General features: G+C 33.4%; 4 protein-coding genes and 1 long non-coding RNA gene across 7 annotated transcripts; 3 read left to right on the top strand and 2 right to left on the bottom strand.

The window, feature by feature from the left end:
• Nucleotides 1-18,902: 18,902 nt before the first annotated feature.
• On the bottom strand, nucleotides 18,903-21,945 carry LOC115985865. The gene is made up of 3 exons (XM_031108763.1): nucleotides 20,929-21,945; nucleotides 20,073-20,793; nucleotides 18,903-19,240 (listed from the first exon to the last, which is right to left on the bottom strand). The coding sequence occupies exons 1-3, from the start codon at nucleotides 21,943-21,945 to the stop codon at nucleotides 18,903-18,905; spliced, it is 2,076 nt and encodes a 691-aa protein (XP_030964623.1).
• Nucleotides 21,946-26,676: 4,731 nt separating this feature from the next.
• On the top strand, nucleotides 26,677-34,744 carry LOC115985864. The gene is made up of 6 exons (XM_031108762.1): nucleotides 26,677-27,001; nucleotides 28,610-28,942; nucleotides 31,975-32,271; nucleotides 33,501-33,764; nucleotides 34,382-34,615; nucleotides 34,701-34,744. Exons 1-6 carry the CDS (start codon nucleotides 26,677-26,679, stop codon nucleotides 34,742-34,744), a joined length of 1,497 nt encoding a protein of 498 aa, XP_030964622.1.
• Nucleotides 34,745-52,779: 18,035 nt separating this feature from the next.
• LOC115985863 lies at nucleotides 52,780-126,041 on the top strand. The gene is made up of 2 exons (XM_031108761.1): nucleotides 52,780-53,148; nucleotides 125,279-126,041. The coding sequence occupies exons 1-2, from the start codon at nucleotides 52,780-52,782 to the stop codon at nucleotides 125,882-125,884; spliced, it is 975 nt and encodes a 324-aa protein (XP_030964621.1). The 3' UTR covers nucleotides 125,885-126,041.
• Nucleotides 80,699-83,613, bottom strand: LOC115984258. 2 transcript variants are annotated; one of them, XR_004090456.1, is made up of 3 exons: nucleotides 83,526-83,613; nucleotides 82,924-83,024; nucleotides 80,699-80,863 (listed from the first exon to the last, which is right to left on the bottom strand). It is a non-coding gene; the product is annotated as an uncharacterized LOC115984258 (long non-coding RNA). The 2 variants fall into 2 exon arrangements; XR_004090455.1 differs by lacking the exon at nucleotides 80,699-80,863 and adding an exon at nucleotides 82,075-82,204.
• LOC115984257 lies at nucleotides 114,368-123,964 on the top strand. 2 transcript variants are annotated; one of them, XM_031107222.1, is made up of 3 exons: nucleotides 114,368-114,600; nucleotides 114,739-114,888; nucleotides 123,610-123,964. In XM_031107222.1, coding segments are annotated over exons 1-3 (378 nt in total). In that variant the 5' UTR covers nucleotides 114,368-114,374; the 3' UTR covers nucleotides 123,612-123,964. The 2 variants fall into 2 exon arrangements, 1 of the variants encoding a protein (XP_030963082.1); XR_004090454.1 differs by lacking the exons at nucleotides 114,368-114,600; nucleotides 114,739-114,888 and adding an exon at nucleotides 117,337-117,429.
• Nucleotides 126,042-144,179: the final 18,138 nt, after the last annotated feature.

The raw sequence follows: 144,179 nt of genomic DNA, 5'->3' as shown, positions 1-144,179 counted from the left end.
CCTAACATGACTTAATTTCTGTTCAATACTTCAATAGATGTTAAAGGATATTGATTTCCACTAAATTTATGGTCCGAGGAACCTGACATGACTAAGTTTCTATTCAATACTTCAATAGATGTCAAAGGGTATTGATTTCCACTAAGTCTGTGGTCCGAAGAACTTGACATGACTTAGTTTCTGTTTAATATTTCAATAGATATTAAATGGTATTGATTTCCACTAAGTCTGTGGTCCGAGAAAATTTATGTTCAATATTTCAATAGATGTCAAAGGGTATTGATTCCACTAAGTCTGTGGTCCGAGGAACTTGACATGACTTAATTTCTGTTCAATATTTCAATAGATGTTATTGATTTTCACAAGGTATTGATTTCCACTAAGTCTGTGGTCCGAGGAACCTGACATGACTTAGTTTCTGTTCAATATTTCAATAGATGTCAAAGGGTATTGATTTCCACTAAGTCTATAGTTTGAGGAACCTGATATGACTTAGTTTCTGTTCAATACTTCAATAGATGTCAAAGGGTATTGATTTCCACTAAGTCTGTGGTCCGAGGAACCTGACATGACTTAGTTTCTATTCAATACTTCAATAGATGTCAAAGGATATTGATTTCCACTAAGTCTCTGGTCCGAGGAACCAGACATGACTTAGTTTCTATTCAATACTTCAATAGATATCAAAGGTTATAGATTTCCACTATGTCTGTAGTCCGAAGAACATGACATGACTTAATTTCTGTTCAATATTTCAATAAATATTAAAGGGTATTGATTTCCACTAAGTCTGTGGTCCGAGGAAATTTTTGTTCAATATTTCAATAGATGTCAAAAGGTATTGATTTCCACTAAGTCTGTGGTCCGAGGAACCTGACATGACTTAGTTTCTGTTCAATATTTCAATAGATGTCAAAGGGTATTGATTTCCACTAAGTCAGTGGTCTGAGGAACTTGATATGACTTAGTTTTTTTTCAATACTTCAATAGATGTCAAAGGGTATTAATTTCCACTAAGTCTATGGTCCGAGGAACCTGACATGACTTAGTTTCTATTCAATACTTCAATATATGTCAAAGGGTATTGACTTCTACTAAGTTTGTGGTCTAAGGAACCTGATGTGACTTAGTTTTTGTTCAATATTTCAATAGATGTCAAAGGGTATTGATTTCCACTAAGTCTGTGATTTGAGGAACCTGACTTGACTTAGTTTCTGTTTAATATTTTAATAGATGTCAAAGGGTATTGATTTCCACTAAGTCTGTGGTCCGAGGAACCTGACATGACTTAGTTTCTGTTCAATACTTCAATAGATGTCAAAGGGTATTGATTTCCACTAAGTCTGTGGTCCGAGGAACTTGACATGACTTAATTTCTGTTCAATATTTCAATAGATGTCAAAGGGTATTGATTTTCACAAGGTATTGATTTCCACTAAGTCTGTGGTCCGAGGAACCTGACATGACTTAGTTTCTGTTCAATATTTCAATAGATGTCAAAGGGTATTGATTTCCACTAAGTCTGTAGTTTGATGACTTAGTTTCTGTTCAATACTTCAATAGATGTCAAAGGGTATTGATTTCCACTAAGTCTGTGGTCCGAGGAACCTGACATGACTTAGTTTCTATTCAATACTTCAATAGATGTCAAAGGGTATTGATTTCCACTAAGTCTATGGTCCGAGGAACCTGACATGACTTAGTTTCTATTCAATACTTCAATAGATGTCAAAGGGTATAGATTTCCACTAAGTCTGTAGTCCGAAGAACATGACATGACTTAATTTCTGTTCAATATTTCAATAGATATTAAAGGGTATTGATTTCCACTAAGTCTGTGGTCCGAGAAAATTTTTGTTCAATATTTCAATAGATGTCAAAAGGTATTGATTTCCACTAAGTCTGTGGTCCGAGGAACATGACATGACTTAGTTTCTGTTCAATATTTCAATAGATGTCAAAGGGTATTGATTTCCACTAAGTCAGTGGTAGAACCTAACATGACTTAATTTCTGTTCAATACTTCAATAGATGCCAAAGGATATTGATTTCCACTAAGTTTATGGTCCGAGGAACCTGACATGACTTAGTTTCTATTCAATACTTCAATAGATGTCAAAGGGTATTGATTTCCACTAAGTCTGTGGTCCGAGGAACTTGACATGACTTAGTTTCTGTTCAATATTTCAAAATAGTAATTAAAGGGTATCGATTTCCACTAAGTCTGTGGTCCGAGAAAATTTCTGTCAATATTTCAAATAAGATGTCAAAGGGGTATTGATTTCCACTAAGTCTGTGGTCTCGAGGAACTTGAATGACTTATTTCTGTTCAATTTTACAATGATGTCAAAAGGGTAATTGATTTCACAAGGATTGATTTCCACTATGTTGTGGTCCGAGGAACCTGACATGACTTAGTTTCTGTTCAAACTATTTTCAATAGATGTCAAAAGGTATTGATTTCCACTAAGTTGTAGTTTGAGGAACCTGATATGAACTTAGTTTCTGTTCAATACTTCAATAGATGTCAAAGGGTATTGATTTCCACTAAGTCTGTGGTCCGAGGAACCAAACATGACTTAATTTCTGTTCAATACTTCAATAGATGTCAAAGGATATTGATTTCCACTAAGTTTATGGTCCGAGGAACCTGACATGACTTAGTTTCTATTCAATACTTCAATAGATGTCAAAGGGTATTGATTTCCACTAAGTCTGTGGTCTGAAGAACTTGACATGACTTAGTTTCTGTTTAATATTTCAATAGATATTAAAGGGTATTGATTTCCACTAAGTCTGTGGTCCGAGAAAATTTCTGTTCAATATTTCAACAGATGTCAAAGGGTATTGATTTCCACTAAGTCTGTGGTCCGAGGAACTTGACATGACTTAATTTCTGTTCAATATTTCAATAGATGTCAAAGGGTATTGATTTTCACAAGGTATTGATTTCCACTAAGTCTGTGGTCCGAGGAACCTGACATGACTTAGTTTCTGTTCAATATTTCAATAGATGTCAAAGGGTATTGATTTCCACTAAGTCTGTAGTTTGAGGAACCTGATATGACTTAGTTTTTGTTTAATACTTCAATAAATGTCAAAGGGTATTGATTTCCACTAAGTCTGTGGTCCGAGGAACCTGACATGACTTAGTTTCTATTCAATACTTCAATAGATGTCAAAGGATATTGATTTCCACTAAGTCTATGGTCCGAGAAACCTGACATGACTTAGTTTCTATTCAATACTTCAATAGATGTCAAAGGGTATAGATTTCCACTAAGTCTGTAGTCCGAAGAACATGACATGACTTAATTTCTGTTCAATATTTCAATAGATATTAAAGGGTATTGATTTCCACTAAGTCTGTGGTCCGAGGAACATGACATGACTTAGTTTCTGTTCAATATTTCAATAGATGTCAAAGGGTATTGATTTCCACTAAGTCAGTGGTTTGAGGAACTTGATATGACTTAGTTTTTTTTCAATACTTCAATAGATGTCAAAGGGTATTAATTTTCACTAAGTCTATGGTCCGAGGAACCTGACATGACTTAGTTTCTATTCAATACTTCAATATATGTTAAAGGGTATTGGGTATTGATTTCTACTAAGTTTGTGGTCTAAGGAACCTGATCTGACTTAGTTTTTGTTCAATATTTCAATAGATGTCAAAGGGTATTGATTTCCACTAAGTCTGTGATTTGAGGAACCTGACGTGACTTAGTTTCTGTTTAATATTTTAATAGATGTCAAAGGGTATTGATTTCCACTAAGTCTGTGGTCCGAGGAACCTGACATGACTTAGTTTCTGTTCAATATTTCAATAGATGTCAAAGGGTATTGATTTCCACTAAGTCTGTGGTCTGAGGAACCTGATATGACTTAGTTTCTGTTCAATACTTTAATAGATGTCAAAGGGTATTGATTTCTACTAAGTCTGTGGACCGAGGAACCTAACATGACTTAATTTCTGTTCAATACTTCAATCGATGTTAAAGGATATTGATTTCTACTAAATTTATGGTCCGAGGAACCTGACATGACTAAGTTTCTATTCAATACTTCAATAGATGTCAAAGGGTATTGATTTCCACTAAGTCTGTGGTCCGAAGAAGTTGACATGACTTAGTTTCTGTTTAATATTTCAATAGATATTAAATGGTATTGATTTCCACTAAGTCTGTGGTCCGAGAAAATTTATGTTCAATATTTCAATAGATGTCAAAGGGTATTGATTTTCACAAGGTATTGATTTCCACTAAGTCTGTGGTCCGAGGAACCTGACATGACTTAGTTTCTGTTCAATATTTCAATAGATGTCAAAGGGTATTGATTTCCACTAAGTCTATAGTTTGAGGAACCTGATATGACTTAGTTTCTGTTCAATACTTCAATAGATGTCAAAGGGTATTGATTTCCACTAAGTCTGTGGTCCGAGGAACCTGACATGACTTAGTTTCTATTCAATACTTCAATAGATGTCAAAGGATATTGATTTCCACTAAGTCTCTGGTCCGAGGAACCAGACATGACTTAGTTTCTATTCAATACTTCAATAGATATCAAAGGTTATAGATTTCCACTATGTCTGTAGTCCGAAGAACATGACATGACTTAATTTCTGTTCAATATTTCAATAAATATTAAAGGGTATTGATTTCCACTAAGTCTGTGGTCCGAGGAAATTTTTGTTCAATATTTCAATAGATGTCAAAAGGTATTGATTTCCACTAAGTCTGTGGTCCGAGGAACCTGACATGACTTAGTTTCTGTTCAATATTTCAATAGATGTCAAAGGGTATTGATTTCCACTAGGTATTGATTTCCACTAAGTCTGTGGTCCGAGGAACCTGACATGACTTAGTTTCTGTTCAATATTTCAATAGATGTCAAAGGGTATTGATTTCCACTAAGTCTGTAGTTTGAGGAACCTGATATGACTTAGTTTTTGATTAATACTTCAATAAATGTCAAAGGGTATTGATTTCCACTAAGTCTGTGGTCCGAGGAACCTGACATGACTTAGTTTCTATTCAATACTTCAATAGATGTCAAAGGATATTGATTTCCACTAAGTCTATGGTCCGAGAAACCTGACATGACTTAGTTTCTATTCAATACTTCAATAGATGTCAAAGGGTATAGATTTCCACTAAGTCTGTAGTCCGAAGAACATGACATGACTTAATTTCTGTTCAATATTTCAATAGATATTAAAGGGTATTGATTTCCACTAAGTCTGTGGTCCGAGCAAATTTTTGTTCAATATTTCAATAGATGTCAAAAGGTATTGATTTCCACTAAGTCTGTCGTCCGAGGAACATGACATGACTTAGTTTCTGTTCAATATTTCAATAGATGTCAAAGGGTATTGATTTCCACTAAGTCAGTGGTTTGAGGAACTTGATCTGACTTAGTTTTTTTTCAATACTTCAATAGATGTCAAAGGGTATTAATTTTCACTAAGTCTATGGTCCGAGGAACCTGACATGACTTAGTTTCTATTCAATACTTCAATATATGTCAAAGGGTATTGATTTCTACTAAGTTTGTGGTCTAAGGAACCTGATGTGACTTAGTTTTTGTTCAATATTTCAATAGATGTCAAAGGGTATTGATTTCCACTAAGTCTGTGATTTGAGGAACCTGACTTGACTTAGTTTCTGTTTAATATTTTAATAGATGTCAAAGGGTATTGATTTCCACTAAGTCTGTGGTCCGAGGAACCTGACATGACTTAGTTTCTGTTCAATATTTCAATAGATGTCAAAGGGTATTGATTTCCACTAAGTCTGTGGTCTGAGGAACCTGATATGACTTAGTTTCTGTTCAATACTTTAATAGATGTCAAAGGGTATTGATTTCTACTAAGTCTGTGGACCGAGGAACCTAACATGACTTAATTTCTGTTCAATACTTCAATAGATGTTAAAGGATATTGATTTCCACTAAATTTATGGTCCGAGGAACCTGACATGACTAAGTTTCTATTCAATACTTCAATAGATGTCAAAGGGTATTGATTTCCACTAAGTCTGTGGTCCGAAGAACTTGACATGACTTAGTTTCTGTTTAATATTTCAATAGATATTAAATGGTATTGATTTCCACTAAGTCTGTGGTCCGAGAAAATTTATGTTCAATATTTCAATAGATGTCAAAGGGTATTGATTTTCACAAGGTATTGATTTCCACTAAGTCTGTGGTCCGAGGAACCTGACATGACTTAGTTTCTGTTCAATATTTCAATAGATGTCAAAGGGTATTGATTTCCACTAAGTCTATAGTTTGAGGAACCTGATATGACTTAGTTTCTGTTCAATACTTCAATAGATGTCAAAGGGTATTGATTTCCACTAAGTCTGTGGTCCGAGGAACCTGACATGACTTAGTTTCTATTCAATACTTCAATAGATGTCAAAGGATATTGATTTCCACTAAGTCTCTGGTCCGAGGAACCAGACATGACTTAGTTTCTATTCAATACTTCAATAGATATCAAAGGTTATAGATTTCCACTATGTCTGTAGTCCGAAGAACATGACATGACTTAATTTCTGTTCAATATTTCAATAAATATTAAAGGGTATTGATTTCCACTAAGTCTGTGGTCCGAGGAAATTTTTGTTCAATATTTCAATAGATGTCAAAAGGTATTGATTTCCACTAAGTCTGTGGTCCGAGGAACCTGACATGACTTAGTTTCTGTTCAATATTTCAATAGATGTCAAAGGGTATTGATTTCCACTAAGTCAGTGGTCTGAGGAACTTGATATGACTTAGTTTTTTTTCAATACTTCAATAGATGTCAAAGGGTATTAATTTCCACTAAGTCTATGATCCGAGGAACCTGACATGACTTAGTTTCTATTCAATACTTCAATATATGTCAAAGGGTAATGATTTCTACTAAGTCTGTCGTCTAAGGAACCTGATGTGACTTAGTTTCTGTTCAATATTTCAATAGATGTCAAAGGGTATTGATTTCCACTAAGTCTGTGATTTGAGGAACCTGACTTGACTTAGTTTCTGTTTAATATTTTAATAGATGTCAAAGGGTATTGATTTCCACTAAGTTTGTGGTCCGAGGAACCTGACATGACTTAGTTTCTGTTCAATATTTCAACAGATGTCAAAGGGTATTGATTTCCACTAAGTCTGTGGTCTGAGGAACCTGATATGACTTAGTTTCTGTTCAATACTTTATTAGATGTGAAAGGGTATTGATTTTTACTAAGTCTGTGGACCGAGGAACCTAACATGACTTAATTTCTGTTCAATACTTCAATAGATGCCAAAGGATATTGATTTCCACTAAGTTTATGTTCCGAGGAACCTGACATGACTTAGTTTCTATTCAATACTTCAATAGATGTCAAAGGGTATTGATTTCCACTAAGTCTGTGGTCCGAAGAACTTGACATGACTTAGTTTCTGTTCAATATTTCAATAGATATTAAAGGGTATCGATTTCCACTAAGTCTGTGGTCCGAGAAAATTTCTGTTCAATATTTCAATAGATGTCAAAGGGTATTGATTTCCACTAAGTCTGTGGTCCGAGGAACTTGACATGACTTAATTTCTGTTCAATATTTCAATAGATGTCAAAGGGTATTGATTTTCACAAGGTATTGATTTCCACTAAGTCTGTGGTCCGAGGAACCTGACATGACTTAGTTTCTGTTCAATATTTCAATAGATGTCAAAGGGTATTGATTTCCACTAAGTCTGTAGTTTGAGGAACCTGATATGACTTAGTTTCTGTTCAATACTTCAATAGATGTCAAAGGGTATTGATTTCCACTAAGTCTGTGGTCCGAGGAACCTGACTTGACTTAGTTTCTATTCAATACTTCAATAGATGTCAAAGGATATTGATTTCCACTAAGTCTATGGTCCGAGGAACCTGACATGACTTAGTTTCTATTCAATACTTCAATAGATGTCAAAGGGTATAGATTTCCACTAAGTCTGTAGTCCGAAAAACATGACATGACTTAGTTTCTGTTCAATATTTCAATAGATATTAAAGGGTATTGATTTCCACTAAGTCTGTGGTCCGAGGAAATTTTTGTTCAATATTTCAATAGATGTCAAAGGGTATTGATTTCCACTAAGTCTGTGGTCCGAGGAACTTGACATGACTTAGTTTCTGTTCAATATTTCAATAGATGTCAAAGGGTATTGATTTCCACTAAGTCAGTGGTCTGAGGAACTTGATATGACTTAGTTTTTTTTCAATACTTCAATAGATGTCAAAGGGTATTAATTTCCACTAAGTCTATGGTCCGAGGAACCTGACATGACTTAGTTTCTATTCAATACTTAAATATATGTCAAAGGGTATTGATTTCCACTAAGTCTGTGATTTGAGGAACCTGACTTGACTTAGTTTCTGTTTAATATTTTAATAGATGTCAAAGGGTATTGATTTCCACTAAGTCTGTGGTCTGAGGAACCTGACATGACTTAGTTTCTGTTCAATATTTTAATAGATGTCAAAAGGTATTGATTTCCACAAAGTCTGTGGTTTGAGGAACCTGATATGAGTTAGTTTCTGTTCAATACTTCAATAGATATCAAAGGGTATTGATTTCCACTATGTCTGTGGTCCAAGGAACCTAACATGACTTAGTTTCTGTTCAATACTTCAATAGATGTCAAAGGATATTGATTTCCATTAAGTCTATGGTCCGAGGAAGCTGACATGACTTAGTTTCTATTGAATACTTCAATAGATGTCAAAGGGTATTGATTTCCACTAAGTCTGTGGTTTGAGGAACCTGATATGACTTAGTTTCTGTTCAATACTTCAATAGATGTCAACGGGTATTGATTTCCACTAAGTCTGTGGTCCGAAGAACTTGACATGACTTAGTTTCTGTTCAATATTTCAATAGATATTAAAGGGTATTGATTTCCACTAAGTCTGTGGTTCGAGAAAATTTCTGTTCAATATTTCAACAGATGTCAAAGGGTATTGATTTCCACTAAGTCTGTGGTCCGAGGAACTTGACATGACTTAATTTCTGTTCAATATTTCAATAGATGTCAAAGGGTATTGATTTCCACTAAGTCTATAGTTTGAGGAACCTGATATGACTTAGTTTCTGTTCAATACTTCAATAGATGTCAAAGGGTATTGATTTCCACTAAGTCTGTGGTCCGAGGAACCTGACATGACTTAGTTTCTATTCAATACTTCAATAGATGTCAAAGGATATTGATTTCCACTAAGTCTCTGGTCCGAGGAACCTGACATGACTTAGTTTCTATTCAATACTTCAATAGATGTCAAAGGTTATAGATTTCCACTAAGTCTGTAGTCCGAAGAACATGACATGACTTAATTTCTGTTCAATATTTCAATAGATATTAAAGGGTATTGATTTCCACTAAGTCTGTTGTCCGAGGAACCTGACATGACTTAGTTTCTGTTGAATATTTCAATAGATGTCAAAGGGTATTGATTTCCACTAAGTCAGTGGTCTGAGGAACTTGATATGACTTAGTTTTTTTTCAATACTTCAATAGATGTCAAAGGGTATTAATTTTCACTAAGTCTATGGTCCGAGGAACCTGACATGACTTAGTTTCTATTCAATACTTCAATATATGTCAAAGGGTATTGATTTCTACCAAGTTTGTGGTGTAAGGAACCTGATGTGACTTAGTTTTTGTTCAATATTTCAATAGATGTCAAAGGGTATTGATTTCCACTAAGTCTGTGATTTGAGGAACCTGACTTGACTTAGTTTCTGTTTCATATTTTAATAGATGTCAAAGGGTATTGATTTCCACTAAGTCTGTGGTCCGAGGAACCTGACATGACTTAGTTTCTGTTCAATATTTCAATAGATGTCATAGGGTATTGATTTCCACTAAGTCTGTGGTCTGAGGAACCTGATATGACTTAGTTTCTGTTCAATACTTTAATAGATGTCAAAGGGTATTGATTTCTACTAAGTCTGTGGACCGAGGAACCTAACATGACTTAATTTCTGTTCAATACTTCAATAGATGTTAAAGGATATTGATTTCCACTAAATTTATGGTCCGAGGAACCTGACATGACTAAGTTTCTATTCAATACTTCAATAGATGTCAAAGGGTATTGATTTCCACTAAGTCTGTGGTCCGAAGAACTTGACATGACTTAGTTTCTGTTTAATATTTCAATAGATATTAAATGGTATTGATTTCCACTAAGTCTGTGGTCCGAGGAACCTGACATGACTTAGTTTCTGTTCAATATTTCAGTAGATGTCAAAGGGTATTGATTTCCACTAAGTCTATAGTTTGAGGAACCTGATATGACTTAGTTTCTGTTCAATACTTCAATAGATGTCAAAGGGTATTGATTTCCACTAACTCTGTGGTCCGAGGAACCTGACATGACTTAGTTTCTATTCAATACTTCAATAGATGTCAAAGGTTATAGATTTCCACTAAGTCTGTAGTCCGAAGAACATGACATGACTTAATTTCTGTTCAATATTTCAATAGATATTAAAGGGTATTGATTTCCACTAAGTCTGTGGTCCGAGGAAATTTTTGTTCAATATTTCAATAGATGTCAGAAGGTATTGATTTCCACTAAGTCTGTGGTCCGAGGAACCTGACATGACTTAGTTTCTGTTGAATATTTCAATAGATGTCAAAGGGTATTGATTTCCACTAAGTCAGTGGTCTGAGGAACTTGATATGACTTAGTTTTTTTTCAATACTTCAATAGATGTCAAAGGGTATTAATTTCCACTAAGTCTATGATCCGAGGAACCTGACATGACTTAGTTTCTATTCAATACTTCAATATATGTCAAAGGGTAATGATTTCTACTAAGTCTGTCGTCTAAGGAACCTGATGTGACTTAGTTTCTGTTCAATATTTCAATAGATGTCAAAGGGTATTGATTTCCACTAAGTCTGTGATTTGAGGAACCTGACTTGACTTAGTTTCTGTTTAATATTTTAATAGATGTCAAAGGGTATTGATTTCCACTAAGTCTGTGGTCCGAGGAACCTGACATGACTTAGTTTCTGTTCAATGTTTCAATAGATGTCAAAGGGTATTGATTTCCACTAAGTCTGTGGTCTGAGGAACCTGATATGACCTAGTTTCTGTTCTATACTTTAATAGATGTCAAAGGGTATTGATTTATTACTAAGTCTGTGGACCGAGGAACCTAACATGACTTAATTTCTGTTTAGTACTTCAATAGATGCCAAAGGATATTGATTTCCACTAAGTTTATGGTCCGAGGATCCTGACATGACTTAGTTTCTATTCAATACTTCAATAGATGTCAAAGGGTATTGATTTCCACTAAGTCTATGGTCCGAAGAACTTGACATGACTTAGTTTCTGTTCAATATTTCAATAGATATTAAAGGGTATTGATTTCCACTAAGTCTGTGGTCCGAGAAAATTTCGGTTCAATATTTCAATAGAAGTCAAAGGGTATTGATTTCCACTAAGTCTGTGGTCCGAGGAACTTGACATGACTTAATTTCTGTTCAATATTTCAATAGATGTCAAAGGGTATTGATTTTCACAAGGTATTGATTTCCACTAAGTCTGTGGTCCGAGGAACCTGACATGACTTAGTTTCTGTTCAATATTTCAATAGATGTCAAAGGGTATTGATTTCCACTAAGTCTGTAGTTTGAGGAACCTGATATGACTTAGTTTCTGTTCAATACTTCAATAGATGTCAAAGGGTATTGATTTCCACTAAGTCTGTGGTCCGAGGAACCTGACTTGACTTAGTTTCTATTCAATACTTCAATAGATGTCAAAGGATATTGATTTCCACTAAGTCTATGGTCCGAGGAACCTGACATGACTTAGTTTCTATTCAATACTTCAATAGATGTCAAAGGGTATAGATTTCCACTAAGTCTGTAGTCCGAAAAACATGACATGACTTAGTTTCTGTTCAATATTTCAATAGATCATAAGGGGTATTGATTTCCACTAAGTCTGTGGTCCGAGGAAATTTTTGTTCAATATTTCAATAGATGTCAAAGGGTATTGATTTCCACTAAGTCTGTGGTCCGAGGAACTTGACATGACTTAGTTTCTGTTCAATATTTCAATAGATGTCAAAGGGTATTGCTTTCCACTAAGTCAGTGGTCTGAGGAACTTGATATGACTTAGTTTTTTTTCAATACTTCAATAGATGTCAAAGGGTATTAATTTCCACTAAGTCTATGGTCCGATGAACCTGACATGACTTAGTTTCTATTCAATACTTAAATATATGTCAAAGGGTATTGATTTCCACTAAGTCTGTGATTTGAGGAACCTGACTTGACTTAGTTTCTGTTTAATATTTTAATAGATGTCAAAGGGTATTGATTTCCACTAAGTCAGTGGTCTGAGGAACCTGACATGACTTAGTTTCTGTTCAATATTTCAATAGATGTCAAAAGGTATTGATTTCCACTAAGTCTGTGGTTTGAGGAACCTGATATGACTTAGTTTCTGTTCAATACTTCAATAGATATCAAAGGGTATTGATTTCCACTAAGTCTGTGGTCCAAGGAACCTAACATGACTTAGTTTCTGTTCAATACTTCAATAGATGTCAAAGGATATTGATTTCCATTAAGTCTATGGTCCGAGGAAGCTGACATGACTTAGTTTCTATTGAATACTTCAATAGATGTCAAAGGGTATTGATTTCCACTAAGTCTGTGTTTGAGGAACCTAATATGACTTAGTTTCTGTTCAATACTTCAATAGATGTCAAAGTTGGTATTGATTTCCACTAAGTCTGTGGTCGAAGAGAACTTGACATGACTTAGTTTTCTGTTCAATATTTTCATAATAGATATTAAAGGGTATTGATTTCCACTAAGTCTGTGGTTCGAGAAAATTTCTGTTCAATATTTCAACAGATGTCAAAGGGTATTGATTTTCCACTAAGTCGTGGTCCAGGAACTTGAGCATGACTTAATTTCTGTTCAATATTTCAATAGATGTCAAATGGTATTGATTTTCACAAGGTATTGATTTCCACTAAGTCTGTGGTCCGAGGAACCTGACATGACTTAGTTTCTGTTCAATATTTCAATAGATGTCAAAGGGTATTGATTTCCACTAAGTCTATAGTTTGAGGAACCTGATATGACTTAGTTTCTGTTCAATACTTCAATAGATGTCAAAGGGTATTGATTTCCACTAAGTCTGTGGTCCGAGGAACCTGACATGACTTAGTTTCTATTCAATACTTCAATAGATGTCAAAGGATATTGATTTCCACTAAGTCTCTGGTCCGAGGAACCTGACATGACTTAGTTTCTATTCAATACTTCAATAGATGTCAAAGGTTATAGATTTCCACTAAGTCTGTAGTCCGAAGAACATGACATGACTTAATTTCTGTTCAATATTTCAATAGATATTAAAGGGTATTGATTTCCACTAAGTCTGTGGTCCGAGGAAATTTTTGTTCAATATTTCAATAGATGTCAAAAGGTATTGATTTCCACTAAGTCTGTGGTCCGAGGAACCTGACATGACTTAGTTTCTGTTCAATATTTCAATAGATGTCAAAGGGTATTGATTTCCACTAAGTCAGTGGTCTGAGGAACTTGATATGACTTAGTTTTTTTTCAATACTTCAATAGATGTCAAAGGGTATTAATTTCCACTAAGTCTATGATCCGAGGAACCTGACATGACTTAGTTTCTATTCAATACTTCAATATATGTCAAAGGGTAATGATTTCTACTAAGTCTGTCGTCTAAGGAACCTGATGTGACTTAGTTTCTGTTCAATATTTCAATAGATGTCAAAGGGTATTGATTTCCACTAAGTCTGTGATTTGAGGAACCTGACTTGACTTAGTTTCTGTTTAATATTTTAATAGATGTCAAAGGGTATTGATTTCCACTAAGTCTGTGGTCCGAGGAACCTGACATGACTTAGTTTCTGTTCAATGTTTCAATAGATGTCAAAGGGTATTGATTTCCACTAAGTCTGTGGTCTGAGGAACCTGATATGACCTAGTTTCTGTTCTATACTTTAATAGATGTCAAAGGGTATTGATTTTTACTAAGTCTGTGGACCGAGGAACCTAACATGACTTAATTTCTGTTTAGTACTTCAATAGATGCCAAAGGATATTGATTTCCACTAAGTTTATGGTCCGAGGATCCTGACATGACTTAGTTTCTATTCAATACTTCAATAGATGTCAAAGGGTATTGATTTCCACTAAGTCTATGGTCCGAAGAACTTGACATGACTTAGTTTCTGTTCAATATTTCAATAGATATTAAAGGGTATTGATTTCCACTAAGTCTGTGGTCCGAGAAAATTTCGGTTCAATATTTCAATAGAAGTCAAAGGGTATTGATTTCCACTAAGTCTGTGGTCCGAGGAACTTGACATGACTTAATTTCTGTTCAATATTTCAATAGATGTCAAAGGGTATTGATTTTCACAAGGTATTGATTTCCACTAAGTCTGTGGTCCGAGGAACCTGACATGACTTAGTTTCTGTTCAATATTTCAATAGATGTCAAAGGGTATTGATTTCCACTAAGTCTGTAATTTGAGGAACCTGATATGACTTAGTTTCTGTTCAATACTTCAATAGATGTCAAAGGGTATTGATTTCCACTAAGTCTGTGGTCCGAGGAACCTGACATGACTTAGTTTCTATTCAATACTTTAATAGATGTCAAAGGATATTGATTTCCACTAAGTCTATGGTCCGAGGAACCTGACATGACTTAGTTTCTATTCAATACTTCAATAGATGTCAAAGGGTATAGATTTCCACTAAGTCTGTAGTCCGAAGAACATGACATGACTTAGTTTCTGTTCAATATTTCAATAGATATTAAAGGGTATTGATTTCCACTAAGTCTGTGGTCCGAGGAACCTGACATGACTTAGTTTCTGTTCAATATTTCAATAGATGTCAAAGGGTATTGATTTCCACTAAGTCAGTGGTCTGAGGAACTTGATATGACTTAGTTTTTTTTCAATACTTCAATAGATGTCAAAGGGTATTAATTTCCACTAAGTCTATGGTCCGAGGAACCTGACATGACTTAGTTTCTATTCAATACTTCAATATATGTCAAAGGGTAATGATTTCTACTAAGTCTGTGGTCTAAGGAACCTGATGTGACTTAGTTTCTGTTCAATATTTCAATAGATGTCAAGGGGTATTGATTTCCACTAAGTCTGTGATTTGAGGAACCTGACTTGACTTAATTTCTGTTTAATATTTTAATAGATGTCAAAGGGTATTGATTTCCACTAAGTCTGTGGTCCGAGGAACCTGACATGACTTAGTTTCTGTTCAATATTTCAATAGATGTCAAAAGGTATTGATTTCCACTAAGTCTGTGGTTTGAGGAACCTGATATGAGTTAGTTTCTGTTCAATACTTCAATAGATATCAAAGGGTATTGATTTCCACTAAGTCTGTGGTCCAAGGAACCTAACATGACTTAGTTTCTGTTCAATACTTCAATAGATGTCAAAGGATATTGATTTCCATTAAGTCTATGGTCCGAGGAAGCTGACATGACTTAGGTTCTATTGAATACTTCAATAGATGTCAAAGGGTATTGATTTCCACTAAGTCTGTGGTTTGAGGAACCTGATATGACTTAGTTTCTGTTCAATACTTCAATAGATGTCAAAGGGTATTGATTTCCACTAAGTCTGTGGTCCGAAGAACTTGACATGACTTAGTTTCTGTTCAATATTTCAATAGATATTAAAGGGTATTGATTTCCACTAAGTCTGTGGTTCGAGAAAATTTATGTTCAATATTTCAATAGATTTCAAAGGGTATTGATTTCCACTAAGTCTGTGGTTTGAGGAACCTGATATGACTTAGTTTCTGTTCAATGCTTCAATAGATGTCAAAGGGTATTGATTTCCACTAAGTCTGTGGTCCGAAGAACTTGACATGACTTAGTTTCTGTTCAATATTTCAATAGATATTAAAGGGTATTGATTTCCACTAAGTCTTTGGTCCGAGAAAATTTCTGTTCAATATTTCAATAGATGTCAAAGGGTATTGATTTCCACTAAGTCTATGGTTTGAGGAACCTGATATGACTTAGTTTCTGTTCAATACTTCAATAGATGTCAAAGGGTATTGATTTCCACTAAGTCTGTGGTCCGCAGAACTTGACATGACTTAGTTTCTGTTCAATATTTCAATAGATATTAAAGGGTATTGATTTCCACTAAGTCTGTGGTCCGAGAAAATTTCTGTTCAATATTTCAATAGATGTCAAAGGGTATTGATTTCCACTAAGTCTGTGGTCTAAGGAACTTGACATGACTTAATTTCTGTTCAATATTTCAGTAGATGTCAGAGGGTATTGATTTCCACTAAGTCTGTGGTCTGAGGAACTTGATATGACTTAGTTTCGTTTCAATACTTCAATAGATGTCAAAGGGTATTAATTTCCACTAAGTCTGTGGTCCGAGGAACCTGACATAACTAAATTTCTGTTCAATATTTCAATAGATGGGAAAACACACGATACATGATTAGAATGAATTAAATAAGAACTAAACATAACTATTTTTTATTAATAATAATATCTCTTTATGTTGTTTACATTCTAAGGATAGAGTACAGTTTTTTCATCTAGATCCTCCAAATAGTATGCACCTATTCCTGCCACTAAAATTTGATATGGCCCTTCCCAATTAGGCCCCAATTTACCCCAGATTGGATTCTTGGTGGTTCCCAAAATTTTCCTCAATACTAGATCTCCTACGACTAATGGTCTTAGCTTTACATTGGTATCGTAACCTTACTTGAGTTTATGCTTATAATAGGCCAGTTGGACCATCGCGTTTTCTCTTCACTCTTCAATCAAGTCTAGACTCTTTTCCAACATCCCATCATTGCTGTTCGAGGTAAATGCATTTGTTCTCAACATTGGGAAACCTGTTTCCAGAGGGATTACAGCCTTGGCCCCATATGTCATTGAGAAAAGGGTCTCTCCTGTTGACTGTTGAGGCGTTGTCCGATACGTCCAAAGGACATGTGGTAATTCCTCCACCCATTTTCCCTTCACATCATCCAATCTCTTTTTAAGTCAATTCACTATAACCTTATTGACAGCTTCAGCTTGCCCATTTCCTTGCAGATAGGCTAAAGTGGAATATCTATTCTTTATCCCCAGATCAAAACAGTACTGCCTGAATGCTTTGCTATCAAACTGAAGGCCATTATCCGAGATGAGGGTATAGGGAACCCTGAATCGAGTAACGATATTCTTCGAGATAAATCTTTTGACATCCACATCTCTGATATTTGCCAAAGGTTTAGCTTCAACCCACTTGGTAAAATAATCTATGTCAACCATTAGGTACTTTTTATTTCCTAGTGCTTCAGGGAAAGGACCTACAATATCCAAACCTCATTGAGCAAAAGGCCAAGGGCTGGAAAAAGGATTAAGAACTCCTCCAGGTTGGTGAATGTTTGGCGTGAATTTTTTACACTGATCACATTTTCTAACATATTCTTGTGCTTCTTTTTGCATGCCCGGCCACCAGTATCCTTAAGTAATGGCTCGGTAAGATAAGGATCTTCCCCTTGTGTGACTTCCGTAGATTCCTTTACGCAGTTCTTCTAGGAGTGACTCTGATGCCTCGAGATGTACACAAAGCAGATATGGTCCAGAAAAAGAACGTTTATACAACTTTTTATCCTTGGACAACCAAAACCGAGGAGCTTTCCTTCGTATTTTCTCAGCTTCTGACTTTTCTTTAGGCAATATATCCCTTTCAAGGAATAGCAGTATAGGATCCATCTAGCTCAGCCCTAACTTGATTGATGGACTTGGAGCAAATCTTTCTTTGTTGGGATAGGGGTGCATAAGTCTTCGACAAGCATCACTCGGGGCAAATCCTATGCCGAGGAAGTGGCTAGGGTAGCCAAAGAGTCTGCATGGGTATTTCCACTTCTGGGGATATGTGATATGTCAAAGAATTCAAATTTCATTTGTATACGCCTAACTTGACCCAAATATTCCTGCATTCTTGTATCCCGAGCTTTTAGTTCCCCTTTTACCTGGCCTACAACCAGTCTTGAATCTGAGAACATTTCCACTGTCTTTCCATCCATTTTCTGGACCATCACCATTCCCATCAATAAAGCTTCGTATTCTGCTTTGTTGTTTGTAGCCGAGAACCCCAACCTCAAGGAATTTTCAATGGTGATCTTTTCAGGGGATACCAGAACCAGCCCCACTCTTGATCCCCACTAGTTTGCTGCTCCATCCACATATACTTTCCAGGGTGAGGGATATTGTGTGGAGATTAAGCCAACTGATTTTTCATCCATGTCATGCTGCTTCACATATATTTCTTCAGGAAATTTAGTAAATTTAGCTACTAGGTCGACGAGGACCTAACCTTTTACAGAGGTACGAGACATAACTTGATGTCAAAAACCCCTAGAATCGTTCCCCTTTAGCAATCCTCCCGGTATAATCTGCACTCTGAAGTATTGACTTGAGCGGTAATTAAGTTAGAACAACTACGGTGTGCGCCTGGAAATAGTAGGGGAGTTTTCGTGTAGCATGCACTATTGCCAAGATGACCTTTTCTAGTGATAAATACTAAACCTTGACTTCGTGAAGCAACTTACTTACGTAATAGACTGGTCTTTGGATGCTACTGTCTACTCGTATCAAAACAAAGCTTACCGCATGAGAGGCTACTGCTAGGTAAGCGAATAGAACCTCGTCCACCTCAGGACTAGACATGATGGGTGGCCAAGATAGGTACTCTTTAAGTTGTTGAAATACTACAGCACACTCCTCGGTCCATCCAAATCCTTTCCATTTATGCAGCAAAAGGAAAAAGGGTCTACACCTATCTACTAACCTAGAGATAAATCAATTCAAAGCAGTAGTCATCCCGGTCAATTTCTGGATCTCCTTGGGAATCCAAGGTGCTTGCAAGCCGTTAATGACCTTAATTTGATCTGGATTTACCTCAATTCCCCTGTGAGTCACCATGTAGCCCAAGAACTTTCCCGAGCCTACCCCAAACGAACATTTAGAAGCATTCAGGCGTAATTTGTGCTTTCTTAGAATTCCAAAAATGTTTGCAAGATCTCCCACATGCTCAGATACCACCTTACTCTTTACAACCATATAATCAATATAGACTTTAATGCTCCTACCCAACTGTGGTTCAAACATTTTAGTCATCATCCGCTGATAAGTAGACCCTGCATTTTTCAAATCAAAGGGCATCACTTTGTAGTGATAGTTTCCAATAGTTAAAAAAAGCTGTCTTTTCCTGATCGTCCAACACTAATGGTATTTAGTGATATCCTTGAAGGGTGTCCAAAAAAATCATCCGAGGATGACCTACCGTCGCATCCACCAACTGATCTATCTGAGGCATAGGGAAAGGATCTTTGGGATAGGCCTTATTGAGGTCTGTGAAATCCACACACATACGCCATTTCCCAGTTTTCTTTTCCACCACCACCGTATTAGCTAACCATTGAGGATAGAAAACTTCGTTGATGGCCCCTGCCTGTTTGAGCTTGGTTTCTTCATTTCTGACAGCCTCGGCGTGCTTTTTTGACGGACGCCGAGGTGGCTATCTCTTCAGGGTGATGGAAGGGTTAACATTCAGGTGATGAAAAATGAAACTTGGATCTACACCTGAGGCTTCATACGCGCTTCATGCGAACATATCAACATTTTTTCTAAGGAATTCGACCAATTGTTCCCTTTCTTGTAGAGGCAGTTGAGCTCCAACCTAAAAGAACTTCTCTGAATCATTGCCAACAATTACCCTCTTTAGATCTTCACATTTTGCCTCGTCGGCTGGTCCATTAATGGGCAACGTCGGAGCTTCTGATTGCTATAAGCCATTAGCAGTGGTGGCCGAGATTTCAACCTCAAGCCGATGTTGGATGGCCGCTACCAGATATTGTCTGGCTGTATACTGATTTCCTACTATCTCCAAAACCTGGCCTCCAGATGGGTATTTCATCTTCTGATAAAGATTAGAGGAGACGGCCCCTAGGGTATGAAGTCAAAGTTTACCCATAATGGCCGTGTAGGGAGAGAAAACATCCACAACAATGAAGTCCACTTCCACCGCATTCGGGCTGGTCTGCATAGGTAATTTGATCTGACCTTTCGGAATGACCATTTTACCTTTAAAACTCACCAGAAGAGAATTGTAGGCTGTCAAGTTTTCAGATTTCAAATTTAACCCCATATATAAGTCAAGGTACAATATCTTAGCTCCGCTGCCTTGGTTAATCATCACCCTTTTCACATCGTACATAGCAATTCTAAGCGTAACTACTAAAACATCATCATGGGGCTGTATGGCTCCAAGTTTGTCCTCATCCGAAAAACCTAGCACCAGTGGGATGCCTATCTTGACTCTCTTAGGCATTGAGCTAGATTCCTCAGCTGGGTAACAAGATACTGACATTACTCTGAAAGGACAAGATCCGATCCTCCCCGGGGTAGCAAAAATGACGTTTATTGTGCCAAGAAGGAGTCTTAAAGAAGCATCTCCTCGAAGCTCCGAACCCGTTTGGCTTCCCTGACCACTGGAATGATGCAAAAGTTGCTCCAACTTCCCTTCTCGGACTAGTTGGTCCAGATGGTCCCACAAGTTTCTGCAATCTTCGGTAGTGTGTCCATGATCCTGATGATATTGGCAGTAAAGGTTTTGGTTGCGCCTCATGGGATCTCCTACCATTTTGTTTGAACATTTAAAGAACGGCTCGTTTTTAATCTTCTCCAAAACCTGTTATACTGGTTCTCGGAACACGGCATTAACCACCTGGGTGTTGGCAGATCCTGTCTACCCAACGAAATCTTTTCGAGGTCGGTTATTATTGTAACGGTCCGGCCTGAAATCCCTCATCTCCTGAGGGATCACCTTAGCCTTTCCTTTCCCCTGTATTTGGTCTTCCTCTACCCATCTGTACTTATCAATCATATCTATAAGTTGGCACACACTGGTAACAGGCTTACCAATTAGAGACTTCCTCAGGTCATGCTTGGCTGGGAGGCCAGCCTTGAAAGTACTAATGGTCATATCGTCATAGTCTCCGTCTATTTCATTAAACATCTCCCAATATCTATTTGAGTAGGCCTTTAGAATTTCCCTCTCTCGAATGGACATAGATAACAAGGATCCCAAAGGCCGAGGAACCTTGCTACAAGTGATAAAGCGGGCACCAAAGGCCCAAGTGAGTTTCTTAAAGGAATCAATAGAATTCGCCCTTAAACCATTGAGCCACCCCATCGCCACTGGGTCCAAGCTAGATGGAAAGACTTTACATATCAAAGCCTTATCTTTAGGATGAACAACCATCCTTTGATTGAAATGAATGACATGTTCCACTGGATTTGTTCGACCATTATAAATGGTGAACATAGGCGAATGGAATCGCTGAGGAAGACTCGCACCTTCTATATTTTGCATGAAGGGTGATTTAGAAACCTGACTTAACGCCTTATTCATGACATCGTTCCCTAGGCTTCTGTAAGGTGGACTCTTGTATCTACGTTTATGGTGATACTCCTCGTCGTAGGAGAAAGTCTCGTTGGGTGGAGTTCTGGATCTCCGTCTATAACTAGCACCATCTGTCTCCTCAGAGGACAGCTCAGAGTTAGGCGACAAATGTCTTCGCTGTGCGTGGCGCAATTTCCTCTTCAATTCATCGATTTCACGTTGCATGTCCCTATCATTCTTTGCATGGGAAACACGGCTCTTCCCTCGAGATTGGCTTTTACTAGTATGAGCTATGTGCACACTCCCCTCACGATCTCCTCTCTGTTCGAGGCTTTTACGTGGATTGCTATGTTGAGAGCCCCTTGATTCTGCTTGGTGTAGATTAGCATCCACCTGGTGTGGTATTGTCGCTGCCTGGTGTGGACCTGCTTCTTCCATCTTAAATGTTGTACTCGAATCTCTTTCAGGGCAGATCAAGTCCTCCCCACAGACGGCGCCAATTGTAAAGACTCAATTTGGATTAGACCCAGTATAGGATTGAGTTTTAACCCAACAAGCCCAAACAATAAATTTATAGAGCGTATGTGAAAGAACTAATTTTACTTCAGAAGAAAAACAATAAAAGTTGTCGAATTAAGATTGTTAAACACAAATAAGATAAGAAAATCTGTCCTCGGCCTGGCTTGAGGAGCTTATATTATAATATCTTGTTGATGTATGAAATTATAAGAGTTCACAATATTATTATAAAGATTTCTTGATTTTTTCCGATCCCCTTTTTTAAGCCACCTTCCCATGCTATGTACTACAATCTTGTTATCATCCCTATCATACACATGTAGGTTGGATTCTAAGAACTCTTTTTTGTCCCATCCAACACCCCCTAGAACCATCAACTAGTAGCTGTAAGGCTACTTGATCACTGTTCAGATATCACCTCCAAATTAATGTGGGCGAGAGTTAGTTGTGAGACATTTAATGTGGAGGTAGCAGCTTTTGAAGATATTTGTTGCCACCCTTTGCTTATTCCTTATCCAATGCCCAACTCTTAGTTGTGATGCAACCTTGAAGGATGCTTGGGATGATAAGACATTCTTACGACCTCGGATCCCCATTTTCGAGATGAATTTTCTCCTCGGACGTATTTTGGACTATCACATACAATCTTTATTTCTTCTTCTTATACCATTTCCATTATAACCTTATTTAACCATCTTCGGATTGGTTGATATCCTCAGATTGGGCCATAGGCCCAATTCATACAGTTTTAATATTACCTTCTAGATAGTTGGCCCCTACAGATGCATTGAATAATTGTGTTTAAATATTACAAATCTAATCAAATGTCAAATTATTTAAAATTTTAATGAAGTGGCACGTAGTACACTTATTCCTAAATCTTTTGACGCTAACTATGGAGACTCAATAAATTAATTAGGGTTGATCATATGTTAGACCCAAAAAATAAAATCTTAACCTTGAAATAGATTCCCTCCATTTCAATGTGTTTACACACACAAACTTGCAATTTAAATATTTAAACAACGGCATAGCTATTGATTTTTAAATCATTTTAAAATTTTGTAAGTACATAAAGTATAAGAAGAAAATCTAACTTAATGGTAGATTTGTTAAAGTCGCATTCAATAATAATAAAAAAAAAAAAAAATATTGAGTTGTATAAGATAGTTTAGAGTTGAACCAAGTTTCTCTCTCTATATATTTATATTCTTTTATTTACAAAATTTATTTCTATCCTTTTTATTTTATGAAGAAAAGGGGTATGGAGTTCATAAAAAAAGAAGAAGAAAGAGTAGGGACAAATTATAAAAAAAGAAAGAAAAAATTTATACCGAAAAAGTAACTTTTTTTTTTTTTTTTTGCTGAATTACCGAAAAAGTAACATTGCTCATGGAAGAACCTGTCCGAATGTGACCGTAACCGTAGCAACACATCCTTCAAAACATTATCCTATATTTAATATTCCATGAGAAAAGGCTTTCATTTTCATGATTTGTTTACTTTTTCCCAGATATCTAACACGCTTTCTCACATGCCAACCATTCAGTCAAGGAACAACTTTTGACAGACACCTAGTACGTTGCGAATGTCTTTCTTTACTGTCGTCAAACTTGAAGTTTGTCGTTTGGAATATTTAGATCCTCAAGTAACATACTTTAACGAATTATTAAATCTATATTGCTCAAGGATAAACAAGGAAACGAATTTAGTTTATTGCATGTCTAGCTGGCCAACAAAATGTATAAGCTGGCATTTCGATTCTTAATTTCATTGTCTATTCTTTTATGGGTCCAGTAATCAGGTGCTCTTAAAACTTTTGTTAATGAATTATTTTAAAAAATATTTTTATTATTTTATGAAAAAATAAAAAATTATCAAAATATTAGTTAATTTTTTTATAAAAATATTTCATAAATAATTTTTAAACAACTACTTAGACTATCCATTAACTTTACATTTCCTTATAAGTTTCAGTTAGTTCAATTGGTAAAATTTTTAATAGTTAAATAAGAAATTTAAGGTTTAATCCTCATTTACACAAAAAATTGATTGGTGTCTTAGTTTGATGATAAAGAGCTATTATTATGAGCGGACGCTATAGGTCGAAACCCTCTTAACAAAAAAACTTTACCTTTCCTTTATTCACTCAAGTCTTAGTGAACTGAAAACATTGGTAATTGATTATTATCATCAATACATTAAGTTTTTCAATGCTCTATTAAATAAGCAAGTTGCTGAAAAATAAAATAAAAGGCAAGATGCTGAGTAGGAGTTAAAATAAAAAATAAAAAGTAGAAAGAGCAAGTTGCTGTAATTTCAAAAGCGAGTGGCTCTTATACATAAGCATTGTGGGTATCTAATCATTTCATCAAGTGATAGCTACCGCTGAGTGGCACTTACGGGCAGCAGTTTTGGAAGACAGAACCCTCAACTTCTGTAAGTAATTACTTCAATTTTTGGATCAGATTCTTCGTTTGCATGCATGGCTGTGTTATGAAAATTATTTATTTTATATATTTTTTTTTAATAAAATGTTAATTTTCACCACTGTTTTGTACATCCGGATCAGACGCTAGTCGTGGTGAGGTTTTCTGAATCTATGAACGTAAAATATGTAAGCTCATTAGGAGAGAAAGGAAGAAACGAACTCAAATCCACTAGCTATATGCTTCCTACTAAACTTGTACTAGAAGTCTATTATCTATATTTAGTGTATGATTAGTTTAAGGTGTTAGGTTCTAAGACTTTAGGAATTAATGTATTAGAACTTTAATTTGTATTTGTTAGCAAATCATGATCAAAACATTTAGTCTAGATTTAGATGTTCTCAAAGTTTGGATTGATGTAAAGTTGGAATCGATTAATTGCAGGAATTACTATTCAAAATCTATAAGGCTCAATCGATCAAAAGTTAGGCTCAATTGATCGAAAGTCGTGCATTAGTAATTTTTCTGTAGAATTCTCAAACTAGCCTAAGCCCATATGACGTGTAGGGTTAAGTGTTTCCCTCCAAATATAAAAGGAAAAACCCTTGTTACATTTTAGAAGTCTTTGTTAAGTTGTGTGTTAAATCTTTTGTGAGATTTGAGAGGTGTTTACTTTCATATACACACATGAAGTTATCAAGATCAAGATTCACGTCAAAAACTTGAAAATTGCTTTAGTTGCTACATAAAGAACTTAAAAGAAGATTTGAAACCTTTGAGTGGAGTCTCAAAATCACAAGTAGGAGAACTTGTGGTTGTTGCAAATTAAGGAAAGAAGTTGTCCTTGGACTCGGAGCTATCACGTGATCATGGTAGTAAGTTTTCTACACGAGACAGCAATAGGATATTAGTGGTCTAAATCTTATTGTACAAACTTCAATTCTTTCATAGTGGATCTGTTTTTACCTTGAGTATAGCTAGGTTAAATCCTCAGCAGGTTTTTTACCCATTAGGTTTTCCTGGGTCATCAAATCTATGTGTTCTTTATTTTCAGCATTATATCTGTTTTACACATATTGGTTTAACCTAGATCTAATTAACAAACTTATTAATCAACTTGGCTTAATATTAGGTTAAACATATTATGTCAAGGGTTCTAAAAACTAACATAAGGTTTAATCTATTTTATGGATACCCATGTTGAGTTCATTATAATTAAGATGTAACTACGCAACTCCCATGTTCTTATTGTATTCTTTATTTTATGTTTCTGCTTCCGTATTTGTTTTTGTATATTCAGCATAGTATCTGAGTTAATATTCAACTTGGTATCAGAGCCAAAATTTGTTTTTGGTCTCTAGCAAATTATTTTTGTAGCTTTGATTCTTCCACTGTTTTGAACCTAACTTGTGTTGATTAAATATAATCTGATGATAATCTACCCAGACAAACTAAGTTCTAAACATTACAATTGTTCATGATTAAAAACCTAAAAATTTTCACAAAAAAAAAGAAGATAAAAATATGGACCTAAGAGCAATTACATCAGTTCGTGCAAAAATTCATATTTATTTTAGCATAAGAACTTACTTTTTCTATTTTACATACTCACTATCAAATTATCTATTTTACACTATATTTAATTACAATATAAATTTTTCTTGATTTTTTATTTGTTTATCTTTTTTCACACACAATAACAATTATCCACTCTTTTCTTTCATCCTCGAGATACATAAAATAAAAAACTACATGCAACTTGAATAGTGTCAATGCAAATTTATATTGTTACAGTAGCAACAATGCATATTTAGACAATTTTGGCTTGTCTGATGTGGGTAGTTCATAGAAACAATGCAAATTTATGCAATTTTGGCTTGTTTGATACGGGTAGTTCTTGCAAAAACATGTGTAAATTTGACACATTTTTCTATTATACACCCTCACTAAAATGCCTTTCCATTTTCCTTCTTTTAGCCATTGGGGCATATTTGTGTACTTAGCACATTAGGATCCTAATCCTATATTAACTAGGAAAAATTAAAAAGTAGCAAATGATTAAGCATTACATTAGTTAGTAGTGTGTACTCCCTAAGTAGCTTGGGGAAGTCAATCAAGCAACTATTATTGATACAAAACAAATCTTCCTTTTATCAATGCTGTATATATCATCCTGTATGTATCTTCCTAATAGCAAGCGGATGTATTCACAGATTTAAACATGGCACCAAAGCCTGCCCCACCTGCACCTGTCAATAAAATTCTTTGGGACCCAAACAATTATTTGGATTGGAGTCTTCAAGTGAAAACCAGATTGACGGATCAACAACTGTGGGACGTAGTAGAAGGAACCAATGAACCACCCAAAACAGAAAATGATGAAGCTGCTTTTAAGGCTTGGTCCGAAAAGAATGCCATGGCTTTACAAGTGATCCGGTATTCATGCAGATGGCCTTTCAATTCGGCGATTGGGAAGATTACTTCGGCCAAAATTGCTTGGGATACTTTGGCAGCAATATGCGCACTCTACAAAACTAGTTTCATAGGTATATCTAGATCTCTCTCTAAAATGCACAAGCTCAAACATTGTTAACGTAAGACAGTTATATAATATACCGTATAAAAAGTATTATAGTATAAGGCCACCAATGAAAAAAGATTCTTAAATTTTTATTAATAGATCTATCAATATACCAATGAGAGAATTAATTAAGTTTAAAATATTCACTAATAAATAAAAAGTAATTTTTTTATCAAAGAAAAAAAAAAATTTATTTTCATTAGATGTTACAATGACTGTTTTTTTTTCTTAGTTTTTCAGTGTAGAACTTATCATTCTCCTACTAGTAAATAAATTTATTCTCAATTTTTTTTTTAAGAAATTAAATATATAATTTTGTTAAAATTTTCAATCATAATTTTTTACTATTGATTCTTTTTAATTCATAATTTTATGTCTAAAAAATAGATTTTAAATGAAAAAAGTCCAAAAGTTAAATAAGTCTTTTATTAATATTCAAAATATAAAAATAGACTCCACTTAAAATAGTAGCCTTAAGCCCCACAACGACTTAAGTCGACCCTACTTTGTAATAAAAATTACTTTCTATGTTACCTACTTAACTTTGAATCAAAAGAACTGATTTTAATGACTTAATTAATTCTATTGGCATTTTTTTTTTAATTCACTTAACTTATAGTTATAAGTTTGATGTGTGGACATATAGAATTGTAGATATATTTTCTTTATTTAAGTTTTCAATTGTTTGTTCGTACTTGATTGCGGATCAAAATACTAAATTAATTATAATTAATAATCAAAGGAATAACTAAATAAGTCAAAAAAAATTTTATAAAGTTTTAACTTATGACGTCTGCTTCTTATTATTGTGTTCTTTATCATCTGTGTAAGGCATTAATTAATTTTTGGTGTAGGTGGAGATTGAATCTTCAATTTTTTATTCAACCATTAGAAATCTTACTAATTGAGTTAACTAGAACCCACTAAATAAGTCAAATTTAATTTTACAGCAAAATAGTATTGATATTTTAGTACATGTATATGCTCATTAGGATTTAATAAGATAATACGCCTTCTTCAAGAACTTTGTATTGAATATTACTTTTGCAATATATTTATAAGTTATGCAATGTCAAGAGTCTCATAGCTCAACTAGCAGTTCCTAGTAATTCCAATAAAAACATCCACTTCTCTTCCTACCAACTATCGATATAAGTTATGTAATTATGTCTACAAGTTATAACCTATTCTAATTTTGATATTAAAAAATTAAGATAATATTTCTTCTAATACATGAGCGTGCATGTATGCATGTTTGTATATATACGTGTGTGTTTTAAGTTTCTCTTAAGTGGTGTATCAACACCATATTTAGCCTTCATTCAAAAATTTTGGCACCCCTAATGCTCTCATCTCACCCCCCCCCCTCTTCCCTCTTTATTTATTTATTTTATGAGAAAATATTTTATTGATCTAGGAAAATTTTAAAAGTAGCACATAACATTAGTTAGTAGTCTGCAAGTAGCTTAGCAAACTCAATCAAGCAACTGTCGTCGATGATTTGGTACATAACGAATCTTCCTTTTATCAATGCTGTATATATGCTCCTAATAGCAAGCGGATGTATTCACAGATTTAAACATGGTATCAATGTCTACCCCAACTGCAGCTGGTTTTAAACGTCTTGAGGACATAGACAATTATATGGATTGGAGTATTCAAGTGAAAACCAAATTGACAGATCGACAGCTCTGGGACATTGTGGAAGGAACTGATGAAATTCTCAAAGCAGAAACTGATGAAGCTGCTTCTCAGGCTTGGTCCGAGAAGAATGCCATGGCTTTAGGAGTGATCCGGTATTCATGCGGAGGGCGTTTATGTTGGGCGATTGAGATGATTACTTCGGCCAAAATTGCTTGGCATACTTTGGCTGCAATTTGCAAACTCCCCATAAGTAGTTACAAAGGTATCTCTAGATCTCTTTATAAAATGGACATGGTCGAACATTCTTAATTTAAGATATATATATATATATATATATATATATATATATATCAAGCATGAATGACCTAGGCCAACCAGCGGTCCAAACCAAGCAAAACAACTGTAGTTATTACCAACCAAACAATAAAACCTCAATTATATATATACATACCAACTGATTACACTAACTATGACGGTGTTTGGTACTGTTGTTTAAACAACAGTTTTCAGTATTTAAACAACATTATATATATTTTTAAACATTTTTTCATCCATACGTATTTTCATAAAACAACAACAACGTTACTAAAAATCTCTTATTAAACGAACTCTATATTTTCTAGGATACCTACTTAATTCTGAATTAGTAGTATTGGTTTTAATGAATTAATTGATTTGATCTAGTGGCATTTTTTTAATGCATTTAACTAGCATGTAGCTCCATGCATATGCATGAGTACATTTTTAAATATGTAATTAGATGCATTTTATAAGTCATACACTTAAGCTTTATTATGTTCATTATAATATATATTTTCTTATTCTTAAAAAGTCTTTTAAAAATATTATTTAGTAGAAAATGTAAATTGTTCAAGCTTGTGAATTTTATTCTAGGAAAAAGTTATTATCTTACTTCTTAACATAATTTTTTCTATTACAATGCAGTAAATTACAGTTTAAGTTTTTTAATTGTATTTTTAGAAAGATTTTATTCTTGAGTATCTTACTTTTTTTTTTTTTTTTTAGAGAAACAAACTAACTATTAAACACACACACACACACATACATAATTACACTCTCTCACTAAGTTCAAACACATTTCTTAACCCAAAGTATCGCTACAAAAGGACCTAACTCTTGTAGTTGTAGAGTGGGACTTTAAGCAATGGAAAAGAGTTACACTCAAGTAATGTGGGACAACACCCACTTTATCTTACTTAATTCATATACAAAACAATATTCTCTCTTTCAAATAATAAGGTTCTTTTAAAAATAATTTGTTTTCTAGTTGTTAAAAAATAAATTAAACTTTTAAAACTAAAAGTTCAATATGCTATAGACTTATTATATTTGAAAAGGAAATGGTACTTATTGAAAGTGATGTTACGTTTAATATAAAACTAACAAAACTCTCAATTGTTGCAGTTCGTGATAAATACTTGTATCAAAATTAAAAAATTTATTTGACACTTGGCACAAAATTAGACTTTAATTTTAGAATCTAATTGAATTTTTTCTCAATTTTGCCTATATATTTAGTTAATGATTGAAGGAGTAACTAAATAGGTCACATGGGGAATGGATTAAGTACAAGAGGCCCGTGGGCTCAAAGGCCATAAGAATAAGATAAAAAAGAGGAAGCAATAGGTCAAGCACCGAGGGGGGAGAAAGTGAAGGGACCTTAGTGGGTAATAAGGTCCGGTTTACTAGAGAACCCCTCTCTCTTTAGGCACATGGCTGAGGTGAATCTTATCCTCGGCCCGTGACCAAGAATATGATCTAATCAAGGGATAACTAAGAAGTACTTGAAAACCATTAGAGAAATACAATTGATGAATTAGGGAAGGTAGCGCCTAACCTAACAACCTTCATCTCTACATTAAATGACAACACCTACCAATTAGGAGGTATTTGATACTGAATGACTTGTTAAAACAGTGCCCTCCACCCATCCACCCAATTACTTTTTCAAAAGAAGGGAGGATACCTCTAATGGGACATGTATTATCCCCCCCATTTCTCCACCATACAAATGATAGGAGAGAGAAGGTCCCAACATGTATAAATGGAGCCATTCTTCCATCATAAGAGGGGATAAAAATATTAGAGAGAAAAAGTGTGCATTGCAAATCCTAACTTGTAATAATTTTTATTCGCTAGGTCCAAAGGGAATAGAAGAGCATTCACATTAGTTTGTCTAAATTTTTCTATCTATTTATAAGAACCTACTTTGTCTATTTTACACAACTACTTTTACAAAATACTCACACCAAATTATCTATTATACACTTCATTTTATTTAAATAATTATTTTTTATTCATTTTTTATCATTATTTTACCAAAACTCACATGACCACCACAAAGGTGAACCTTCATGGCTAGACCTTGGTTTCCTTCTTTTGCTGTTGCCACTGCCTTTTCTTCTTCTTGGCTGCTTCTTTTTCTTTTTCTTTTTCTTTTTCTTCTTTGATGATTCACATGGGTTTGTATACGGGTTTGACGACTCATATGATTTTGTATATGAGTTTGATGTGTTTGAGATCGAGATTTAGGATGTATTTGATGAACTTGATGATTTGTAGAGCATTTTGTTGAGATTTAAGAGGAGATGGAGAAGGAAGAGAGTAGAGGAAGAGATTCGAGGGAGACGAAAGAGAATTTGATGTGAGAATTGAGAGGAAAAATTATTTAAAAAGTAAAATACATAACTAGAGTAACCGTGTAATTAGTGTATCAAAAATGGAAATCTATAGTGTTTTATATAGACTGATATGGAGAGTTCTTGAAGAAAAATTTGTCAATTTGACACATTTTTCTATTATACATCTACCGATGTAAATGCTCTAAGGATCTTTGCTATCAATACAATCTTATTAGTCTTGATTTAATCTCTTGCTTGGTTCTTCCATTGTGAATTGCCTTCCCATACTTATAAATTAATTGTAGAGTTAATCTTACTTTTCTTTAGTATTTTGACCAATATATATCAGATTTAATGTTAAAAATTTTAAACAAAATAGTATTGATATTAATTTTGCACGAGTATATGCTCATTAGGATTTAATAAATAATATAATAAGTTATCTTAAAAAATTATGTATCAAATAATTTTGTTTGCAATATATTTATAGGTTATGGAATACCAAGAATTTTGCCGCTCAAATAGAACATTTTATTGTTTTTAAATGAGACATTCAAGATACAATTCCCCTCACTTCCAACTATCAATATAAGTTATGGAATATGTTTACAGGTTATAATCTACTCTAATTCTAATATTATAACCAATGCAGATGGTTTTAAAAATCTTGAGGATGCGGACAATTATTTGGATTGGAGTCTTCAAGTGAAAACCAAATTGGCAGATCAACAGCTCTGGGACATTGTGGAAGGAAACGATGAAGCTCCCAAAGCAGAAAATGATGAAGCAGCTTTTAAGGCTTGGTCCGGAAAGAATGCCATGGCTTTAGGAGTGATCCGATATTCCGACGAAGGCCCCTTAAAGCGGGCGATTTGGAAGATTACTTCTGCCAAAATTGCTTGGGATACTTTGTCAGAAATATGCACACTCACCAAAAGTAGTTTCATAGGTATCTCTACATCTCTCTCATATATTTGCACATGCTCATATATATATACACACCAACCAATTACAAGAACAACTTTTTTTTTCTTACCTACTTAAACTTTGAAATCAGTAGTACGTACTGGTTTTAATGACTTAATTAATTCTACTGGCATTTTTTTTTTTACTTATGAGTTATACGTTTAATTTTTGGACATATATAATTGTACGACAATTTTTTCTTCATTTAAGATTTCAATTGTTTGTCCATATTTGATTGAGAATCAAAATATTAAATTAACCATAGCTAATGATCAAAGGAATATTAACTAAATAAGTAAGATTTAATGTTGCAATAAAATAGTATTGAAATTGTTGTACATGCATATCAATGCTATTTATAAGTTATGTAATCATGTATCGAATAAAGTTGTTTGCAATATATATGGTGTTTCTCTTGGTCACTGGACCCACTACTTGGGTGATCGAGTTCTAAGAGTTTGAAAATTTCTTCCTTATTGGTTTGGTCACTAATGAGGGTATTGATAAGGGTTTTGGCCTTAGCTTTACACTCTTTCCGAAAATGTTCTTTCTTTCCACACTTAAAACATGTTCCTGATGCTTTAGGTATGAATTTTCCTGAGGGGTTGGATCTACCTTTCTTATAGAAATCATTAGTCTTGAACTTCTGTTTTCTATAATGTTTGGAGGCAGTTTTCTTTCTATGGGACTTTTCAGAGGGTTCTTCTCCTCTGTGTTTGGATTTCCTTTTGGGGATGATTGAAGGTAAGCCATATATATATATATAAAAGTTATGTAATTCTAAGAGTTTTGTAGTTCAATTCCCTCCATCCCCAACTATCAATGTAAGTACATATTAACAAGTTATGATCTATTCTAATATCAAAAAATTAAGATATATATATTTTTCTAATATATACACATGCACATATGAATGTTTGTATATTTTTTCTTTGGCGGTTGTCTTCTCAAGAGACCTGATACGCTCCTCAACTCCATCTCCTTAAACTCATGAAATTAATGTTACTAATTTATTTATAATATTAGGAGATATATATTAAAGCACCAACAAGGTAATCTATCAATTTATTCTAAAATCTATGGAAAAGACAACTTTAGCGAAACATCATATTATCTAAATTCTATGAATTATGAAATGCAATTTATAACATCTTCACAGAACCAGTTTCGTATGTAACATAATATATTTAATTGCTGTTCTTCTACTTTTAGTTCCTGAGGAATATGATTATGTGGCTTGGAGCATCCGGATGAAAGCCTATTTGAAGGCTTGCGATCTTTGGGACATCGTTGAAGCAGCCACCCAACCTCCGAAACCCGAAGATGATGAAATTGGCTTTAATGCTTGGAGCAAGAAGGATGCCATAGCTTTCTATTTGATCAGGGAATCGTCCTCTGCATTTTATAGCTCTCTGTTTCCTGCTGGAACTGCCCAAAATGCTTGGGATATCTTGGCAAAATTTTACAATTCAGAAGGTAGCTCCGTCTCTTTTAATTTGTTCTTGTACAGAATAGTAGCTCTCTCTCTTCTATCTCCATTTTTTTTTTTTTTGAGAAGAATCTCTCTTAAATGAACATACTCAAACATTCTAAAATAGGCTTAATCCGCAAGACAATGACAAAGTTATATACACAATGCAAATCCATGAAAGACAAAGATACAATTCACAATATTAAAAAATTTAATTTATTAATAAAATCATTTTTATTTGATTTTGTCAACAATAAAAACTATATCTTCACATCAAATGTCTTGTAACTCGATTAAAATCTCTGATATTTCTAACAGTGATATTCAAAGTTCACATTCCCCCTCTTTCCAACCTCCAACTATGGAATTTTTTAAAAAAAAAAAAAAACAAAAAAACAAAAAAAAAAAAAAAGCTATATCTTCACTTAATTTGCACTATATGTATTTTGGGTGGAGTTTAGGGTATAACCCTCGTGCATTATTCTTTTAGTGCTATTTTTTGTTTTTGTTTTTTATAATTCGATAGTTGGGAGAATTGATCAAGAGGTATAAGTTGAAATCTAGATCAAAAATCTTGTAATTGTTATTAGATACTCTAAATCTTTTGTTAAAAACTTTGTAGGGAGAGAGAACAGTGAACTCCGTAAGTATGTATTATTTAAGCAGTATCTTCGTGACGGTAATTGGGCCGCAGCTAATCAGCTCATTACTTCCAATCCGGGGGCAGAGAGTGCAATAATTTCAAATACAAGAAGTACGGCTTTACACAATGCTATCATTGCTGGACATCTGCATATTGTGAAGGAGTTGGTAAACATGTTACCCACAGACAAATTAAGAATGACGGATAAAGATGGTAATACGGTTCTTGGTTGTTGTGCTCTTGTTGGAAACACCGAGATGGCAAAATGCATAGTTGAAAAGTGTCCAATGTTACTTAGCATTGGAAATGGAAACGAGTTTGACGAACTCATTCCAGTCGTGATGGCTCTTACGCGTAACTCCAATTCAATAGCTACGGCTCAATATCTCTATTCTGTAACTCCTCCAGGAAGTCTAAGTCCTGGAAAGGGCAGTGTAAATGGTGCTACGTTTGTTACTCGATGCATTTATTCAAAAAGTTTTGGTAAGAAGTTTAATTAGATTTGACTATACACTCCTTATTATTATTACTATTATTTGGCAATAACTCATTATTTCTATGATTTCAAATATTAGCTATGATTCCCTTTCAATTAGTTCCTTCTGTTTGCGACTCAATAGATATGGCTTTGGATGTGCTGGAAAAATTCCCTACTTTGGTGACTGCTTTAGATATCGAGGAGGAGTCCCCTGTGCTGGCATTAGCTAGCATGTCTTTTCCATATACGAGTGAAAATCAGCTCATATCTTGGAAACAATGGATCTATAACTGTGAGTCTCAGTCTCTATTATCTGCTGCCTATTAAATTATTTTACTATTTTGCACACACCTTGAATGGTTTTTTTTTTTTTTTTTTTCTCTTCTGAAAAGGACGGATTTAATTTATATTATTAACTGCAGCACTAAACAATATTGCGAAGAGAACAAATTAGGATTTTATGTCATACATAAAATAAAATAAAAAGAATAAATATATCATTTAAAACTAAATTAACAAATTCAAATTCAAACTAGCATATATTCACTGTATATTAAAAAAATATAAATAAAATAAAAATACAAAAAATAAATGTTCCTAATACATTTCTATTTATTCTTTTTAAAATATGGAATTTGATATTTTTTAAATTCTGAAAATGATCTATAATTTATTTCACATTAAATTTTGCAGCAATTTTACTTTATATATATAATATAATATTAATGAGTCTTATTAGAAAATTATCTTTCATTTTCCTTGAAAATTTTGTTTTAATAATATTTATGACCGAAAGGTCATATGCTACATAGTTTACTTTTCCATAATCTACTAATTAAATAAATGATATACATTATCTCATTATATTTCCAATATTTACCTAACTAACCAAAAAATAATTAGTGTAGACGAATAAAAATTTAAAATATAATAGCCAAGCCTAAACAAAAATTTGAAACCACTTGTCCTCAATCCTCAATTGCTGAACATTATGTTTTACAACTAGTTTCTAACATGTACAATGCATAGGAAAGTTTAGCAATACATATTTCATTCATAAGTATTAAAATCATATTCTATACATATTCGATTATATGTATATAAATATATGAAGTTAATTCTACTTACTCTATTGCATATCAAAGTTCCAAGAAGTTTAAATTTCTATTAAGATTATAATTTTGTTAAGTGTAACTTATTTTAATTATTTATCTTTTTTTATTTTCATGTTTGACGAAATTTTCAATTTTATACAATATGCTTCCATCATATAATTTAAAGTATGTTTTCATTTACCAAAAAAAAAAAGTATGTTTTCAATTGTTTACATTGACTATTTTATTGTTCATTTTTTATGAATATTTGTGAAATATTTTCTTTAATTTGCATATGAATTTTTAATAAACCCATACCTCACACGTAGGTGAATAATGATAGGTTTTTTTCGTAGATTTGACAAAAATTTAACATATGAGGTTCACCACATAATGATACTAATCAGTGTTTAATATACTTAGGATTCGAACCTCAAATCTTTTGTTGTTATCAATACTGAAACCGCAACGTGAAATGATAGTTTATACAATAAAAAATATGTCTTGTAATTTGCAATCACACCAAATGAATGGCCTTGCCCTTTGCTCGTCGATCCTTTTACCCTTTATTTTATACATGTAAAAGTCTTTAACCTCACAAATAGAAGAGCTCTTGCCACATAGTAGATATATTAAAATTATTACATGAATTGCTATGAACAAAGTTTAGCTACAAAACTTGTTGTAGCCTAAGACTACAACTTTACCCAATAAAATAAATATTACTACATATTTTGAAGATCTAATCGTTAAATTGCATGTTCTACATGCTTTTAATACAAATGTCAAATTTTGTATCCATCAGATATTTTTTACCATATGTGGGGCCAGAGAACTTACGACTCGGCCCACTCTCCACTAAGGCCCAGGGCCCGTGCCGAGAAGGGTAGTTGCCGAGGACGAGTAGGGAAAGGCCAAATAGCCTAGAGACACAGCTGAGGATGACCCTGTCCTTGGCATCCCAAGACTTCAAAGGGAAGAGTGACATCTCGTCGAAAGCTACCTCCTAAACGCCCCCAGAAGAAGAGGCGAGTAGAATGAGACCCACATGGGGGTACAGAGTGGGAGTGGTTCAAGGTAAATACGTTACCTTCGCATTAAATGCGCCCACAAACGTCCTAGCCATATTAATGAGAAAAGACGCTTGAACAGTGTGGCTTCGGTTAGTGCAATTAACAAAAAGCAAGGGGAGGCGGCTGATGGGACAGGTATTCGAATAGGAACCTGCCTAATAAACAGGTGGAGGGTCAGGATCAACCGAGAAGGGATATATAATGTAAAGACTTGTGCGCCAAAGAGGGGGGCTTCCAGACCAAGGAGTCCTAAAGAATTGAGAATAATAAGGACATGAAGCTCCTTGGATGGGGTCGAAGGACCGGAGACGTTCATGGTGTGCCGGAATAGATTATTATTAAACACGCCAGGTTCGTCCTTGTGCAAATCACTATGGAAACCCTGACTAACCATCGCCCGGTGACCAAGGCCTAACCTTTCAAACCCACGCTCTACAAATTATATTGTTTGGGCCTTAACGTGCAAACCTAATATCATTTTGGGGCCATCACGAATTAAGTCCTTACAATTGGTGCCATCTGTGGGAAAAACTTGTGTTTTGGCAAAGGCGGTGGGTCGAGAAAGTCCCCCCGTCACTTCCAACGGCCCGTTGTAGTGTCCTAACATAAAGTTCAATTAGGGGCTATGTTTCGAGGTGTCAGTAGTGCGGATGGTTCTAGGGGCTTGGCCTAGGGGCTAATCCCCCCAAACCAATGTCCCACCCCTTGGTCGAGGGGCTAATCTCCCCAAACTTAAAAAAGCTAAGTTTTGGACAGAACCAAGGTATTGCATGATTCTCAGACTCAAACCTATGGGGAAACCAACTACTTAAAAAAACTAGCTTTGGATAGAACCAAGGTATTGCATGGTCCTTGGACTCAAACTTAAGAGGAAACCAACTACTTAAAAAAGCTAAGTTTTGGACAGAACCAAGGTATTGCATGGTCCTCAGACTCAAACCTATGGGGAAACCAACTACTTAAAAAGCTAAGTTTTGGACAAAACCAATGTATTGCATGGTTCTCGGACTCAAACCTATGGAGAAACCAACTACTTAAAAAACTAAGTTTTGGATAGAACCAAGGTATTGCATGGTCCTCGGACTCAAACTTATAGGGAAACCAACTACTTAATGAAAATATCTAAAGTTTTGGACAGAACCAAGGTATTGCATGGTCCTCAGACTCAAGCCTATGGAGAAACTAATTACTTAAAAAACTAAGTTTTGGACAAAACCAAGGTATTTCATGGTCCTTGGACTCAAACTTATGGGGAAACCAACTACTAAGGGAAATCTAGATACCAATTTGGTCCTAACAACACACAGGACATCTCGGATGATGCCTATATCTCCACTGAAGTAGGTTCAAACACGAATTCAACATTCTATGGGTGTGGGTAAGTTAGAGTTCCGGGATATGATCCCAAATATCTCATATGCACAACCATTCATATATGTTAAGATAACTAGTTCAAAAATCAGGAGATCTGCAACAATAGTAAGCATTAGCAAGGGCAACTAACATGTAGTTTAAAGAAAGAAAAGAATTTCATATATATGGTTAATAAGTTCAACTACCATCAAACTACAAAGTTTTCAAAACAAAAGGGAAACGAGTTAAGTAATTAAACGGGAAACAAATACGAAGGTTGGCTAGGGCTGTTATTTCTTCAATATCGTCTTGTCCACATCCTCGGAAGGCAGAGCAGGACTAGTCTCAGGGCCTTGGGAGACATCCCCTTCTTAGGAAGGCTGAGTGGGGTCGGTTTCGATGCTCTTGGGGACCTCAGTAAGGGGAATTGCCTATAGGGGCTGAGCAAGAATGACTGGCTTCTCGGTAACAGAAATCTGAGCTCTAACCGTAGGCTCGGCAACCTCCTTGGGCATCTTAGGATTCATATCTCCAAGTGCTTCTATCGCATCATGAGGCTCTTCCCCTTCAAGCGACTCGTCAGGAGGGACGCTGATCTGTGCAGCTTCTGACTGAGTAACCCCTGCCTCGTGTTGATCGGTCACAGCCTCGGAGCTGGCGGAGGCAGCCTCATGGATGGCTGGAGGATAAAATATGCTCTCTGCCTTCCACAAATCAGACAAAGCATCCACCCCAGCTCGTTTTAAGGCCTCTTCCCAAACCTGGGAGCAGTATAGCCTGCATACCCCAAGAATTTGGGCTTTAAGGGAGGCTTGGGTTTTAGCTATCCCCGTCTCGTAACCCTCCTCCTCGGCCTTATCCCTAGCAGCCTCGACCTCGTTTCTGGCAAACTCAACCTCTTGCTTGGTCCACACGGCTTCGTTCCAGGCAAACTCCGCCACGCCCTTAGTATTCTCTGCCATGATCATTTTTTTCTTCAAATCACTGATCTGCTCCTTGGCTATCTGCAATTGGTCCTCGGCTTCGAGTAGACGTTTTGTCAGTTCCTTGGCCTGTTTTTGGGTGCCATTTAAACTTGCCAAGGTACTATCCCTCTCTCGAATAGCCTCCTTTAAGTCCTCCTTAGCCTTTGCGAGGTCGTCCTCGGAAGCTTTGAGGGTCCGCGTGGCGTCTATGTGTTTGTCGCGTTCATTTTCGGCTGCCTTACTATGCTTATTAACTTCCTTCTCCATCCTATAGGTGGTCTGGAAAGCCTGTCAAGTGAGATAAATACATCATGAGTGAAAGTCCGGGAGCAAGAGTTAATAGAATTTTAGATTTCCAAAGTCTTACCATGCCCAAGTACCTCTTTGCACTGAGGAAAACCTCTTACATCCTCATGTTCTTCAATTCTTCCATATCGGTGGGAAGCAACATGGTTCTCCCTAATGCGTCGGCCACATAACCGCCCTCGCCGTCTCCGAGGTCAATCATGGACACGGTTTCCCGTAATGGTTCCCCGTGGAGCATGGGGGCGGGAAGCCAAGCACTCGGCATGGATTGGGCTTTAATCCCTTTCCCTTTGCCTTGAATGGGTTGGGTTTCGGTCCCTTTCCCCTTGCCTTGGGTGGCTTGGGCCTCAGTTCCTTTCCCTTTGCTTTGGTGCCCGATCTTCAGCTGTTTTTGGGCTCGCGAGGTCTCATCCCTCTCCTGAGAGGATTGGGACTTTCCCCCTTCCATGGGCTCCTTCCCCTTGAGACTCCTCTTTCTCTTTGAGTCAGTAGGTTCCGGCCGAGGAGGCAGAGCAGACTGAGGAGGAGCAGGAAGTTGGAGACAAGGAGATTGTGGTTTTAGATTATTAGACGAAGACCTCGTCTGGATGGGTTGACGCTAAGACGGGGAGGAGGGAACACTGGACTACGGTTTTCCCTATGAACCCTTCCCCGGTTGACCCTCGAAGAGGTCGAGTAAGCTGGTCGGGGGCTTTCTCTTAAGTCCCATCTCGGCTCGGGAGGATGTCCCCACTGACAACAGTTCTGCTTCGGACAAGGCTGGGTCACCTAGATCACCAGAAGGTTCCTCGGATTGGTCGGCTAGGTCAAATACCCCAAATCCCTCCTCGAACTGACCCAACTCGCCTTCGTCCTCCGCTGCTTGGTAAGATGGGGAGAGGTCCATCAATGGGATGCCCTCTAGGACAGAAGATCCTTCGGAGATTAAAAATCCTGATTCGACTACGGTAATTTTTGGAAGCCGAGGATGGCTAGCGTTGATCACGTGCCTTGGGTCGGCAAATGACTTTTGAAGGGGAGCGTACCCTAAGATTTTGTGAGCAGCTCTGACTTGACCATCCTCATCATTTACAAAAACTGCCGCTTGAAGAACAGTCTCTAAGTCTACCCGGTTAACTAGGTGAAAGTGTCGGTGAAAAGTATTTGGATCTGCAAGAAAAAGACATGCACATGGTTAGTAACCGAACCACATCAAATTAAAATGGCGCAAAGGATCGATACCCCACCTGGTTCTCCCTCCATCATTGGGCATGGAACGCTATCATGCCATTCACCGGATACGATAAGGAAGTCCTTATTTAACCCCTAGTTGGAATCAGGGAGACATTGGATTAGTCGAACTCTCTCGTCTCTCGTCTTCATATAATAGGATTTTCCCTTCAAATTTTGGAGATTATAGCACCAATTCAAGTCATGGTGGGTCAATCTTAACCCCATCTTTTCATTTAAGGCATCCACACAACCCAGAATCTTAAACATGTTACCGGTGCACTGGGTGGGGGCTAATCAGAAGTGCCTAAGGTAACCCTTCGTTACTGGCCCCATGGGGATTTTCATACCCCCCCTCTACGAAGGCGAGAACAGGAATTACCACCTCGTCTATCCTTCTTAGAAGGTGCTACTCTCCCATCTTACAGTGCCTCAGACTCACGTTGGGGGGAATCCTATAATCGGCGATGAACTTTTCCATCGCCTCTTTAGTATCAACCAATTTTCTCAGTCTCAATTTAACCATCTCTAAGAGTTACTAAACAAACTCAACTAATGATAGGAGAAGGAAGGGAACAAGAGAAAAATAAACCCAGAAAAGAAAAAGCATGAGTTAATGAAGGCAGAGAACTTACAGAAGAGAGGAAAGGTGCCTCGGACAGGTTTTTTGTGCTGGAGATAGACTTGAGTTTGGACGAAAGTTCAGATGAACCCAGGGTATATGCGCTAGAACTCTTAAGTGCAAAACTGAAGAGACAAATCATCTCCAAAAATCATTTATGCCTCCCATCGAAAGTAACTGCACGAATTTTCCCACCCATAAAGGCAAGGAAATCTCCACCGTTAGATCTCCATCACGCCGTTGAACATGGAAAGCACAGAGCCACCCGCATTTAATGAGGACACGTTTCACCTTCCAAAGGCTCTAAGAATGTGTCTTGGGTAGACGAAAAGTCTCGAGAACCGATAGGTGACAAGGATTGACAAGCATTAACAGACGTCTGATGTCATCAAAACCTTCCTATCCATCCGAAGAGCCGGATAGCAGGATTTTAAGGGGCTATTATGGGGCCAGAGAACTCACGACCCGGCCCACTCTCCACTAAGGCCCAGGGCCCGTGCCGAGGAGGGTAGTTGCCGAGGACGAGTAGGGAAAGGCCAAATAGCCTAGAGACACAGCTGAGGAAGACCCTGTCCTCGGCATCCCAAGACTTCAAAGGGAAGAGCGACATCTCGTCGAAAGCTGCCTCCTAAATGCCCCTAGAAGAAAGAGGCGAGTAGAATGGGACCCATTTAATGAGGACACGTTTCACCTTCCAAAAGCTCTAAGAACGTGTCTTGGTCAGACGAAAAGTCTTGAGAACCGATAGGTGACAAGGATTGACAAGCATTGACAGACGTCTGATGTCATCAAAACCCTCCTATCTGTTCGAGGAGCTGGATAGCAGGATTTTGAGGGGCTATTGTGGGGCTAGAGAACTTACGACCCGGCCCACTCTCCATTAAGGCCCAGGGCCCGTGCCGAGGAGGGTAGTTGCTGAGGACGAGTAGGGAAAGGCCAAATAGCCTAGAGACACAGTCAAGGAAGACCCTGTCCTCGGCATCCCAAGACTTCAAAGGGAAGAGCGACATCTCGTCGAAGGCTGCCTCCTAAACGCCCCCAGAAGAAAAGGCGAGTAGAATGGGACCCATTTGGGGGTACAGAGTGGGGGTGGTTCAAGGTAAATACGTCACCTCTGCATTGAATGTGCCCACAAACGTCCTAGCCATATTAATGAGAAAAGACGCCTGAACAGTGTGGCTTCGGTTAGTGCAACTAACAAAAAGCAGGGGGAGGCGGTTGATGGGACAGGTATTCGAATAGGAACTTGCCTGATAAACAGATGCAGGGTCAGGATCAACCGAGAAGGGCTATATAATGTAAAGACTTGTGTGCCAAAGAAGGGGGGCTTCCAGACCAGGGAGTCCTAAGGAATGGAGAATAATAAGGACATGAAGCTCCTTGGATGGGGTTGAAGGACCGAAGACGTTCATGGTGTGCCGAAATAGATTATTATTAAACATGTCAGGTTCGTCCTTGTGCAAATCACTATGGAAATCCTGACTAACTATCGTCTGGTGACCAGGACCTAACCTTTCAAACCCATGCTCTACAAATTATATTGTTTGGGCCCTTAACGTGCGAACCCAATATCATTTTAGGACCGTCACGAATTGAGTCTTTACACCATATTATCTATAAGCTTATATATTATGCATGATTTTAAACTAAAAAAACTTATCATTTAAACAATTTGTTGATGACATAGATATTGATCTTAAATTTTTTAAAATTTTTGTAAATATGGAAGATATAAGAAGAAGATGTAATTTAATGATTGATTTCTCAAAATTCAGCTCCAATGAGTAAGTTCGTAACCTTAGGCTATAAACCCATTTTAATTTGTACCCAAACTTTGTCCAATTGTTTTTTCAAAATGTGTTTCTGCTCAACACCGGTACTGGGTGAAAGATTTCATTTAATGGGTAACAAAGGTGGCTAGTTTGTTGGGAAATTTTAGTAAGGACAGTATTGTAATTTCTTGACAATTTATTGAATTAGGATCATGTGACTTGGACATGCAATTTTTAAAATATGGAGTGGTGATTGCTTTGCAAGTTTTAGTAGATTGGAGTGCAAAGTAGTGCAATGACCCCCATAATTTTAGGATGAATCAGTACAATTAATCCTAATTTAGAATATAGGGTAAATATTATTTTGGTCCTTAAATTTTACAAAAATATATTTTTGGTCCCTAAACCTTAAAAAGTTCTTTTTTCATCCCTAAATTTTGTAAAAAGTTTTTTAATAGTTTACAGACAAAAATATGGATGAAAAAAAGAACTTTTTTAATAGTTTAGGGATAAAAACAAACTTTTGGTGAAGTTTAAGGACATGAATAAAATATTTTCAATAGTTTGAAAACGAAAGATGAACTTGTCAATAGTTTATGGACAAAAAAGATTTTCTTAAATTTTAAGGATGAAAAACAAATTTTTGATAAAGTTTAGGGACCGACATAGTATTTTACCATAGAATATATTTAGCAAATACAAAACCCAAATTATTCAAAAAATTTTTAATGTTAAGTTGCTTTAGTCTAGTGGATTTTAATTGTTTTCAACTAAAATATACCAGTTGATCGCTTCTTAATATATCTCTTTAAGTATAAGTACTTGTGGGGTGTGGGGGGTAAGGGTTGGGGTTCAAGTTTTTAAGAGGGAGCTTCACACACACATATACACTTAGATTAGGTTAGAGTAGAAATTTTATCTTGTATCATATATATATATGTATATATATATATATATATATATCTTTAAGTTTTTTTAAAAATAAAAAGTAAATATTATAATGTCGACAAGGTTACGTAATAACATTGAAATGGTCATAAAATTAAAAATTAATTTTTTTTTTTAATTTTACTATTATTATTTATATATACTTTTTACTCAAAGATTCATTGGTCAATTCTGTTGAAAGGTATACGCATTCCCGGGGTTGATGACATCAATCAAATTCCTGTAGGCATCCAAAAACTAGAGAAGGGAAAAAGTACTCAAGTAAGAAATATTGGATTAGGTATTTTCCCGTCTACACTCTCCTTTCTTAGGAATTTTATTTTGTCACAATGAAAGTCATATTTTTGTGCAACTTTATTTTTCTTTTCAAGAAAATTTAGAGACAACAAAATCTCAATACATTTTCATAATATTCTTATTTCATTTTATTGATTTGGACTAATGATGGTTTGACATATCATTTATTGTAAGAATATTGTGAGATATTGTAATGGCTGTAAAATAACTTTTTTTTTTCTCACACGGTAATGGTAAAATGATATTAAAAATATTTTTTGGTTGCTGCCAACAAAAATGGAGAAACTAATTTGGTTTTTTATATATACTTGATTAATCTGTAGGACATTGTTTGAAAATAAGAGAAAAGAGAGAGAAGAAATAAAAAATCAAACAGAAAAGGCATAAGCTAAGATGTTAAAAGAAGGGAAAGGAAAAAAAAGAAAAAGATAAAAGAATTTGAACTACTTTTTCGGTGATATTTAATATCTCAGGACAAAATTCTTGTTCAGAATTTATGTGATATTCTTATTTATTTTAAAATCTTCTTTTATTAAGGACTTTTACTTACTAAATAATGAAACTAGGAATTAGGAAAACGGAGTATAAAGCAAAAACGGGAAAGATAAAATCTTGTACAATGTTGAGAAGAAAGTGGTAGAAAGCCACAAACTAGCAAAAGGACATATAAATATGCAAGTTGATGAGAAAAATTACTTACTGAGGAGTTGGTGGAGTTGGACTTTCTGGTCGGATTTCATATTGGTTCAAACTGTGAGTTTAGTTATTTGTCTGTCTAGAAACAAAAACAGAAGACAAACTACTTGGTTAGGTTCTAAATATTTAGATATAAATTTTTAGGTTTTAAATACTTTGTATGTTGGCAAATTGAGAATAAAAACTTGTTTAGGATTAGATCTTAGGGTCTATGAACTGTTTTAGACATTACTCAAGGTGATACAAGTCAAGAATTAAGAGCATACAAGTTGCAGAAAGTTGAATTGAATAATTGAAGAGCTTGATTGATCAAAGGAAAGGCTTGACCAATCGAGATGTGACTTTGCAGAATTTTAAATAAGGCCCAACAGCTCGCAAAACGATTAGGGTTTGAATCCAATTTTACTAGGTATATAAGGAAAATTCTAATACACGTTTTTCATATGGTTTTGAAATCCAAACCGTTCACAGAACCGAAATGAGAGAAGTTAAAGGTCTTTAAGGTCGGACTGAGATTGAACCATGATGATGTCATAATTAATTTCATAATTAATTAAATATAAATAAATATATTAAATTAGTAAAAAAAAAAATGTATTTTTCATATTATAGTTTTCATAAAACAAATAAGAAATATTAAATTTTAAGCAAACATAATAAATAAACAAATATATAAGTATATAGCAATATTATAGTAGGTCTTTTTTTTTTTTTTTTGGAATAAGAATATCATAGTTGATTTACTTATTATAAAAATTAGTTAATTTACTAAGATCATTACTGAAATAACTAAATAAAAAAATAAATAGATAATTAAAAAAAAGTAACTACATAGAAAACAATTGTTTTCAAATTTAAATCTTATATAAAATATTATTAAAACATTAAAAAAAAGACTTGATGAAACCTAAAGCTCTTAAAGCTACTGCCTACTGTGGCGGTAGTGGTACAGTGGTACAATAATACATGTATATCAACGAAGTTAAAAACTAAATATAATAAACTAAATTAAAAGAAAGATTTTTTTTTTTGAAGTCAAAAGAAAGAGATTTGACTGGTATACTAAGAGCATCTCCAATGACTTCTTTAAAGCCAATTTTAGAGAGAAAACACCTTAAAAATCCACTCCAACAATTTCTCCATCTCCATTTTTTAGATTAGAATTGCTATAGTACTTCTTTATAAGTAAAAAACATTGTAGCGTTTACTGTTCACACTTCAAATGTTTTTTTTTTTTTTTTTCTTTTCTATTATAATAATCAACTATTGAATAAAAAAATGTTGGAAGATATGTAGTTGTTAAAAAAAAAATTAATAAAGAATGAATGAAGAAATAATATTTAAATGAGATTGAGAAAATGATAGAGAATCTGTTGGAAAGTGTATTTGAAAAAGTAGATAAGTAAAAGCTAAATATCACTGTTTACGGTCTAAACAATACAAAAATTTAGATAAACTGCTGGAGATGCTCTAAGCTATAAACAAATTATGTGGCCAAAATAGAAACTAGTATAGTGGTATATAGTGGGCGAGGAGATAGACGTGACTGGCATTATTTACTAAGCTATAAACGCCTTTACCAAACAGAAAAAGACTTCATCAACCCAAAGAAATCTCAGCAAAAGAAAAGAAAACACAACAGTATGAGTAAGGGAGAGGGTGCTGAAAATGGTGAGAGGGTGCTGTAAATACCGTCTTCTTCTCTTTTCTTCCATTTTTTTTAAGCTTTGGCTTGAAACCACAGGAACCACAAGAATCGTCTATGATTTTCAAAACTAGATGGTTCAACTGCGGTTCATACAGTTGACTAACTTTTTAACATAGGATGGTTTTGGGTGTTAAAAGAATCGTCTTAGTGAACAGTTCCTGGTTAACCAGGTCAGATCGTACGGTCTGGTCTAGATTTCAAACCATGGTTTTTTAAGACTTGAGAGTTACTCTTGTGAGATTTATGAAGTTATTGTACCTTCTAACTTTTTCAAGCACCTATTGAAGATCACATGCATATTGCTAGTACTAGTGGAGTAAAGTTGCAGTCAAGTTTCAACTATTAAGTATACTAAAGATCAAGACGTGAACTGGAGGTTCATGTCGGAGTAAGTTCACATCAAAGAAGTTTGAGAGGTTTATAACTAAATTTGGTAACTGTGTTAGCTTTACTATGAATTGGTATTCTTGAACTGTAAATCTCAATTTGATATAGTGGATTGTTCTTTTGGGATAGTTTCCCCAAGTTTTTACCTTGAAATTAGTTTGTTTCATTGGTTTTCCTAGGTCATCACATCTTATGTTATTTAGATTTTTGCTGTGTACGTTAATTGTGATGATTGTTTAATCTAGATTTGGATAATTAATCTAAGTGAAAACTTGATTCAAAATAAATTAGGTTAAACACTATTTTTTTCCAGGGATCTAAATTAACACTACTTAAAAGAATATAGCTTTTTTTCTTTTAACATAAAGAATAAGATAGAAAAACTTCAACAAAGACTACCCATAAAACCAAAGGGGATAAAATACTCTTTACTCTCTATCATCACCAACACATATTTTGGGTTAGAGTCTTAAAGATATATTAATCATATAAGTCCAACCCCAATCCTATTTGTGTGCAAGTAAAGTCTCCTACTTGTACTACAAGTCTGTTAACTATAGTTAGTGTTTTATTAGTTTAGAATTTAGTCCACTATAAATATCCTTGTTGGGTTCATTATAATACCAAATTTGTACTTTACTCTTATAATAAATAAGGTTTTCTTCATGAATGTAGGCTATTGAGTTGAACCACGTAACCATTGTGTTCTTGTGTTTATTTTATACTTTTTCTTTCGCATCTATTTAGCATGTTGGGTTGTAAATTGAACCTAGTTAATTGATTCAATTATCCAAGATGATTAATTATTTAGATTTTATGCAAATAATGTAAAGGTACAAACAAATCACAAATCTAATCTAGAGTGTAGCAAAAACTAAATTTGACATAGTGACTTGTTGACTAATAGAGAAAACCTTCACAAGGAAAAAACCCTACCAAATGAATTTTAGGCCACCGCTCTCAAGAATCTACTAATAAAAAGCAAGTGATTACAAATAAAAGAAATCTTGCTACTACTCTAGCCTATATGAAAATACCAACTTACAGTTGAACATTTGCTCCAATCCCCAATTAGACTTAATCTTGTAAAAGACTTCTTCCTTTTGAACAGATCTTCAATCTGCAACTAACTATTTTGCACGAATCCTACTAAGTGACTAACCCCACACCAAACCTTTTGATTGTTACAGTTGATTTGCAACAACTTCACAAAAAAACACCAATAAGATTTTCAATTATTGATGTTAGATACTTTGTTTTGCATAGAACCCAAAGGCGCATAAGAGTCACAACAAGATCTCTTTATTCATTTTTTTCCTAAACTCATAAGTTCAAAAGGTGGAGGCTAGGGTTTTAAATAAGAAAACTTTACAAAGCATTAGGGTTTTGGTTTTCTTTTTCTACCACCTTATTGAAATAGGAGCTTAATAGGTCTTTTAAATGGGCTCTAATATTCCTATTAGGTTTACACAAACCCATAAACAAATAGCCTCTTAGAATAAAATGTTCTGGGCTATATTCTAAAATTCCGTTAGCTTGATAGATCGAGATAGGTGTCGAAGTTAAATCTTGATAGATCGAAGGTATTGAGCTAGGCATCGGGACTTGTAGATTCTACTTTTCTTGAGCAATTTCATGAGTATTCTTCATGTTTTTAGCAATACCACTTGCTATACTTCTTCAAGTACTTCATGATGATCTTAAACCTACTTAGGTCTGATAGGCCAAGAATGTATTGACCCATTAGCAAATTAATTAATTAATTACCCAAGCTAATTAATTAAGTCAATTTAACATGCAATAGCATGGTAGCACAAACAAATCACCAACTAAAGTATATGTAGCGGAAATTAAATTTGACACAGGTGATTTGTTTACAAATGGGGAAAATCACCGAGGTGAAACCCCACCGGGTGAATTTAAGGTTACAACTCCCGTGAATTCACTATTATCAAAACAAGCGGTTACAAATAAAAGAAATCGCAATACCTAATAACAACCTACAGTTGAATCCTTACCCCAATACCTAATTGGACTTGTCTTGCAGCAGCAATCTCTCCGTTCAATGCACGAATCCCAGTATGTGACTAACCAATGATGCACGGATCCCAATACGTGACTAACACACTAACTTGAGAAAGATGTTGGCTGCAAAGTTCTTCAGTTCATCTACAATGAAGATTAGGAAGCTCCTTGGTCACAAAACACTTGGTGTAAAGATACAATAGTTTCTATAGAGAATATGATGAACTATAGCAATATTTGTCTTCGATCACAATATGCATGAATTCTGTTTTCAAGACCTTGCATCCACTATGACGGCTCTTAAATAATCCTCATATATGTCTAGGGTTGTCAGAAAAGAAACCCTACACAAATACTCAAGGATATGCATGTAATCAGATCTGGAAAACTTGATTTCGTAATTCTCGATAGATACAGCTTGTGTCGAGCTTCTATCAAGCTTCAACATTAAATCTCGATAGAAATGATTCTGTCGAGACTTAATAAGCAGCACATTCTTCACTTGTTTCTTGGTCAGATTTGCATGACTTTAATACTAAACTTGAACACTTGTTTCTAGAAGTATTAAACCCATTCTAGATATACCTAATTACAAGTAAAATGCGTTTTGTCAAATGATTAGCCAATTACATCAAATATGTCCTCAACAAGGTTCACTTAATTACAAAAAAAGAAGTGTGGTTTGTCATAGAATATGCCAACTACATAAAACTATGACCCTAACATAGCATTTTTAGCAATTTGTAAGAAAATATAGGAGCACAACATACCTTATAAGGAATAAAAATAAAAGGAAGAAGCCATACAAAAAGTGGAGTGTTTGTGTGTGAGAGGAAGGAGAGCTACACCTCTTCCCTCGCTCCTCTCTGTCTTCTTCCATATTCGGCCAACAGGCCCAAAACCACACACATTTGAGTCACGCCAAACACAAGAAAATGGTGTATATATATGGGTCAGAGAGTACCGAGTATATTGGTTTTAATGGGCTAAACCAATACTTCAACAAGTAGAGAATAAGGAGCTTCCCACCGTGAGAACTAAAATTGCAAGCACATTCCATTAAAAGCTGACCATAATTAAACAAAATAGATGATAATAAATGCATTAGAATGACCCAATATTATCAATATGTGGTGATCATTATTTACTATTGAGTCTTTTAATAAATGCTTACTAAAATACACTCAAACTAATCTTTGTCTTCTCACTCCCTCCTTCCTCATCCCCTATTTCTTCTATTTATATTATCTCAAAAAAAAAAAAAAAAAAAAAAAAAAAAAAAAAATAAAAGTTAACAATGATTATGCTAACTCACAACATAAAAAAATGCCAACAAAACATTTGGTTCACAAGTAGGCTGCTTTAGAAGGTAGAATTTATTTTAGAAAACTTTTAAAATCTTCTTCTTTTTATTTTTTTATTTTTATTTTTAAGTTTAGAGCTTATAGAAAACTCCTAAATCTCTTCTTATGGTATATGGAATGAATACAAATCCTCCATGCTAAGGAAAATTAAATAAATACATGACAAATTATAATTGGTGGAATATAAGGAACACAAAAAATAGTACAGAGGATTTGTATTCATATGGAATATGTTTTTTTTTTTTTTATAAGCCATATGGAATATGTAATTCAGAGGAATTTGTTGGGTGTTGCTAACTATTACATATATACATTAATTCAATTTTATTTTCTTTAAATAGAAACAAAAACCCTATGAGTAATTTTACAACTATAAACTGTTTTACAATATTTTTAGAAACTTTTGATGTAGTCAATCCCTACTGGTTCTCATTTTGAGCTTACTATCGACATCACTTTTTCACTTACTAATAATAACTCACCACATCAATAGTTTGTAAAAAATATTATAAAATAGTTTGCATTTCTAATATTTTCAAAAACGCAATTAGCCGCATACATTATTCCACTGCCCACAAGTCTCATATTCGCCAAACTACGCTAAAGACTTTCAGAAAATTCATCATATATACTTATCTCTATTCTCCTATGTTTTATTTCTTGTTTTCTTTATGTTAGAATATTAACTCAAGATTCGAGATCCACTTGGACTAAACCCTGTCGTACTTTGCACTAGTAAGTTCGGTAGTTAACCTAAGTTAAGAGCTTATACGAAGACGATTCCTGTGCAATCATTGGCACAAAATAGATGGGACTTTCACAATTTTCTAACTACTTTGAAATTTGGAAATGTAAAAAACTGATATTACATTTGATAGTAAACTCCCGCATCAAAAACTAGTGCAATGTGAAAGTTTAATATCAATGGATGGTTTACCAAATTTTGTGGTTAAAGATGGCTTCGAACATATATATTAAAGGTCTCATTAAGTATTGGCCTTCCCATCATCTAATGGTGTAAAAGCTTCATGATTGATCTTGGAAAGATGATCTCGTTAAAGGTGTTTCCCATGGTTGATCTTAGATAGAGGAAGAAAGGTGTTCTCACGGTTGATCTTAAATACTTTATTGTTTGTCTCTAATATAATTGATAATGCCAAAAATTGTCAATTGGGTGTGTCCAAATTTAGAGTTTTTGATGGTTTTTTAGGATTTGCAAGAAAAGGAAAGTTGATCAAAGAGACTACTAAAGTATGTCCGCTTCTGATGTTTAAGTTAGTGTCAATTAATTTATTTTAGATGTAGATAGTATTTTGTGGTTTTTTTACTCATACTTCAGCAAATTGAGATAGGCTATTCCTTTTATAGGTGGCCTAGGTTGTTAGAAATTAATCACAAAGAAGAAGCTAGAAGAGAGGAAAGACAAGAAAGAAGAAACGACAGTAGTTTAAGTAGTCATTTTGATTAAGCTACAAGTAATTTAATTTGTTTTGTGAAGTGTGCTGGTCACGTGGCTTAAAGTGTATAGCAATAAATAAACAAAGTGTTGAATCTAATAAGATGAAATTATTTATTCCATCATTTCACACTTTTCTATTACAGATAGTCCTTATATTATAAGGAATTTAAGTAACATAATTATTTAATAGTTTTTTTTTTTAAGAGAAAGTTTCAACCGACAATTATTTAATAGTTTTTTTTTTTTTTTAATAACCTGCCAGTAACTCTATTATATTGGACTACCTAATGATTTTTCTATACCCATCAATAATAGTTCTCTTATTTTTATTTTTTAAGTAAGCAAATTTTATTAATTAAATTATTATTATTATTATTTGCTTTTTTCACTTTGAAGAACTTATTATTTGTTTCAAAACTCCTTCAACTTTTGGTTACAATATATTTAATCAATTAATTCCGTATATTTGATTATTAGTGATTGATTGTGTTAAAAAATTTAATTCTACTTCATTTTTTTTCCTCATCTAGTTGACTGATCATTGTTTTAATTATTGACTCAGGAATCAGACAAACATATGATTATGAATCGAAGCACCAATACAAAAAACTTCTACTTCGCATGTGCCAAGAATTACAGTGTTCAAGTGATAAACAACTAAAAAAGGGTCTTGTTTATAAGGCCATCATCAAAGCAACCAAGAAAGGGATGATTGAGTTTGTTACTGCTATTTGGAGCGCATGTCCTGAACTTGTGTGGGCCGAGGAAGTGTTCACAGGGAGAAACCCATTTATGTGCGCCATTCTATACCGTCAGTATGAAATATTTCGTCTTCTGTACTGTTTCAGTTTAAAGGACTCAATATTAGCGGCAACAGATGGCGGAGGAAATAACATATTACACATGGCGGCGATGACAGAACCTTCCGCCAGACGTAATACTATTCCAGACGCAGCTTTTCATATGCAAAGAGACCTACAATGGTTTAAGGTAACATCTCTCGCTTTACATTATTAAAACCCTTATATTATTTAGGTATACTTTCGGTGCAGTGTTTTTTTTTTTTTTTTTTGGGTAAAATTTCAGTGCAGAGTTGTTTTCAGTTCTCCTCGACAGTATGATTAATTATCTTACTTTTTTTTCTTTTTCTTTTTTTGATAAATAATCAAGTTATATATTTGGGAACAGAAAATATGGATATTCTTCAAACTAATAAATAGTATTTTTTTTTTAGCAACACTAATAATGGTTGAACAGCTGTATTACAATTCAGTGAGACACTAGCTAACAAAAGACACTAAATGAAAATTTTTACAAATTTGATTAATAGCATCAAGTATTCATGTAATCAAAGCATCAGATTCTTTGGCTACTCCAAATCCTTAAAGAAACACCCAAAGTATACTTCATTCCCAGCTTCAACTTCATAAATTCAGCTCTTCAAGTAAACAAGTTTAGTAATTTCCTTAAGAAACATAATTTGGGGATCTAACTCCTTCACAAAACAGTGAATGTCTCTAACTGCTTGTGAGTTTCCAAGCCCATAATAGTTTAAACTAAGAATTTTCATGTTGGGTAATGAGGCTGAAAGATAGCTTCACAGAGGAAATTAGAACATAATATTTTTCCTACCCCACTGCTCTCTTCTTCACCAAGTTCACCTAATCATTGCTGTCACTTTGATAGATGATGAACAATTTTTTGAAATAGGTACATCTACTCCCTCGTCAAGCGAACAAGATATATCTTTAGCCTCTCCAATAAGTTTTTTCCATGTTCTCAAACTTTTAGCTGTAGGTATCTTTTCAAAATTAGAATTTTCTTTTTTATATTTTTGAATCCTTACTCTTCTTACTTTTGGGATAAAGTTTGGTTACCAACTAGATTGCATACTAAGGCTACAACTCCCCTCATATCATTTTATTGGATGTGAATTTTAATAAGCCTATCATTGGATTGTTAATTTACCGATTGTTCCAATTGGTAATTTAATATGATATTAGAGCAGAAAGTCTTAAATTCGATCCTTATCTCCTGTACATTACCTCTTATTTAAAATCCCATGTATTGGGTCTCACTTATTAAAATGGAATTTGAGCCCACACATGAGGAGGAATGTTAAAAGTATATAGTTAAATAAATAAATTACCATATCTCAATAATTTAAGTTTTTGGAATAGTTGGTAATTTAACATTAATTACATTTTTTTCTTACGTCCTTTATACTTGCAAAGTTTCCAGAAGATCAAAAACTAATAGTTGTCATAGTCATGCAAATGAATCATCTTCATATATATGTGGTGAAGAATTGATAGTGTTGGCGTCGCAAAGATTGTGTACGGTGCTGAACCCATAAGCCACACTTTGACTTGAGGTTAATATAATCTTACTTTAGATCTATTGTTGGAGTTCATTGATTCATTCCTTTTGAATGTCATAATGGTATAGAGATGTTAGATTCCATCTGGAAAGCCTTCGTGAAAGGTGAAACAATATATGAAAGCAGATAAACTACATGCAAAGACAAATTAATTAAAGCTGGTGTGGAAGATTTCATATCAACAATCAAAGATGTGACTGGGTGCAAGCCGTTTCAATCTTAGTCAATGCAAAGAAGATTATACATCCGTATTCATCTAGCCATGTTTTTCACGAGTGAGGCAAGATGAATAAGAAACGTGTTCATTTGTCTTGTGTTTTAGAAAATGATTAGATGGAAATTATTGATAGGGCTTCCAAAAGATCTAAAGAAAAGATTATTGGCTTAAACTCGAAGTAAATTGTGGGTAGTTATTATTGGTCACTGTCTTTATAGAAGTGTAAGATCTTTGAGTAATGGTCGTCATTTAATGTGTTGAATATACTTGAGAAGTTACATCTTTTTCTTTGATGGCTTGCCAGTGCCTTAAGTTTGCCCATTAAATATTGATCTTACTGATTTTTTCATACTCATTATATAGTAACTAAGGGTGTGGAGGTGTCTTGAACCTATGTGAAGATATGGAAGTCCAGTATCAAGTCTTTTGTATTGAATTTTATCAATTTTATCTTTTAGTTGAGCTTAGCTCCCATTTCATCTTTCTCCTTATCTTTAGGTGGCCCTAATTCTCCCTTGTTCCATCTTTCACCCGCGTCAATTATAACCATCAAGCAATGATAAAAATTTTACTCCTATAAATCTTTCATTCAAGTTATATTTAGCCATAGATATTGATTATTTAAATTAGGGATATGAAACACGCAAAATTACAAGGTGCTCAATATTTTATTTATATATTAAACTATTTTGCGATGTGAGTTATTTATTTATTTATTTTTTATTTTATAATAAACACAGGAAGTGAAGAGCGTTGTCAGTCCTTCCTTAATAGAAGCTGAAAACGACAAGGGTTTTACACCTCAAGATTTGTTTGTAAAGAACCATAAGGGCTTGGTTGATCAGGCAAAAGATTGGATCAAGGAGACAACCTCTTCTTGTACAGTGCCAGCTATTTTAATTGTTATTATTATGTTTGCAGCAGCAATTACAGTTCGAGGTGGTAACAATCAAAATACAAGCTTGCCAATGTTCTTAAAGGATAAGGTGTTTATGCTCTTTATGCTATCCAATGCATTGTTCCTAGTTTCTGCCACAACATCATTATTGGTGTTTCATACAATCACATCACGTAATTTAGAGGAAGATCTCATATCCTTACCCCCAAAAATGATAATAGGCCTTTCATCTCTTATCTTTTCCATAGCACCCATGATGGTCAACTTTTGTACCTCACTTTCCATTATTCTGGACGGAAATTTATGGGTGGTTATTCCTATCATTTGTCTTGTTATTGTTCCTGTCATCCTATTCACATGGAAACAAGTTCACCTTCTTCTTGCCATGGTCGCTTCAACTTATAGACCAAGAATCTTCGACAGGAATGTGAAGCCTTGGATGTAAGCTATCTCGTTGTGCGTACCATGTATAACTGTTTCTTTAATAATTGGCTTAGGGCCAAAAATTACTCTCTTTTTTTCTTAGAAAGATAGCTGATGAACTTTCAGTTTCTGATTGGTATCATGTGTTTTTTCTCCCTATTTAGACCTTTTGTCTTTAAATCAAATAAATCATGTACTCCATTATATATTTTCAGTTTTTATTACCTAAATTCATTTTCGAATTTTGTTATTTGTTTTGAGCAATGATAGTATAATGCCTAACCCACAAAACCTCATCTGTAATGTATATCTCTTTTTTGAGAAAAACTTGTAATGTATATGTCGAATTTAGATTTTTACCTTTTGAAGCAAAAGAAGTCTAGTTAAGTCTGTATTAAAAAAAAAAAAAAAAAAAAAAAAAAAAAAAAAAAAAAAAACTCTAGTTAAGTCTGTTAAGATACTTTTCTATCCATGGATAATAAGAAAGGCTATTTGAGGACAAACTGTTAAATATTTTATTATAATTTATGTCTGAATTCCAAGTTTTGGTGTCATTCAGCAAAATATTGTTGTATATAAAAAATAGAAGAAAGTTATATTTAAAAGGTAAAAATATATGTTTGTTTTTGTTCCATAAATTTTAGTACAGGTTTTATTTCAGACCATAATTTTTTATTTTCTTTTAGAGGAAACCAGGAAAAATTTGAGGTCAAAATACACTGCTGGTTTCTAAAATGTCCTTCATTTTATGTGTCTAATAAAACAATGATGTGCTAATTTTTTAATCGATGTGGCCAACTTTTTATTATTAAAAAATCAGACATCAAAGCCAAATCACAATCTAAGTTATCAAACACTTATTGTCAAATTAAACTTATCCTAATCTTCAGACAATCCAAATCCCTTTATCCTAAGGAAAAGCGAAAGCCAATCTAAGAAATTCCAAATCTTTTGGAACCATCGCAGTTGACAAATTAATTGCCAACACTGAACAATTTTATTTTATTTTTTAAATTCCATCAACAAAGGCACGTGGCCTTAATTAGATAGCCACCAAGAAAACTAAAATCCCAGCCAAAAGTCCAACTAAACAACTAAACTCTAGTTCAGGAAGATTTGGATTTCACTATCGTATTTGTGGCAGTGTGGTATTTGGTTTTGCGGATTTAGTAAGGAGGCCAGCAGTAGAGTGTGGTGACGGGAATTGGGTTGTTTGGGGATTGGTCTGGAAGAAGCTTAGGCTATGTTTGGTAACTGTTTTTTTTATCAATTTTTTGTTTCCATGGACCATTTTCTATTTCCAAGCACAAAAACACTCGTTTGGTAAGCTCAAAACAACAGAAAAGAGAAAACAATTTTTGTTTCTCGTTTATAAAGAAAAATGAAAACAGCCATTGGGCTCTTTTTAGTTTTTTGTTTTTTCAGGCTTGTGAAAACATGGGAAAAAAATTGTCATTTTACAACTTTAATGAATTAGCTCTCCAGTTTGAACTGTGCAACTGAACATACTCTGATTTTTATTTATAAATTTTTTTTTCTCTTTGTTGCTACTTTCGATCATTTTTTTTTTTCTCTTTGCTACTACTTTTTGCTAAAATTTCCGCACAAATCCAGCTATATATTTCTTATTCTTTGTTGTGCCTCCAGTTTATCTCAAAGAGGCTAAAGAGAACGAAACTAGATATAGGGTACTAGGTACAGTTAAACCCATTCCCTTTCTCTCTCTTCCTAATTTCATATTTCTATTTCTCTATTAGCAAATTCACACAATCTTTCACAGCTTTCTCTTCCAAATTTAATTTTTCTATTAGCAATTCACACAATCTTTCGCAGTTTTGGTGATCCATCGGTCAAAAGTACACATCTAAAACAAAATTTTATAATTTGTATAAATAAAACTCGCATTAACTTTGAATAAACTAATGTTATAAGGACAAATAGTTTTACAGAATCCATCCTAAGGATTGATGAGAATTTTTTTTTTTTTGATAATAAGGATTGATGTGATAGAATAACAAGTGTGGTCTATTCTATAAACTATAGGTATATAGTAGTGATCTATTTTATAGGATTTCTATTTTGTAGGTATATAATAGTGCAACAACAGTGTGAGATGTGCTTATTAATGGGGAACCTAGAGGGTTTATCAATCCATCACGAGATATAAAGCAAGGAGATCCATTATCTCCATGTCTTTTACTGCTTTGTGCGGAGCGCCTTTCAACTTTGGTTAGAAAAGCAAAGGAATCATAAAACTTGCATGGTATCTTGTCATGTCCTAATGGGGTATATATCTCTCATCTTCTCTTTGTTGATGATAGCTTTATTTTCTGTCAAGCTATTGTGGAGGAATGTCAACACCACATTCATTTGCTTGGGTGTTATGAGGTGGCTTTGGGCCAAGCAATCAATAGACAGAAAACATCCATCTTTTTTAGTAGAAACACAAGACAAGAAGTCCAAGCAAATTTCCAGGCATTAATGGGGGTGAGAGTTATGGGGAATTGTAAAAAATACCTTGGCCTTCCTATGGTGGGGGGTAAATCAAAGGTGAATACTTTTAAGGACTTGTAGGTGAAAATTACTAAGTGAGTGATGGGATGGAAAGAGAAATTCATCTCTAAAGCAAGTAGGGAAATTCTTATTAAAATAGTTGCTTAAGAAATTCCTACTTACTCTACGGGTATCTTTCAAATCCTAAAGGGTTTATGTGATACTATCAACTCTACTTTGGCTAAATATGGGTGGGGGCAGACAGAGGATAAGAATAAATCAATTGGATTAATTGGAAGAAACTGTGGACATTAAAGAAGAGTGGTGGCATGGGCTATTAGGATATTCAAGCTTTTAATTTAGCCTTACTAGCTAAACAAGTTTGGAGATTGATACATAATACAAACTCATTGTTCTATAGGGTCAATAAATCAAAGTATTTTCCCAATTTTTCTTTTATGGATGTAGTACTTGGTAATAATCCATCGTATGTTTAGTGGATTTCGTTGGAAATAAGGGATATCATCACTGAAGGCTCTTCTTGGAGGGTGGGGGACAGTCGGAATATTGTAGTTTCAACTAACAAGTGGTTGCCACATATGTTGGAAAATCTGGTCTTGCATCTCATACAAAACACACAGTGGAAGCAACAATCATGGATCAACTTCATTCATGACAGATAACATGTAACCTTGAATTCTAGAACAAAGAATAGAAAGTGTACCTTGATGCTATGAAATTTAAAACCAAGACTTGAGAATATTTCTAATCTTCATCCCAATTCTACATGGTACCCAAGAAGTGTGGTCTCTCAATTAGTTTACATATATGTGTTAAAGGGATAATAAGAGAGTGGCTCACACTCACATATACACCATTTACCTGATATATATCTAGAAAACTCAATGTGTTTCCCTTTTTATACATAATTGATTATCTAATTGGGCTAGCATTTTGGGCCAACCCAATTGGGCTTTAGTTTGTGGGTTGAGATGGGACCAAAGGGAACAAATAAGACTAGCTCCAATGGGCCTTAGGCCTATCTGTCAACTCCTGACAAGTTCAAAATTACCATTAATTATATTTAATACAACTATATAAATATAATTGCACTCTAAGCCTTATTAACAAATTATATCCCAAGACTCTAATGATATCATTTGACCCCTCCATGAAATATACACAGTGAACAAAGTCATAATGAACTGTCACTTTGTAAACAATTATTTTATCCTTGAGTACCTGGTTTAATCTTTTAGTTATTCACATTTATTGAAATCCGATTTCAATAAATATAAGCTTTACTAACTCCTTACTAAAGTGAGTACCCTAAAAAACCAGTTCCCATTAAACTTATCTCAGGAGGATATTTCGTGTCTTTATAAGAAGAGATTACGGATTCATCTTAAAAATATGTATTCCCTCAACACTATGTGTGGTTACCCAACACACTAAGGTTTTGACCGTGAATATTAGATCTCACTCCTGATATATCAAAGTAACCTGTCATGATCGGGTTCGCTATCTTCTCAGGATTGAGAGTCTATGAAATTAGAAAAGGTGAGATTAATCATTCAGATGATAGTTGTTGATTGAATAATAAATCTCATAGTGGTCCATTTCAAAATGTCTTAACTCTTAAGACACATCAACACATCAACTAAAAGTCTCCACTTCCATGATCAAGACAAACCATCTTAGTTTATGTGTTATAGTCTTCACAGATGAAACGTCCAATTTCATCTCCGACTACGAACTATATTTTGAGTTTACAACAAACTTATGATTTATATCTTCTATGACTAAATCATATAAATTACATACAATGCATTTCAAGGACTATGATAATGTTCCATTAGTTCATTTATAAATTGTCTCATATAATTAAACATTTTAATTATTTATGACATGCCAATAAATTGGATATAGCTCATTTGGAAGGTTAACATTACACTTAGTTTAGTGTATACCATTATCTAAAATCATGCGTAGCCACATTTCATCTCCCTCATAGTGTTTAAACTTGCACTACCATGAAACAAAATACCCTCCTTTGGGATCGTGAGGCATATACGCCAAGACGAGATGCTTATCCACCCTACTATGAACCGATAATGGAGGCCGTGAGATCCAACCCTTGTATCTCTCTCCTACTAGAAATTTTAAAACAAGTGGATTGTCTTGAAATCATTGTGATCTAATCACAATTTTAACCCTACACATCAAATGTGTTTAATTGTTTAAATTCGATACGATTTTACTAAGTCACGTCACAATAGAGTAACAAATATTTGCATAATCACAAAGAAGTTTAATCATGTAATCCGTGAAGTAAATACCCTCCACATGGAATGCAAGACTTGAAGTCAAGACAAAGTATCTATTAATATTACAATAAACTTAACAAAGGGGTTTTTTTTAGCACTCCTACTCGTTATTTAGGTTTTCCTTAAATAATTGTGATCTTTTCACAACTAATAACCTTGCACTTGTTGAAGAATCTAATCTCATTAGAATCACTAACTAAAATGGAAATCCTAAACTATTTAAGATTCCTTAAACACTAATGAATCAAAAATTAGTTATATAGAACTCTGTCATTAACTTATTAGATTAAGAATTCTAGTCTCATTAGAAACTATATACCTTTTAATTAAAGCTTCAATGTCATTAAAACTTCTAATTAAAATAAATAAAAAAACTTTTGACCATATAAGAATTCCAATCTCAATAGAATGTTTCTTAAAAGAGAGGTCCTAAACAATTTAGGACAAAAAGTTCTATTTAACTAACATCTTTGATCTCATTAGGTCTTTTAGTTAGATAATGATTAATAAATGTCCTTAACTTTTAAGGACTATAAAATTAATCACTTTATATAGAACCATGTGTAATCTCTTCATACATTACCTTGCTTTTTATCAAAGTTTTAACACTTAATCAAAAAGCAAGTGAAAATTCAAAATTTGGTGCCTTTGATCAGTCGAAACTGTTTCTCGATTGATCGAAAAATGAAGAAATTCATCACAAAGCTTCTGCCTCATTTGATTGATTCTCGATTCCTATTCGATTGATCAAAATTAACATTTGATCGATCAAAGGGAATTCTCGATCAATCGAGACAATGATGAATTTCATCATAGAGTTTCTGCCTGACTTGATCGATTCTTGATTCCTCTTCGATCAATCGAAAAGTACATTCGATAGATCGAAAGGAATTCTCTATTGATCGAAACTTGCATAAACTGAATTTTTTCAGAATTTTCCAACAACCTTTTTTGACAATTTTTTGCTATTTTCTATCAAAAACACCTTTGGATTTTATGAATGAAGATTGACACATCAAACATTAAGGTTTTCAAAATTAAGATAAAAAACCATAATAATGCTAGAAACCTTGAAAACAAAATCCTAATCTCATTAGGAATAAATTTTTTTAAAGGATTTTAACTAGTAACCAAAATACTTTAATTCTAGCATTGGCATAATGTTTGATCAATCTCATCCTAATGAAGTCAGACCATCAATCCCTTATGAACATTTACGGTGTATCTTACTAATACAAAAACTAGCAAAGTCAAAACCTTAACTAAAAGATATACCATGGTCCACTTTGAAAAACTGAATCTAACATATATATATCTCATATATAAAATATAGCAAATGGATTCAAAGATACAATTATGCTGAAAATTTATTGCAGAAAATAAAAAGACCAAGATTTTTTTTTTTTTTTTTTTTTAAATTCTAAAACTCAATTGCATGTTATACAAGCAAGATATTGAAGATCGCTTTGATAGTAATTGTTGGAAAATTTGGTTTTGCATCTCATACAAAACACACAGCGAAAGCAACAATCATGGATCAACTTCATTCATGAGAGATAACATGTAACCTTAAATTTTAAAATAAAGAAAAGAAAGCGTACCTTGATGTTGTGAAATTCAAAACCAAGACTTGAGAATATCTCTAATCTTCATCCCAATTCTACATGGTACCCAAGAAGTGTGGTCTCTTAATCAGTTTACATGTATGTGTTAAAGGGATAGTAAGAAAGTGGCTTACACTCACAAACACACCATTTCCATGATATATATCTGTAAAACAATTGGGCTAGCATTTTGGGCCAACTCAATTGGGCGTTAGTTTGTGGGTTGAGATGAGACCAAAGGGAACAAATAAGACTAGCTCCAATGGGCCTTGGGCTTATCTGTCAACTCTTGACAAGTCCAAAGTTACTATTAATTATATTTAATATTACTATATAAATATAATTGCACTCTAGGCCTTATTAATCAATTATATCCCAAGACTCTAATGATATCATTTAACCCCTCCATGAAATATCCATAATGAACAAAGTCATAATGAACTGTCACTTTTTAAACAATTATTTTATCCTTGAGTATCCGGTTTAATCTTTTAGTGATTCGCATTTATTGAAATCCGATTTCAATAAATATAAGCTTTACTAACTCCTTACTAAAGTAGGCACCCTGAATAACCAGTTTCCATTAAACTCATCTCAAGGGGATATTTCGTGTCTTTATAAAAAGAGATTATGGATTTCATCTTAAAAATATGTATTCCCTCAACACTATGTGTGGAAACCCAACATACTGAGGTTTTGACCATGAATATTAGATCTCACTCCTGATATATCAAAGTAACCTACATTTCATGATCGGGTTCACTATCCTCTTAGGATTGAGAGTCTATGAAATTAGAAAATGTGAGATTAATCATTCAGATGATAGTTGTTTATTGAATAATTAATCTCACAACGGTCTATTTCAAAATGTCTTAACTCTTAAGACACATCAACACATCAACTAAATGTCTTCACTTCCATGATCAAGACAAACCATCTTAGTTTATGTGTTATAGTCTTCGTAGATGTAACGCCCAATTTCATCACCGACTACGAACTATATTTTAAGTTTACAAGAAACTTGTGATTTATATCTTCTGTGACTAAATCACATACAATGCATCTCAAGGACTATGACAATGTTCCATTAGTTCATTTATAAATTGTCACATATAATTAAACAATTTAATTATTTATGACATGCCAATAAATTGGACATAGCTCTTTTGGGAGGTTAACATTACACTTAGTCTAGTGTATACCATTATCTAGAATCATGTGTAGCCACATTTTATCTCCCTTATAGTGTTTAAACTTGTACTACCATGAAACAAAACACCCTCATTTAGGATTGTGAGGCATATACACCAAGACGAGGTGCTTATCCACCCTTCTATGAACCGATAATGGAGACCGTGAGATCCAACTCTTGTATCTCTCTCCTACTAGAAATTTTAAAACAAGTGGATTGTCTTGAAATCATTGTGATCTAATCACAATTTTAACCCTACACATCAAATGTGTTTAATTGTTTAAATTCGAAGTGATTTTACTAAGTCACGTCACAATAGAGTAACGAACATTCGCATAATCACAAAGAAGTTTAATCATGTAATCCATGAAGTAAATACCCTCTGCATGGAATGCAAGACTTGAAGTCAAGACAAGGTATCTATTCACATTAAAATAAACTTAACAAAAGCATTATTTTAGAACTCCCACTCATTTTTTGGGTTTTCCTTAAATAATTATGATCTCATCACAACTAATAACCTTGCACTTGTTGAAGAATCTAATCTCATTAGAATCACTAACTAAAATGGAAATCCTAAACTATTTAAGATTCCTTAAGCACTAATGAATCAAAAATTAGTTATGTAGAACTCTATCATTAACTTATTAGATTAAGAATTCTAGTCTCATTAGAAACTATATACCTTTTAATTAAAGCTTTAATCTCATTAAAACTTCTAATTAAAATAAATTAAAAACTTTTAACCATATAACAATTCCAATCTCATTAGAATGTTTCTTAAAAGAGAGGTCCTAAACAATTTAGGACTAAGAGTTCTATTTAACTAACATCTTTGATCTCATTAGGTCTTTTAGTTAGATAATGATTAATAAATGTCCTTAACTTTTAAGGACTATAAAATTAATCACTTTATATATAACCATGTGTAATCTCTTCATACATTACCTTGCTTTTTATCAAACTTTTAACACTTAATCAAAAAGCAAGTGAAAATTCAAAATTTAGTGCCTTCGATATGTCAAACCTGTTTCTCGATTGATCAAAAAATGAAGAAATTCATCACAAAGCTTCTGCCTTATTCGATTGATTCTTGATTCCTATTCAATCAATCGAAATTAAGATTCGATCGATCAAAGGGAATTCTCGATCGATCGAGACAATGAAGAATTTCATCATAGAGTTTCTACCTGACTCGATTGATTCTCGATTCCTCTAAGATCAATCAAAAAGTACATTCAATTGATCAAAAGGAATTCTCTATCGATTGAAACTCGCATAAACTGAATTTTTTCAGAATTTTCCAACAACTGTTTTTGACAGTTTTTTGCTATTTTCTATATATATATATATATATATATATATAAACCTTTTGATTTTATGAATGAAGATTCACACATCAAACATTAAGGTTTTCAAAATTAAGATAAAAAACCATAATAATGCTAGAAACCTTGAAAACAAAATCCTAAACTCATTAGGAATAAATTTCGTTAAAGGATTTTAACTAGTAACCAAAATACTTTAATTCTAGCATTAGCATAATGTTTGATCAATCTCATCCTAATGAAGTTAGACCATCAATCTTTTATGAACATTAACGGTGTATCTTACTAATACAAAAACTAGCAAAGTCAAAACCGTAACTAAAAGATCTACCATGGTCACCTTTGAAAAATTGAATCTAACATATATATCTCATATATAAAATATAGCAAATGGATTCAAAGATACAATTATGCTGAAAATTTATTGCAGAAATTAAAAACACCAAGAAAACGTTTTATTTATATATTTATTTATTTTTAATTCTAAAACTCAATCGCATGTTACACCAGCAAGATATTGAAGATCGCTTTGATACTAATTGTTGGAAAATCTTGTTTTGCATCTCATACAAAACACATAGCGGAAGCAACAATCACGGATCAACTTCATTCATGAGAGATAACATGTAACCTTGAATTCTAGAACAAAGAATAGAAAGCGTACCTTGATGCTGTGAAATTCAAAACCAAAACTTGAGAATATCTCTAATCTTCATCCCAATTCTACATGGTACCCAAGAAGTGTGGTCTCTCAATCAGTTTACATGTATGTGTCAATGGGATAGTAAGAGAATAGCTTACACTCACAAACACACCATTTCCATGATATATATCTACAAAATTCAGTGTGTTTATCTTCTTATACATAACTGATTACCTAATTGGGCTAGCATTTTGGGCCAACCCAATTGGGCTTTAGTTTGTGGGTTGAGATGAGACCAAAGGGAACAAATAAGACTAGCTCCAATAGGCCTTAGGCTTATCTGTCAACTCTTGACAGGTCCAAAGTTACCATTAATTATATTTAATACCACTATATAAATATAATTACACTCTAGGTCTTATTAATAAATTATATCCCAAGACTCTAATGATATCATTTGACCCCTCCATGAAATATCCACAGTGAACAAAGTCATAATGAACTGTCACTTTGTAAACAATTATTTTATCCTTGAGTACCCGGTTTAATCTTTTAGTTATTCGCATTTATTGAAATCCAATTTCAATAAATATAAGCTTTACTAACTCCTTACTAAAGTGGGCATCCTGAATAACCAATTTCCATTAAACTTATCTCAAGGGGATATTTTGTGTCTTTAAAAAAAAAGATTATGAATTTCATCTTAAAAATATGTATTCACTCAACACTGTGTGTGGTTACCCAACATACTGAGGTTTTGACTGTGAATATTAGATCTTATTCCTGATATATCAAAGTACATTTCATGATCGGGTTCGCTATCCTCTTAGGATTAAGAGTCTATGAAATTAGAAAACATGAGATTAATCATTCAGATGACAGTTGTTGATTGAATAATTAATCTCATAGCGGTCCAATTCAATATGTCTTAACTTTTAAGACACATCAATATATCAACTAGAAAACTCCATTTCCATGATCAAGACAAACCATCCTAGTTGATGTGTTATAGTCTTCGCAGGTGAAACGCCCAATTTCATCACCAACTATAAACTATATTTTAAGTTTACAAGGAACTTGTGATTTATATCTTCTGTGACTAAATCACATAAATCACATACAATGCATCTCAAGGACTATGATAATGTCTCATTAGTTTATTTATAAATTAGCTCATATAATTAAACAATTTAATTATTTATGACATGCCAATAAATTGGATTTTAGGGCTTAAACCTTAACAACATAAACTTTAGTTCCTTGGAGAAGACTGGCCTATAACTTGCATGTGACTAACTTATTTGATAGTACTACAATGCAATGGGATAAGGAAAAGATATTTGACCTCGTTGCTCATCAGACTAGAATGGAAATGCTAGCCATTCCTCTGTCCAAGACTACCTTTTGGGACACTTCGATATGGAAGGAAAATTCGGCAAAGTTGTTAAAAGTGAAGACTACATACTAGGTTGCTCTAAGGAAAGAACTCAAGTCAAGCATTCAAGAGCAAGAATTGATTGAGCCCTAAGGAAAAAAATCTAGGCTCTAAATGTTCCATCTAAAGTTCGGCTATTTGTGTGGCGTGCTTGCTCCAATATTCTACCTACAAGGGAAAATTTGCACCGGCGAAAAATTAAGGTTGATCCAAGGTGTGAAATATGTTGCTAGCAAACTGAGTCTATGGTCATTTTCTATGAGAATGCCTATTAGCAACTAGCAGGGAATGTATGGGTGCCTTGCTGAGGAAAAATCCAAAAATGCTCAAATGATGCACAGGAGTTCTTTGCACTTTTTTGGAAGCTTGCAAATTGACTATCACAGTTGGAGTTGGACAGATGGGCAATGATGTCATGGGTGCTATGGACTGCTAGAAACAAATTCTATTTTGAAAAGATCCAACAACATCCTAAAGCTAATCTGGATGGGGCAATCGGTGTCTTGGAGGAGAATCAAAGATTAGTTGCAGCAATGATGAACTCTTAGTTTTGTCTTTAAAACTTATTTTGAGTTGCCGCAGATTCAGTTTTTTTGTGTATTTCTCTCTAGTAGTTTTGGAGTTCCTGAGCCTATGCCATTTTTGACCATGGTGTTGTACCTACTTATAGTTCCCTATATTAATAAAATCTTCTATCTTTTATCTTCTTTTTTTTTAAAAAAAAAAAAAAAAAAGAAAAGAAGAAGAAGGAGCCGTGTAAAACACATAATATTGCAGCTTAATTGTCACTTCAACTAAAAGAAATTGGTTGTTATTATGAATTATTTGCTATTTTTTTTATTGAATTTTGTGTTGTTTTGATCTCTCTATTTTTGTGTGACAGTTGTTGTACGGGCAAGGGTCCAAGATCGTATATTGGGTCTTAGACTTTATCTGAGAGGATAAATAGGTCTGAGGAGAAGCAAATAATTATGAGATATTCTCAGACCAAGTTCCATAAGTGGAGAGCAAATGAATGGCTATCTGAGTAGTATATACTCCTCGGACTTAATGAATATGGTTCAAAATATATAACCCAGTAATTAAAGTGACCTACCGAGAAGGTTCAATGATAGGGATGTACTTTACTAGCCGTATTTATGTGGAGAAGACCTCTGAACAGTGCTACCTTGGTTATCGCAACTCACAGAGAGTTAGGGAAGGTGACTGATGGGACAAGTACTCAAGTAAGGGATCAGATAACCAACAAGTGGAGGGTGAAGATGACTCAAAAGAAGATATACAAGGTGGAAGACTCTTCATGGAAGGGGGATTGGAAAAATAGGGAAAGAACATTGTAGTAATTTGAACTATCTTAGTATCTAACTGTGATCAATATACAATAATTGTAGCCTTCTTGGACTGAAAGTCCCTTGACATCAATATCTCTTATTTGTGCTTGATTGTCATTTAATCCAATACTATCCGTTGCCCAATTCGTTAGGACCTAGTTCTTTGACCCATTCTCTATAAATTCATTATATTGGGTTCATTGGACCAAGACTCCATACATTTTGGGCTTAGGCCCCAAATTGTGACCCTACAATTGGCACTTTCTGTGGGAAGAACTTGTGCTTTCATGAGTGCAACGGTTAAACATGGTGGGATCAGGTCCACACTAGGCAGGTCCACACCAAACAGAGCTTGTAGGTTCTCAATGGCAGGACAACTTTCTTAACCTTGAACGGGAAAGAGATTAGGACAAACATTGAGAGGGTAGCATACGTACTACCCATACAAGCAAAAGCCATTCTAAGGTGAGAAGTCACGTATCCCAAAAGCAGGACGATAACAGAGCCCTACAGCAGGAGATCGACGACTTGAAAAGGAAAGTGCATCATGCGTAACAGAGGCGTCTCCCTTCCAGCTCAGACACTAGTGTTGAAGAGGATAACAATTATAGGCAAAGGTCAAGAACTCCACCAAGTGAAACCTTCTCCTATGTGGAAGAACACCATCATAAACACAATCACAGAAGTCCATCCCATAAAGGCCTAGTGAACGACACCATAAGCAAGGCCCTGGATCGAATCTCCAAATCACCCTTCACATGCAAGATAGAAGGGGCTAAGCTTCCCGCGATTCCATCAACCTATTTTCACTATGTATAACGGTCAAACGGACCCCGTAGAGCATGTAAGCCAGTTTAACCAGAGGATGGTCGTCCACTTCAAAGATGAGGCTTTGATGTGCAAAGTCTTTCCGTCTAGCGTGGGACCGATGGCGATGAGATGGTTTGATGGCCTCAGGCCAAACTCCATAGATTCCTTTAAGCAGCTGACTCAGGCCTTTAGCTCTCGCTTCATCACGAGTAGTAGGGTTCCTCGGCCCTTGGATTGCCTTCTGTCTTTATTCTGTCTTTATCCATGCAAGAAGGGGAGACCCTAAAAGCCTACTTGGATAGGTATTGGGAGATGTACAATGAGATAGAGGGCAACTATGATGACGTCACCATTAGCACTTTTAAGAGCAACCTCCCAACTAAGCACGGTTTAAGAAAATCCCTAACAGGGAAGCCTGTCACCAACCTACATCAACTCATGGACCGAATCGACATGTACAAAAGGGTTGAAGAGGACCAACAGTTGGACAAGGGTAAAGTGAAGGTTGTCCCTCAAGAAGGAGGAACTTCAAGTCAGACCGATTTAACAACAACAACTGACCGAGGAGAGACTATGCAAAGTAATCCGAATCTACTGACGCATAGGCAGTTAACACTGTGTTCCGAGATCCGATATATCAGGTTATGGAGAAAATCAAGAATGAGTCATTCTTCAAATGGCCAAATAAGATGGCAAGAAACCCCATGAAGTACAACCAAAACCTGTATTGCCAATACCACTAAAAGTCGAGGCATACCACCGAGGACTACAGAAACTTGAAGAACCACTTGGACCAACTGGTCCGAGAGGGAAAATTAAGGCACCTCCTACATTATTCCAGTGGTCAACAAGGATAGGTGAATACTGAGACACGGAGGGAAACCTCCTTAAGACCGCTTATAGGCACGATAAATGTCATTCTTGCCGCTCCGGGAAGGACCAGCTCTTGTCCTTCCAAAGTAATGTCTATGGCTCGACTTCCTGCCGAACATGACGATCGGGAGTCCAAAAAGGCCAAGAAGATAGCCTCACCCGTGCTGGGCTTCTCGGACAAAGATAAGGTCGGAACCATCCAACTCCATGATGATGTTATAGCTGTCACACTCAGGATTGGAGGATATGATATGAGGAGAGTGCTAGTAGATCAGGGCAGCGCTGTGGAAGTAATGTACCTCGACCTATACGAGGGGCTAAATTTAAAGCTCGAGGACTTAACGGCATACGATTCCCCTCTGGTAAGCTTCGAAGGGAAGATCGTTACTCGAAGGGAAGATCGTTACTCCAAGGGGCCAGATCAGACTGCCCATATAAACAGGTTTGGAGGTGGCGGAGGTGGATTTCATCGTAGTTGACGCTTATTCACCCTACATGGCCATTGTAGCTAGGCCTTGGCTTTATGCCCTAGGAGCTGTCTCTTCTACTCTGCACCAAAAAGTGAAGTACCTGTTAGAAGGCCAAGTTAAAGAGATTATGGGGGACCAAACCATGGCCAGACAGTGCATGGTGGCCACCATCTCACACCAACACAATGTTGAGCCCTTGGCCTCTACTAAAAGTGGCTTATAGCAATCAACCACCCTAGCATTGCCTGGTGGTGAATCAACCAAGGAGGCAAAATGCGAGGATCTAGAAAAGGTTTCTGTTGGCATTGATCCGGAAATGTTCTTTCAAATTGGCTTAGAACTACCTCCCCAAGAGAAAGAAGAAATAATTGATTTTCTCAGAGAAAACGTGGACGTGTTTGCGTGGGATGCCTACGAGGCCTCAGGAGTTGATCCGGGCTTCATCTGCCACCACCTAAACGTTAATCCATCTGTTACCCCCAAGAAGCAACCCCCCCGGCGTCTACCAAAGGAGCATGCTAACGTTGTTAGGGACAAGGTAATGAAGCTTAAGAAAGCAAGGGCTATCTAAGAAGTTTTTTACCCTGAGTGGTTGGCCAATACTGTAGTGGTGAAGAAGAAGAGCGGAAAATGGCGAGTCTGTGTAGAGTTCACAGATCTGAATAAAGCCTGCCCAAAAGATCCATTCCCTATGCCCCGGATAGATCAGTTGGTGGACGCGACCGCTGGACATCCTCAGATGAGCTTCTTAGATACCTTTCAAGGATACCATCAGATACCCTTGGCCATAGACAACCAAAAAAAGATAGCTTTTGTCACTCCTATTGGAAACTACCATTACAAGGTTATGCCTTTTGATTTGAAAAACATAGGGTACACCTACCAGAGAATGATGACCAGAGTGTTTGAGCCGCAGCTGGGTAAGAACATTAAAGTCTATATAGATGACATGGTGGTAAAGAGTAAAGTGGTGTCCAAACATGTGAGAGACCCCGGCGACATCTTTGAAATTTTGAGGAGACACAAGCTGCGTCTCAACGCGTCCAAATGTTCATTTGGGGTAGGATCAGGAAAATTCTTGGACTATATGGTGACTCACAGGGGGATCGAGGTCAGTCCCGATCAAATCAGGGTTGTCCACAACATGCAACCACCTTGGAATCCCAAGGAGGTCCAAAAGCTTACCGGTATAATTGCTGCTTTAAACCGTTTTATTTCTTGGTTGACGGATAGGTGTAGACCTTTCTTCCTCTTATTGAATAAATGGAAGAGATTTGAATGGACCGAAGAATGTGCTTTGGCCTTCCAACAACTTAAAGAGTATCTGTCTCGGCCACCAATCATGTCTAGTCCTAAGGCTGATGAAGTCTTGTTCGCCTACATTGCTATGGCTCCTCATGCAGTAAGCCTAGTGCTGATACGAACGGACAACGGTGTACAATGACCAGTCTATTACATGAGCAAATCATTGTATAAGGCTGAGACTCGCTACCTACCACTAGAAAAGGCCATCCTAGTGGTGGTTCAAGCTACACGAAAGCTTCCCCATTACTTCCAAGCACACACAGTTATTGTTCTAACCCAACTCCCACTCAGGTCCATACTCCGAAGTGCTGATTATACAGGGAGAGTTGCTAAGTGGGGTACGACTATAGGGGCTTTTAACATTATGTACATGCCTTGTACCTCCGTGAAGGGCAAAGTCCTTGCAGATCTAGTGGCTGAATTTGCTGAACCCTCGCTAGAAGAAGAAGTAGGGGTGCAAGGCATGGATGAAAAATCAGTTGGCGCAATCTCTCTATAAGGGCCCACTTGCTGGAAGGTATATGTTGATGGCGCAGCAAACCAAAGGAGCTCTGGTGTGGGGCTAGTCCTGGTTTCCCCTGAAAGGATTACCATCGAAAAATCACTAAAATTGGGCTTTTCGGCCACGAATAATGAGGCCGAATATAAAGCCATACTAGAAGGAATGTCCATGGTTCTAAAACTAGACGAAAAAGCTGTAAACATGTTCTCGGACTCAAGACTTGTTGTGGGCCAAGTATATGGGGAGTTAGAAGCAAGAGATGAAAGAATGCAAGAATTCTTAGATCAAGCTAAATGCCTACGATCACATTCCGATTCTTTTAGCTTACTTCACATCCCTAGAAGTGGAAACACACATGCCGACTCTTTGGCCACACTTGCCACCTCCTGGGCTTAATGTTTACCTAAGGTCATCCTTGTGGAAGATTTATACAAACCCTAGGTGACGAAAAGAGAAGCGGTCCATGTCCACCACGCCAAAATGGGACCTAGCTAAATGGACCCTTTGGTACTATTTCTGAAAGAAGACATCTTACCCGAAGAGAAGAACGAAGTTGACAAGATACGAAGAAAAGCTTCTTGGTTCTGTCTATCCGAGGACCAGAAGCTGTATAAACGCTCCTTTTCTGGACCATACTTGCTCTGCATACACCTTGAGGCCTTAGAACTAATCTTGGAGGAATTACACGAAAGAATTTATGGAAGCCATATAGTAGGCAGGTCCTTATCCCATAGGGCCATCACCCAAGGCTATTGGTGGCCAAACATGTAGAAAGAAGCACACGAATACGTGAAGAAGTGCGACCAATGTCAGAGGTTTACGTCAAACATACATCAACCAGGAGGAATCCGCTGTCCAACCCTTGGCCGTTCGCTTAGTGGGGCTTGGATATCGTGGGGCGATTTCCTAAGGTAGCAGAGAATAAAAGATATCTGCTCATCAGCACTGACTACTTTACTAAATGGGTCGAAATTGAACCTCTAGCGAATATCAAAGATGTGGCCGTCAAAAAGTTTTTCTAGAAAAATGTTACTTGGTTTAGGGTCCCTCTCTCCTTCATCTCGGACAATGGTCTCCAATTTGATAGTAAGGCCTTTAAGAGGTACTGTTGCGAATTGGGGATTACGAATGGATATTCTACCCCAACCTACCCCCAGGGAAATGGGCAAGCTGAGGCTGTTAACAAGGTCATAGTGAATGGACTTAAGAAGAGGTTAGATGATGCGAAGGGAAGGTGGGTGGAAGAATTACCACATGTCTTGTGGACATATCGAACCACACCCCGCAGGTTAACTAGAGAGACCCCCTTCTCGATGACTTACGGAACTGAGGCTGTTATTCCTCCAGAAATGGGTTTGCCAACACTAAAACCAACTTATTCTGTCTGAGCAGCAATGATGGGCTGCTAGAAAAAAGCTTGGACCTTATTGAAGAAAGAAGGGAAAAAGCAATGGTCTAACTAGCATACTACCAACACAAACTCAAGCAAGGTTATGATGCCAAAGTAAAGCTGAGGCCATTAGTGCCGGGGGACATAGTGTTGAGGAAAGTTCTGGGCAATGCTAAAAACCCAGCATGGGGGAAGCTGGGACCAAATGGGGAAGGGCCATATTGCATCACCTCGGTGGCTGGTATTAGGGCATATTTTCTAGAAGATTTAGATGAGAATGTTATACCACGCCCTTGGAATGTAAACAACTTGAAAATGTACTATTATTAATGAAAATTTCCTTTCTCAATAAGTTCTTTTATTGTATGAAGGCCTTGTGCTTCTTGTCTCTCAATCTATCCTAGTATATAAACAGAAACTAAGTCCTGGATGGCTCCTTGGACCACAGGCTAAGGGGAAATTAATTACTTTGTCATCCTTACAAGTATTTAAACAGAACCTAAGTCTTGGATGGCTCCTAGGACCACAGGCTTAGGGGAAATTAATTATTCTGTCATCCTTTCAAGTATTTAAACAGAACCTAAATCCTGAATAATTCCTCGGACCACAGGTTTAGGGGAAATTAATTACTCTGTCATCCTTTCAAGTATTTAAACAGAACCTAAGTCCCGGATGGCTCCTCGGACCACAAGTTTAGCAGAAATTAATTACTTTAGACATCCTTTCAAGTATATAAACAGAACCTAAGTCCTAGATGGCTCCTCGGATCGCAGACTTAGTGGATATTAATTACTTTAGACATCCTTCCAAGTATTTAAACAGAACCTATGTTTTAGATGGCTCATCGGACCACAAACTTGGGGGAAATTAATTACTTTAGATATCTAGCCATGTATTTAAACAAAACCTAAGTCCCAAATGATTCCTCGAACCACAGGCTTAGGAGAAATTAACTACTTCGGACATCTTCTCAAGTATTAAATAGAACCTAAGTCCTGCATGGATCTTCGAACCACAGGCTTAGGGGAAATTAACTACTTTTGACACACAAGAGCACTCTTATAAATGCTAAACAGAACTCAAGATACAAGGTATATTACTTATCTCTTCTAAATTCAATACTTATTATATGAGGATTAATCCATGGTATAAGTGGATAGCAACTCTTTATTGCTGAATACATTATTAAACTCGTTTGCGATAATAATGACAAATTCTAAGAGCGCAAAATTAAGATTTGGAGAGTAAAAGGAAAGGTTCATTCATTAACTTCAAAAATATATTACAAGCTACAAAAATCTCGGGAAAAGAAAACAAGAAAAGTAAAACCCTATAACTACTTTTTCTTTGGATGGGGATCCTCCTTAGTAGTGGCAGTCTTGGACTGGGCATCCCCATCTTTAGGCTTCTCAGCTACCTTAGCCTGAGAGATCACGTCCCTAATGGTGAGGGTATCCTTGGACGAAGCATCACTGGCTGGAGGAAGGCCCTCTTTACCCATACCTGCTCTAGTAGAGGTCCCAACGTTAACGGTAAGATCTTAAGAGCTGGGAACTTGCTCAAGAGAAGGTAAGGGCAAAGCAGTTGAGGAAAGGTCGATTGGGATCTCTCTGATGGGCTTTGTAAAATACACTCTCTCTGCTCTCCTCAGCTTAGAGTCTGCCGGGACCCCTGCACTATTAAGAGCCTCATTCCAGGTCACAGTGCAGTAGTCCCTACACACTTCGGCTACCTCTTCAGCCAACCTCTGCTTTGTCTCGAGCATCCCTACTCATAGGCTGCTATCTTTGCGACCTGAGTAGCTTCCTTGACCGCTTGGGCCTCTACCTTAGCCTTTTCCAGCTCGGCCTTCAGGCTCAAAACCGTAGCCTTCTCTGTGGCTAGATTCAGCTCTGTGGTGAAAAGAAGCTTGCACTGGTCCTCAGTTTGAGACTCGGCGATCTCAAGCCCTGCCAAGGCGTTTTGACATTTATGCTCAGAGGTTTTGAGCTTCTTGGCCAGCTAAGTCTTCTCCTTCTTGATAGATCCAAGCGCCTTCTCCACCTCGCGTCAGAAGTTAGACTCGGCCTCGAATTTATTGTGGGCGCTTTTGACGCATTCATCGACCAGGAAGATTGTTGAGTGACCTGCATAAAACAACAAGAGGATTACACATAAAGAATATATATGAATGGAAAAGGAAAATGAGTTGAGATACAGATGAAATTGTATTCACCATTGCGAGGTCTCCTTTTAGAGATATAAACAGGTCAGGTTGCCTTATCCGACTAAGGGCATCCATATCCTTTAGGAGGAGGAAGGGCTGCTCTAAGGCTTGGGCCAAGTACATGGAGTGCCCCCTACTGGATTCCCTTATCATGGACTCATAGGGAATAGGGGCCCTGTCCATCTCTATCATAGGAGCCCACGTGCGCTGCTGACGACGTGTCTCAACGTCGTCTCAACTCTCCACAGACTTTGACCTCTTGTCTTAAGGGTCTTTTATTTTTTTGTTTTTGTTTTGCATCCCTCTGTGGAGGCATCTCCCCCTCTTCCAACTCCTGAGGAGGTCTTTTCTTCTTCAGGTCGGGATTGATGCGCGGACCTTGGTCAACAGGAGGAGGAGGACGGGGAGGAGGAAGGTTGGCAGAGGTTAGGGTCTTAGGAGCTTTAGGTGGAGTTGCTTCCTTACCCCTGTTAGCCATCAGACCCCTTAAGCTTGGCCTCTTCTTAAGGTCCATAACCTCTACTTCCTCGGAGCTTGTTTCAACGAAAGTAGTAGTCTGCCCTAGCTGATGAGCTATAGAAAGCTTGTCGGACTCTGTCTCAGAGTCCAAAATCTCCACAGGCCTCTCTGGAGTTCTCTCCTCCTTAGCAAATTGAAATTTGTCTATCTCCTTCTCAAGTGACAAGTGTGAGGAGGAGGCTATCTCTTCCGCTGCTGGTACAGCTGCAAGTGGAACTTGTTAAAGCGGTATTGCAAATTATAGAGGGTTCAGTTAAGCAGGCAATACCACGGGAGGTAGATCCCGCCTTACGAGGAAACCTGGCTTGGAAACGTCTATCCGAGCAAGACGGGGGTTACCTGCTCTCAGTGCTTGGCATGCATCTAGGTAGATGCACGACAAAGGCTTGTAACCTAAGATAAGGTGAGCAGCCCGCAACTGATTGTCCTCACTCGCGAATATCTCCAATTTCAACAAAAAGTTGAGCCCGGGGAAGTTAACAAAGCTGAGCTTTGGAGAGACGTGCTCTTTATCTGCAAAAATATCTAAGAAGACAAACATTGTTAAACCAATAATGAACATTATCCGAGGAGGCAGACTATCAAAAATGAACAGAGAGAGCTCAGAAAACTAAGGTCTCGGCCGATAGACCTGGTCCTAGGGTACCCCACCTAGTATTCCTGCCCTAACTGGGCAATGAAGATCGCCATGCCATCCCCCAGAGACAACTAGGTAATCGTCCTCCATGCCTTTGTTGGACTTTGGGAGGCAGGATATTAGTCTCACCTCATCGGACTGAGATTTGAGGTAATATCCTTCTGAAAGGGAGTGACACTTGTACAGATGGGCAACATCGTGCCATGTGAGACCGAGGTTCATCTAGTCGTTTAGTGCATCTATACAGCCTAAGACCCTAAACATATTGGGAGCACATTGATGTGGAAATAATCTATGATTGAGTAGATAGTCCCTAGTTATTCTACCCATAGGAAGTGTCATTCCTCCCTCTATAAAGGCAATCATCGGAATGACAACTTCACCCCTTTTTCTATCCAAAAGTACACCTTCTGGGGGATAGTACTGTAGACCTACACCTGGGGGGATGTGGTACCTGGCCCTAAAGCTCTCCATGCTAGCCAGAGAATCTACCAAATACTTAAATCTACCCATTTGAATGAGCGGAAATACCTCAAAAAGAAGTTTCTAAAATGAAAGAAAAGAAGGCCGAGGAGGATGGCCGAGATTAAAAGGGAGAATATAAAAGAACAAGAACTTACGGGAATAAGTATGTTTATCTCTGTTGTTTTTAAAAGACTTACGAAGAGATATCGAAGAAAAGGTTTCAAAAGCTTTGCAGTTTAGAGAGTTCTGTAAGTTAGAGCGATGGAGCTTGACGATTGGTAAAGTAAAAAAAGAATTCATTCCCTCAAGGCTTTATATAGGAAATGGAAATGAGAGGGAGTTATCCTGCTCAAATTTCCAGGAAGAGTCCCAGTCGTTGGATCTGAGCTTTGCCATTGGATCTAGGGAACAACACGCCGCCTGGAGCAATTAATGATGCTTTGTGGGCAGCGAAACGTCAGAGATAACCATAATGCACAAAAAACTGAATTTCCACACGTGTGAGCAACAAAATCAAATGGTATTAGTTTTTAAAAAATCAAAACCTCACTCTTCTTCTCGGATAAAAAGAAACCCGAGATTTTGAGGGGCTATTGTAGGGGCAAGGGCCCAAGATTGTCTATTGGGTCTTGAGCTTTATCCGAGGGGATGAATAGGTCCAAGGAGAAGCAAATAATTATGAGATATTCTCAGACCAAGTTCCATAAGTGGAGAGCAAATGAATGGCTGTCCGAGGAGTACATACTGCTCAGACTTAATGAATATGGTTCAAAATATATAACCCAGCAATTAAAGTGACCTATCGAGAAGGTTCAATCATAGGGATGTGCTTCATAGACATGTGAGAAGGAAGAGAACCTAAAAATATCTAAGAGAAGGCTGACACTACTGCATTAAATGCACAACAGCTACTTTACTAGCCGCATTTATGTGGAGAAGACCTCTGAACAGTGCTACCTTGGCTACCGCAACTCACAGAGAGCTAGGAAAGGTGGCTGATGGTACTCAAGTAAGGGCTCAGATAATCAACAAATGGAGGGCGAAGATGACTCAAAAGAAGATATATAAGGTGGAAGACTCTTCATGGAAGGGGGATCAGAAAAATAGGGAGAGAACATTGTAGCTATCTAAACTGTCTTAGTATCCAACTGTGATCAATATACAATAATTGTGGCCTCTTCGGACTGAAAGTCCACTGACATCAATATCTCTTATTTGTGCTTGATTGTCATTTAGTCCAATACTAGCCGTTGTCCAATTTGTTAGGACCTAGTTCTTTGACCCATTCTCTACAAATTCATTGTATTAGGCTCATTGGACCAAGACTCCATACATTTTGGGCTTGGGCCCCAAATTGCGACCCTACAGTTGTTATTGTAAAGTATTTGCTTCTTCTACTTCTTCTTCTTCTTTTTGTTGTTGAATTCTGTAATATCTTTTTGTGTTGTAATATAGTTTTAGCCATGTATGATTAAAGTTCAGGCTTGAATGTTATATACAAATCATTTGATTTTATAATTCCTCTAGGTGAATTTATTTTAAATACTTTGAAAAAAACATATTATTGAATTAGAATGAATTGACAAAATGTTTTAAATTAACCAAACAAAATAAAATTCAACTTTTTCAAAATAATTACCAAAGAAATTTCCTAATTTTTTTTTTTCTTTTAACTATCCTAACTTGTTTTTCATCTTAAAAAAAAAAAAAAAAATTCCTTAAAAACAAGAAAAATAAAATAGAAAATGAAAATAGTTACCAAACATGACCTTAATCTTTTAGTGTTTGAGAACTAAAATTGTGAGTTTCTTTTTTTGTTTTTTTGAGAAGACTTAAATTGTGAGTTGGCGTTGATGTTTAATTAATAACAAATTATCACATCACTTTAAAAATTGAGATATCATAACTCCATTAAACACAGGGAAAAATTTTTTGGAAGTTGACCAATGGACCAATAGGGCAAATTTTTTAAAGTTTAAGGATTAAAAGGACTAAAACTTCAAGGACTACTAGGGCAACAATACATTTTGACCATAATAGTTACTAATTAAAACCAAAAAGGACTTGTGGGTGGGGGGCTATTCTATTTCTACCTCCAAATTACTGTAATTTTTACAATTAAAAGCTTTTTTATCAAGGAAAATGTTAAAGGTTTGCAGGTTTTACGTAAATTAAAACTTATAAATTGATGTGGTAATTAATGTAATTGGTAAATTTTAACCATCTCCTAAATGAATATATGAATGGCCTCATTAGCTACACATCAATATGATAAAATTCTATATCATGAAGAAGTCCAAATTTGCATTTCACCTATTGGTCGGTTCTCTCTCTTTCAAAAATTTCATTTTTATATCAAAACGCGAATCTCCGGAGAGGAAGAACTTTTCTTTCGGAGTTGTAAAGCTTGAATTTCAGGTCTGTAACTGTAATTTTCTGTTTATTAGAGTCTTCTATTTCCAAGCTATAAAGCATACCTGTTAAGGCTTTTTAATTGCAAATTTGCTTTAAAATAAATATATTAAAAAAATTGTAAATGGCTTAACATAAATAAATGAAGCAATGAAATTCGCGTGCTGGGCTTTTTTTTTTTTTTTTTTTTTTTTTTTTTTTTTTTTTTTTTTTTGATTTTAAGTTGTGCTAATTATTCTTTTGGTTTAGTTATATTTTGAACTTTTAAAAATATTAATAGAAAATCTAGGGTGTTACTGGGTATTGGGTTTTTAATTGCAAGTTCTAAAGGAGTGGTTGAATTTGAAGAACCATTGATCACCAAGTTTAAGTTGTATACATAACTAGTCGATAACCCGTGCGATGCACGGGAAAACTATTATGTATGTAGAAGTTAACAATTATTTGTCTCTTCCTCTTTGATTGTTTATTAAGATTCCAGCCTCAGAATTTTCTATCCTTGATATAAAACATTAAATTACATAATGAAAAATATAAATCAAACTTAAATTAAAATTAAAATTAAAATTCCAATCCTTAACATCCTTAATTATCCAATCAACATATGAAACACAAATTTAAAGAACTACTTAATTAATATTTGAAATAAATTGAAAGACAACTTTAAAGTATTATTTGTATTTTCTTCCTTTGTTGCTTCACAGTAGCCACTGAATAACTCCTTTTATTTTCCTTGATTACAGATGTTGGTGTGAGTTGTACATTGCTTTCAACATCAACTTTTTGAAACTTTGTAGAATCACCATCTTATTGTCACATTCATTTGAAATACCACTGATGTAAGCCTGTCAATAGAATAGGTTGAGAAATCTATTAGAAACAAACACATAAAGAACAAACACAAAGATAACCAAGACAAAACCCTCAAACCCACATTGCTCCTTTTATAGAACTTGACATACAAAATAGAAAATTGGTTATATCATAGGTGCTAAAAAGTACTTAATACAGACAGTTATTTAAAAACAATGCATAAAATTACAGTGCAGATTTTTATGAAACAGTGCAGTGTAAATTTTGGTTGTAAAAAAAATGCAGATTTTAGATGTAAAATAGTGCAGATTTTATGTAGAAAAATAGTGCAGAAAAATAACATTTTGAAGAAGAAAACTTTTTAAAAAGTTGGATCAATAGACCAAATTTTACACATAGAGAACAAACACAAAGATAACCAAGACAAAACCTTCAAACCCACATTACTCCTTTTATAGCACTTGACATACGAAACCTAATTTATTTAGATTCGAATACATGTTAGAAACAAAAATCCCAAAGCCAAAACCTATTAGTAAAATCACATACCAACCAATACAACAAATTAAATCATAGGAACAAATAACAGTGCTCCTTTTATAGAACTTAACATAAATAAAATAAAATAAATCCTAAAGCCAAAGCCTATTAGTAAAATCACCTATCAAACTATACAAATCTTAAGCCGTGAATTGCGATTGTAACAAATAATCTCTAAAAAAAACTATTTATAATATAGGGTTCTGTATTTGCCAACATACTTGAAAAATGTAGAGGTCCTTGGGTAGGAAGTATCGGAATTTGGGGGAGAAATAATTTGGGGGAGATATTAAAAGTCACAAACCAAAACAATGCAGAATTAAAACCTTTTATATAGACAGCAATGCATCAACCACACACTAATAACACTAAAAGAAAATTACACAATTAACTTTTCATATATACGTTACTAATTAAATTCACACACATGCTCAATGTTTCGGTATCATATTTCACTAAATAATCAATGAGTAAAATAAGAAACATAGAAATATGATACACACCAACATTGATGTAATACACTAAAAAAAATAGAACTAACATAGTGATGACAATGCAAGAATACACAGAAGGTTCATTTCACTTATAAATGGCCTCGCTAAATGGTCAACAACAGAAGAGACATATGACAGAGAAAGCACAAGATTAGAGCTACTACAAAAGAAAATGAGCATTTTGAACTTACCAGTTACCAGTTCTGCCCAAAAACAATGTAAAGTATGAAAAATCAGCAGATCCAAAGAGAATATATATTGGAAACTTAATTGGATTAGGAATCTCTCCACTTATGACTGTCAACCTTAGCATCAAAACTTCTCTCTTCTTGTATCCATCTGGGTTGGAAGAAACACAATGAGAAAGAAACATAAATCTTGCATACTTTCATGAGTTGGAGGACCCTAAAATCACCATTAACATATATCACAAATTACAATGAGAAAGAAACATTGTTAAATCTACATTGAAAATTTAAACACTGCCAAAATTCAAACATTTTTTGAGGGCTGAGTTATTGTTTTTCATAATTATAGTTGTCGGATGCTTTGGCTAGGTAATTTGACACATATTGATTTGAACTTAAAGCATCTCTTGAAATAGCCACCACTATAGAAGGATCTTATAAATTATTGAGAAACAAAGACTTTTAATTTTTTTTTTCAATCAATTAAAAAAATAAATGCATACCTAATAAAATCAATCTAAACCATGATATACGGTTGAGTACAAAATCAAGGAAGACAATAAGCAAACAATTTTATATTTGAGAATTAAAAAAGAATCTACTAAATTGAATTGATTATAGATTATAACTAAGCTTTCTTAGTCCATTAGTTATTCACTGATAAACACAATCCAAAACAAACTTGGACTATGTTAAGGTCAAAAGCTATGTTTATAAGCCATGCCTCCAAGCCAGGCATTTTGTCAAACACTTTGAGGATGATGGGGTTGGCCTCTTTTCTCTTCTCATGCAGTGAAGAACTATTAGAACTACGGGTTTCCATTATTTATTAAACAGTCCAAAATTAGAAAAAGAGAGATAGAGATAGACCTGGTGATGCCAACGGTGACAACCGAAAAGGCAACCACACCTCTGCTAGGATTCAGTTGGCATTGGGACTGAGTAATTGGCATCATCATCATTACCTGAAACTGAAACTCAAAAAATAAGATTTAGAGAAAATCATAGAGAGAATTTCTTGAGACTAACCTACCCAAACCTTCAAAACAGAAATAAAATCGCCACAAAATGCAAAATAGCAGTAGCCCCAACATAACATTCCACAGTCTAGCATATAAAAAACCGAAAGATTATATTACCCATTAAACTTGTTTACTGTTTCATAATGTACAAAACTAACTTATGTTTACAATGCCCGTATAATAAATTATAGAAAAGGAAAACCAATGTAAGATAAATACAACAAAAAATACCATACATCAAACCAAAACAAACCCAGAATCAAAACCAAATTAAAGAATCCTAGGAAAATAAAAATCCAATAAAAATTGCATTAAAAAAAAATTCAATACCAGGATTTTAATGATTCTTCTTTGGTATAACTCTGACAACAAAGGAAGAAGAAGATGTAGAAACTCCGCAGAAAACAAAAAATCAATTAAGAGGAAAGAGAAAGAGGAAAAGAAGCACACCACAAAGCAACGATCGGGTTTTCTGAAGGACGGCTCAGTCGGCTGGGTCAGACTAATGGACGGGCTAGGAGGCGATTGTGGAGGCCACTTTCGCCTTCAACGGTGGCGATGTCAACAACCCTGGTTAGATTCAGAGAAAGGTGAGAGATAAAGACCGATGGAGATTCAGAGAAAGGTGAGAGATAAAGACCGATGGCATTTGGGATTGAAATTCAGAGTTGGGTTTTGGGGAGAAAGGTAGAGAAAGAGAGAGAGAGAGAGAGAGAGAAAGAGAGGAATCAGCGTAGGGTTTGTGGGTACTGGGTATCGGGTTTGCTTTTTATGATTTTAGAAAAATATTTTGGGCTTCTTATTGTTATTTTTTATAATTTAATTAATGTTTTTTTTAAATTTAATTAATGCTGATGTGGAAAGTTGTGAGAGTTTCAAAAGCTTTGGTTTTATATATATATATATATATATATATATATAGATTATATATTATACAGTTCCTGAACTTCCTTCAACCCAATATCAGGGTAAAGGCCAGGAATCTAGCGTTTTTACTGCATGATCTTTATTAGTAAATCATGAATCTACGACACTTCCTCATCCAACACTTAATTTCTTAAAATTTAAATCTAATAAAAAATAATTAACTAGTATGACATAGCTTAGAGCTGATTGAAGAAAAGTCTACGTATATAACAAAAAATTGCATCCAATAAATGATAAAAATAGTATAGCCAAATAAAAGAAAGTCTCTTATTTGGCTATACATAACAAAAATCTCACAATATTTTTCTAACACTTGGGGAAAAAAAGGGACACATCATCATCGAATGCTTCAGTTCCTACCTTTAATAACCGATTTTCCTACCTTCTATTTTTATATTAAAAGAAATGTTATGTTTATAACATTTTCACAACAAATTTTAAGGGTCCATTTGGTTGGAGAAGTAGAAAAGTGAGAGGATAGAAAATTGGGAGAGTGTTAGTTTTTAGACCCCTTAAAACACAATTGGATTAACCTAGTTAATTAGCCAAGTTGTTACTTAGTCCAAATTCCAAGTCTAGGTTATCACAATCAAACAATCATATCATGCATAGCAGCAGAAAATAAATAAGACAATGATATGATCACCCAGGAAAACCAAACCGGTAAAAAATCTGGGGAGGATTTAACCTAGCTATCCTCAAGGTAAAAAGCAAATCCACTAGAAAGAATTGAAGTTTATACAATAAGACTTACAAGCCCCCACGCTCGACTTCTTATTGCTACCCACCAGTAGAACTTACTGACACGACCATGTGTAAGTTTCGAATCCACAAACTCCTTCTTTCTTTGACCTTTGCAAAACACAAACACCCCTGTTTGTGACTTTGAGATCCCACTCAAAGGTTTAGCAACACAAACTCTCCTGTTTGTGACTCCAAAACCACCCTTGAAGGTTTAGATCATCAGCACCTTTGATAACAAGAGAAGGCAGCAACTTCTACAATACCGAATCTTGAGATTCTTCAAGGAATAGCACCGGTAGAAGACATAAGAGAGCTTTTTAGGAACAAAACCCTAAATACAAAAGAGGCACACTCTTTTCTCTCTGAAAATCCACATAAAAACGTGCTTAGGGTTTCCTTTATATACTGGGAGAAGTAGATTAGAAACCCTAATCCTTAATGGGCCTGAACTGCTGTTTGGGCTTAATTAAAATTTTGCAGATACGACTTTCGATCGATCGAGCCTGTCTTTCGATCGATCGAACCAGACAGATTATGAAATCTTCTTCCTGCAGCTTGCATGTTCTTGAATCTTGACTTGAATCATCTTGAGCATTATCTAATAATACCTATAGACTCTAAGATCTATATCTAGACAAGTTTGTGTTCACGATTTGTCAATTGTTCTAAACATTTAGAACCTAACAAACTCCTCCTTTGGCAATTCATGACAAAACTTTCATACAAAATGAGATGCTCAAACACAAGAACAACCCAACACAATAAAATGCCCAATTACATCACAAATCCCAATCTAAGACTCCTAACCTAGAAGTTGCAAGAAGAGGTAGAAGGTCTTGATCAGAATACACCTGTCTTTCCTGAAACACTCAACAAACACATCACCGCATGTGTGGAAAGAAAGACATATAAACAATAATATGAAACAGAATATAAAAAACAAAAGTAAATTCTAACTCTCCCCCTAAGTTAGATACATCAAAAAGTTTTTATATTCTCCCCCTTTGAAAAACAATTTTATCTCCCTTAAACAAAACAAACAGGATTCCCACATATTCTCACATTTCATCTCCCCCTTTTTGTCACTTATTGACAAAGACAACTCAAACAAAGAGTAACAAAGGTCAAGAGAAAATAGACAATCAAGGAAACACAAATCAATTCAACTCTATAGAAAATAGAGACAACTCCCCCTACGAAGAGCAACAACTCCCCCTATGAACAACAAGGGTTAAAAACAAGCTTCTCCCCCTATAAAAATAGGAAACACAAAACAAGTGTTGGGAAAACAGTTTTGGGGAAAATTTAGGAGGTGAGGAAAAATAAAAAGACACAAACCAAGGTTTAAAAAAACTAAGTTGAGGATACACATGAAGAAAAATATTCTCTCTTTCAAAAAATGCAAACTTGACACTATGTGACCCATAAACAGTTGCATGAGTAGAGAAAATATTGGCACATTGATTATCTATCATATCTTTTAAGAAAAATATTTTCTGCAGTTCACACATAAAAAAGGCATATACTAGAAAGTACACTAGAAAGTACATAGTTCAAAAATTAATCAATCAATTTTTTGATCAAGTTGAGTACCCAATGTAGTAAAGTGTATGCATGTTATGTGTGAAAACAATGAGAGATATGACTGCAAAACTGCAAGGTGGATACAAAAAATGAATGCAATACATGTGAATCCTAAACATAAATGATGCATGGAAAAATCAAATTTTTGAAAAACAGAGCAATTGTATGCAAAAACTCCTCAAAGCACAATATTTCATGAATAAAATGCATGAGAATGAGATTAAAAGTTTTTCAAAAATACTAGAGTTTAACCCAGATCTTCCAAAAACAAGTTTTTCAACCAATTTGTCTCCAAAACTCAAACATTAAAGATAATTTGCATCAAAATCCAGGAACATGTAATCTTGGATGGCCACAACAAGATCACACACAATATAATGTACCAAGTTTAGCAAGGAGTAACTTGTGTAGTGTGTGCAACTAGCAAAAGCTTGAAATACATGTGAGGTGATATGTGAATAGCAATCAATCACAAAGTCTACAAAATTCATCACAAAGAATTTAAAAGAGACTATCACCTAAAGCGTTACATCATATAACTCTCACATCTCCTAGATCATAAGCTTGCAATCATGTAAGTTTCTTGAATTTATGCCTCATAATATACACACCAATTTTAAGTCATGTGAGTTTGGCATCAAGCCTAATAGTACACACCAATTTTAATTTTAAGAATTAAGCAATTTAAACCAAGACTTCACCTTATGTTCTTTTCGTGCATGTGCTACACTTTCTCAAGTACAAAATCTTATGATATGCACTAAGGTATTCATGATTGGCTAGTGAATAGTGGTGAGATGGTTATTTATGCATTTCTCAAAAGGTTCAAGTCCGACAGTCAAAGACATGTGACTTCAAGATTAAGACAAAGTGATCAAAAACTATAAACATCTCCCACACAACATGCAATACAAAGTTTCAACTAGTAAAGTGCAATAAGTAAGCTCATCAAAGCTAAACAAGGTACATAAACTTATTATGTAAAGATAATATGGCCAATCCTTGATTATAAATCCAAGATGTGAAATACAAAACACAAAAATCTTTTTGGTTTTAAAAAAATTTATGACCAAAAACAAAAAGCACTCATTATGCTAAATGAACAATGCAAATGTAATGCATGACAGTGCTTAACTAAGCTATAGATGGTACACAAATAAGAAATATCAATTTCTTAATTAACCCATGAGTACATGTACAAACTAGTACATACTCACACAAAATCAGAAATAGCTTAGCACTTATTTAACACATACTATTCAAGTTTCTCCACAATGTCAAGCATGTTCTAAATCAAGAGAGAGATATCATAACTCATATAATCCTCAAGAAAAATAAAAATAGACACAAAATAAAATATTTTCATCTTTTTGAAATTTTTTCAATGTTTTTGGATTTTTTTTTAAATAAAAAACAATCTAAAAAAAACACAACCAAAAACAGAAACAAAACATGTCCACAATTAATTGAAAGAATTAAATCAGGGACTAGTTAGCAACACTCACCTTGGAGAATCTTTTCTCACCCATCTAGCACGAGTCTTCGGCTTTGTAGGTGAAAATCTGTGTGAAGATGAGTGTATTTAAGGGATTACACCAATCTTCTGAGAAAGATTGAAATCCTGCAAATTTCTTTCACAAGCCAACAAGCTCAAATTTTTCAAAAGAATATGAAACAATTTATATGGACTTATGGTAGGAGAAATATCATCACAAATCCTAGATTGAAACACAGAATGCTTAAATTTCAGTTTATAACAATTAGAACGAATATGACCACGGACACCACAAAAATGGCAGACAGGAACAAATTTAGGAACATCAGTATTCCTAACAGCAAATCTAGTCTCAGATTTTGGTTTTTGCCTCAACAAAGAACAATTTGGTCTAATATGACCAACAACACCACAAAGGTGACATGTAGGCACAAAAACAGATTTATTGTGCTCTCTAACAGTAGGTTTAGACATAGGTTTAGAAACTTCAGCATCTACATCAGAACTTTTACCTTTGTCTAACCTAGCAAAATAAGCATTTTCTTTATTATTCCTCTTAAAAGGAGGGATATAAACTTTCTCAGTTTTAGGCTTAAGAGAGACAGAAACACTTCTGTTATCAACAGCAAACTTGGTACAGGTCAAATTTTCAATTTTAGCTTTAGATTCAACTAATTCTTGTTCCAAGCTTTTCATCTTCTCATCTTGAGAGGAAATTTGATTTCTCAAAAATTCATTCTTTTTATTAGATTCATCTAATCTAACAATCAATTCCTCTTTTTCAAGATTAGCCAATTTTAACTCTTCCTTTAATTTCTTAGCAATTTTCATAGATTTCAATAATTTCTTACGAAGAGTTTCACAGGCATCAATAAAATCAACAGAAGCATGAGCAGAAACATTATCAGAAAGACACTTCAAATTATCCATGACAACAGGGGTCAAGGATCAGCTCTTAGATCAAAAGATCTAAAACAAAAGAGCAACCCGCTCTGATACCATTTGATAGTTTTTAGATCCCTTAAAACATAATTGGATTAACATAGTTAATTAGCCAAGTTGTTACTTAGTCCAAATTCCAAGTCTAGGTTATCACAATCAAACAATCATATCATGCATAGCAGCGGAAAATAAATAAGACAATGATATGATCACCTAGGAAAACCAAACCGGTAAAAAACCTGGATAGAATTTAACCTAGCTATCCTCAAGGTAAAAAGCAAATCCATTAGAAAGAATCGAAGTTCATACAATAAGACTTACAAGCCCCCACGCTCAACTTCTTATTACTACCCACCAGTAGAACTTACTGACACGACCACGTGCAAACTCCGAATCCACGGACTCCTTCTTTCTTTGACCTTTGCAAAACACAAACATCCCTGTTTGTGACTTTGAGATCTCACTCAAAGGTTTAGCAACACAAACTCTCCTGTTTGTGACTTCAAGACCACCCTTGAAAGTTTAGATCATCAGCACCTTTGATGACAAGAGAAGACAGTAACTTCTACAATACCGGATCTTGAGATTCTTCAAGGAATAGCACCGGTAGAAGACATAAAAGAGCTTTTTAGGAACAAAACCCTAAATACAAAAGAGGCACACTCTTTTCTCTCTGAAAAGCCACATAAAAACGTGCTTAGGGTTTCCTTTATATACTGGGAGAAGTAGATTAGAAACCATAATCCTTAATGGGCTTGAACTGTTGTTTGGGCTTAATTAAAATTCTGCAGATATGACTTTCGATCGATCGAGCCTGTCTTTCGATCGATCAAACCAGACAGATTATGAAATCTTCTTCCTGCAACTTGTATGTTCTTGAATCTTGACTTGAATCATCTTGAGTATTGTCTAATAATACCTATAGACTCTAAGATCTATATCTAGACAAGTTTGTATTCACGATTTGCCAATTGTTCTAAACATTTAGAACCTAACAGAGAGGATAGAAAAGTTTTTAATTTTCCCTCATGGTGTATAGTTTGAGAGTAGAAAAGTAGAGGGATAGAAAATATAGTTTATATAAATTTACTTTTATGCTCCTAATAGTTTAAAAAATAACCAATAAGAAAAAAAAAAATGTACCAAAAGTGTACTGAGGAGGACAAAAAAAAGAAAAAAAAAAGGAAAAAGGAAAACGAAAAAAAAAAAAAAAAAAAAAAAAAAAAAAAAAAAAAAAAAAAAAACTGAAGGAGATTAAAAAAAAAAAGGAAAAGGGCAAAAATGTTAGAAATAAAGTCTGATTGAAATGTGTAAACTTTGGGCAATGAAAAAGTTACTTGGGATGTGTAAAGTCTATAGGGGAGATGTATATCTACAAGTGTACTTACTATTACAATCTTATCTCTTAAACTCTACAAGCATTCTAAGATCCTATATATATGTGAGATTTCTTTACTGTTATTGTACACATCTAAGAGAGATCAAAAGAATTGTGGATGATTACTTGAATATAAGAGTTTATTAATATATATTTCTTGTTTCTTTTACTTTGTTTTATATATATATTTCTATCATTTTACAACATGTCATCAGTACAAGCTTCTACCCAATTTGTGAAAGGAAGTTGTCCTCCCATTGTTCTTCAACCATCAAAGATTATTTGTGTAGTTCTCTCAACTCACTGTAAGCTTTCTTTTTAAGGAATTAGTAAATATCCTATTTGTTTGTCTTTACGTTTTATGCTCATAATTTTAGTGATTTTTAATTGATTAAAATTGTTATCAGATTCACGTTATCCTATTTTTGTATATTGTCATGAGATTCACGTTATCCTATTATTATATATTGTGAGATTCACGTTTATTTAGTTATGGTTAGTAATATATTGTTATATATTGTCTTCACGTTACTTATACCTATAGCTATATATTACATGTAGTGATAATCTTTAAAAATGCAAGTATTGTTTCATTACAATTAAATTTGAACATGTATATGTAGTACTGATTCATTAAAGATGTGTATGATAATTTATATATATATATATTTATGTTTATATTTAGTTATTTGATTTCTTATGTAATTATATATTTATATAGATGTTGAACCTTACAAAACTTGAATTTGTTGCCCTTGACATCTCGGGCAAGAATTACTTGTCATGGACCCTTGACGCTGAGATTCACCTAGCAGAGGCAAAGAACCTTGGAGATACAATTAAGGATGGCAATCAAGCATCCCTGCAGGATCGACCGTGCAAAATCAATGATTTTCATTCTAGGAAAAAGTACGTAAAGTATAAGAAGAAAATCTAACTTAATGGTATATTTGTTAAAGTCATATTCAATAAAAAAAATATTGAGTTGTATAAGACAGTCTAGAGTTGAACCAAGTTTATCTCTCTTCCTCTCTCTCTCTCTATATATATCATATTATATATAATAAAAGTTAGGCTTAGACGCCGTGGTTGCGCCATGTGTCCTCACCAAATTGTAGAAATTTTAATAGATTTTTGAAAAATAAATATAATTTTTTTTTTGTTCTTATCTTTTTTTCCTATAATTTCTAAGTTGATAAAAATTTTAATTTGAAATCACTTCTTTAGATAAAGTTTGATAGACACAAAATTTTGATAATTTAATATCAACTCAACCTCTTCTCATCCATTAAGAAAAAAAAAAAATTCTTAAGCTTCACACTTTCATAAATTTTTATAGATATATATATTTTTTGTGCTTATCTTCTTAAATTGCATGATTTCTTTTTAGAAGATAAGAACAAAAAATATATTGAAGAAAAAATATATTAGTACATAATGACATATTGCATCAAATTGATTATAGGAAACAACAAAAAGAGGGGCTAACAATGGAAATGAAGTAATTGAAGAAAAAATCTGTGCCAAAGTAAAGAAAAGAAAGATTGTGAAGAAGTAAGTACAATTGCACAAATAAATATTATTTGGTTCTTTTTTAAAACTTCACACTATTTTTATTTTCCTTAATAAGAAAATAACTTTTGTATTTTTTCTGTTTTGCAAAGAAATAAAAAAAGAGAAAGTGGAGGACCAAATAGAAGTGTTAGACGATTAGAGAACATATAAAATATTTAAATGAAAGACTAATTTCATATTTAGAGTTTTAGATTGTTTTCATTTTAGAATGATTTGAGTTTGGAAAATTTTACTTTTAAGCTATTGTATATACGCTAATTCAGTTTAAAATTTTATTTCGGATAGGTTGACTTAGTTTATTGTACATGTTTCGGAGTTGCATTCTTTTTTTGACAAATGTGTTAATGTGCTAATTTTCTTTCATAAAAATATTTCCATTCATGTGTAGAGAAATGCTAAAATAACAGTAACCAAAGTTGTTCATCTTAATAACAAAACAAACAAAGTAATAATTTCTACCTTGCTTAAAAAATTTCAACTTATCAATGAACTCCTTATGGCTAAACAGCTTATCACTAAATTCCTTACCCCTAAAGTCATAGCTAAACACAAAAACTGTCGTCATCACCCTATATATCTTGGCTTAACTTTTTGGCCACAGAAAATTCCAAGAGCAGATCATGCACCTTCTTAAAATTGATGTTATCATCAAAGAGAAAACGTAAATAGTATTATAAAATCAATGTTATCATCAACGAGAAAATGTAAATAGTATTATATGATATATATATTTAGTATTCTAGATATATCATTTATGTAGACCACGGTTTGTGATGAATGAGTTATAGTCACATTGCAATTCTTATTTAAACTGAAATTTCAAATACCACTTCCAAAAACTAAATTATCTAAGACACATAAATAAATGAATAAAACTAAATAGACAATCCTAAGAAAAATAAATAAATAAAAAAGAAGAAGAATTTGATCACAATTGGAATACTAAACCCAGTAGTATTGGGAGACCAGCAGACACATAGTGCTAAAGAGAAGGAAGGATTTTGATGAATATTAAACAAGACTTCTTGCTGAGGTTTTTCAAGAGGTAAAGGATTATGCAACTCTCTTATTTTTTAATTATACAAAATTCAATTATTTTTTAGATTTTAAAAAAATGGATATATATTTTTTATCTTATATACACAGAGAGAGAGAGAGAGAGAGAGAGAGAGAGAGAGAGAGAGAGAGATTTTATTAATAATTGTTATACTATTTTTACAATTTGCCATAGTTTTTAAAAAATTTTATAATATTTGTTTTTGAAAATAAAATGCCCAACTTGAACTTACATAATATTCATTTTAATTGTTATTCAATTTAATTATATTATCAAAATACCATGTGGCTTCACCAAATTGCATAAATTTTATTAAATTTTTAGATTTTTAAAGAAATAAAAAGGAATAGTATACTATCAGAACTCTAATTCATTTTTATCATTAAATTAAATTAGATTAACATTATTTTTTTATTTGTTAGGATATATTTCTTAAATTAAGGGATAATATTGAACATACAAAAATTTAATTTAGATAATATTTATCATCTAATTAACATTGTTTTTTTATTTGTTAGGATATATTTATTAAATTAGGGGATAATATTTAACATTCAAAAATTTAATTTAGATAATATTTATCATCTAAATTTTATAAATTTTAATATTATTAAATTAACATTATTTTATCAGAATATCAAGCTACAAAACTTAATTATTAAGGGATAAGCACAATCCAAATTCTTCAAGAGGTGATTAATATAAATCTATCACAAGAAATAGTATGTATCTCCAATAATTTGATAATCTCTATCTATTCCAAAAAACAGTATATATCTCCATTAATTTGATAATTTCTACATTAATGACATATAAATATATATATATATATATATATATATATCAAAATTCCTTATAGCTATCAACCACGGTCTCTTTCTCTCTCTTTTTAAATTTTTTTTTTTTTTAAATTTTTATATGTTACGTTATGTTGAATCAACTTTTTTTTTTCTATTCATATGACCTTCTTTTAATTCCAATTTTTATGGGATAAAAACAAACACATTGATTAGATATCTTTAATTTCAATTAGATTTAAATGAATTATATTTCAAATGGAACTCCACCAATATATATAACCCTATATATCCTTTTTGGAGTGAAGCTTATTTCAATATGTGAATGCATAAATCCTATGACAATGCAGGTATGCATTCTTTCTTCTTTTATTATTATTATTTTCATTTTGTTTATTTTCTTTAGTGTTATTATTGGTTTTTTGTCTTAATGTGATTTTAATTAATGAATTCAAAACATGCATTGTCAAGTTTCTAAAGGCTCTTTCTTCATTTTTGTATTTTGTTTTTATTAAATTGATTAGGTTTTGTGTATTGGTTGCCTTTTGTTTAAACTAATTTTCTTAGCTTTGATCTAATTTATATGCTTAGGGTTAGGGTCTTAGAATTAATGAATAAATATGGTTAGAATTAATATATTAATTTTAACAATTTTCTTATTTGATTTTAATGTTACATCAAATTATCAAGACGTTCTACACGTGTATTCTTGAATTATCAACTTTAATTTTAATTTATAATATTATCAAGATTATATTAATTTTAGATTTATCAATTGTTTAGTACTTTTTAAAAATAATTATCAATTTAAAATTCAATTTGGAATTATCAATTTAATTTAGTCTTACGAAGAAATCTTACCCCTTATTTTAGTGAGATAATTATTTACACTTGATAATTTTTTTTTTTATCTTTATTGAATCTATTAAAATATATAATTATTTATACATTTATTTTATAAGTTTTTTCATAAAACCGTGCAACGCACGGGCCTATAACTAGTTTATATTTATATTCTTCTATTTACAAAATTTATTTCTATATTTTTTATTTTATGAAGAAAAGGGTTATGGAGTTCATAAAAAAAAAAATAATAATAATAATAATAAAAAAAAAAAAGAATAGGGACAAATTATAAAAAAAGAAAAAAATTTATACCGAAAAAGTAACATTGCTCATGGAAGAACCTGTCCGAATGTGACCGTAACTGTAGCAACACATCCATCAAAACATTATCCTATATTTAATATTCCATGAGAAAAGGCTTTCATTTTCATGATTTGTTTACTTTTTCCTAGATCTCTAACATGCTTTCTCACATGCCAACCATTCAGTCAAGGAACAACTTTTGACAGACACCTAGTGCGTTGCGAATGTCTTTCTTTACTGTCGTCAAACTTGAAGTTTGTCGTTTAGAATATTTAGATCCTCAAGTAACATACTTTAACGAATTATTAAATCTATATTGCCCAAGGATGAACAAGGAAACGAATTTGGTTTATTGGATGTCTAGCTAGCCAACAAAATGTATAAGCTGGCATTTCGATTCTTAATTTCGTTGTCTATTCTTTTATGGGTCCAGTAATCAAGTGCTCTTAAAACTTTTGTTAATGAATTATTTTAGGAAATATTTTTATTATTTTATGAAAAAATAAAAAATTATCAAAATATTAATTAAATTTTTTTTTTATAAAAATATTTTATAAATAATTTTTAAACAACTACTTAGACTATCCATTAACTTTACATTTCCTTATAAGTTCCAGTTAGTCTAACTGGTCAAGTTTTTAATAGTTGAATAAGAAATCTGGGGTTTAATCATCACCTACATAAAAAATTGATTGGTATATTGGCTTGATGATAAATAGCTATTATTAGAAGCGGACGCCATAGGTCAAAACCCTCTCAACAAAAAAACTTTACCTTTCTTTTATTCACTCAAGTCTTAGTGAACTGAAAACATTGGTAATTGATTATTATCATCAATACATAAAGTTTTTCAATGCTCTATTAAATAAGCAAGTTGCTGAAAAATAAAATAAAAGGCAAGATGCTGAGTAGGAGTTAAAATAAAAAATAAAAAGTAGAAAGAGCAAGTTGCCGTAATTTCAAAAGCGAGTAGCTCTTATACATAAGCAGTGTGGGTGTCTAATCAGTTCATCAAGTGATAGCTACCGCTGAGTGGCACTTACCGGCAGCAGTTTTGGAAGACAGAACCCTCAACTTCTGTAAGTAATTACTTCATTTCTTCGATCAAATTCTTCATTTGTATGCATGGCTGTGTGATGAAAGTTATTTATTTTATATTTGTTTTTAATAAAATGTTAATTTTCACCACTGTTTTGTACATCCGGATCAGACGCTAGTCGAGGTGAGGTTCTCTGAATCTATGAACGTAAAATATGTAAGCTCATTAGGAGAGAGAAGAAACAAACTCAAATCCACTATTTATATGCTTCCTACTAAAGTAGTACTTATGACTGTTAAAGATATAAACATAAGAATAAGGCCAATCCTACTTTGTGTGCAAGCCAACTTTCTTACTTGTACTAAAAGTCTATTATCTATATGTAGTGTATGATTAGTCTAAGGTGTTAGGTTCTAAAACTTTAGAAACTAATGTATTAGAACTTCACTTTGTATTTGTTAACAAACCATGATCAAAACATTTAGTCTAGGTTTAGATGTGTTCAAAGTTTGGATTGAAGTAAAGTTGAAATCGAGTAATTGCAGGAATTACTATTCAAAATCTGCAAGGCTTGATCAATTGAAAGTTAGATTCAATCGATCGAAAGTCGTGCATCAGTAATTTTTCTATAGAATTCTCAAACTAGCCCAAGCCCATATGACGTGTAAGGTTAAATGTTTCACTTCAAGTATAAAAGGAAAAACTCTAACTACATTTTAGAAGTCTTCGTTGAGTTGTGTATTGAATCTTTTGTAAGATTTGAGAGGTATTTACCTTCATACACACACATAGAGTTACCAAGATCAAGATTCACATCAAGACCTTGATGATTGCTTCAGTTGCTACATAAAGAACTTTAAAGAAGATCTGAAACCTTTGAGTGGAGTCTTAAAGTCACAAATAGGAGAACTTGTGGTTATTGCAGATCAAGTAATGAAATAGTCCTTGAACTCGGAACTGTCCCGTGGTCATGGTAGTAAATTTTCTACACGAGATAGCAATAGGATGCTAGTGATCTAAGTCTTATTTACAAATTTCAATTCTTTCGTAGTTTATCTGTTTTTACTTTAAGTATAGCTAGGTTAAATTCTCTCTAGGTTTTTTTTACCCGTTAGATTTTCCTGGGTTATCAGATTTGGGTGTTCTTTATTTTCCGCATTATATCTGTTTTACACATATTGGTTTAACCTAGATCTAATCAACAAGCTTGCTAATCAACTTGGCTTAATATTAGGTTAAACATATTGTGTTAAGGGGTCTAAAAACTAACATAAGGTTTAATCTATTATATATATACCCATGTTGAGTTCATTATAATTAAGATGTAACTACGCAACTCCCATGTTCTTATTGTATTCTTTATTTTATGTTTCTACTTCTGTATCTATTTTAGTATATTCAGCATAGTATCTAAATTAATATTCAACTTGGTATCAAAGCCAAAATTTGTTCTTGGTCTCTAGCAAATTATTTTTGCAGCTGTGATTCTTCCACTGTTTCGAACCTAATTTGTGTTGATTAAATATAATCTGATGATAATCTATCTAGACAAACTAAGTTTTAAACATTACAATTGTTCATGATTAAAAACCTAAAAATATGGACCTAAGAGCAATTACATCAGTTTGTGCAAAAATTCATATTTATTTTAGTATAAGAACTTACTTTTTCTTTTTTACATACTCACTATCAAATTATCTATTTATCTTATATTTCATTAAAATATAAAATTTTCTTGATTTTTTTATTTGTTTATCTTTCTTCACACACAACAACAATTATCCACTCTTTTCTTTCATCCCTGAGATACATAAAATAAAAAACTACATGCAACTTGAATAGTGTCAATGCAAATTTATATTGTTACAGTAGCAACAATGCATATTTAGACAATTTTGGCTTGTCTAATGTGGGTAGTTCATAGAAACAATGCAAATTTACGCAATTTTGGCTTGTAAGTTATGGGTAGTTCTTGCAAAAAAATGTGTAAATTTGACACATTTTTCCATTATACACCCTCTAATGTGAGTGATTTGACACCATAAATCACTTTTGCTAATGAGATTAAGATAAGTACAATAGTACTTTATAGGTTGCTAGAGATTCTATTAAACAAATTGAATTTTTTGTTATACTTTTGTTTTACTCACGAAAAAGAGAAAGAAAAAGGGAAATAATAAAGTTGCAAACTAGTTTACAAAATTTTTGATAAATTGTTGATGTGGTGAGTGTTTATTAGGAAGTAAAAAAGTGATGTCAATGGTTGGTTTAGGAGATAATCAATAAGAATTTGCCTTATTAATAATTGTCACCCAAAAAAAAAAAGTTTGTGTTTATAGTATTACTTGAAAAAAAAAGAAAAAAAAAAAAAGAAAGGAGCTCTTATTTCAATAAATTGCATTGGTGTTTTTTAAGCGACTTTAATTACTTATCATCACTCAATTAAAATGCCTTTCCATTTTCCTTCTTTTATCCATTGGGGCATGTGTGTACTTAGCATATTAGGATCCGAATCCTATATTAACTAGGAAAAATTAAAAAGTAGCAAATGATTAAGCATTACAATAGTTAGTAGTGTGTACCCCCTAGGTAGCTCGGGGAAGTCAATCAGGCAACTATCATTGATACAAAACAAATCTTCCTTTTATCAATGCTGTATATATCATCATGTATGTATCTTCCTAATAGCAAGCGGATGTATTCACAGATTTAAACATGGCACCAAAGCCTGCCCCGCTTGCACCTGTCAATAAAATTCTTTGGGACCCAAACAATTATTTGGATTGGAGTCTTCAAGTGAAAACCAAATTGACGGATCAACAACTCTGGGACATAGTAGAAGGAACCAATGAACCACCCAAAGCAGAAAATGATGAAGCTGCTTTTAAGGCTTGGTCCGAAAAGAATGCCATGGCTTTACAAGTGATCCGGTATTCATGTGGATGGCCTTTTTATTCGGCGATTGGGAAGATTACTTCGGCCAAAATTGCTTGGGATACTTTGGCAGCAATATGCGCACTCTACAAAACTAGTTTCATAGGTATCTCTAGATCTCTCTCTAAAATGCACAAGCTCAAACATTTTTAACATAAGACAGTTATATAATATACTGTATAAAGAGTATTATAGTATAACTGTATAAGCCCTCACTGAAAAAAGACCCTTAAATTTTTATTAATAAATCTATCAATATACCAATGAGAGAATTAATTAAGTATAAAATATTCACTAATAAATAAAAAGTAATTTTTTTATCAAAGAAAAACTAAAAAAATAAATTTATTTTCATTAGATGTTACAATGACTGTTTTTTTTTTTTTTTTTCTTAGTTTTTCAGTGTAGAACTTATTATTCTCCCCCTAATAAATAAATTTATTCTCAAATTTTCTTTTAAGAAATTAAATATATAATTTTGTTACAATTTTCAATCATATTTTTTTACTATTGATTCTTTTTAATTCATAATTTTATGTCTAAAAAATAGATTTTAAATGAAAAAAGTCCAAAAGTTAAATAAATCTTTTATTAATATTTAAAATATAAGAATAGATTCCACTTAAAATAGTATCCTTAAGCCCCACAACGACTTAAGTAGACCTGCTTTGTAATAAAAATTACTTTCTATGTTATCTACTTAACTTTGAATCAAAAGAACTGATTTTAATGACTTAATTAATTCTATTGGCATTTTTTTTTTTTTAGTTCACTTAACTTATAGTTATAAGTTTGATGTGTAGACAAAAAGAATTGTAGATATATTTTCTTTATTTAAGTTTTCAATTGTTTGTTCATATTTGATTGCGGATCAAAATACTAAATTAATTATTATTAATAATCAAAGGAATAACTAAATAAGTCAAAAAAAAAAATTATAAAATTTCAACCTATGGCGTCTGTTTCTTATTATTGTGTTCTTTATCATCTGTGTAAAATATTAATTAATTTTTGGTGTAGGTGGAGATTGAGCATTCAATCTCTTATTCAACCATCAATAATTTTACTAATTAAATTAACTGAAACACATTAAATAAGTCAAATTTAATGTTACAACAAAATAGTATTGATACAGCAAAATAGTATTGATATTTTAGTACATGTATATATATGCTCATTAGGATTTAATAAGATAATACGCCTTCTTCAAAAATTTTGTATTGAATATTATTTTTGCAATATATTTATAAGTTATGCAATGTCAAGGATCTTGCAGCTCAACTAGCAATTCCTAGTAATTCCAATAAAAGACATTCACTTCTCTTCCTACCAACTATCCATATAAGTTATGTAATTATGTTTACAAGTTATATCCTATTCTAATTTTGGTATTAAAAAATTAAGATATATTTCTTCTAATACATGAGCGTGCATGTATGCATGTTTGTATATTTACGTGTGTGTTTTGAGTTTCTCTTAAGTGGTGTATCAACATATTTAGCCTTCATTCAAAAAATTTGGCACCCCTAATGCTCTCATCTCACCCCCCCCCCCCCCCCTCTTCCCTCTTTTTTTTTTTTTTTTTTTTTTTGAGAAAATATTTTATTGATCTAGGAAAATTTTAAGAGTCACACATAACATTAGTTAGTAGTCTGCAAGTAGCTTAGGGAACTCAATCAAGCAACTGTCATCGATAATTTGATACATAACGAATCTTCCTTTTATCAATGCTGTATATATGCTTCTAACAGCAAGCGGATGCATCCACAGATTTAAACATGGTATCAATGTCTGCCCCGACAGCAGCTGGTTTTAAACGTCTTGAGGACGTAGACAATTATATGGATTGGAGTATTCAAGTGAAAACCAAATTGACAGATCGACAGCTCTGGGACATTGTGGAAGGAACTGATGAACTTCTCAAAGCAAAAACAGAAGAAGCTGCTTCTCAGGCTTGGTCCGAGAAGAATGCCATGGCTTTAGGAGTGATCCGATATTCATGCGGAGGGCGTTTTTGTTGGGCAATTGAGATGATTACTTCGGCCAGAATTGCTTGGCATACTTTGGCTGCAATTTGCCGACTCCCCATAAGTAGTTACAAAGGTATCTCTAGATCTCTTTCCAAAATGCACATGGCCGAACATTTTGAACTTAAGATATATATATATATATATATATATTTATTTATATCATATCATATCATAAAAGTTGGACTTAGACGCCGTGGTTGCATCATGTGGCTTCACCAAATTGCAGAAGTTTTATTAAATTTTTAGATTTTAAAGAACTAAAAAAGAATAGTATATTACTAGGATTCTAATTTATTCTTATCATTAAATAAAATTAGATTAACATTATTCATTATTTGTTAGGATATATTTCTTAAATTAAGGGATAATATTGAACATACAAAAATTTAATTTAGATAATATTTATCATCTAATTAGCATTAATTTTTTTATTTGTTAGGATATATTTCTTAAAAATTAGATGATAATAGTTAACTTAAAAAATTTAATTTAGATAATATTTATCATCTAAATTTTCAAAATTTTAATATTATTAAATTAATATTATTTTATCAAAATATCAAGTTACAAAACTTGATTATTAAGGGATAAGCACAATCCCAATAAACAGTATATATCTCCAATAATTTGATAATCTCTATCTATCCCAAAGAATTGTATATATCTCCATTAATTTGATAATTTCTACGTTGATGACATTTAAGCAATATATATATATATATATATACATATCAAAATTCCTTATAGCTGTCAACCACGTTCTCTTTCTCTTTTTTTTTTTTTTTAAATTTAAATTTTAAATTTTTTGTATATTATGTTATGTTGAATCAACTTTTTTTCTTTTCTTTTTCATTCTATTTATATGACCTTGTTTTAATTCCAATTTTTATGGGATAAAAACAAACACATTGATTAGATATCTATAATTTCAATAAGATTTAAATGAATTATATTTCAAATGGAACTCTACCAATATATATGACCCTATATATTCTTTTTGGAGTGAAACTTATTTCAATATGTGAATGCCTAAATCCAATGACAATGCAGGTATGCATTCTTTCTTCTTTTATTATTATTATTTTCATTTTGTTTATTTTCTTTAGTGTTATTATTGGTTTTTTGTCTTCATGTGATTTTAATTAATGAATTCAAAACATTCAAAAACATTGTCAAGTTTCTAAAGGCTTCTTCTTTGTTTTTGTATTCTGTATTTATTAAATTGATTAGGTTTTGTGTATTGGTTGCCTTTTGTTTAAACTAATTTTCTTAGTTTTGATCTTATTTATATGCTTAGGGTTAGGGTCTTAGAATTAATGATTAAATATGGTTAGAATTAATCGATTAATTTTAACAATTTTTTTATTTGATTTTTATGTTACATCAAATTATCAAGATGTTCTACACTTGTATTCTTGAATTATTAACTTTAATTTCAATTTATAATATTATCAAGATTATATTAATTTTAGATTTATCAATTGTTTAGTATGTTTTTTTTTAAATAATTATCAATTTAAAATTCAATTTGGAATTATCAATTTAATTTAGTTTTAGGATGAAATCTTACCCCTTATTTTAGTGAGATAATTATTTACACTTGATAATTTTTTCTTTTATCTTTATTGAATCTATTAAAATATATAATTATTTATACATTTATTTTATAAGCTTTTTCATAAAACCGTGCAATGCACGGGCCTATAACTAGTGTGTATATATATATCAAGCATGAAAGACCTAGGCCAACCAGTGGTCTAAACCAACTGATTACACCAACTATATTTTCTAGGATACCTACTTAACTCTAAATCGGTAGTTTTGGTTTTAATGAATTAATTGATTTTGTTGACATTTTTTTAGTGCATTTAACTAACATGTAGCTCCATGCATATGCATGAGTACATTTTTAAATATGTAATTAGATGCATTTTATAAGTCATACACATAAGCTTTATTATTTTCATTATAATAAATATTTTTTAATTCTTAAAAAGTCTTGTAAAAATATTATTTAGTAGAAAATGCAAATTGTTCATGCTTGTGAATTTTATTCTAGGGAAAAATTATTATCTTACTTCTTAACATAATTTTTTCTATTACAATGCAATAAATTACGTACAGTTTAAGTTTTTTAATTATATTTTTAGAAAGATTTTATTCTTGAGTTATCTTACTTTTTTTTAAGAAACAAACTAACTATTAAACACACACACGCACGCAAGCACACTTAATTACACTCTTTCACTAAACTCAAACACATTACTTAACCCCAAGTACCACTACAAAAGGGCCTAACTCTTGTAGTAGTAGAGTGAGATTTTAAGCAATGGGAAAGAGTTACATTCAAGCAATGTGGGGCAACACCCACTTTATCTTACTTAATTCATATACAAAACAATATTCTTTCTTTCAAATAATAAGGTTCTTTTAAAAAGAATTTATTGTCTAGTTGTCATAAAATAAGTTAAACTTTTAAAACTAAAAGTTCAATATGTTATAGAATTATCATATTTGAAAAGGAAATAGTTCTTATTGAAAGTGATGTTATATTTAATATAAAACTAAAAAAAACTCTCAATTGTTGCGGTCCATGATAAATACTTGTATCAAAATTAAAAAATTTATTTGACACTTAGCACAAAATTAGATTTTAATTTTAGAATCTAATTGAATTTTTTATCAGTTTTGGCTATATATTTAGTCAATGATTGAAGGAGTAACCAAATAGGTCACATGGAGAATGGATTAAGTACAAGAGGCCCATGGGCTCAAAGACCATAAGAATAAGATAAAAAAGGGGAAGCAATAGGTCCAGCCCAAGGCAGTTATAGAAGGAACGATCCAAGCACCGATGGGGGAGAAAGCGAAGGGACCTTAATGGGTAATAAGGTCCAGTTTACTTAAGAACCCCTCTCTCGTTAGGCACATGGCTAAGGTGAATGTTATCCTTGGCCCGTGACCAAGAATGTGATCTAATCAAGGGATAACCAAGAAGTACTTGAAAACCATCAGAGAAATATGGCCGATGAGTCAAGGAGGGTAGTGCCTAACCTAGCAACCTTCACCTCTACATTAAATGACTACACCTACCAATCAAGAGGCATTTGATTGAATGACTTGTTAGAACAGTGCCCTCCACCTGTCCACCCAATTACTTTTTCAAAAGAAGGGAGGATACCTCTAATGGGACACGTATTATCCTCCCCATTCCTCCACCATAGAAATGATAGGAGAGAGAAGGTTCCAACATATATAAATAAAGCCCTTCTACCATCATAAGAGGGGATAAAAATATTAGAGAGAGAAAAAGTATGAAGTGTAAATCCTAACTTGTAATAATTTTCATCCACTAGGTCTGAAGGGAATATAAAAGCATTCACATTAGTTTGTCTAAATTTTTCTATCTATTTGAACATAAGAACCTACTTTTTCTATTTTACATAACTACTTTTACAAAACACTCACTCCAAATTATCTATTCTACACTCCATGACCACCACAAAGGCGAACCTTCATGATTAGACCTTCGTTTCCTTCGTCTGCTATTGCCACTACCTTTTCTTCTTCTTGGCTGCTTCTTTTTCTTTTTCTTCTTTGATGATTCACATGGGTTTGTATAAGGGTTTGATGACTCATATGATTTTGTATATGAGTTTGATGGGTTTGAGATCTAGATTTAGGATGTGTTTGATGAACTTGATGATTTGTAGAGCATTTTGTTGAGATTTTAGAGGAGATGGAGAAGGAAGACAGTAGAGGAAGAGATTCAAGGTAGAAGAGAATTTGTTGTGAGAATTGAGAGAAAAAATTATTTAAAAAGTAAAATACAAATCTAGAGTAACCGTGTAATTAGTATAGCAAAAATTGAAATCTATAGTATTTTATATAGACTGATATGGAGAGTTCTTGAAGAGAAATTTGTCAATTTGACACATTTTATATTATACATTCACTGATGTAAATGTTCGAAAGATCTTTGCTATCAATACAATCTTATTAGTCTTGATTTAATCTTTTGCTTGGTTCTTCCATTGTGAATTTCCTTCCCATACTTATAAATTACTTGTAGAGTTAATTTTACTTTTCTTTAGTATTTTGATCAATATATGTCAGATTTAATGTTAAAAATTTAAAATAAAATAGTATTGATATTAATTTTGTACATATATATGCTCATTAGGATTTAATAACTAAGATAATAAGTTATCTTCAAAATTTATGTATCAAATAATTTTGTTTGCAATGTATTTATAGGTTATGCAATGTCAAGAATTTTGCCGCTCAACTAGAATATTTTACTTTTCTAAAGGAGACATTCAAGATTCAATTCCCCTCACTTCCAACTATCAATATAAGTTATGCAATATGTCTACAGGTTATAATCTACTCTAAATCTAATATTATAACCCATGCAGATGTTTTTAAAAATCTTGAGGATGCGGACAATTATTTGGATTGGAGTCTTCAAGTGAAAACCAAATTGGCAGATCAACAACTCTGGGACATTGTGGAACGAAACGATGAAGCTCCCAAAGCAGAAAATGATCAAGAATGCCATGGCTTTAGGAGTGATCCGATATTCCGGTGAAGGCCCCTTAAAGTGGGCGATTTGGAAGACTACTTCTGCCAAAATTGCTTGGGATACTTTGGTAGCAATATGCACTCTCCCCAAAAGTAGTTTCATAGGTATCTCTAGATCTCTCTCTGAAATGCATAAATATATATATATATATATATATATGTAAGTGATTGACTTTATTCTAATGGTTAGCGTTTTAATGTTTTCATAAAAGAGAAAAACAACTCAAACATGCATCACTGCTGAGTCTGCTGTTACCCTTGGCAGTTAACAGTTAGCACACACCTAGGCCAAGGAGAGGCCCAAACCAACCAAAACAACTGTTGTTATTAGTTATTTAGTTATTACTAACTAATCAAACAATAAAACCTCAAACTAACACACCAACCAATTACAAGAACAACTTTTTTTTTCTTACCTACTTAAACTTTGAAATCAGTAGTACGTGCTGGTTTTAATGACTTAATTAATTCTATTGGCATTTTTTTCTTTTTATTTACTTAGATTATGAGTTATAAGTTTAATTTATGGACATACTAGTATTATACCCGTACGATACATGACTTAATTAAAAGCTATATATGTGGAAACTATATTAATAATTTGTGAGCCACAATAAAAACTAATTAATTTTGAAACATGTAATACATACATGTATTTAGTCACTCTATGCATACATGATGTGTAGTATATAAATTATACATATTAAAACCTAAAGTTACATGGTTTATAATTTAATAAATATTAAATTTATTTTAAATTACTTGAAACATTTTGTAATAGAATTTTAAGTGAAGTATAATTTAAAATTTTTAGAACTTTGAAACTAAATTTCATTCATAGTAAATTATTAGTAATAGAGTTTAATCTTTGATAACAAACTTAATAATAAATGAAAGTATAAATTATATATTTTACTAACATTATCAAAATTATTTTAAGCACTATTCAGCTTTCTTGATGTATAATATAAACAAAGAAGGAATGAGTATTAACCGTATGCATTGAGTAAACTTACTTGGGATGATTAAATATGAGATCTTTACATGCCTTCTTAGTTTATGTCAACCTCTTTGCTAATCTAACAAAATTTCATGTTTAATCAAAAGTTATCTACATAATTCCTCACCTTATAATATGAACACTTTATATCTTTCACACTCTACAATCCTATCATATTGTAATTCTAAGAATTTATTGTCATGCCAATTGGGTCTCAACAATGTTTTTGACAAATAAGTTAAACTTGCCAAAAAAATGGAAGAAAAAAAATACCTGGCATTTTATGCTCCACTTGTTTGGTTTCATAAAACCCTATAAATCAAATGATGAACAAAATGGATAAAAAGAAAAGAAACAAAGCTTGGAACAAATCTAAGATTTGAAACTTAGATTTGCTTATATTATGAACATAAGGGCGTGTGTATAATATATATATATATATATATATATTTATATAAACACACTTACCGGATAACTAAACTTTTGATTTTAGTTAAAATAGAATTTTAGATGAAATTGAATTTTATATCTTTTCAAACTTAGCTAAAAAGGTCTATTCTTTCTATAACGCATAACTTTTTTTTTTTTTTTAAGTTCTCTTGGATTTATCCAAAAAAAAAAAAAAAACCTCTTAGTTACTGGGCCTGAGTCTATCCAAAAATATTTCTTTTGCCGGACTTGAATTTCTTTTTTTGGATAAAATCGTGTATTAAAAAAAAAAGAAAAATTTGTAGATTATTATTCATAAAAGAAAAAAAAAAAACCTTATATCAACATTAAGCCTCCCTTTGGATATAGATTATAATATAAATTATTTCACTATTCAGCTTATTTTTGTTACTATTCATGGAACCTACTACAATTTTTGCTATTATTCATGGACTCCACTATACTATTTCAACTAACTTTTACCTTTATCTACAGTACTATCAGCAATAAGTTTTCAATTTCAACAAAATAAGCGGTATCTAAACAGACCCTAAGTTTTTGTGTCTATCCAAAGATAAATAGAGGAAAAGTTGATAAGAAAAATTAAAAATTTTGTGTCTATACAAAGATTATTAGAAGAAAAGTTGATAAGAATAATTAAGATGCTTTGTGTCTATCCAAAGATAAATAGAGGAAAAGTTAATAAGAACAATTAAAAATTTATGTCTGTCTAAAAAATTGATTTTAAATTGCTACAATTTTGTGTAGTCACTTGGCGCAATCACGGCTTCTAAGTTTAACTTTTATTATATAGTGTATGATATGATATAATTGTACGACAATTTTTTCTTCATTTAACATTTCAATTGTTTGTCCATATTTGATTGAGAATCAAAATATTAAATTAACTATAGCTAATGATCAAAGGAACATTAACTAAATAGGTAAGATTTAATGTTACAATAAAATAGTATTGAAATTGTTGTACATGCATATCATTACTATTTATAAGTTATGTAATTATGTATAGAATAAAGTTGTTTGCAATATATATATGTAAGTTATGTAATGCCAAGAGTTTTGCAGTTCAATTCCCTCCATCCCCAACTATCAATGTAACTACATATTAATAAGTTATGACCTATTCTAATATTAAAAAATTAAGATATATTTTTTCTAATATATACACGTGCACATATGAATGTTTCTATATTTTTTCTTGAGCGGTTGTTGTCGAACTACCTAATACGCTTCTCAACTCTGTCACCTTAAACTCGTGAAATTAATGTTACTATTTTTTTTTTCTTTTGAGGAGAAATTAATGTTACTAATTTATTTATAATATTAGGAGATATATTAAAGCAACAACAAGGTAATCTATCAATTTATTCTCTAATTTATGGAAAAGACAACTTTAGCAAAATATCATATTATCTAAATTCTATGAACTAGTCACTAACCCGTGCTATGCACGGGAACCTATCTATTTGTAACGTAGACTAAAATAATTTTATAAAATCTTAAATGAATTAAGAAAGTACACCATTACATGATTTGCTTTTGTATGATTTCAATTTGTGTTACAATTTAATGAAGAAGCCATGACTTACAAAAAATTTGTCAGACAATTTCAGATACTGCAAAAAATAACTCAAAAATTCAGATTTTAAAACTTCTGAAAGACTAAAAAATATTAAAGAATCAAATAATTTACTGCTTAGAAATTATTGAAACAAAAAAAAAAAAAAAATTTATGAGTAAAAAATAGAAAAATATAAGAAAAAGATTGGATTACATTCAAAAGAATAATCCATGACTATAAGTTTGTACCCTATCATAAAATATCATGTTAGTGGATAATAATAATAATAATAATATCAACGTTTGAGCTTGAATTTATGTTGGACATATTAGAGAGAGAAAGTTTTAATCATTGATAAGTTTGGATTAAACAAAAATAATTTTCTTTAAAAAAAATGATGAGTTTGAGTTTAAGTTAGTCTTGTTAAAGAGATGGAGTTTCACTCCTTATTAAGTTTGGACTAAATAAAAATAATTTTATTTAAATAAAATGATAATTTTATTTAAATAAAATGATAATTTTATTTAAATATTGTGCTAAAGTGGAAAATTATGAGAATTTCGTAAGTTTCGGTTATATATATATATATATATATATATACACTAGTCGCTAACACGTGCGACGCACGGAATAATCATACAAAAATTTTAAATTTTCATTTTGCTTACAGTTATGAGCAATTGGAAATAAAAGTTACAATTTAATAGGAAAAAAAATTCTAATACAAATAATGCATGATAAGTCCAACACCAATAATAATTTGGTATTCTTTGCTATCAGTAATAGTTTGTTAAACCTAAAATTTATGCTAAACATGAAATTAATAATTATTCCCAATACTTTAAAATCATATGCAATAGGAATAATTTAAAAAATAATAATAATAAAGAAATTGTTAATAAACCTAGAGTGGTAGTAATTAAGTTTGCAGTTGTATATCTTAAAATGAGAGTAGGACCTCTATAATAAGTATTGTTAAGTTATTAATTTTTTTTTAGAGATAAGTTATTAATATGTAATAGAAAATAATGTAGATAATATAATATAACTCAACTTATTTAATAATTTCAAAAAAGTATATCAAAACCACTGAAAAGTAAGTGACATGAGGTTTGGAAAGTAGTTGGTAAAAAAAAAGTTTTAAATTCCTTATACTTTTCAAATTGTTCAAGTCCATTCCATTTTTCCATTCTATTTTTTTCTTCTATTTTTTTTCCTTCTCTTCCGTTTTCAAATTCTCTCATGTTTATCATTTTGGAGTTTATTTTATTTTATTTTTTTTGTTTTCTTAACATCTATCATCCATAAAAAAGTTTTAATTTCCTCGTACTTTTCAAATTGCTCAACGGCACAAGTACATTCCGTTTTTCCCTTCTTTTTTTTTTTCTTTTTTTTTTCTAATATTTTTTTCTTCTCCACCTTTTTCAAATTCCCTCATTTTTATCTTTTTGTTATTTTTTTTTTTTTTTTTTTTTTTTTTTTTTTTTTTTTTTTTTTTTTTTTTTTTTTTTTTTTTTGAGATAAACAATAGAATTTTACTTCAATCTTGAATTGCTCTCATCCACACATTTATTTGTTTTACTTTTAGAATGCCTTATCTTTTATTTTCTCAATCCTACACAACTACATGTTATGTTTTTACAAAAAATCTTGAAGAACCATTGTGTTTTCACCGTGCTCCTTTCTTTTTCTTTATTTTATTTTATTTTATTTTGTCAAAATATTTTGTAGAAGCCTTCATCTCAACATTTGATAGATTTCATGGTGGCGATAAGGTGCTATTCAGGTCTCTCTCTCTCTTTTTTTAATTTTTTTTTTTTAATATTTTTAACAATGAATCTTTCAATGTATTTGTTGGTTTGGGGTTTAAGATGGGCGTAATTTGGCAATTTCATTTAGTGGATTTTTTTCCTTAATAGAATCAATTGATTTTTTTTAAAGTCATTAGTTGATGATTTTCACTTATTTCTATGAGTTTTTGATACAAATACTATACTACTTGATATAGCCTATTGTCACCCCTATAATTCACCTGTAGTCTAAATTTGTACCCAATTTTTCTTTACTATACGTATGAGAAAAGGTATCTGACCTTTAAAGTTGATTTGGTGGCGCTTTGCTGGCTGGCATCACCGAAAAGAGAAGTCCGATTGCAAATAAGAGGAAAAGAAAACTTTTCTCAACAGGATATAAATTTTGGAGAGAGGGAAAGAGAGGGGGCAAGAAGTTCGAAGAGAGAGATATAAAAAATATTGTATATTTATAACTACTGCCCAAGAGAGTGAAACGTTGTGTCTAAAGTTATAGACGGTTGGTTATTTTTTTTATAAAGTTTAGCAGGAAAAGAGCCAAAGAAAAAGAAAAAGAAGAAAATAAAAATACAGATAACTAAACAACTACCAAACTAAAAAAATCAAAACGTTTGGCATAAATCACCAAATGAAAAGGCAGTTTTTTGTTTGAGTTCTTAAATGTTAACGTGACATTTATTTATGTAGCCACATGATGCAATAAGAAATGGTCAACAAAAAGTCAAATGTTTCGACTATTAGTTATTATCTTTATATATTAAGAGGATTAGAAAGTTAGTTATTGCTTTTTTTTTGTCAAAAATACCCCTAAAGTAATTAACTAACAACTTAAAAATAGAGATAAAATAGTAAATTGGCAAAAGAAAGTTAGTTATTACTTTTTTTACTGTCAAAAATACCCCTACCTAAAACTTAAAAATGGGGTTAAAATAGTAAATTGAAAAAAATAATAAATTCCTACTTCTACGTTGAAATACCTTCTTACTTCTAATAAACTCCTACTTTTACATTAATTTAAATTCCTACTTCTACTCTCTAACTCCCTATAAAATAAAATCACTCTTTTGTTAGTTTTAAAACTTTTCAAATCTACAAAACTTACCCCACGTGTATATATATATATGTATATATTTTTTTTTTTTGGTGATTCGAAAAAGTAGAAATCCCAAATTATAATAAATGCAAATTATTAATCTTTACCCAAAAAATAGAAAAGCCTCAGGCGCTTGCTCAAAGGCTAGTATAAATTATATAGATATAGATATATAGATTATGAAATACAATTTATAACATATTCACAGAACCAGTTTCGTATGTAGCATAATATATTTAATTGCTGTTCTTCTACTTCTAGTTCCTGAGGAATATGATTATGTGGCTTGGAGCGTCCGTATGAAAGCCTATTTGAAGGCTTGCGATCTTTGGGACATCGTTGAAGCAGCCACCCAACCTCCGAAACTCGAAGATGATGAAATTGCCTTTAATGCTTGGAGCAAGAAGGATGCCATTGCATTCTATTTGATCAGGGAATCGTCCTCTACCTTTTATAGCTCTCCGTTTCTTGCTGGAACTGCCCAAAATGCTTGGGATATCTTGGTAAAATTTTACAATTCAGAAGGTAGCTCCCTCTCTTTTAATTTGTTCTAGTACATAATAGTAGCTATCTCTCTTCTATCTCGTTCTTTTTTTCTTTTCTTTATTATTATTATTATTATTATTATTATTATTATTATTATTATTATTATTGTAGGGACACGATTTAGTACCGAACCAAAACAGTATCGGGTTCGTACGTAAAGGGTCCAGACAATATGATTTTTAGAGCGTGGGTGTAAAGAACTAGGCTAACTATAATCTATCCTCCAAAGACTCAATTTCATGAACGTTCAAGGTTTTTCAGTTGATACTCTGGATATTCCTCCTTAGTGACTAGTACCAATCCTTCTTTCTCTTCTCCCTTTTCTCTCTCTACTTTCCGTCTCTTGTTCTTTTTCTTTCTTTTTTTCTGTCTCGATCCCCCCCTTTTCATGTTCTTCTTTTAGTTTATATATCTCCCTTTGCACTCCATCCTCGCCGCACACGTGTAGGTTGGGTTCGGAGGATTTCTTTCTGTCCCATCTGGCACCTCCTGGAACTTCCTATGGGCAGCTGTAAGGCTGCTTCCCCACTGTTCAGGTATCACCTCCACATTAATGCGGCCAGAGAGTTGGTTGAGAGGTCATTAATGCGGAGGTAGCTGTAGCTTCAGATTTTTGTTTGCCTTATCTCTTTCATCTTTAGTCGGCTACTCTACCCTTTGAGATGACTGAATTCTGAGATCTGATCGCAACGAGACCACGTCCTGATCGTCCTCGGACGCGATCGTCCTCGGACGCGTTCTGCCGAGGACCATGGTGTCCTCGGACGGGTATATGGCCTCCGATGGGCCACTGGCCCAACAATCCTGAACCCATTCTGAATTCTATGGGCCTATTAATCGAACGATCCCCACATTATATTATTATTATATTATTTATTTTTTTTTTTTAATAGAAAATCTCTCTTCTATCTCTTGAAAATGAACATGCTCAAACATTCTAATTAGGCTTAATCGCGCAAGACAATAACAACTTATATTAAAAATTTAAATTTATTAATAAAATCATTTTATTTTTTTTGTGAACAATAAAATCCGCCAAAAGAGAAAGATAATAAGTGATTTTTTTCTTTAAAAAAAAAAAAAGGATAAGTGAATCTTTTAAAAGTGGATTTTTTTTTTTTTTTTTTTTGAGAAGAAGAAAAGTGAATCTTTTGAATGGAAAGGATGTGTACATAAATGGAAAGATGATAGTTATAATTATGAGTTATTCTAGGTGGAGTTTTGATTTATTTATTTAATAAATATAGTAGAATTTGAATTTATGACGTCCGTTTTTGATAATCATACTTTGGGTATGGCTTGTGTTAAGTGGTCATTGGTCACTGGACATGTTAGGATATGGACACATGTCCTATCTTGGACACGTGTCTGCATAGCAACATGTCCAGTGGCCAATGGTTACTGAACACAAGCTCCACCCTCACACTATATCATCAGGTTTATACATTAATTGTTTTTAGTGTATGCATAATTTCAGTCTATGTCTTTTATTAAAGTTTGAGAGAACACATAGTACCAAGAATAATCCGTGTCATAATATTTGGGTAACTCTAGAGACAATATCACCAAGTCTTTTTCACTCTCTTTTTAATAATTATTTTTATTTTGAATTTTGAGCAAGCATCATGGCGTTCTTAATAGGACATCCTAAAATGAAAAAATTAATTTTCTTTTTAAATATAGTAATATAACTGCAATCTTATTATAATCCTCACAAAACGATAGCTATGTCACTTTCTTTGTTATCAATAAGAAATTAGAAAGTGAAGTCTAGTCTTTCGATAGACTCCACCCATGAGACACCTCAAAAATTCTATGAACTAAGTATGGTAGATTAAACCTATGCTATGATCTCTAAATTTACGCTTTTCCCTAGACCAATATACTCATCACTTAAGTACCCACTTGGGGGTGATCTTTGATGTGACCTTGATTGTTGTCAATAAAAACTATATCTTAACATCAAGAGTCTTGTAACTAAATTGAAATCTCCTAATATTTCTAACCATGATATTCAAAATTTACAACCCCCTCTTTCCAAGTCCCAACCATGGATTTTTTTTTTTTTTTTTTTTTTTTTAAAGTTATATCTTCACTTAATTTGCACTGTATGTATTTTGGGTGGAGTTTAGGGTATAACCCTCGTGCAAATAAGATTATTCTTTTAGTGCTATTTTTTTTTTCTTTTTTTTATAATTCGATAGTTGTGAGGTTTGATCTGTAACTATTTTTATTGAAAACATCAAGAGGTATAAGTTGAAATCTTGATAAAAAATCTTGTAATTGCTATTAGATACTCTAAATCTTTTGTTAAAAACTTTGCAGGGAGAGAGAACAGTGAACTCCGTAAGTATGTATTATTTAAGCAGTATCTTCGTGACGGTAATTGGGCCGCAGCAAATCAGTTCATTACTTCCAATCCGGGAGCAGAGAGTGCAATAATTTCAAATACAAGAAGTACAGCTTTACACATTGCTATCGTTGCTGGACATCTGCATATTGTGAGGGAGTTGGTAAACATATTGCCCACAGACAAATTAAGAATGACGGATAAAGATGGTAATACGGTTCTTGGTTGCTGTGCTCTTTTTGGAAACACAGAGATGGCAAAATGCATAGTTGAAAAGTGTCCAATGTTACTTAGCATTGGAAACGGAAACAAATTTGACAAACTCATTCCAGTCGTGATGGCTCTTACGCGTAACTCCAATTCAATAGCTACGGCTCAATATCTCTATTCTGTAACTCCTCCAGGAAGTCTAAGTCCTGGAAAGGGCAGTATAAATGGTGCTACGTTTGTTACTCGATGCATTTATTCAAAAGAATTTGGTAAGTAGTTTAATTAGATTTGACTATACACTCGTTATTATTATTACTATTATTTGACAATAAATCATTATTTCTATGCTTTCAAATATTAGCTTTGATTCCCTTTTAATTAGTTCCTTCTGTTTGCGACATCAATAGATATGGCTTTGGATGTGCTGGAAAAATTCCCTACTTTGGTGACTGCTTTAGATATCGAGGAGGAGTCCCCTGTGCTGGCATTAGCTATCATGTCTTTTCCATATACGAGTGAAAATCAGCTCATATCTTGGAAACGATGGATCTATAACTGTGAGTCCCACTCTCTTTTATCTACTGCCTATTAAATTATTTTGCTATTTGGCACACACCTTGGATGGATTTATTTATTTATTTTTATTTTTTTTTGAAAATGATGGATTTAATTTATAATATTAATTGCAGCACTAAACAATATTGCGAAGAGAACAAATTAGGATTTTATGTCATACATAAAATAAAATAAAAAGAATAAAATATATCATTTAAAACTAAATTAAAAAATTCAAATTCAAACTAACATATATTCACTATATATTAAAAAAAGTATAAATAAAATAAAAGTACAAAAAATAAATGTTCCTAATACATTTCTATTTATTCTTTTTAAAATATGGAATTTGGCATTTTTTAAATTCTGAAAATGATCTATAATGAGTCTTATTAGAAAATTATCATTCATTTTCCTTAAAATTTTTGTTTTAATAATATTTATGACCGAAAGGTCATATGCTACGAAGTTTACTTTTCCATAATCTACCAATTAAATAAATGATATACATTATCTTATTATATTTCCAATATTTACCTAACTAACCAAAAACTAATTAGTGTTGAGAAATAAAACTTTAAAATATAATAGCCAAGCCTAAACAAAAATTTGAAACCACTGATCCTCAATCCTCAATTGCTCAACATTATGTTTTACAACTAGTTTCTAACATGTACAATGCATAGGAAAGCTTAGCAATACATATTTCATTCATAAGTATTAAAATCATATTCTATACATATTCGATTATATGTATATAAATATATGAAGTTAATTCTACTTTGTTGCATATCAAAGTTCCAAGAAGTCTAAATTTCTATTAAGATTATAATTTTGTTAAGCGTAAATTATTTTAATTATTTATCTTTTTTATTTTCATGTTTGACGAAATATTCAATTTTATAGTTTTGTGTTAATTGAAACCACAATGTGAAATGATAGTTTATACAATAAAAATTATGTCTTGTAATTTGCAATCACACCAAATGAATGGCCTTGCCCTTTGACGGTCGATCCTTTTACCCTTTATTTTATACATGTAAAAGTTTTTATCCTTACAAATAGAAGAGCTCTTGCCACATAGTAGATATATTAAAATTATTATGTGAATTGTTATAAACAATGTTTAGCTACAAAACTTGTTATAGTTTAAGACTTCAACTTTACAAAATAAAATAAATGTTATTACATATTTTGAAGATCTAATTGTTGAATTGCATGTAGATACATGCTCTTAATACACATGTCAAATTTTGTATCAATCAGAGATTATTTACCATATTATCTATAAACTTATATATTATACATAATTTTAAACTACAAAAAATTGTAATTTAAAAAAATTATTGATAACATAGTTATTAATCTTAATTTTTTTTAGAAATTTTGTAATCATAGAGGATATAAGAAAAAGATGTAATCAAATGGTGGATTTTTCAAAATTCAGCTCCAATTAGTAAGTTTGTAGGCTGAGGCTACAAACCCATTTTCTACCTAAACTTTGTTCAAATGTTATTTCAAAATGTGTTTCTGCTCAACATCAGTACTGGGTGAAAGTTTTCATTTAATGGGTAATGAAGGTGCATGGCTAGTTTGTTGGGAAATATTATTAAGGACAGTATTGTAATTTCACCATGTGGAAGGTTAAAATGGACAATTTATTGAATTAGGATCATGTGACTTGGACATGCAATTTTTAAAATATGGAGTGGTGATTGCTTTGCAAGTTTTAGTATATTGGAGTGCAAAGTAGTGCAATAACCCTCATAAATTTAGGATGAATTAGTACAATTAATCCTATTTTAAAATATAGGGTAAAATACTATTTTGGTCCCTAAATTTTACAAAAAGATTTTTGGTCCCTAAACTTTAAAAAGTTTTTTTTTTTCATTTTTAAATTTTGTAAAGAATTTTTTCAATAGTTTACAGACAAAAATAGGGACAAAAAAAAGAACTTTTTTAATAGTTTAGGGATGGAAAAAAAACTCTTGGTAAAGTTTAAGGACATGAATAAAAAAATTTCAATAATTTAAAGACGAAAGATGAACTTTTCAATAGTTTAGGGATAAAAAAAGAATTTCTTAAATTTTAGGAATGAAAAACAAACTTTTGATAAAATTAAAAGACCAAAATAGTATTTTACCATAAAATATATTTAGCAAATACAAAATCCAAATTATTCACAATTTGTTTAATGTTAAGTTGCTTTAGATTAGTGGATTTTAATTGTTTTCAACTAAAATATAACAGTCGATTGCTTCTTATTATATCTCTTTAAGTTTTTTTAAAAAAAATTAAAAATAAATATTATAGTGCCGACAAGGTTACGTAATAACTTTGAAATAGTCATAAAATTAAAATTAAAAATTTTCACTTGTACTATTATTATATATATTTATATATACACTTATTACTCAAGATTCATTGGTCAATTCTGCTGAAAGGTATACGCATTCCCGGGGTTGATGACATCAATCAAATTCCTATAAGCATCCAAAAACCAGAAAAGGGAAAAAGTACTCAAGTAAGAAATATCGAATTAGGTATGTTCCCCTCTACACTCTCCTTTCTTAAGAATTTTATTTTGTCACAATGAAAGTCATATTTTTGTGCAAATTTATTTTTCTTTTCAACAAAATTTAGAGACAGCAAAATTTCAATACATTTTCATAATATTCTTATTTCATTTTATTAATTTGGACTTATGATGGTTTGACATATCATTTATTGTTAGAATATTGTGAGATATTGTAATGGCCGTAAAATAACTTCTTCTTCTTTTTTTTCTCACACGGTAATGGTAAAATGATATTTAAAATATTTTTTGGTTGCTGGCAACAAAAATGGAGAAACTAATTTGGTTTTTATATATACTTGATTAATCTGTAGGACGTTGTTTGAAAATAAGAGAAAAGAGAAAGAAGAAATATAAAATCAAACAGAAAAGGCATAAGCTAAGATGTTAAAATTAAAGAAGGGAAAGAAAAAAAGTTAAGAATTTGAACTACTTTTTTTGGTGATATTTAATATCTCAGGACAAATGTCTTGTTCAGAATTTATGTGATATTCTTATTTATTTTAAAATTTTCTTTTAATAAGGACTTTTACTTACTAAATAATGAAAGTAGGAATTAGAAAAAAGGAGTATAAAGCAAAAACGGGAAAGATAAAATTTTGTACAATGTTGAGAAGAAGGTGGTAGAAAGCCACAAACTAGCAAAAGGACATATAAATATGCAAGTTGATGAGAAAACTTGACTTACTGATGAGTTGGTGGAGTTGGACTTTCTGGACGGATTTCATATTAGTTCAAATTGTGAGTTTAGTTATTTGTCCATCTAGAAACAAAACCAAAAGACAAACTACTTGGTTAGGTTCTAAATATTTAGATATAAATGTTTAGGTTTTAAATACTTTGTATGTTGGCAAATTGAGAACAATAACTTGTTTAGGATTAGATCTTAGGGTCTATGAAGTGTTTTAGACATTATTCAAGGTAATACAAGTCAAGAATCAAGAACGTACACTCTGTAAAAAGTTGAATTGAAAAACTAAAGAGCTTGATCGATCGAAGGAAAGGCTCGATCGATCAAGATGCGACTTTGTAGAATTTTAAATAAGACCCAATAGCTTGCAAAACGATTAGGGTTTGAATCCAACTTTACTAGGTATATAAGGAAAATCCTAATACACGTTTTTCTAGATTTGAGAGTTACTACTCTTGTAAGATCTGTGAGGTTATTGTACCTTCTAACTCTTTCAAGCACCTACCGAAGATCACACGCATATTGCTAGTACTAGTGGAGTAAAATTGTAGTCAAGTTTCGGCCATCAAGCATACTGAAGATCAAGACATGAATTGGAGGCTCATGTTGGAGCAAGTTCACATCAAAGAAGTTTGAGAGGTTCATAGCTCAATTTGGTAACTATGTTAGCTTTACTATGAATTGGTATTCTTGAACTGTAAATCTCAATTTGATATAGTGGATTGTTCTCTTGGGATAGTTCCCCCCAGGTTTTTACCTTGAAACTAGTTTGTTTCATTGGTTTTCCTGAGTCATCATTTCTTGTGTTATTTAGATTTTCACTGTGTATGTTGATTGTGATAAACGTTTAACCTAGATCTGGATAATTAATCTAAGTGAAAACTTGATTCAAAATAAATTAGGTTAAACACTGTGTTTTTCTACGGGTCTAAAACTAACACTACTTAAAAGAAGATAGCTTTTTTCTTTTAACATAAAGAACAAGATATAAAAACTTCAACAAAGACCTATAAAACCAAAGGGGATAAAATACTCTTTAACTCTCTATCATCACTAGCATATATTTTGGGTTAGAGTCTTAAAGGTATATTAATCATATAGGTCCAAACCCAATCCTATTTGTGTGCAAGTAAAGTCTCTATTAATCATAGTTAGTGTTTTATTAGTTTAGAATTTAGTCTACTATAAATATCCTTGTTGGGTTCATTATAATACTAGATTTGTGCTTTACTCTTATAATAAATATGTAGCCCTTAAAGATTTCCTTCATGGATGTAGGCTATTAAGCTAAACCACGTAACCTTGTGTTCTTGTGTTTATTTCATACTTTTTGTTTCGCATCTATTTTAGCATGTTGGGTTGTAAATTGAACTTGGTTAATTGATTCAATTATCCAAGATGATTAATTACTCAGATTTTATGCAAATAATGTAAAGGCACAAACAAATCACAAATCTAATCTAGAGTGTAGCAAAAACTAAATTTGACATAGTGATTTGTTGACTAATGGAGAAAACTTTCACAAGGCAAAAACCCTACCAAATGAATTTTAAGTCACCATTCCCAAGAATCCACTAATAAAAACAAGTGGTTACAAATATAAGAAATCTTGCTACTACTCTGGCCTATATGAAAATACCAACCTACAATTAAACCTTTGCTCTAATTTCCAATTGGACTTGATCTTATAGAAGATTTCTTCCTTTTGAACAAATCTTCAATTTGTGACTAACTGTTTTGCACAAATCCTACCATGTGACTAACTCCACGCCAAACCTTTTAATGGTTGCCGTTGATTTGCAACAGCTTCACAAAAAAACACTAATAAGATTTTCAGTTGTTGATGTCAGATGCTTTGCTTTGCACAGAACCCAAAGGCACATAAGAGTCGCAGCAAGATCTCTTTATTCTTTTTTTTTCCTAAACTCATAAGTTCAAAAGGTGGAGGCTAGGGTTTTAAATAAGAAAACTTTATGAAGCATTATGGTTTTGGTTTTCTTTTTCTATCACCTTATTGAAATAGGAGTTTAATGGGTCTTTTAAATGGACTCTCATATTCTTATTAGGTTTACACAAACCCATAAGCAAATAGCTTCTTAGAATAAAATGTTCTAGGCTATATTCTGAAATTTCGTTAGCTTGATAGATCGAGACAAGTGTCGAAGTTAAATCTCGATTGATCAAAGGTATTGGACTAGGCATCGGGACCTATAGATTCAACTTTTCTTGAGCAATTTCATGAGTATTCTTCATGTTTTCAGCTATACCACTTGCTATACTTCTTCAAGTACTTCATGATGATCTTAAACCCACTTAGATCCACTCAATTATAAGAAAAGTGTGTTTTGTCATATAATATGCCAACTACATAAAACTATGACCCTAACATAGCATTTTTAACAATTTGTTAAGAAAATATAGGAGCACAACATACCTTATGAGGAATCAAAATAAAAGGAAGAAGCCTTGCAAAAAAAAAATGGAGTGTTTGTGTCTGAGAGGAAGGAGAGCTACACCTCTTCCCTTGCTGCTCTCTGTCTTCTTCCATATTCGGCCAAAAGGCCCAAAACCACACATTTGAGTCACGCAAAACACAAGAAAATGGTGTATATATATGGGTCAGAGAGTAACGAGTATATTGGTTTGAATGGGCTAAACCAATACTTCAACAAGTAGAGAATATGGACCTTTCCACTGTGAGAACTAAGATTGCAAGCACATTCCATTAAAAGCTGACTATAATTAAACAAAATAGATGATAATAAATACATTAAAATGACCCAAATTATCAATATGTGGTGATCACTATTTACTATTGGGTCTTTTAATAAATGCTTACTAAAATACACTCAAACTAATCCTTATTTTATGAAATACGTAAAAGTAATCAATGACTATGCCAACTCACAAGTCACAACATAAAAAATGCCAACAAAACATTTGGTTCACAAGTAGACTCTGCTTTAGAAGGTAGAATTTATTTTAGAAAACTTTTAAAACTTTTTATTTTTTTTTTAATTTTTAATTTTTTTTTTTAATTTAGAGCTTATAGAAAACTCTTAAATCTCTTCTTATGGTATATGGAATGAATACAAATCCTATATGCTACATTTTGTGTTTCACTTTATGTTCTACCAATTACAACTTGTCATAAGGTTTTTTTTTTTTTTTTTTTTTTTCATTTTAAATTTTGGCTTTATTTATTTAATTTAGAGCTTATAGAAAACTCTTAAATCTCTTCTTATGGTATATGGAATGAATCCAACTATGCTACATTTTGTGTTTCACTTTATGTTCCACCAATCACAACTTATCATAAATTTATTTTTATTTTTTTTCATTTTAAATTTTGGCTATTTTATAGGGAAAATTAAACAAATACATAGCAAATTGTGATTAGTGGAATATAAAGTAGAACAAAAAAAATAGTACAGAAGATTTTTATTCATATGGAATATGTTTTTTTTTCTTTTTTTTTTCTTTTCTTTTCTTTTGATAAGCCCTCTGGAATATGTAATTCATAGGAATTTGTTGGGTGTTGCTGACTATTACATATATACATTAATTTTATTTTTATTTTTTAAAATAGAAACAAAAAGCCTATGAGTAATTTTACAACTACAAATTGTTTTACAATATTTTCAGAAACTTTTGATGTAGCCAATCCTTACTAGTTCTCATCATGAGCTCACCACCGACATCACTATTTCACTTACTGATAACAACTCACCACATCAATAATTTGTAAAAAATATTATAAAATAATTTGCATTTCTAGTATTTTCGAAAACGCTATTAGCCGCATACATTATTCTGCTGCCCACAAATCTCATAGTCACCAAACTATGCTAAAGACTTTTGGAAAATTCATCATATATACTTATCACTCTTCTCCTATGTTTGATTTCTTATTTTCTTTATGTTAGAATATTAGCTCAAGATTCGAGATCCACTTGGACTAAACCCTGTCGTACTTTGCACTAGTAAGTTAGGTAGTTAACCTAAGTTAAGAGCTTATATGGAGACGATTCCTGTACAGTTATTGACACAAAATAGACGGGACTTTCACAATTTTCTAACTACTTTGAAATTTGGAAATGTAAAAAACTGATATTACATTTGATAGTAAATTCCCGCATCAAAAACTAGTGCAATGTGAGAGTTTAATATCAATGGATGGTTTACCAAATTTTGTGGTTAAAGATGGTTTCGAACATATATATTAAAGGTCTCATTAAGTATTGGCCTTCCCATTATCAAATGGTGTGAAAGCTTCATGATTGATCTTGGAAAGAAAATCCCGTTAAAGGTGTTTCTCATGGTTGATCTTAGATAGAGGAAGAAAGGTGTTTCTCATGGTTGATCTTAAATACTTTATTGTTTGTCTTTAATATAATTGATAATACCAAAAATCGTCAGTTGGGTTACTCGCTCAAATTTAAAGTTTTTGACGATTTTTTAGGAATTGCAAGAAAAAGAAAGTTGATCAAAGAGACTATTAAAGTATGCCCGCTTCTAATGTTTAAGTTAGTGTCAATTAATTTATTTTGTTTGTAGATAGTATTTTGTGGTTTTTTTAGTCGTGCTTTAGCAAATTGAGATAGGTGATTCCTTTTATAGGTGGCCTAGGTTGTTAGAAATTAATCACAAAGAAGAAGCTAGAAGAGAGGAAAGACAAGAAAGAAGAAACGACAGTAGTTTAAGTAATCATTTCGATTAAGCTACAAGTAATTTAATTTATTTTGTAAGTGTGCTGGTCACGTGGCTTAAAGTATACAGCTGTAAATAAACAGAGTGCTGAATCTAATAAGATGAAGTTATTTATTCCATCATTTCACACTTTTCTGTTACAGATAGTCCTTATATTATAAGGGCTTTGAGTAACATAATTATTTAGTAGTTTTTTTTAAACAGTTTCAACTTATGACATCCACACACCAATTGTTCTTTGGTATAGACGGGGATTGAACTCTAGATCTATCATTCATTCATTAGAGACATATCATTCATCCATCAGAGACTTTACTAGTTAAGCTAACTAGAACCGACAATTATTTAATAGATTGAATGTGTTTAAATGGTTACATCTTTTATTTTATTTTATTTTATTTTTTATATATATCCTGCCACTAACACAAGGTTGTCTATTATGGTGGACTACCTAATGATTTTTCTATACTCATCAATAATAGTGTATTTTTATCTTTTAAGTAAGTAAATTTTATTAATTAAATTATAATTATTTGTTTTTTTCACTTTGAAGAACTTATTATTTGTTTCGAATCTCTTTTTTTTTTTTTTAAAGTGTAATCTCTTTCAACTTTTGGTTACAATATATTCAATCAATTAATTCCGTATATTTGATTATTAGTGATTGATTGTGTTAAAAAGTTTATTTTTACTTCTTTTTTTTTTCCTCATCTAGCTGACTGATCATTGTTTTTATTATTGACTCAGGAATCAGACAAACATATGATTATGAATCGAAGCACCAATACAAAAAACTTCTACTTCGCATGTGCCAAGAGTTACAGTGTTCAAGTGATAAACAACTAGAAAAGGGTCTTGTTTACGAGGCCATCATCAAAGCAACCAAGAAAGGGATGGTTGAGTTTGTTACTGCTATTTGGAGCGCATGTCCTGAACTTGTGTGGGCTGAGGAAGAGTTCACAGGGAGAAACCCATTTATGTGCGCCGTTCTATACCGTCAGTATGAAATATTTCGTCTTCTGTACTGTTTTAGTTTGAAGGACTCAATATTAGCGGCAACAGATGACGAAGGAAATAACATATTACACATGGCGGCGATGACAGAACCTTATCTCTTCCACATTACCTCCTATTTAAAATTACATGTGTGGGATCTCACCTATTAAAATGGAGTTTGAACCCACACATGAAGAGGCATGTTAAAAGTATGGGGTTAAATAAATAAATTACCATATTTTAATATAATTTAAGTTTTTAGAACAGTTGGTAATTTAACATTAATTACATTTTCTTTTTATATCCTTCATTCTTGAAAAGTTTCTAAAAAATCAAAAACTAATAATTATCATAGTCATGCAAATGAATCATCTTCATATATATGTGGTGAAGAATTGATAGTGTTGGCGTCGCAAAGATTGTGTACGGTGCTGAACCCATAAGCCACACTTTGACTTAAGGTTAATATAATCTTAATTACTTTAGATCTACTGTTGGAGTTCATTGATTCATTCCTTTTGAATGTCATAATGGTGTAGAGATGTTAGATTCCATCTGGAAAGCCTTCGTGAAAGGTGAAACAATATATGAAAGCATATAAACTACATGCAAAGATCAAATTAATATTAAAGCATGTGTGGAAGATTTCATATCAACAATCAAAGATGTGACTGGGTGCAAGCCGTTTCAATCTTAGTCAATGCAAAGAAGATTATACATCCGTATTCATCTAGCCATGTTTTCCACGAGTGAGGCAAGATGAATAAGAAACCTGTTCATTTGTCTTGTGTCTTAGAAAATGATTAGATGGAAATTATTGATAGGGCTTCCAAAAGATCTAAAGGAAAGATTATTGGCTTAAACTGGAAGAAAAATTGTGGGTGGTTATTATTGGTCACTGTCTTTATAGAAGTGTAAGATCTTTAAGTAATGGTAGTCATTTAATGTGTTGAATATGCATGAAAAGTTACATTTTTTTTCTTTGATGGCTTGCCAGTGCCTTCAGGTTGCCCATTAAATGACCTTAATTACTGATTTTTTCGTACTCATTATATAGTAACTAAGGCTGTGGAGGTGTCTTGAACCTATGTGAGGATATGGAAGTCCAGTATCAAGTCTTTTGTATTGACTTTTATCAATTTTATCTTTTAGTTTAGCTTAGTTCCCATTTCATCTATCTCTTTATCTTTAGGTGGCCCTAATTCTCCCTTGTTCCATCTTTCACCCGCGTCAATTATGACCATCAAGCAATATAAAAATTTTACTCCTATAAATCTTTCATTCAAGTTATATTGAGCCATAGATATTGATTCTTTAAATTAGGGATATGAAACACGCAAAATTACAAGGTGTTCAATATTTATTTATATATTAAACTATTTTGTGATGTGAGTTTTTTTTTTTTTTTTAATAAACACAGGAAGTGAAGAGCATTGTCAGTCCTTCCTTAATAGAAGCTGAAAACGACGATGGTTTTACACCTCAAGATTTGTTTGTAGAGAACCATAAGGGCTTGGTTGATCAGGCAAAAAATTGGATCAATGAGACAACCTCTTCTTGCACAGTGCCAGCTATTTTAATTGTTATTACTATGTTTGCAGCAGCAATTACAGTTCGAGGTGGTAACAATCAAAATACTAGCTTGCCAATGTTCTTAAAGGATAAGGTGTTTATGCTCTTTATGCTATCCAATGCACTGTTCCTAGTTTCTGCCACAACATCACTATTAGTGTTTCATACAATCACATCACGTAATTTAGAGGAAGATTTACTCATATCCTTACCCCAAAAAATGATAATAGGCCTTTCATCTCTTATCTTTTCCATAGCACCCATGATGGTCAACTTTTGTACCTCACTTTCCATTATTCTAGACGGAAATTTATGGGTGGTCATTCCTATCATTTGTCTTGTTACTGTTTCTGTCATCCTATTCGCATGGAAACAAGTTCACCTTCTTCTTGCCATGGTCGCTTCAACTTATAGACCAAGAATCTTCGACAGGAATGTGAAGCCTTGGATGTAAGCTATTTCATTGTGCGTACTGTTCCTTTAATAATTGTAGGGCCAAAAACTAAGCTCTTTTTTTTCTTAGAAAGATAACTGATGAACTTTCAGTTTGTGATTGATATCATGTGTTTTTTTTCTCCCAATTTAGACCTTTTGTCTTTAAATCAAATAAATCGTAACTCCATTATATATTTTCGGTTTTTATTATCTAAATTCATTTTCTAATTTTGTTTTTGTTTTTTTTTTGTTTTGTTTTTTGGTGCAAGGATAGTATAATGCCTGATCCAAAAAATCACATATGTAATCTTTATCTCTTTTTTGGGAAAAGTTTGCAATGTAAATATCGAATTTAGATCTTTACCTTTTGAAGCAAAAGAAGTCTAGTAATTAAGTCTATATTAAAAGAGAGGTCTAGTTAAGTCTGGTAAGAGACTTTTCTACCATGGATAATAAGGAAAGCTATTTGAGGACAAACTATTCAATATTATATAATTTGTGTCTGAATTCCAAGTTTTGATGAAATTCAGCAATATATCGTTGTATATATAAAAAAATAGAAGTTAAATTTAATAGGTAAATTAAAATGTATGTTTGTTCCATAAATTTTGTTACAAGTTTTATTTTAGACCATAATTTTTTATTTTCTTTTAGAGGAAACAATAACAAAATTGAGGCCAAAGTATACTGTTGATTCCTAAAATTTACCTATTTAAAACATTTTTAGCTCCTGATATTTTGAATGAGTATTATTGGTCCCAAAATTAAAAAATGAGTGTTATAGGTACCTTCATTAATTCTGTTAACTTTCTTTCATGTGTCTAATAGAATTAATAATGATGTATCAATTTTTTAATTGATGTGGCAACCTTTTTATTTTTCAAAAATTACACATCAAAGCTAAAGCACAATCTGAGTTACCAAACACTTATTGTCAAATTAAACTTATCCTAATCTTCAAACAACTGAAATCCCTTTAACCGTTGCTTGCCTCCGTAGGAAAACCGAAAACCAATCTAAGAAAGTCCAAATGTACTGGAACCCATCGCAGTTGACAAATTAACTGCCAACACTGAACAATTTTATTTTTTAAATCCATCAAGAAGTTAGTATCTTTATTCATTTAGCACGTAGCCTTAGATAGTCACCAAGAAAACTAAAATCCCAGCCAAAGCTAACTAAACAACTTTTGACAAATCAACCGGTTTTGGAAGATTTGGATTTTGCAATTGTATTTGCGGCAGTAACGAGGCCGGCGTGGTATTTGGTTTTGCCGTTTTAGTAAAGGATATATATCCTTACTAAAATTTGACAACTAAAATTGAGTGTTGGTGTTGATGCTTAATTAATAACAAATTACCACATCACCTAAAAAATTGACATATCATAACTCCGTCAAACACAAGGTAAAGAAATTAATGGAAGTAGACGATGGACCAATGGCACTAATTTTTTTTTTTTTTTTTTTTTTTAAGTTCAAGGATTAATAGGACTATTGTTTCTTTAAGACTTTCTCCCTTCTTCTTGTGTGTGTTAAAATACTTAATATTTATATATATAAAAAAAAAAAAAAAAAACAGTGTATTAATCCCACATTGGAAAATGAGTAAGAGTTACAGAGGTTTAAAGCCTATGCTGTGTATCCAAGAATTAGGTCATTTTAGATATACACCACTGTCAGTTTCTTTAAGATCTTCTCTTCTCTCTCTGTGTGGGTGTTAAAATACTTGGTATTAAAAAAAAAAAAAAAAAGTTAATAGGACTAAAAGGACTTAATTAGTAAGTAAACTTTGGGACCAATAGGGCAACAACTCATTTTGACCATAATAGTTACTAATTAAAACCTGAAAAGACTTGAGGATGGGGGCTATTCTATTTCTACCTCCTAATTATTTTTATTTCAACAATTAAAAACTATTTTGTCAAGGAAAATGTTAAATGTATTATAGATTTTACATAATGCTTATAAACTAATTCAATAATAAATATGATTGGTAAACTCTAACCATCTTATAAATAAATATTTAAATAGTCTTATTGGTTACACGTCAATATAATAAAATTTGTACTACACACGGTACTATAACGTGGAAAAGTTCGAACTTGTATTGCAACTATTGGTTGGTTTTTTGGGCTTTTCTTTCGGAGTGAGCTGTAAAGCTTGAATTTCAAGTCTGTATCCGGAATTTTCTGTTTATTAGTCTTCTATTCCAAGCTATAAAACTTAACTGTTAATGCTTTTTGATTGCAAATTTTCTTTAAAATAAATATATATATATATATAACAGTAAATGGAATAACATAAAATAAAAAAATAAAAAAATGAAGCAATGAAATTAAAGTGCCGGGGTATTTTATTTTATTTTATTTTTTTAAAATTTTTTTGAATGATTTGAAGTTGGTTTAAGTATTCTTCCAGGTTTGGATATACTTTGAACTTTCAAAAATATTAATAGAAAATCTGGGGTGTTACTGAGTATTGGGTTTTTGGTTGCAAGCTCTAAGGGAGTGGTTGAATTTGAAAAACCATTGATCTCCAAGTTTAACTGTTTAAGTTGCATATATATTATACAGTTCCTTCAACCCAATATCAGGGTAAAGGCCGATAATATCTAGCATTTCTATTGCATGATCTTTATAGTAAATCACGCGTAGATTAATATTTGGAGCTAGAAACTGATAGTAGTGGTAAAAGTAAGTCGAAGTTGCTGGGGATGTCACATGAAACTCAAAAACTTGATCCCGAAATTCACCTGTCCAAGGACTGGATTTTTCCACTACAAATTAATATGTGGCTCCAAATTCATGGCTTACCACTTTGAACACAGTCAAATGTATAAGTGCAGAATGTGTTTGCAACTTTGAACGAGGCTGCTAAGAGCAACCGCACCAGTAGTTGCAAATGTTTGCAAAATACAAAAAGTGTTTAATTTTACACATTTAAAAAAAAAAAAACACTCACATCAGTATTTGCAAAAGTGTGTAAATATACAAAACTGTTACACTAATTGTTCATATATGCACGATTACTGTAACTTTGCATATAATATTTTAATATTTTTTTCTCTCTCCCTCTCATCGGTCCTCTGACTCTCACCTCACTCTCTCTTTTTCTCATTTTTTTTTCTCTCTCCGCATCAACCCTCTCAATTCTCTGTTTCTCTCATCTCATAAGCTTCCTCTTCCATGGTCGGACCCACAGATCAGTGGGGTTATGCATCGTGGGTGTCGATCAGAGCTGGGTTGAAGGTGTCGATCAGAGTTGGGTTGAATGGGCGTATTTGGTTTAGACGCACTTGGGCTTTGACGTAGCTTCCATGGCCGGACAATGGGAGGTGTCGATCTTGTTGCACAGTGGCTGGGTTGGATGGATATTTGGATTTCATTCATGGTAACTGGGTTGAATGAGTATTTGGATTTCACTGGTGGTGGCTGGGTGAATGGGTATTTGGGTGGGTTGATGATGGAGGCTAATTGCTTGATGATGGTGGTTGAATGGATTGATAACGGTGGCTGGGTGGGTTGTGTTGGGTCTTTAAAAGAGATGATAGTGTAAAAAATAATATTTTATTGAATAAATGTTTAAAATAGATAAACTAATATAAATATTTTGTAAAGATTGATACGTGAAAAAAAAAAAAAAAAAAAAAAAAAAAAAAAAAAAAAAAAAAAAAAAAAAAAAAAAAAAAAAGAAAAGAAAGAGAGAAGTGTTTTTTTACTTTTTTTTGGTAAAGTAGACGGAAATTATACACTTGACGCAGTTGCTCAAATATGCTTTAGCTTTAAGTGCCGAAGTCATCATTTTCTTTGACCCAAAAAAAAAAGAAGTCATCATTTTCAGTGTCGGGTTCATCACTAGCCAGTAGTCAAACTTTTCTCCTTTTCCCCACAGTCATTCACTCCACATTTCTCATCTCTCTTGCTTTCTCAAACACAGAAACCCCACTCAAAACACAACACAAATCTCTCTCTCTCTCTCTCTCTCTCAGCCAAACCGTCCAGGTCCGTCCTTCCCCTCTTCTCCTATACAGCACACATACTTCACACACTCTTCCCTTCTCAGTTCCAACACCCTCCCCAGCTCCCAAAACACCCACATTATAGACATAGCACTCTCACAAATTAACCAAAAAAATTAACTCTAAACAGCTTTTCCCCACCCAAGCATACCAATGATACCATGGACGAACCATCCCAACACCCACAGGAAGCTCACTTCGCTCACTCTCTCACAGCAACAATCCCCAGAAAAAGTAAAAGGCAGGAGGACCAAACTCCTCCCCAATTTCGGCCAGAAAGCCTAAGCCTAAACTCCGAAATTGAGGCCCATTGTTCAAAGCCGATCCAAGCTTCAAGCACAGTCCACGAGCCCTGATCCGATCCAAATCCCATAGCCCACACCAAACTCAGAAGCAGGCCCAAACCTTATTCCCAACTTTTAAGGTATATATGTTCCTAAATTAGATAAGTTTGACTAATGCATTATCTTTTCATGGCCAAAATGGCCCATTAGCATTAATTTTTGAAATATTTTAAGCACTGTTTCGGAAATAATTAGGGAAATACCACTTTTTCGGGCCCTATAGCGGCGTTTTCCTGTAAAATTTTTTTATAAGTCCCATAACAGGTTCAAGGGGCCCTATAGTGGCGTTTTTAAGCCCTATAGTGACGTTTTTGGGCCCTATAGCGGCGTTTTCCTGCAAAATTTTTTTTATAAGTCCTCATAACAGGTTCAAGGGGCCCTATAGTGGCGTTTTTTAAGCCCTATAGTGACGTTTTCGGGCCCTATAGCGGCGTTTTCGGAAAAAATGGTACTTCCCTAATTATTTCCGAAATAGTGCTCTGTTGCTAAATATTTCAAAAATTAATACTAATGGGCCATTTTGGCCATCTTTTCATACTATTATTGTTAGTAGCTCATTAAATTAAAACATGTTCAATACTTATGTAATGCCTGTAAAAAAAAAAAAAAAAAAATTTTAATTTACATGAAGAATTAGAGATATAGATTCTATTTTTTTATTCATTTTATTTTGAGAAAAAAGAATCAACACAGATTTTCGTGGTTAGGTGTTAAAAAAACTTTCTGCATAGAGTAATGCACTATCTTTTCCTTGTATTATTCTTACATTATCCGTAGCTCATTAAATTAAAGCATATTCAAATATATATATATATATATATATATTCTTAAAAATAGATAATTAAATCTATTTAATTAAAAAAAATTTCAAAAAGAATATATTTTTTTCAATATTTATATTTGAAGAATTAGAGATATGGACACTATAATTTGATTCTTTTATTAATAGAATAAATGGTAATTCTAGATTTTGTGGTTAGAAGTTAAAAATCCTTATTGCACTTGTTATTTATGAAAAATGAAAAAAATAAAATAAAATAAGGGCTTCTATAGTTTATATCTTATTGATAGCATATGTATAAGCACATAAAGTGACATTTATTATTTAAATAATTTCAAATTGATTAAGTTTTATATGTTTCATAACTTTTAATATATATATATATATATAATAAATTCAAACCATGTTTGTGTGTGACAAACTGCATAAGTTATATATATGTTTGTATCTTTTATTTATTTATTTTTTTTGAGAAAGATGTTTGTATCTTTTATGTTTGTGTGTTTTATGTATAAATTAAATATTATCTTTAATTTAAAAGTTTTTGTATATATTTTACTTGGTCCGTGAAAAATTTTCTAGCTTCACCACTAAGTGATTGACCAGCTTTCTTTTTCTATATTTAAATATATAAAATAAAAAGCCTTTAACTTTTTATTAATTTTTTTTCTAATGGTGTAAAATTTGGGAAAAATATAAGTCCTATTTAGCGAAGGAGGTTATATAACTTAAGCATACTTAAGATTTGTTTGGTTGTATTGTTTAAACAACAGTTTTCGTTGTCTAAATAATATAACACGTATTTTTACAATAATTTTTCACTTACACGTATTTCTACAACACTTAAACGTTACTAGAACAATATTACCAAATAAGTCCTTAACTTTTTTCCGGTAAGTGCTTACCAGTACATAGCCAATAACTATGGAAATTATGATTTAGACCCCTAAACAGCTTAACTGAAATTTTTAATCAATTAAAAATTGATTCAAATATTAATTGGTACATACTTAATCGATGTTTTAATCACTTTTATTTTTGGATAAATATATTCAAGAATACAAAAAACATAAACCATAAGTACACAGTTACATAAGATACAACATATATTCTGAGTAGAAATCCTAAAAAGGTAGGAACAGTCTAAGGCAAACCTAGTACTCACACAACTTTCCGTACATGTAAAAGATTGTTACGGTATAAATGATACTCACATGACTTCTAGTACATGTCGTACATGTAGATAGATACCATGCCTAAGTTCTTGTTCTTCTGCTAACAAATGCAGACTCTCTAATTTGACTTTTATTTATATATATATTTTTAATTAAATATGTATGGTATATAAATATTTTTTGTTATAGCTTTTCATGCATTATAGAGTTGAGAAATGGAAATATAGCTTACTCAGAGCACTCACAACAGTGAAGGCATATTGCTATATTGCTAAAATTTAGCTCCACAAACACAAAAATCTTGCTGCAGAAGTGAAGCTAAATCTAAAAATTTACCCAACTCCGAGCACGGCAATCCCTACCACCCCCACCACCACATCAGTCACAAATCCAACCATACCCACACTCATCAAACCCATTACCATCAATATCAATCACCACCTCCACCACCACGACAACCCCCACCACCACCACCACCACATTAATCACAAACTCAACCACACCCACACTCATCAAACCCACCACTACCAGGAAAAAAAAAAAAAAAAAAAAAAGCAAACATCAGCAAAACCCACGGCCAAAATGGTTTCTTCTGCAATTCTTTCCTTTGAACCAACCAAAAAAAAAAAAAAGAACCAGAGGTTGATAGAGGCGTGGTGGTGGACCTAGTGGCATTGCTTTAGTTGGGCTGAGCGGAATTGAAGCTTGTGTCTTGGACAGAGAAATAAAGAGAGAACAGTTGATAAATGGAGAAGGAGGTGAGAAGAAAAAGTAACAAAAAGATAAAACAATAAAAAATAAGAAATGGTTGAAAGTTAAAAGGTGTGGCTGAGGGTGGATGAGATAAGAGGACTACGTGTGTGGAGGAGAAAAACAAAGAGGAAAAAAAAGAAAAAAAAAAGAAACATGTATTTAGATGAAAAAAAAATAAGATAATAGGAAAAATAAAATAAAGAATAATAAGAAATTAAAATTAAGAAGTGTTATCATAATATTTTTGCAATAAATTTTAAGTAGCAGGTTATTACTATCTAATATTGGTGAGAAAAAAAATAATTTTTTTGATGGTGGCGGTTGTGGTAGCGGTGGTGGCAATGGCTATGATTATTGTTTATTGTAAAGAATATATTATTCTATCATGTGGTGTCGGTGGTGGAAGTGTTGACGATGGAAGAGTTGGCGGCAGCGGCGGTGGCGGTGGTAGTGGCAGCGTTAACGATTACGGGTAGTTGTGATTGTTGTTTATTGTAGTAGATATATTATTTTATTGTGATGTTTATATTATTTTATTGTGTTGCAAGCTAAAATAGATCCACTGCTGTAACATGTGTATAGGTAAAATAGATAAAGTAACTTTTGGTGGAGCTAAAAAGTTAAATTTTTAACTCCACTAGAGTTGAGAAATGGAAATATAGCTTACTCATAAGATAGAAAACGTACAATAGTAGGAATGTAAAGCAAAACGCAGGAAATTAAAGGGAAAAGTAGAAGTTCCTCCAACTAAGACTGATCCAAGCCTAGCCAGAAAAGTAAGGAACCAAGAAACTTTCTGACATTTTTTTCTGTGCTTTAACGACTAGTTATAAAGCAATAGCAATGGGAACGTAGCTTCTTCAATATAGAAATTAGATTAAAAGGAATGGAATATACTTTCCTTAATATAGAAACCACAGGAAAATATAATTGTATGGCTAAGAGCATCCGCAGCCGAAAATCCCATCCTATCCTATTTTACCATCCCAAAAAGCAACTTTATCAATTATACCATACAATTTTACAACATACCCAACATCCCAACTTCTATTTTCCTATTCTACTCTTTAAAATAATATATCCCAAATCCATATCTATTCTCTCCCTTCTCTCTCCTCTCTCTGATTTTTAACTCTCTTCCTCTGTCTCTCTTCCACTGAAACCACCACCACCTCCACCGTCCAAAAAGGCCTCTGTCTCTCTTCCACTGAAACCACCACCACCTCTACCGTCCAAAAAGGCTACAAAACTCAAACAAACTACCCCTGCTTCACTGCCCATCACCCCACCTCCGCCAAAACAAAACCCACAAATGACCAACAAAAACCCAGCAAAATCAAACCCATAAATGAACAACTCGCACCATAAATGAACAAAACCCATAAACCGATCTCTGCGCCGATCTCCACATCCCATGATCTCCATGCCCAACGGCGATCTCCACATCCCACACCCAACGGCGATTTCCATGCCCAACGGCGATTTCCATGCCCAACGGCGATGTCCACATCCCACGCCCAACGCCTATCTCTACGCCCAACGCCAATCTCCACACCACACCCAAACACCGATCACTACGCCAAACCCCAAACGCCGAACTCCACACCACCACACTGATCTGCAATGAGAAGGAGAAGAGAAATAATGACTAGGTGGTGGCTTGCCATGGCCGGTGACAGTGGGTCAAGCCATGGTGTGGTGGCTATGGGGTTGAGTCTGAAGAGAGGAAAGCTAAATGAGAGAGAAGGAAGATAGAGAAAAGAAAAGGAAATATTGGGAGAGAGAGAGGAGAGAGACAATTAAAAAATAATTTTTAGAAATAAGATTCTGCTACAGTAGCATCTTACTAATAAGATGCTACTGTAGCACAATTGTAAAAATTTTTACAATTCTGAATGTTTACAAGTCCAAATGCTGGGTGTTTTTGGGGTTTTTATGCTAAACCCATCTTACATTTGGCATATCCATGCCCAGCTGCGGATGCTCTAAGTATCAGTTCATTAAACTTAAGGCTAAAGCCTTGATTTTTTTTAAAAAAAATTTTATTATTATTATTTTTTTTTTTTTTTTTGAGAATCCGCTAAAGCCTTGATTCTTTACTTGTCTGAGTAGTGTTGGAACTTAGAAAAGTAAAGAATTGAGTTGAAAAAAAAAAAAGGAGAGAGAGAGAGAGAGTTAAAGACTGATCCAAACCTAGTCACACAAGTAAAGAATTAAGATATTTGGTGACAATTAAATTCCTATGGCCAACTAAACTCTAAAGATAGAAAATCTTTAACAATCTTTTCCCCCAACTTGTAATTTGTAAACGGACGTGCCAAAATTTTATTGGAGGAACATTACATCGACATACCATTATTTAAGGGAACATTAAGTATTCTAATTACAACAGAGCTACATTAATAGTAACTGATGATGCCAAAAATATCACTAGTAAGCCACACGGTCCTCGCGCGCTCCAAACAACACCTGCACAGCAAAAAGAAATGACCTAGCAGAGAGCACCGGTGTGGTGCCGGCCAAATACTCTCCGAAGGTCAAGTCAGAACTATTCTCACAACTCTAGGGTGCTAAAGAGGGTAAATTATGCGTACCTTGGTTCGTGAGGATGCTTGGGTTTTTATAGTAGTAGGGGTTGACCCATTTTCCTCGGAGTAGAAGTTTTTTCCTTATAGGAGTCTTCTTGGCCCTATTTCGTGGAATCCTTTCCATATAGGAATCCCTCTTAGGTTTCTCAAAACGTGGAGGGCAAGTCATTTCCTTATACACGCAAACATGGTTAGCAAGCATTCTTTGACTAATACCATCAGCTTACATTATGCCTTCAGTCTTGATCCCGTCAGCTTCAGAATCCCTTCAGTATTATGATCTCGTCAGCCTTAGGATGCCTCTTCGATGATTCTCCCTGCAACCCTTGCACGTCGACAGTCATTAAATGGGGGCTGACGGCTCAGTCGATCCCGTCACTTATAAACCGTCAGCTTATCTTTTGTGATCAATCTCTTTTATCTTTATCAGTATGCGAAATTGTGTTTTTAAATTTACTGGAAAAAAAAAAAAAAAAAAAAAAAAAAAAAAAAAAAAAAAAAAAAAAACTAAACAAAGGTGTGAAATACTGAATCATTGCTTCTTTGTTATTAAATCCACAGTTTTCGATAACCACAGTTCTCACATTCCCTTATTTTATATTTTGGTTGGCCAGAAAAAATTTCTTGACCACAATCAAACCAGGGACAAAATGGGCTTCTACCCTTTTCGGGCAAATTAATTAGCCTTTTGCCCTTCTTCCCAAACTAAATAGGGAAATGCCCCTCTTTTGAAACTCGACTTTTTCAAAATCGAGTTAAGCTCTATAGTGACGTTTTTAAAGACCTATAGTGACATTTTGTAACTTGATATCCATGAAATCGAGTTATAGGTCCTTAAAAACGTCACTATAGGGATCCAGAATTTTTTTTTTTTTTTTAACTCGATTTTGAGAAAGTCGAGTTTTAAAAGAGGGACATTTCTCTAATTAGTTTGAGAAGAAGGGCAAAAGGCTAATTAATTTGCCCGAAAAGGGCAGAAGCCCATTTTGTCCATCAAACCAGTCCTCTTCGAGCAGGAGTTCAGCTTAGTTCAGGTTCGTATGCTGACTTATTATTACTAGCTTTTAATCGCCTTTATATGCACGAATGCAAGTAAAATTAACTATAATTAAACACACTTGCATATGAAATATTCATACAAGTTTGATATCATCGAATTTCATTTTTGGATTTTGTGTTGGAATTACATTTCCTCTCCCTTATGTATATGCATATTTGTTTCTCAAAAAAACAAAAATATTTATATGAAAATTTTAATTGAAGTTTATGCATGAGTTAGTAAGTTCTAGTAAGAGAATTTGAATTATTTTCAAATGGGTTGTAAAGTGGTTTAAATAATTTTTGAAGTAGTTTCAAGTGTAAGCTGCTTTAAATATGGATTAGAAGTAGTTTTGTATGAATAAAAATTGACTGTTTCACTTTGTGTTCAATTTAAAATCACACATGGAAAGTTTTAAAGTGGGATAAATAATATCAATTCCTTTTATAGAATGAGCTTGAATTAGTTTTAAATTGGAAGAATAATTAAAACAAAATTAATCTAATTTGAGACTCTTGGCCAAAATTATAGTGTTTTACTTAAGAGTAATGTCACGTCTACAATATTTTCACAATAATTTTTAAATAAGTCTACAATATTTTCACAATAATTTTTAAATAATTCTAATATGCATTTTTTATGAATTCATATTATAGCTTTTCTTTACAACTATTATTTTTCCCTTGTCTTGAATGTTATCTTATATTCTTAAATTTTTATATATTTAGTTATTTTTATGATTATTATTTTTTTGATAAAATTTTTATGATTGATTTAATTTTCTTGTTTCTTTATATATTTACTAGACCATTAGAAATTTTTTTTCAGGTTTATATTTGACAGTTGTATACAGTTTTGTGTGTACGTGTGTATGTGTGTGAAATATTGAACTAGTACAATATTAAAAACGGATTATACCCAAATTCATCCAACCCAACTTGTTACCAAAGTCCTAACACCATTTACATATATTTGACAGATTAAAGATGGAAACAAGTTCTGCCTCAAGGAGTGCAGCAGTTAGTGAAGTTCTTGACGGAGACAATTATTTTGTTTGGAGTATTCAATTGAGTGGTTCATGATCTTTGGGACATTGTTAAAGCTACCAACAAAGCTCCTAAATCAGAAAATGATGAAACTGCTTCTAAGGCATGGACCCAGAAGAATATCATGGCTTTGCACATGATCCAGATTTCATGCGGGCAACACATATGTTTTGTGATTAGTCTGATTACTTCGGCCAAAATACATTGGAAGAAATATGTTGGGGCAACACATATGTTTTGTGATTAGTCTGATTACTTCGGCCAAAATACATTGGAAGAAATATGTTGCATCCCCAAAAATGTTTATGAAGCTCTCTCTCTCTCTCTCTCTCTCTCTCTCTCTCTCTCTCTCTCTCTCTCTCTCTCTCTCTCTCTCTCTCTCTCTCTCTCTCTCTCTCTCTCTCACAAATGCACAAATTCAAACATTTTATACGGAAAAGAGGCATACATATATAAGGGGACAAAATGGGCTTCTGCTCTTTTCGGGCAAATATTAGCCTTTTGCCCTTCTTCCCGAACTAAATAAGCAAAAACCCCTATTTTGAAACTCGACTTTCTCAAAATCGAGTTAAAAAAAAAAAAAAAAATTCTGGAACCCTATAGTGACGTTTTTAAAGACCTATAGTGACGTTTTAAGAACCTATAGTGACGTTTTATAACTTGATATCCATGAAATCAAGTTATAAGCAATAAAATTGCCTATAACTCAATTTTATGGATATCAAGTTACAAAACGCCACTATAGATCCTTAGAAACGTCACTATAGGTCCTTGAAAACGTCACTATAGGGCTTAACTCGATTTTGAAAAAGTCGAGTTTCAAAAGAGGGGCATTTCTCTATTTAGTTTGAAAAGAATGGCAAAAGGCTAATTAATTTGTCTGAAAAGGGCAGAAGCCCATTTTGTCCTATATAGGGTGTGGAAGATATGATAAACTTACCAAAAAAGAGTCCTAATTTACATATCAGTTTGTCCTTCATATATATATAAGATTTACATATCAATTTGTTTCCTAACCTTTACTCCATGTTTTAAAATATTCCCTAACTTTAATTTGTCATTTTAATTCAAAACCTTTTGTTCATGTATAAAAATAGTTCGCTAAATTATATTATGAAGATTTTCAGTATTAAATATGAGGAGAAGCTAAGATCAAGTAAAAACTTAGGGCAAGATTGATTGAAATGTAAAATAGTTATAGCCTATACGATTAGGGTATTTTGAAGAGTTTAATTGCTGCTATTCTTTCAGCTTCTGAAGAAAGTTATGTGGCTTGGACCAATCGGCTGAAAGCATATTTTATGGACAAAGATCTTTGGGACATTGTTGAAGCAACCACCAAACCTCCTATGCCTGAAGGTGATGAAATTGCTTTTATGGCATGGAGCAAGAAGAATGCATTGGCTTTATATTTGATCAGGGAATCGTGTGACTCAAACAAATTTCCTCTTATAGGGAAGATTAGAGAGGCTAAAAAGGCCTGGGATACTTTGGCAGAAAGGTTCAAGCCTGGTACTGACTCAACTATCTCTCCTTTCTATGGAAAATACACACGTTCAAACGTTCTAAAATAAGCTTAAAGTCTGCAAGATGATGATAAATTTATTTAAAATAAATATAGAAAATAAAAAACCTTAAAACCTTTGTATGCATTAGCTCGCAAGGGGACAAAAAAAATGTTCAATTATCATGTTGGTACCTAACTTTTGACCTATATGTCAAACTGTCAAACTGGTCCTTTAACTTTTCAAGTATGTCAGTTTAGTCATTCACATGTTAATATTAAATGTAAGTTTCGGTTTCCATAAAAATTAAAAATTAAAAAAGAAAAAGAAAAACTGACATTTCCCTTATATATTAAATTATAATAATTGACAAATTCACTTGCTTGATTAATGTAATGACATATTAAACAAGATTTATTTTTTCAAAAAAATTTCCAGTAATAAAAATTATTTAAATTTAAATTTATACATCATAAAAGCTCCAATATGTTTATCTATTGGAGAAGAAGCTAGTGACTCCAATATTTGCAAAACCTAGAGACAGTCCTCTTCTGCCTGGTTTTGACCCATCCAAGAAATGTGAGCAACATTTAGGGGCCGTAGGGCACACCTTGGAAGAATGCGTTCATTTGAGACATCGAGTTTAAGATCTCATCGACTACAAGCTAGTACAGTTGGACAACACAACCGGGCCGAATGTCATCACCAATCCCTTGCCTCCTTATCCGGAAGGGAACGTGAACACTATCTCTACAGTGGAGGAGAGGATCCCAGATTTCTCATCCCCCTCATTCCCTTGGAAAGCCATGTTGCAGGCTCTAGCCCAAGAAAGTCACATTGTTCTAGAGAACATAGGAGCACTAGGATTTGACTGGGAAATTTGCTCATTCTGTGGCAATGGGACTGGCATGCCCTATTTGATTGTAGAGTGCTTAGGGCACAAGTTCAGAGCTTAGCCGACCGTGGCATTATCTAGATTGAAAGAGAGGTCAAATGGAGGAGTGATTGCATGGCAACTAGCCCATGCCCTTCAAATACCCAAGCAGGAACTAGCCATAACGCTATGTCTAGGACGAGTACTTACAAGAGCGCCTTTGTAGGGTTCCTCTAGGGATGAGGAAACCATCTCCTTTGACTTCACTCATTATCGAAGAGATTACAGAATCACCTGTGGATTTAGGAGTGCCAACTCCAAAGAAAGAACAAACCATGCCAGCCATTGAAGGTTTGGCACCTTCAATTTTATCTTTGCTTAGGATTGCCGAGCCATCTCCAGGATTTTTCTAGAAGGGAACCCTTGTTGTCCTCGCTATTCAAGGTTTCAATCCTTTAGTTTTGCCAAAGCTTATCCAAGGAATTTCTGGGGCTCCCAGCCTAAAAGTTAGAAGCGGCTCTGCCTAGTCCAGTCATCATCAATTCGAAGATGTTCTCCCTAGCACCAAATATGCAGACTCAAGAAGGCTTGGTCATCCACATGCTAAAGCCCTTCCCCTACAAAGATAGCCATCGTGTTCCATGGAAGTACGATGTGACTTTGATCTCCACCTGAATTGGAAAGGAAGAGGTTTGCTCAAATATCTCTTCAGGTCTATCCGGACTTACTTGGAGTGGTCGATGTTATACTCCTGAAGAACTAGAAAAAAAGAGGAAAGAGATTGGCAAGGGCACGACCGAGCCAGTTAGGAATAGGGTCATCACTAAGGATGCCGAGGAATTCTTGAAAACCATCTAAAAAGGCCAATTATAGTGTGATTCAGTAGTTAAACAAATTTGTAGCTCAGACTCCTCCTTCGAGGGTATGGTATCATTGGTGTTGGCCACCAACCAAGTCTTCTTTTCAGATGATGAGTTACCTCCAGAAGGAAGAGATCATATCTTGGCCATGCACATTGTGGTTAAATGTGAAGACATGATTGTCACAAGGGTATTAATCGACAATGGATTAGCCTTGAATTTCTGCCCGATGGCCACTCTAGAGTGCCTAAAAGTGGATATGTCTCTTATTCGGCCTAGCACCATGATCATCAAAGCCTTTGACGGCACACATTGTGAAGTGCAAGGCAAAATTAAGCTAATGATTGAGATCGGCCCAAAATCCTTCATGGTCAACTTCCAAGTGATTAAAGTGGACACTCAATACAATATGCTTTTTGGGAGGCCATGGTTATATGTAGCACGTGCAGTCACGTCTGCCCTTCATCAAAGACTCAAGTTCATATCTGAGAATCAATTGATGACTATTATAGCTGAAGAGCTCATGACTACCTTCCATGAGACATCTTGAAAGTTCAATTAGTGTGTAAAACACCAATGATTGTTTAAACCCCCAATTTTAACAATTCCAACACAAGCTTATACATAAATAATATATGTGTGGAATGATGAATATAAGCTATATCCAAATTGGTAAAACACTCTAAACCATAATTAATCACAAACACAACAGCAATTAAAAGGTAAAGAGTAAGGGAAGAGAGATGCAAACATAAAGATAACACCAACACGTGTTATTGAAGAGGAAACTGAAGAACTCGACCAAAAACCTCTCTGTCGCCCTCCAAGCGGTCTAATGATCCACTAAAGAATAAAGTTGGAATATATGAATAGCAGAAGACCTTTCAAGCCTAATCTACCAAATGCACCTAAGCCCTTCAAGCTTCTTGCTCCAACAGTAGTACACCTAACCTTGTCTTCTTTAACTTCCCAAATCCCGCAATAAGCCCATTGCATCAACCAAGTAAATTGGTCATCTCCAAACTGCTTCCCAAGCACCAAAATACCTCTTCACTGATATGAGTATGTTGAGATAAGGATTTGGCAAATGTACCTCTCAAGGATATGTCAATGAAGAGGGTGAGAGTAGAGGAATTTGGAAAATTAAATGATAAAGATTGTGGATGAGTCAATCTTGTTTTTTTCTAGGTTTCTCTCTCAAAATTCTCTCTGGAAGCTCTCTACATTTCATGGGTATAAGGGTATTTATAGTAGGGTACGTGAGGAATGTAAAAGTCAGTTTTCATCCAAACAGGGTATTTTGGCGACTTGGCCTCGCGACTGGAACGAATGGCAAGTTTGAGTCGTGAGCTAATGGCCTGGCTAGATTGTACATTTTGTCCTGTAGTGCTCCAGCTGTCGTGACCCTTCAGTTCCCTGCATGCTTCACACATGTGCCACTTTGGTGACTTGTCAGTCGCGAACTAGTCACAAGATCCAATCGCGAGACTCCTTTAAGTGCACACGTCTTGAGTTTTCTTCACACTCTCTCACACGCTACCCTTACATAGTTCCCACCTATCTAATTGCTAAAATACAAGTAAATTTGGCACGAAATAAAGCCAACACATGATTGAATAAATTCAACCTTACACATATATTGTCTACATCGATGCTAATGCTTTTCTAGAAGTGTCCTTCCATAGATTCGAGCTAGTTTCCATGATTCACAATGCTTTAGAGCCTAAGTTTGGCTGGCCCGCAGTAGTTTTGATGGTCGCAAAGGAAATTCTTAAGTTTAGGTACAAATTAGGTCAAGGCCTTGGAACCGTAGGACATGGGAGCCCTGCTCTCATTGAACTCTCAGATAACAAAGAAAGATTTGGTTTGGGGTATGAACCCACTCATGAAGAACTCTTTCAAGCTTCCAGAGGTAAGAAAAAGAAGTGTGCCACTTCAGGGATATCTATTCCCCATATTAGGACCACTTTTCCAGCTCCAGGTGAGGTTATTATGCTAGAACCTTTCAAGGAACTAGAAGACGAGGAGCCTGATCTGGCTTGCATTATTTGGCTCTGTCCCAAAGAGTTCTTTGTGAACACTATCACATCTTCCAAAGATGATCCAACTTCTACCATCCGACCAGGGATACCAGACAAGACGGCAGGCCTTTGGACCATTAAGCCTTGCTTTGTGGTTGCACCGACTGAGTAAGGAGTATTCCATCATCTAGTGATTGGACCTCCCGATCACTCGAGAGGGTTGAAATAGCATATTCAAAGGCATCTCCACCCTTCTTGGCAGAATTGAGCTTGGTAGACTTCGAAGCTGAGCCCTTCTTTGTTGATATAAGAAGGTTCACCACTTTTACTGATAAGCCAAGAATGTATTGACCCCTTTTGATGAATTAACCAATTAATTAGCCAAGTTGATTAATTAAACAGATTAACATAAAATATATGTGGTAGCACAAACAAATCACCAAATAACTAAATATGCAGCGGAAAATAAATTAACACGGTAATTTGTTTACAAATGGGGAAAACCAACTCAGCAAAAACCCCACCAGGTGATTTTAAGGTCACCACTCCCGAGAATCCACTATTATCACAACAAGCGGTTACAAGTAAAAGAATTGCAGTACCTTATACCAACCTACGGTTAAACCCTTACCCCAGTACCCAATTGGACTTGTTTTGTAGTGACAATCTCTCTTTTTAATGCACGGCTCCCAATACGTGACTAACCAATAGATGTGCGGATACCAGTACGCGACTTAATCACCAACTTGAGAAGGAATGTTGGCTGCAAAGTTCTTCAATTCATCACACGATGAAGATCACGAAGCTCCTTGATTACAAAACCCTATGGTGTACAAACATAGCAACTTCTTGAATAGAAAGATGAATTAGGGCATATGTCTCCAGTTCACAATATGCTTGTGAAAAACCTTTTCATTCAGTTGCATTAGCTGTGATGGCCCATAAAACAATCCTTATATATGTTTAGGGTTATGAGAAAAGAAAGCCCAAACATCTATTCACGGATTAGAGTGAAATCAAATTTGGAAAATTGATTTTCATAAACCTCGACAAATACCCTATCTATTGAGCAGTTGTTGGGCCTCAGGCTAAAATAGCTTTTTAAGCCTCGATAGATACTAGCTATCGAGCTTTAAAATCCAGCACTTCTTCATTTGATTTTTGGAAAGACTTTCATGATTTTAACACTTGAACTTGAAACCTTGTTCCTTGAAGCATTAAACACATCTTAGATCTACCCAATTACAAATAAAGCGCGTTTTGTCAAAGGATTAGCCAATACTATAATGACATATGTTCCTAACATGAA

Source organism: Quercus lobata, chromosome 4 (assembly GCF_001633185.2).
Source record: "Quercus lobata isolate SW786 chromosome 4, ValleyOak3.0 Primary Assembly, whole genome shotgun sequence".
In the NCBI taxonomy this organism is placed as follows: domain Eukaryota; kingdom Viridiplantae; phylum Streptophyta; class Magnoliopsida; order Fagales; family Fagaceae; genus Quercus; species Quercus lobata.
Note: the sequence above shows the minus strand (reverse complement) of the source record. Positions and strands in the feature narration are given on the sequence as shown.

Excerpts from the sequence above, each read along its gene's own strand:
- LOC115985865 (XM_031108763.1), bottom strand. The coding sequence starts at position 21,945 with ATGGAAGAAGCAGGTCCACACCAGGCAGCGACAATACCACACCAGGTG. Across the intron at positions 20,794-20,928 it reads AGGGGAAAGGAAAGGCTAAG|GTTTTGGAGAAGATTAAAAA; the intron begins GTGATCCCTCAG and ends CCAGTATAACAG. Across the intron at positions 19,241-20,072 it reads TCCCTACACGGCCATTATGG|GGTCTACTTATCAGCGGATG; the intron begins GTAAACTTTGAC and ends TGAAAAATGCAG.
- LOC115985864 (XM_031108762.1), top strand. The coding sequence starts at position 26,677 with ATGGCACCAAAGCCTGCCCCACCTGCACCTGTCAATAAAATTCTTTGG. Across the intron at positions 27,002-28,609 it reads CTACAAAACTAGTTTCATAG|ATTTAAACATGGTATCAATG; the intron begins GTATATCTAGAT and ends ATGTATTCACAG. Across the intron at positions 33,765-34,381 it reads AAAATTTTACAATTCAGAAG|GGAGAGAGAACAGTGAACTC; the intron begins GTAGCTCCGTCT and ends AAAACTTTGTAG.
- LOC115985863 (XM_031108761.1), top strand. The coding sequence starts at position 52,780 with ATGTGCCAAGAATTACAGTGTTCAAGTGATAAACAACTAAAAAAGGGT. Across the intron at positions 53,149-125,278 it reads GAGACCTACAATGGTTTAAG|GAAGTGAAGAGCATTGTCAG; the intron begins GTAACATCTCTC and ends TAATAAACACAG.
- LOC115984257 (XM_031107222.1), top strand. The coding sequence starts at position 114,375 with ATGGCAAAATGCATAGTTGAAAAGTGTCCAATGTTACTTAGCATTGGA. Across the intron at positions 114,601-114,738 it reads CATTTATTCAAAAGAATTTG|ATATGGCTTTGGATGTGCTG; the intron begins GTAAGTAGTTTA and ends CGACATCAATAG.